At 39.0% G+C, this 131,569-nt stretch overlaps 6 protein-coding genes across 14 annotated transcripts in view; 4 read left to right on the top strand and 2 right to left on the bottom strand.

Moving 5' to 3' along the window:
* calcrl2 (calcitonin receptor-like 2) overlaps positions 1–8,517 on the bottom strand; it is an 18,396-nt gene extending 9,879 nt beyond the window's left edge. The window contains exons 1-3 of one of the 2 annotated variants that reach the window (XM_067527316.1): positions 8,359–8,517; positions 636–700; positions 375–516 (exon numbers count right to left, since the gene is read on the bottom strand). In XM_067527316.1, the coding sequence (XP_067383417.1) occupies positions 375–516; positions 636–689 (196 nt within the window). In that variant the 5' untranslated portion in view covers positions 690–700; positions 8,359–8,517. Of the gene's footprint in view, positions 1–374; positions 517–635; positions 701–2,071; positions 2,093–8,358 lie in introns of those variants that run through there. The other variant, XM_067527317.1, reaches the window with a different exon arrangement.
* Positions 8,518–10,014: 1,497 nt separating this feature from the next.
* itchb (itchy E3 ubiquitin protein ligase b) lies at positions 10,015–32,729 on the top strand. 2 transcript variants are annotated; one of them, XM_067526815.1, is made up of 24 exons: positions 10,015–10,173; positions 14,046–14,137; positions 14,443–14,584; positions 16,025–16,149; positions 17,282–17,416; positions 17,576–17,621; positions 17,767–17,939; positions 18,810–19,056; positions 19,986–20,081; positions 20,787–20,961; positions 21,470–21,539; positions 22,278–22,362; positions 22,529–22,657; positions 23,740–23,812; positions 24,450–24,521; positions 25,342–25,430; positions 25,528–25,687; positions 25,813–25,946; positions 26,144–26,284; positions 26,506–26,626; positions 26,750–26,854; positions 28,705–28,801; positions 29,034–29,106; positions 29,357–32,729. In XM_067526815.1, exons 2-24 carry the CDS (start codon positions 14,068–14,070, stop codon positions 29,454–29,456), a joined length of 2,658 nt encoding a protein of 885 aa, XP_067382916.1. In that variant the 5' UTR covers positions 10,015–10,173; positions 14,046–14,067; the 3' UTR covers positions 29,457–32,729. The 2 variants fall into 2 exon arrangements, with proteins under 2 accessions (XP_067382916.1, XP_067382917.1); XM_067526816.1 differs by lacking the exon at positions 19,986–20,081.
* Positions 32,730–33,029: 300 nt separating this feature from the next.
* On the bottom strand, positions 33,030–39,986 carry znf341 (zinc finger protein 341). 6 transcript variants are annotated; one of them, XM_067526808.1, is made up of 16 exons: positions 39,834–39,986; positions 39,003–39,113; positions 38,566–38,756; positions 38,239–38,388; positions 37,754–38,107; positions 37,420–37,603; positions 37,228–37,321; positions 37,055–37,145; positions 36,632–36,818; positions 36,201–36,451; positions 35,779–35,987; positions 35,464–35,560; positions 35,179–35,311; positions 34,547–34,658; positions 34,336–34,406; positions 33,030–33,981 (listed from the first exon to the last, which is right to left on the bottom strand). In XM_067526808.1, the coding sequence occupies exons 1-16, from the start codon at positions 39,862–39,864 to the stop codon at positions 33,473–33,475; spliced, it is 2,775 nt and encodes a 924-aa protein (XP_067382909.1). In that variant the 5' UTR covers positions 39,865–39,986; the 3' UTR covers positions 33,030–33,472. The 6 variants fall into 6 exon arrangements, with proteins under 6 accessions (XP_067382909.1, XP_067382910.1, XP_067382911.1 ...); XM_067526809.1 differs by having other exon boundaries at positions 37,228–37,318; XM_067526810.1 differs by lacking the exon at positions 39,834–39,986 and adding an exon at positions 39,624–39,785.
* Positions 39,987–40,433: 447 nt separating this feature from the next.
* On the top strand, positions 40,434–48,857 carry e2f1 (E2F transcription factor 1). Its single transcript, XM_067528120.1, has 7 exons — positions 40,434–41,845; positions 42,151–42,250; positions 42,711–42,930; positions 43,105–43,257; positions 43,839–43,953; positions 44,031–44,313; positions 45,525–48,857. Exons 1-7 carry the CDS (start codon positions 41,594–41,596, stop codon positions 45,764–45,766), a joined length of 1,365 nt encoding a protein of 454 aa, XP_067384221.1. The 5' UTR covers positions 40,434–41,593; the 3' UTR covers positions 45,767–48,857.
* A 1,537-nt stretch (positions 48,858–50,394) lies between these two features.
* LOC137140170 (protein-glutamine gamma-glutamyltransferase 5-like) lies at positions 50,395–61,711 on the top strand. 2 transcript variants are annotated; one of them, XM_067528336.1, is made up of 15 exons: positions 50,395–50,542; positions 51,085–51,276; positions 51,762–51,998; positions 52,080–52,198; positions 52,288–52,416; positions 52,497–52,674; positions 53,171–53,306; positions 53,409–53,512; positions 53,586–53,816; positions 53,978–54,019; positions 54,132–54,167; positions 55,306–55,518; positions 55,650–55,810; positions 56,046–56,185; positions 56,619–61,711. In XM_067528336.1, the coding sequence occupies exons 1-15, from the start codon at positions 50,509–50,511 to the stop codon at positions 56,773–56,775; spliced, it is 2,109 nt and encodes a 702-aa protein (XP_067384437.1). In that variant the 5' UTR covers positions 50,395–50,508; the 3' UTR covers positions 56,776–61,711. The 2 variants fall into 2 exon arrangements, with proteins under 2 accessions (XP_067384437.1, XP_067384438.1); XM_067528337.1 differs by lacking the exon at positions 50,395–50,542 and adding an exon at positions 50,552–50,726.
* A 29,449-nt stretch (positions 61,712–91,160) lies between these two features.
* On the top strand, positions 91,161–131,511 carry ctnnbl1 (catenin, beta like 1). Its single transcript, XM_067527841.1, has 16 exons — positions 91,161–91,312; positions 92,129–92,374; positions 93,644–93,750; positions 93,988–94,127; positions 94,892–94,989; positions 96,637–96,730; positions 100,068–100,159; positions 100,904–100,976; positions 102,300–102,358; positions 102,876–103,024; positions 107,256–107,437; positions 113,620–113,717; positions 115,495–115,575; positions 124,396–124,533; positions 125,263–125,335; positions 130,837–131,511. The coding sequence occupies exons 1-16, from the start codon at positions 91,283–91,285 to the stop codon at positions 130,923–130,925; spliced, it is 1,749 nt and encodes a 582-aa protein (XP_067383942.1). The 5' UTR covers positions 91,161–91,282; the 3' UTR covers positions 130,926–131,511.
* The last annotated feature ends 58 nt before the right edge of the window (positions 131,512–131,569 follow it).

The raw sequence follows: 131,569 nt of genomic DNA, 5'->3' as shown, positions 1-131,569 counted from the left end.
ATGAGATAAATTAATTCTTGTCCTAAAAGAGTTAATTAATTCTTCTCAAGTAAATGTTTTTCATCCTTTTTATCTCATGGGTCCTGGCATGACTCTAGTTTATAAATTAGAGTGCACAGAATTGATGGCGAGGCTTTCTGAGAGAAGAGAAAATGCACTGGTTTTAAAAAGGATTTCCTATAGTTAATGGCTGTGGAAACATGTGCAAAGAAAGAGATTTCTTTACGGCTGCATCAGCAAGATGTTGTGTTTAACGCTATCTGCCATCCGCCAGACGCAACACATGTACAGTAAATACCGTCAGGAAGACGTAAGTTCCAGATGGAGGACTGTTACCAGGTTAACAGAACAACAGGTCAATAACACCTTTGTACCTTCCTCTTTATGTGGTGGGTCATGGATTATCTTGAGGTAACATTCAAACTGTGCTGCCAGGATGTGCAGTCTGGACTTTCCCATTAGGGTGGATATGTCACTGAAATTCTCCGTGAACCCCAGATCCTCAGTCTGGGACACCTGGGGAGTGTAGTCACAAAGAAATACAGATGCAGCATTTACAGAGACCTTTACTTCATGTTCCTCTTGATATGATCAGTTCTCCTTAGAACTGTGCATCTGTAGCAAGTTGTACTTACGTCTGTGCCCAGCACCAGTGCAAATGCCAGTGGCAGCGTTAGGGTCCTCCACATCTCTCTAAAAGCTAAACAGAAAGGACACTATTAGTTTTTATGCCAATTCACAATATATAGTGATTATGTATGAAATGTATTTTAAAAATGTGGTTCTTGAAAAGGGATCTGAGACCATCAAGTACAATAGACAGCAACAGACTGGAATAATCTGCATAAACAAAATATTGCAGTTGTATTTTAAATTCAAATGTATCTGCGAGTGGATCATTTCACAAGCACACTTGTGTTTATTTGTACACAGGGGGTGTTTTGTCATCTATCAGGACAGGAAGTTCATTCTTCAGCAGCCATTACTCTACACTGTCCACTCAGGGTCAGAGAAACAGATTGTTTATTATTATTTTTGAGGGAAAGAGCAGCAAGTTCCCTTTAGCGTTTCCTCTGGAAAGAGCCACACAAGGGTCAAGGAAAAGCTCGGCATAAGTGGGAATAGAAGACAGATGATCGTGGCAAAGCTGTAACACATAATGCAACATGATCTGCTTTATTGATTTATGTAGGAGAAAACTGCCTACAGTGTGTTTCATTGATTGGACATCATGACCAACATGTTTTCTTTAGCTTTTCTCTTGATTCGTACTGGGGATGCAATAACAATAGTCATGCTGTTGTCAATCAAAATGGCAGATGCCAACCAACTCTCTAACCTTCCCTGTCATAGTCCCAACATTCAAAGTCCCTGCTGTCAATCCTCTCTGCCTATTAACACACCGTCCTCCTCTCCTTCTTCGACCAACAGTAGCCCAAATTCCACTGGCACCCTGTAGGTTAACAGCACCGGTGGCGGTTGCTGTCAACCCGGGACCCATCCGATGTGGTATGCAAGTCAGATTCGGCTTAACATTTTATAAAAATGTGACCATTCCTAACTGTTAAATGGTAAATGTTATTACAGAGAAAATTCAGGCTGAGAAACTCTTCTCAGAGAAGCGAAAGCTTTTTTAAAGTTGAGATACAAGAAAGAGCGATGGAGACATAAAATAGAAAGAATTGTAGGACAAAGACTAAAACATTCTTGGAAAACTTTACACGTGTAACACTTTAAATTGGCCACTGGCGCAGTTTAAAGTGACACCCCAAAACAACTATAAACCTTTTTTACAACTGATTTTCCTATCAGGGCATTGTAAATACAAGGACACACACTTGCATTTTATAATATCTTGGCATGCTCACTGTATGCTGCTGACAGGAACATACAATCCATCTGTGAACTGGAGCCAGGTAGTTTGGTTTGTCCTTGTTTTTTTTTTTTGGCAACAATAGAGCTTGAAAGACTGTTTTTAGCCAATTACTTTCTCCAGGGTCACAACTTCTCGATTTTAATCAGGGCGGTGGAGAAATTCAAACGTTATTTTTAAAATATCTTACTTACTTACTCTCACTGCTACTCTTTGACAGTCTTTTCCTTCCAACCAGTCTCCTTTTATTTCCCAGTCTACACTATAATATGTCACGATTTGTCACAGTCTGTCTCACATCGAGTCTGTGTGTATCCATTATGCTGCCCAACCTCATCAGGATTCGAGGAGATTGTGCTGGTCGTCAACTCTGGAAAGTAATGAGGATAAGAACACCAAATCACCTGCATATCAATGATTTTGGTGAAATGGCTTAAGAAAAACTTTACGAGAGCTCTCTCTGTCCTCTGTAGCCTTTGGATTATGTGACAGGTGTAATAGTTGCCTGCCTCCTGCCTGCTTCCACCGGTTCTTCCACCTGACTCTGCTCCAATTCAGCTCTAGTGGCCTCAGTCCTTTGAGAAACCTGTGTCGTTTGACTTCTCACCAGTTTCACAGTGTTTTCTAGTTTCACCTGACATGTCATTGCCTATTACCTGGAACCTCAGGTTCCAGCTTGGAAAACCTGCAACTTTATTCTGATAATTTGGATATCTTGGATTTTTATTTTAACACAACGAACAACTGAGATGGCTCTGAATAACAACTGATGACCTGTGTTCATTATTAAAAGTAATTTCCCATTGAAGTCAATGAGTAAACCATGTATAGGACTATATCATATAAAGGCGACTCAAACTCATAATGATAGAAGAAAGCAATTTAATTATTAAATCCCTTTAATTAGAAAAATATGAACCTGCCTATCAAACTACACAATGCGTCAGCAGTCTGCTGAGGTGTGATGACAACTGAAAGACCTGCAGCAGCAGCAGTATCTCTTGGCAACCAAAGCACTCAAGGTAAATGGTGTTTGTAATGAACGTGTCTTTTGTATGTATGACTCACACACCTTCCAACATAAGGCAATAAAAACACACAGTCTAGAACAATAGTTTTGAAAGCATAGACAAATGCACAAAAATGACGCCAAGCTGTATTTTATTGACATTTTATGTGCTAGACCAACACAAAGTGGCACATAATTGTGAAGTGAAAGGAAAATGATAAATGGTTTTCAAAATTTTTTACAAGTAAATATCTGAAAGGGGTGGTGTGCATTTGTATTCAGCCCCCCGGAGTCAGTAGGCTTTGTAGAGCCACATTTAGGAGTTTCTTGGACAGTTTTGATTAGCCTGAGGAGAGGCACACATGTCAGAAAACCAGGAGACAAACTCAGAGGTTTAATGTCAGCGCTTTAGTCACTAAACATTTTTTCTGCAAATAAAAATGATCCCTGATGACTTGTTGATAAGAAACCTGTTCTAAATAAGAAAAAAGAGGCTTCAATGTATAACATTTGTTGCCATATTTACTGATTATTTTGTCTGTTCAAAGCAGGAACTGCATTTGTCAGTAGCTCAACCCGAGACACTCTAGGACATACTTCGACACAGACTATCCACTCCCAGCAACAGACAACAAAGAACAAGGAAAAACTATATCAATATTTTAGAAGGAGCTTTCCTGGCAATGCTGCAGTTATTCTTTCAGAAGCCAGGAGTCAGAAGCACAGTACACTGTATGTAGATGGGAGAGGCAGAATTGATTTACATAGCCAAATATGACTTTCAGTGAGGAAAAGTGAAAGTATCCTGATCTTCTGAGGTAACTCATGGAAAAAATTTTGAGCAAATTGGATGATGACTTGTCATCTATATTTAGTTGTTTACACTAGGATCTGATTGATTCCAGATTCATACTGCTCTCATGGGGTCATGTGTCGAGTGTCATCAAATGACCCCAACAAATATTGTTGTTTTGCTGTACCGGATTTAGTTTTAATGGTCCCTGCACCCCAGGAAATTAGCTACAGATGCTGCTGTGACGTAAAATGGAATTTTATCCTGACCCCACATAGTCGTGATTGACCTAAAAATATAAATTGAAACTAAACTTGCGATTTTGCAAGGTGTAATACTAGATGTTAGCTTCAAGGAAAGGTTCAGTTGTCCAATTAAGAAGTAATTGGAAGCAACTGCTTTAGGGACGTACTGTGCTTAATTTCAGAAGATTCTCAAATTCTGTCACAAAAAAATCCTTCTGTCAACAAAAAAACTTTTTAAAAGATTTTATAAATAGTTTCAGGATAAATCGATGACCCTTTACAATAAGACTCAAAGGAACAGTTGGAGAGTGTTGTACTGCTGAGGGTAGTGTTTGACACGGATAAGATACAGTAAATCAGCAGAAACACAACACCAGGAAAAACCAGATGGAGCAATTATTCCTGATGTGGTTGAGAGAAAGAAAGCGTGGGCTTAACTTTCATGGACAAGTCATGCCTATCCCCTTTATTACTACTGACAGCGAAACAGTGAAATGACTGACAAACAAAAACCCCCAACAGCCATTCCTGACTGGAAATTTGCTGCATGTCAGCTCTGAGTGCTGCATTAATTATTCTTTACATTTTTGAATAGGCTGTTGATATGATTTCAAAGAGGGGGATATGAAAACTGCTTGTTTTGGCTTTCCAACAGTTCAAAAGCAAAAGCTATTCAGTTTACTCCCAAACCACCAGATATTTGGGTTCTGACGTTGTTATCTTTTTGGCTTGAAATATGATGGTATATGGAATATGGTAATCTACATAATGAGCTCAGGGCTAGATGATGTGATGATCTTCCCTTTTACATTGTTCTCATCTACTTTAAGCTTCTGCATTAACACGGTGTTCAGTTCTCCACAATAAGCTGCTCTAGCTGACATACACTGGCTCTTAGAAGTGCAAGAGCTCTCTCTTGTAACTATCCATGGACCATAAAAGTATCATTGTGCATCTGCCCACATATTATTCCTACTTAGAGAAAGGATGATGGTTGAGGAAGATGCTATTATCCTGCAACCACTTCCTCCCTTCTCTCCCCTCTCCACTTTTAACTAGCACACCAGGTTAAAAATAAGCCATTGTTACAAATAAAGAGACATGGAAGGGACTTCCACAGTAAGAGGACCCAGCAAACAACCTCACAGCCCTCTATAATATGAAAATCGCTGCTAATCTATGAAAATGGTAGCTTATTGGTACAGAATTGAAAAAGAGAAGATTTTTCTTGGCGGGAGGAGGGAGAAGTTTACAGATGTATAGATAGAAGACGACTGGCTGTCACCATCATGCCAAGCAGCAAGGGATGAATGGACAATATGCTGGAGATTAATGCTCGAACCCCGCTTTACTCTCCTATCTTTGCACACCGGGCAAGTCAATGCATACAAAGGGCACATGTTGGAAATGAATGAGAACGGTGGAGGAAGCTACTGTGGCTGAGCATGAAATTGAAGTGAGTTGTAATAGTCACACATGTTGTGCATTAAGTGACTGCAATGTACAAATACTAACAATACAGATGGATTGGTTCTTCTCTTGGTGAACACAATTCACATTATACTCGACCATGTGTCTTTGCCGGTACTTTGAAAGTCAACAGGAATAAAGAATGAAATCTGTGTGCTCTTTAAGTATGTAGCACCGTGAGAGTCAAAAACCAGGCAACACACAAGATCCTGTTATGCAATAACCACAAGGAGGTTCAATTACAGGTCAAACAGGGTACTCAAACCTGCAGGCAAGGGTTGACTGAATCAGACGGGGGTGCACTGCTCCCAGTCCAGCATTGAAGAGGCTTACATATCTGTAACACGAGTTCATCTGCAGACAATGCTGCATTTTTGGACATCGCTTGTTTGGTTTTGGGGCTCTGTTCTGGTCGCTGTGTCTTTTCTCCCCCGTTGTCAGTATTAGTTGGCTTAAGTTCTGTGGAAGGAGGGCTCTTCAAAATGTCCGGCCCTGTAAATCACTTACAAAAGCCAGCACACCAGCAGCACAGGGATTTACAGCAACATAGCTGCCTATGTATGAGTGATTATGGACTTGGTTATTTTCCCATAGCTGGACCTTAAAATAGCTGCTCCAACTTGGACCTGTGCCATGTGGTGTCTTTTTATTTTTTATTTGCACAAGACAGAACAAGGCAGTTTACAGAAAGGGGAAGAGAAGCATTGCTCCCTAGACACTATGGTCAAGTCATGGTATAATCAAGTCCCCATCTCTGTAACTCATCTGTCCAACCAAACGCAATCCTAGACAGCTGACTGTTGATGCCTTCGGCTTTGGCAAGGGAGAAGAATACGAAGACCACTGTGACCTCCCCTACATATCAATCAGTGTGGGAACCAGCACGCCCTCACAAAGTTCTCAGATATAATCATCCTGACACCACGTTCACCACCAAAGCTATACCCTGATTATTTCCTTTATACTTCACTTCATCTCACTGCGGCCTTTTCTTAGTTTTCTCTGGAGAATAAACAAAGTCTGTCCTGCTTGACTTGATGGTTCCCACTGTTAAAAGACTTGCATCGCTTAAAGGAGCATTTTACAGCACTGAAGCATAAAAATAAACAGATTGAGTTGGTGTTGTCTATGAATGCCACTCACAAGCATGTGAGGTTTGGCTTTATATTCTTTAAACAATTGGAATATATTTACTCTACAATTACCTACAGAATCTAGCAAAATTAAATATTTGCCACTCTGACTATACGACCCCTACCCCCTGCACCTATAATTTACATACAGAATGCAACCCTGACGTGTCAGTTATCTCCCACTGAGCCTAAAATAGATGCAAGTTTTTTTTGCAGGTACTTGGAGGGGGATTTGTTGCCTTGTTTGTGTTATGAAAGGGGGGAGGACTGGAGTTGGGGGGTTGGGACCAAAGTATAAATACATTGATAACAGTCTGGAGTGGGCAGGCTGTTCCAGTCAAAGACATACAGAGATACTGGTGGGATGGGAGTGACTATTTGGTCAGACATTCTGAGTCATTCGGAGGTCTTTAAAGTAAAGATTTGGGATTGATGTCTTAGATTAGAGAAATACAATTGGCAACACTAGTGAGGGGAGCGGGTGAGGGATATTCCTGAAGACACTCAAGTCAAAGTGAGCTAATTATAAACAGAAAGACACACAACAAACATGGAAACAGCCTCTGCTGATCAAGAAAAGATGCCCTGGAAATTTTGATGAGGCAAGTAAAAGGCTGAGGATGGTTTTCTGTTTACTCAGAGAGACAATAACGGAACATACATACATACACGCACATTGGTCTCCTTTTCTTTGAGAGCCCGTCACTGCAAGTGACATGAGACTACATGTATGGAAAGAGCAACAACAACAAGTCTGTGCGCTTTTCTGGTGAATGCTGATGTGGATGTAAAATCGAATGAAAATCACCCAGGACGAATGCAAATTCCTATAGATTTGTATTTCTCTTCCTTCATGCACCTGACAAGACAGCAGATACATCACTTAAGTAAAAGTATAAACCTAACACACTAGAGACACTTCATTACATCTAAAAACTCTGCATGCGACAGCACATGCCCTCTGGTAACATATTGTTAAATTAATGTATCAGTGCAAAAGCACCATTTAAATTTCGGATCTGCTTGAATGTGCAGCTAGTTTTAACTACTTATGTGCCATCCATTCCAACCAACTTGGGGGCTAAATATAAATCTGGCAGGTTGTGTCATAATTATTGTAAGGGAGAAAAAAAAAATCTAATCTCTTCTGCAAAGTTTTTATTCTTTGTTCCTTTTTCTAAGCCTTGCTTTCCGTGGAATCCTGGATGAATTTTACTTCCTCTGGCTTTAAAGAATGACTTAAAATAAACCATGTGAGATGTTGAGAGATAGATGTGGGGAAGTAAAATTAGAGTACCTGCTGCTGAAACGTTAAGTAGAGGTGATGCATCAAAAAGAAATAGTCAAGTAAACTGTACAGTAGTTACAGTAGGTAAAGTACTTGAAGCTGAGCTTTTGTAAATGTCTGAATCACTGTCAACCATCTTTACTCGGCATGTGCCGCATTAACAGATAATCACAGTATTCCATTCTGTTCATGTGCTAGGTAAAACTGAAACTGTAGAAGGAGACAAAAAGTCAGCTCCAGGTGTGACCTTCCCTCAACCTGCTTTTACCCTCAGTAATAAATGGTTTATAACTCCATACTGTGTACTGTATATTTCTGTTGAGTCTTGAAGTTATTAATGTTGCACTTAAAATATTTCACCCAACCTTTCCTAAGTTTTCTTTGCACTTTTAGAGTTTTTCTTATCAATGGGATAAAACTGGGTTACACCCGAAGTTGTATGGACACATTTCATACGGCCCCATTCAAGTGAATCCCCATAAAACTCACATAAATAAGTCTGAGCTTGGCTGCTCCAAGGATCTGGAAGCGGGAATCTGCGACTTACCTTTTCTCTGTCAGAGCTGTCAAACTGATTTCTCGTCCAAGTATCCACACGCTTGCATGATCCGTGCAGACAAGTGTCTCATGCTTCCCCTCTGTCAACACTGACCAACCACTGCCACTCTCCAGCAGTCAAGCAGGGCACAATACCAGAGACTCCCCTTCCTGTTACCCCTTTCAAAATAAAACCAATGTTTTAACACTCTGTTTGAGGATTAATGTAGCTATTAATTGCAATGTACGACGTTGTTTTTAATCCGCACATGATTTTTAGTCAAACATAGTTACTGGTACTTTTTCCTCAATTTTACCAAATCTACATGAGCCTGCGGTCTACAGCAGAACGTGACACTATCGATAGCAGAAAACTATAATGGCAAACACAATGCATTTCTGCTGTAAGCGTTACAGGCTGGAACACACAAAGGAAATTGTTAACATTTTCATCAAACATAAATTAGTAAGCAGTCAGTATGGAGAGTGTAAAGTCTACAGTAGCCACCTGTGGGTTAAAGCACAACAATGCCATCTGCTGTCCGTGTTTCATCCGTTCATTCAAATATTAAATTCAATCTGGGGGCATTTTTTGGAACTGAAGTTTAAGGCATTTTTTTAGGGAATTAAAAAGAGCGCTTGTTGTAATGGAGGGAAACCAAATTAGTTTATCAGTTATTATAAGAGATCAAATGCAAGGACTAGCATTTGGAAATTTTAAGGGTTTCACTGGTGAAATATTTGTTGTGCTAGAAATATATGTATATATACTTTCTTTTTTCTCCAATTGACTATTTAAGTTGCTAAGTTTCATACAGCGACATTTAGTGGTCACAACTGATCACAGCAGCCTCATTGCTAATTATTGTGGGAAAAATAACAGAATAACGAGACACAACGAGATGAGTGTCATATAGGCAGCATTTACATTTTTATTCAGGAAATTATTGTTACATTTAAGTTGCTAAGTTTCATACAGCGACATTTAGTGGTCACAACTGATCACAGCAGCCTCATTGCTAATTATTGTGGGAAAAATAACAGAATAACGAGACACAACGAGATGAGTGTCATATAGGCAGCATTTACATTTTTATTCAGGAAATTATTGTTACACAGAGTAATAGATGTTTGAGGAAAGAAGTAAGAACATGTCAGGACACAATTTCACTAGACCACACAAAAACATTTCAACTTACGTTTTAAGTGATTTGGATGTATTTGCACCGACTCCATCAACATTTCAACTTTCACTAGTCAAGCGATAAATTAAAATGACTATAATAGAATATTTTAATGTCAGTGCTGTGAAATGCTGGAAGCAGAATAGACTCAAAAACGAATACGTAGAGGGGAGTCAACAGATGGGAACCACATCCTAAGCTGTTCCACATTCTCTAAGAGGCAAAGAAAAGGGTCTTTTTATGCGTAGAAAAGAACAGAATCCAAGATGTGGTTGTACAATTGTGAGATGCCGAGACGAGAGATTTAAGATAGATCCAGACCACGCGCTCCTTTGCCTTTGTGAGACTTTATTGTATGATTATTAGTTTTAGAAGGTTGCAACGTACTCAAATGCATCAGCGTGTTTACTAATCACCCATTGGCCCATTCTGGCCCGAGTCGGGTCCAATCACATCACAGAGGGGGAGTAGCATGCGCCGCACCTTGTTTCGGTCACGTGACGTGGGCTTACGAAGATGGTGGAAGTTTCTTGTTCCGCGAAGTGAAACCGCGACTGCGATCCAAACATCCCGCCGTCGGAGGCTCTGGGAGCTCACTGCAGTGGCACCCGTTTTATTGCGCAGCTTCCCCGAGCACCCGGGTAAGTGACATTAGGCCAGTTACTAAAACTCTCACAAGCTGCACTTGTGTTTTCGTTGCCGCTGGACTTTGGGGTTTCCAGCCAGCCATGATGATGACACGAGCTAGTAGGCTAGTAGCTAGCCGGGGCTCGTATGGCAGCGGGCAGTAAGAACTAATATTCAACACGTACTCAGCAACTCACACGCCACTGTAAATATATCGTTACATACCCAAGATAACAACAGTATACTTTGTTACCTACTGAGGACACGCTGTCCTCTATTGTCCGGGTAACTGAATTAGCGTTAGCTCATTATCCGCTCCGAGATAACGTTAGATACAATTATGTAATCTTTACTCTCGCTAGTTTATCTCAATCAGGGGGAAAATGCTAAACTTTAATCCTTTTCAAAAATGAATGTACCTGTTTCCCCCACAGCTGTCTGTACTTATGTGAAGAGAATAGTACGTTCAACAACAGAAGAGTTTACTCTCCGGTAAATCTCACACTGTGGATGACAAAAGTCATGAACTCGTTGTAAAACATTGACCCCCCCTCATCTGAACACGGCACATAACACGTAGTTACAACGGACGGAAAGGATATTTATTTTTAATTGTTTGGCCTGCAGTATAACTTCAAGCTAAACACGCAGCCAATGCGGTGAAACATTGGGTTTCTAGCAGAAAGGTAATCTTATGCCCCCTTCCTGCTTGGACCTTTTAAATCATATTAGAACTTTCTAGAAAATAACTTTACAAGAAAACAATATTTAAGTATGTCAGTATCTGTGTGTAAGTAATATTATCTTAATGGGTATAAGGCCAGCAGTCTGCATTGTTGTTTAAGCCATTGACTGACTTTTTAGGTAAGACTGTGCAGATGTGTAACGTAGTTCTGCTACTTTGAACTATACTGTATCGGGACTTGTTCTCTGTGCAAAGTGGTAAATTACTAAACAGCCAGCATTTGGTACAAATTGCCATTTAATTCTTTAAGCTGCTAGTGTGAGTTTTGCTTTAGTCATTCAATTTTCTCCCCACTGCAGGACAGTAGCACCCGAATCTGCCTCCCATTTGTGCCTTGACTTTAAAAAAAACAATACACATACAAAAAAAATATCACAATCCTCATAATGTGTGAAACATAAAAATATAAGTAGTTATTTATAAGCTTTTTGGAGTCTGTTTGGAGTCTAAGGTCAATGACCTAGTGTTTGTTTTAAAGGTTCAATGTTTCATACTGTTGAGTGATTTTATACTTCAGTTGCCTTGACAGTACCTCCTCAACTTCTAACCTGTATCTACATGTTTGAGTAACATCATTGCTTGCTGCACTGCTGAGTTATTAAATCAAAGGTTTTTTCTATTTCAGAGTGAATGAAGGGAGGAGGAGGTAGAAGAGGGGCATAAAGTCAGGGTGCTACATAGAGAAAGTGACCTTAAACTGTTATAACTCTTCTTTTAGTTCAATCTACCAGGATCACACTGTGTAGATTTGTCTATTTATGTAATTATATTTCTGTGGGAGAAATGTAGACACAGCGAGGGGGAGAACAAGGATTCTTTTTTTTCACGAGTATTAGTCATCAGCAACTTGGCAATGTTGGTTGTGTTGGTGTGTGTCCTTTAGTCTGCCACTATAATTCTCTACAGGCAGTATGTAATGTTTAGTCATCTGGGGATTGGGACTGACTTGCAGACTGGGTGCTGTTTTCTTGGGCAGCCTTCCCATTACAGGAATTTGTTGTTGTTTCCATACAGCATCCTCACAGACAAACCTGTTTGACCTCAGCCTTAATGCGTGGTTGGTCATCATGAAAATGCATACTTTATAATCAAGCACATGGAGCAGATTGGGCTCAGATGCAATTCAAATCCCTTTCAGATGCACATAACACAATTTACTTGTCTGTGGATGATTTTATTCAGTTGGTACAAGTGAAAGCAGGTCATTGTGAAGTTTAATATTCAGCGAATACCCTCATCAAGGAAACACAATTGGCCAGCTCACGAGTCTGCGAAGTCAGCAGTTGCAATGAATTATTGACAGAGACTAAAGCACTAGCCAAAGTGAAAGTCAACCCAGGAGCTTCTCACTCTCTCCTGCTCTGTCGTGTGCAAACTGGAAGGAATGTGCATTATTCATTGCATCAAGGTAACGGAACAGATTCTAGGAATATCACAGGACCGTAATGCTGTGCCAGTATTTCCCTTTTCTTTTCATTTACCTTTGATAGACACATCTTTCAGTGCAGCGTAGTTAGCATTGGATCTTTGTATTGAAGTTCATATCTGTTGACAAACCATTAAGCAAACATTACAATTAATTTGTCCCTGTGTTTACTCATTTTAATTTTAAAATAATTTCAGAAACCAGGTATCACCTTTGGCAGTGTTTGCTTATGTCAGTTTGTATTGATGTTTCCATTACACCTGTGGTGTTGAAACTGTTCCACTGATCTAAAGCAGAACACAAAAACATCAGGACGTCCTCTAAGCTTCTTTCTAGAGGTCTTTCTATTCCAATAACGGAAAACAAATGATTCAAGAAAAAGTCCATTACAGAAGAGATGAAAATACATATATATCTCTGTTTTTCTGTAGAAACAAAAGCACAGGTTGTTCAATTAGATAGGCAACTGTGACAGAGTCCCAGAATTGTTTTACTTGATGATTCTTTTTAAAGTTTTGACTTTACAGTCAGTCTGTAATCTTGTTGCTGTCTTAAATGCACATGTAAACACTTCAATATAGTTTTAGTGCTGAGGACAAGGCTGGGCAATTAAACATTCTATAATTATATTAGATAAATTTCACGAATAGCAATAATATACTGGAATATATTATATATTTTGTAGGTGACACATGTCAGTCCAAAATTAGGGAGAAAGCACACACTATGTTGGACACAGACAGATGCACAGGGGGATGAAATGATGACAAAAAGAGGTCACACAATATTGTATATTTGTAAATGGATTTTGTAAGCTGGATAAACAGGAAGAGTATTTAAAAATATAGCCTCTCTTTGTTAAAACTAACGCTCTACATGAGTGTAGTTTCATTACATTATGTTGCATTCAGTTGGTCATTGCTTTCATCCAAAGCAAATTGCTATAAGTGAATGTAACCTCCTCTATAGAAGCAGACTTGAATGACATTAAGAGGCATACAGCTGATATTTCATTCAGTTGAAGGCCTAATGGAGTGTAATTGAGGTTTGGTGAGCTGAGTTTGACCTGAGACAGATTGACTAATACCAGCCAGCAAAAGACTTTTGTGGTTTAAAACTGCTATTTGCTGTAAAAACGGACGCAAGTGTTTGTACAGAGTGTAATAACACATGAACAGGTAAGCACACAAATGGTAAGTGCACAGGTGATAATTTAGAGGCAAGAGGAGGATCATAATAATACGCTATTCATGTTGAAAACAATGCTAGACTCTAATATTGATCATGAGTTGCTTTGGGCCTCTCCTGAAAGCCTTTATAGTTTAACTTGATGCTAGAACTTAAGAAAAACTGCGGTTGTTAGACTAAAAGGTTGAAAGGCCAGTGTGCCTTAACCATGGTCCTTGACCTGCAGTATTTCCTGTAAGCAGTATCATGTTTTGAGAGTGCGATTGGAAATAAATTAGCTGCTTTCACACATGCACTGCCCCCATGGAGTGGGGAGTAGATTTCATTCATGAGAGGTGCGTTTGAGAACACAGATGTTTAATTCAGACAACCCGGACATTACCTGGACTTCATCTGACTGCCATGTTTTTTTGTTTTTTTTGACTTATTAATGATAAAGAGTAAAATTTTACCATATCCTTTATTATATAAGCTAAACCTAATTGCCCGTGATACCCTAATAATAATGAGTGTTGTCTTTGCTGCAGGCCTTCATCTCAGCCCTACGTTATGGCCAGTGGAGTCAACCAGTCAGGCACCTCCAATGGTTGTCCTATGAAGGCACAGCTGCAAATCACTGGTAAGTCTTCTAAATGCTCCTTGATCCTCTATTAAATAAAGAAGATTGTGCAAAGACAAATTGCTCTTTTATCTAACATGGTAAAACATGGGTGTAAAGATGTAATTAGGGATGAATGCTGCTTCCTAGTTGTCATTTTAGGTGGTAAAAAAGAGATTTGATTAAAGTTACCTTCCCTTATTCTGCTTTTTATTTTACAAATATGTACTATATATTGTATTGCTCTGTTGTTAAATGTTTTTTTCTTTTTTTTGCACTGTCGTGGTTGAGTGCTTTATGGTCTGTTCTCCCTCTCTCCGTTTCAGTGCTATCAGCAAAACTCAAAGAGAACAAGAAAAACTGGTTTGGTCCCAGTCCTTATGTGGAAGTTACTGTTGATGGCCAGTCAAAGAAAACCGAGAAATGCAACAACACCCACAGCCCCAAATGGAAACAGCCACTCACTGTGTGAGTCAAAGTCATGCCAGGATTACCAGGCCCTTATGACATTTGGTGACATTTTTGATAATCAGAATTTACTATTCTGTTGGTGCCAAAAATGTATTTTTACTTCAGCAATTTATGTGTATTATAAATAATAAAATAGATGATTTAGCAAACAACACACCAACAACTATTTTGTTGTTCTAATCGATACAAAACTCATCATTCAAACATTCATAGGGTAGTTTGGAAACAGAACAGTAAGTAAACACATAGTGCAATCGGGAGTTAACAAACCTGGAGTTCAGTCAGCCAAAGTTTTAAAATATTTACAAAATTACATCACAAATAATAAATTGCAAAACATTACCAGCCAAGAATTGTTAATTTACATAAAGCTGGAACGGATTACGAAATGTTCAGACATTTATCAGTCCACAGTCAAGGTGTCGGTACAGTAAAAGAAAATAATTAGATCTGTGGCTTCTCTCCTTGGAATGAGACACAAAATAAAAGACAGAATGAAAAGCTAAAGAATTAATATATTCTAAATGATTTGGATTTATTTGTCTTTTATGGGGAAGTAAAACTTTTTGTCTACAGCCTTCAAAATTAGATTACGTTACATTTATTTTAAAAAACAGCTGTTGCAACATGTGATCTTGCTCAAGATTTGTCTCCAGCTGCAATGTGTTTCCTCTGAATAAGTCACCAGGTCTTGGATTTCATAGAGGATTTTCTGTATTGTGTAATTGTAGAAATAATGTTACATGAAAGAAAGTGAGCTTTCTCCATGTGTTGGGCATGTACTGTTAGAATGCTACACAGCACGAGAATGTGTGCGCTTCATGTGCAGGAATCCCATTTCCAAACATAAACTGAAAACATGGAACAGTGGCAACATCTGACTTCCTGCAGTCAAACATTAACACGTCAGGTGTCCTCTTAATTTTAGCCTGTGCGAGTGCTTCTGCTGTGTACATTGACCTTTTTAATACCGAGTTCTCTTGGGTCCATTGGTAAAGAGTTATTATATAACAAGTGTTTACTATGGGACAGGATCAGACCTGGGCCCATCTGTCCACAAATGTCTTTTCCTGTGGAAACTGACAGTGCTAGCTAAACAGCTGTCATTGTGATAGTTACAGACGCTTGCTGCCCCTGAATAACTTGTAAACTTCAGTGTCTGTGGCCTGCTTTTAACTACAAGACAACATATTTCCCTGCTCACATAGACATCTATTCTACAAGTGCTTTCATTACAATGTTCAGTTTGCAGGGGTACCATTAATCAGCATTTACTGGTGACATCTTTCTTCTTTCTTTGAAGTCAATTAATGTCATTTACGAGTCCCTAGAGGGCTTTTTGAAATCTGATAATAAGTGAGCAACAGCAAGCCAACGCCTTTTCACCCTGAAACAGAAATTCATTGCACATAACAACTGAATTTTTTGTTTAAACAGGATTGTGACTCCTGTCAGCACACTGATGTTTCGCGTGTGGAGCCACCAGACCCTGAAATCGGACGTGTTGCTAGGCATGGCCACACTGGATATCAGTGAAACGCTCAAGTCTAATGATATGAAAAGTGAGTGGCTGAAACATACAATCGTACAACTGTCTCACATGTCCTCTCTGTCCTACACCACAGTGCTGGCTTTATACAACAGTAGTAGCCACAAGTGACATACACAGTGTGTATTGCATATTGTCATTCATTAATTTGTCAGAAATTACACTTTTTAGTTTGATATCAATGTTGTCCATTAATATATTTAGTTCAATCCTAAACAGTACACATTTTACTGTATGTAATAGTGTTTTTTTTCCTGTTTACCTGTTGATGACATTTGAGTTTCGGCATTTGGGACTTTTATTTTTTTTTTTCTTCTTTACACACCTTTTCTCTTGAAGTTTTCTGGAGAGATTTTCTTTAGTTTGTTTCTCATAGAGACCCCATTCAGTCCCCTGTTATGCCTCTTTATGCAACGACCCTGTCCAGTAGCTAATGATGGAGAACTCATGGTGCAAATCACATGTTAAGAGCTGATTGATGTTCCATGTCAGAGCAGGAAAATAAACACTATTCCTTTGTAATGTGTGAGCTAAGTAAAAACTGAACCAAATGCCAAACCCACACCCCAGTAAGAACATTCAGCCTGAAACATAACAGCAGGATCAAATTGGGTTTTTCTGTCCTATCTTTATTTTGATAATTCACTGCATGTGATTTAAACTGTAATGGTTATATACCGCCTTTCTGTCTGGAGTATGCATGCTCTTCCTGTGCCTGCGCTGGTTTCCTCGCAAGCGCAAGCTCTGGTTTCCTCCCGCTGTCCAAAGACATGCAGGTTAGGTTAATTGGTGACTCTGAATTGCTTTTCGTTGTGAATGTGAGTGTGAATGTGTGTGCGTCTGTGTGTCTCTCTGTGTTGGCCCTGAGATAAACTGCCGACCTGTCCAGGGGGTACACTGCCCCTTGCTCTATGACAGCTGGGATAGGATCCGGCCCCCTTTGACCCTAAACAAGTTAAGCGGTTACAAATGATGGATGAATGTTTATCTACTTTGTGTGAACTAAAACATTACTGGCATTGTTGTGCAGTGGTGATATTTAAATATACAGCTTTCCCATTTAAAAGGCTAGTGGACAGTGCATCTTGTCAGTAGCATTTGTCATCTTACTTTGATCAACTTATATTTTTGTCATCTTTCTGTAGTCTCTGAGGTGGTTCAGACCTTACAGCTGTATGCAGACAAAGACCAATCAGATGGGGTGGGAGATCTGTCTGTCCTTCTGGATGGTATGACTGCTGACCCTAAGACGTTTCCCTCAGGGGAGACTGAAGAGCACAGTGAGTAAAAGTAGAACCACAAGCTGATTTGACTTTCTTCAAAAAGCATGTTGCCCTATGTGAATATTTTAAGTTAAAGTGAATGTTTCATTACATTCTTTTGTTTGACTTGAAATTTTTTTTTTATTTAATTTTTTCCTTCATTTATGTTTATTGAAGGCACTTCAAATGGGGAATCACAGCCTAATGGGGATCATGCCATAAGGTAGAGAAACTATACATTTTCATACTGTATACATTCTGTACATACTGTACATTTTCCCATCATTAGACATGTTTCATTGGAGTCACATTTCTATTTTTGCTTTGTTCTTGCCTCATTTATCTCTGTCCACCCTCCCTGCTTAAAGGCGGAGTCGAGACAGCTCTCCAGCTGTGGAAAGTGTTGAGCACAGGCCTTCTCCTAGTGTTCAGAGGTCAGTGAATAGCACAGGGTCTCCCTCAGTGGGCGCGAAGCCTCTCCGACCACCAAGGCCCTCCAGACCTCCTCCTCCAACTCCCCGCAGACCCACATCTTCACCAGGTCAGACATTTTATTAAATACAGTGCCTTTTTGATCTATTTAACCAAAGGAGGGAAAGAAAGCTCTGTTCTTTGTGCTCTGATTTTGTTCTGTGTAACAGTGTAATCAATGTCAAATATTTGCCTTGAGGCTGAATTGGGAGTTGGGCAAACACTTCACTCACTTTGAATTGCACTTTCAGTAAAACTGGTTTACTTTTATATGACCCCTATTCAAACATGCAACACTGTTCAAATTACTAGGCCATTACTAATCTATCAGAGGAGAGTTTGTCTTTTATAAAGGGTGTTTTTAACTGCTACCTGCTTTAGTCCTGTTCAGTTGAAACCAGGCCCGTTTGTTTTCTCCACTGATGTGGTTATTTGGGCAGGTCTGAAGACAGTGATGGCGTTTGGTTGTGGATCAAAATGTCCACACAAGACCCTTTACAGCATGTGGTCTTTGTTCAGCTCCAAACACTGAAGCAGTTTCTTTGTGATGAAAAAGGGATTTGACCTTGAAATTGTCCAAAATGCAAGATTTTTGCTGAACTGCCAACTGACAGCATGTCCTCTTTGCAGTGTGATGCAGGGATGTTTCGTTCAACATTTCTTTCAAAGTGCATTCAGTATTTTGCTGGCAGAGGTTTGATATAAATGGCCTAGAGAATGATTGTGGTTATGACCACGATTATGAGCAAACTCCAATCATTAAGTTGTTAGTTTAGTAATTTTTTAATCATATAGTCTCAGGTTCAGAAGAGGATATCCCCATGTTCTCTTTCTTGTTTTTGCTGCTCATCCTTGCATCCATTAATCCATTTAATAAATGGTGCAAAAGGTGCAAAGTCAGCCCATCCCAATAAAATAAAGTGTGTACTTTTTTCCACAGCACCTTCCAGCAATGGCTCTGCACCTGCTGATTGCAGTCTTGCTCAGTCAGGTTCTAATACACCTGTGCGAACACCGGCCTCAGGACCCCCTTCAGCCCAAGAATCAAGTCCACCGGCAGTCTCAGACACAAACTCCACACCGGCCTCCAGCACCGGAGCTGCAGCAACCAGACAGCCAACCAACAGTGTTACCCCTGTGCTGCCCCCCAGGGTCCCTGCTGTCAGCACTGGGCTGTTGCCCCCAGGGTTAGCTCATTTTATAATCTTTGCAGAAGAGCTTAGGGAGCCTTGGATGAAGAATAGTGAAAGTCATATATATTTGTTTCTATAATGCCACTGATGCAAGTTTATTGTATAAACATAAAATAATTACGTGTTACGTGATCTGCTGTTAACACACATACACACACACACACACTCAAAATCAGCAACACAAAACAGTTAATAACACTTATTAGTTATTCAAGCTAGTAAAGCCTTAAAGTCTCTTGGATAACTTACTTTAATATCAAGCTGTTTTGCAGTAGTAAAATGTGTTGTAACAGAGAACCGTAATTGCCAGTTTAGAAGGTTCAGGCATATAGTATTCAGTCTAGTCTCGTGCATAAAGAGATTCCTCTTTATTTTCTGAATCTTTTAACGATGCTATGTAACTTACAGGATGTAATCCCCAAATGCTTTGCAATGCTTTCACATTGAGGAATGGTATTCTGAACTTGTTAACCTATTTTACCACTCAGGCTTTCACAGACTGGTGAAAGACTCAGCTGGGATCCGTATTTTATACTCGCTACACTGACATTTTGTCAGGAACCAGTTGTAGTTTTTTTTTTTTTCAACCAGAAATACATTTTCAATTATCTGGATTCTTTTACATTTAACAAAGGATCCAAAAACTTTTTGTTTTTGGAAATTAATTAAATACGTGAGCTTTTTTTCTTGGGGGTTGTTACACATTCCATTTTTATCATTTTATTTTTTTAATTTCCTGTTGTCTCTCTCTTTGGTTTTAGACTAATTCCTCAAATACTCCTCCTCACTGACTATTTGCTGCTTTTGCTGTTGGAATGTTTATATCTTCATAGTGGTTTCAAATCTTTAAGTAAACTCAATAGCTGGAGTGGTGCATTATCTTCTAATTTTTTTTTTAAGTTTATTGTTATTTTTTTATCCAGGTGGGAACAGAGGGTGGATCAAAATGGCAGGGTATATTTTGTTGATCACGTGGAAAAGAGAACAACGTGGGAACGCCCTGAACCACTTCCCCCTGGGTACACTGTCCTTCTTGTCTGATCGTTCTTTTACTTTTTTGTTTTAAAATGAATTCCCATTTTGCTTGTGTCTCATGCTCTACCAGCACTTAAACAAAGCCGAACATGTACTTAAATATTCATGCCAACATGCTAAGGTTGTTGGTAACATGCTGATAAAGTAGCACTGCACCTGTAAAGTGCAGACACTATACTTCTGCTATAAGTGTATGATTCTAATTTCGCAGAGAGTTTGTCAGTGTCTTTTCATATTCTTTTCTTGACAAATTAATATAATATAATTTTAGAAGACACATTACTAGCAGCGTTGTATTTTTCTGTCTGAATTTTGGCTTTACTGTTCCATGTGTAAATTGCAGAGGCAAGCATGTGGCCCGGCCCTGTGCTTGATCCATTTACAGCCTTGATAATGTACTGAATTGTTGAACTTTGACACACTGATATATTCAGGCTTCTTGCTACTTGCTCATTTGTCCTGGTGTAAATGTTACCTTAGCAACATTGGCATGAGTATTTTTAACCTTCTTGTGTTACTTATTATTGCTATGTTTTTCCAAAATGTTGCACAGTTTTGTGAAGTTTTCCACAAAATGTAGATTTCTAATAATCAAATAATAATTTTACTAGTAAAATCAGTCAGATAGATTAATTTCAAGTTCAATTAGTGTGTAAGTCTCATTGTCTTCTCGATTAATTTGTCTTTAGCTGGGAACGTCGTGTTGACCAGATGGGGCGCGTCTACTTTGTTGATCACATCTCACGGACCACCACATGGCAGCGTCCCACTATGGAGACGATGCGTAACTATGAGCAGTGGCAGCACCAGCGCAACCAGCTGCAGGGTGCAATGCAGCAGTTCAACCAGAGGTTCATAGTTGGGGTGAGACTTCATCTTTAATGTGATGATGTAATTTTCTTGTGGTCAATTAACGGTAATACGTTGACTTTTACAGTATGTCTAGTAGACTCTCAGTGTTCCTTTGTTTGTAATGGAGCATGGTCACTTTCTTGTGTTGTACAAAATTGGGTGTTTGAACATGTTATTGCTAAAAACGGAGTTTAGAAATATCAAATATTTCCCTAGATGCTGATACTCTCATACACGTATTATAATGACCCATTGTGACCCATTTACTATTGCTGTTTGGTGTTGTTGATACTACTGTTAAAGACAAATTAACATTTTCAAATTATCAACTGGCCTAAACATGTTACTTTGGTTCATCCTGATACTTGTCGTAATAGCTGCCTCCTTTCTCATAGTACTGTATGCCCATGTACACCGAAGCAACTGGGTTTGTTTCTTTTAGCATCGTAATTTGACACTGAAGTTGCTTTCTAGGTATGATTTGACTTTACGTGAACTATTCTGATTATCTGTTGTTTAGGTACAAGACCAGGCCGCAGCCACTCAGAATAAAGAGTTTGACCCTCTCGGCCCTCTGCCAGCTGGGTGGGGTAAGATCTTTAAGGCTTTTGACTTGATATTCACATATTCCTAGGACATCAGTTAACTTGTAAAAGTAAACATTCTCCATTCATATCATCGCTAAAATAGACACATCTAGAACACACTTTACTATTCCTAGAGACTACTTTTCAGTGTGCCCCCCTTTCCTTTTCTTGTAAGGACTTAGTCGAGAGGTTTGTTATCAGTTTACATTTTAATCTTGCAGCAATTACTGCCAGCATTTGTGTAATACATAGTTGTCGCAGGATTCCTGTCAGATTTGTCAGCCTGCTTGACCACATATGGGAAATGAACACTTTCTGGACTTTGATCCACTTCAGTTACTGCCTGATATGAGTAACATCCTACTCTTGGCTTTTTCTCATATAGCTCTGATAATACACAGTGGCAACTCCTAATATTTGCCACGTAACTCAGTGCAATTGTTGAATTTTAAGAGCTTATCTTTTGTTGTGGCTGCCACAGTTGGTATATTTCATAACAGCATATAACACAGAAAAAATCACTTGCCTAACCAATGAAGTAGTTAGTGTCACCTCTCTGTTCAAATGGTGAACAAACACTACAGGAATAACTGAATTTTGAATCGATTAATCCCACTGTTTGATTGTCTGATTTTCTGGAGGAAATTATACAATCCCTGTGACACTTTAATAATAATCAAAAGTATTAAGTAAAGAAGTTAACATTTTTTAGTTTTTTAACTAATTATTCTTTATTTTCAGAGAAGAGAACTGACAGCAATGGCAGAGTTTATTTTGTACATCATCCGACGCGCTCAACACAGTGGGAGGACCCACGAACACAGGGGTTAGTTTGTGTGTTTGCATATTGAACATTGACATATTATTCAAATGATATAATATTTTCAAATCTGCTCAGGTGAATTATTAAATACAGTGTACTTGTATATGACAGTATGTTTGGTACATATGTCTAACATCAAATGAATGTTACATTTTTTTTTTTTTTTTAGGTTGCTGAATGAGAAGCCACTTCCAGAAGGGTGGGAGATGAGGTTCACTGTAGATGGTATTCCTTACTTTGTAGACCACAACAGGAGAGCCACCACCTACATTGACCCTCGCACTGGAAAATCATCACTGTATGTTCTCCACCACACAGGTTTTCCACTTACTTAAAGTATTGAAACTTGAAAACCATATAACTGTATTGCTTTATTATCAAGAAAATAATACTGTAAATACTGGCTTCACTTACATTTACTTACAATATTGTTAATTTTAGCATTTGAAAGTTAAGAATTAAAAAAAAAAAAAGCTTTTTTAAGAGAAAACTTAAGCACACAAAGCAGCTAAATGAGTTTTAGGATTAGTGGGTAGATAAACTAAAAGTTAAATTATGGAAGTGTGTCTAAATAACTACATTGCTGGGAACTTGAGTAAATAAGGATTATGGATAGAAACAACTTAATTAAAAATCATTAAACACACATTGAATGCTCCTCTGTAACTGTTTCATCTTACCTTACCTGATACCTGTCGCATAGAGTCACTGTCAACCCCAAAAATGTGTTCCCACCCAGAAAACACCATATACATATACCCATAACGTTAGCTATGAGCTAATTAAAATGAGATTACATATCTGGTTTTAAGACAAAGTATTTCCTTTAGGCTTATGAGTATCTTACATCTTTAATAACTTGTTAATTTAGCTTGTATTTGACTCATATGTTATTGAAAATACAGTGTATCCCAGGTAACTGTGTTGTACCAGGTAGTTGTGTTTCAGAATCATTGTCTTCCTCGCTATTATTAGACCTTGTGACGCATTATCCTGCTCTGACTAATGCGTCACCTAGACTCTTATGCCCTCCTTTTATTCTCACAGCTGTAATACCTCAACTTGTGAGCGTAACATGACGTCAGTGTAATTACACTGGTTTGGCTCCAGTAGCGGAAAAACCAGTTTGGTAAATCTTGATAAGAATATGACTTATGAACTTTCAGGTGCAGTAGCCAGCTGGCCAAGTAACTTAACATGAAATGATCAATTAGCAGTTCACCCTTGCACCCTTCAGAGGCTTATGTACTAAAGTATTTAGAATTATATCAGCAACAGGAGAACTCGGTGTCAGTGTGGGAGAGTAAACAGATTAAAATACAACTTAATTTGCTTTAAAATATCAACCATCTCAAGAGTCACTTTGCTCTTTCCTTATAGTGAAAATGGACCTCAGATCACTTATGTTCGAGACTTCAAAGCCAAAGTACAGTACTTCAGATTCTGGTGCCAGGTAAGAATTTTCCTTAAAGTTTTTCAAAAGCACATGTTCACACTGCTGGATCACTCAGAAAAAGGCCCACAAGTCATAGGTGGAAAAGAATTAGGATTACGCTGCATTTTTATACGAAGGTTTTCACCAACTAGGTTTCATAAGTGAATGTAAACCTCGTTTCGGGGCAGGCTTGTCATTGGTGGATGCTTCATTTTGTCTTTTGTAGTTGACAGCTAAAGCTTTTCACACACTTCTCTCATGATTGTCGACTTTTGTCTGAAACAACACAATTTAGTTATAAGTCAAGCTCAATCAATAAGAAATTTAATAATTTACAGTTTAGCTTTAAGAAATTGTATAGTTTTCCACAAAATCTTATTATAATAATAAACAGCTGATGACCACTCTGAGATATTTGTAGCCCTGTGCAACCTCTACATTCTCACCAAGGGTGTGGGATTATCGGCAGAGGGCTTTCAATTGTTTTCACACACACACACACACATATATATATATATATATATATATATATATAAAAAACAGAAACAATTGCAACCAACAATTGCCATATATGCAAACTAGTATTGAACATCATCGTGGCACAAATTAATGTGCATTTTGCCACTCAGCTTCTGACTTTTTCCCCTTTCTACAGCAACTGGCAATGCCTCAACACATCAAGATCACCGTAACTAGAAAAACGCTGTTTGAGGACTCCTTCCAGCAGGTAAAATGTCCCACCCCCAGCCATGTACTCAGCCTTTTGCTTGTTTGCTATTCAGAAAACATGCCTCATCTAATCAGCTTCTATGTAAGTGAAGTGGCCATTTACTTTTTTAGTGCAGTTAAAATCACTTTACCACATGAAATCCACAATGTACCTGCTGGTACATGCTGGTTTTCAAATGGAGCTAATTTAAGTTGTGTATACATGTTTTTTTTTTGCAGTTTATATTATAATGGTAAATGGTAAATTTAGGCTTTTATAAGTGTTTTATTTTAGATATGATTATGTACCTACCACCTCACAGAAGGGAATGTGTGAAAATATTCTTGATGCGATGTGTTTGTGCAGAGTACAGATCTTAAGAGGAAAGAACGTATTGGATAAAATTGTTTGTGGATTTGGATGGCGACTAAGGTGGTGGAGGAGATTTTTAGTATCCTTTTGCTTTATTAATTGGTTTCAAGGTTTTTAACTTTTATGATAAAGCCTATACTTATTTTTTTTTCACATCCAGTGTGCTCTTTGTGAATTTGAGACCTACCAGAAAGATTAACAGTAGCCTATAAATAAATACTTAAAAATGGTGTTTTCAAGACATGAGTTAACTCAGCTGTAGAGGGCATTAGAATTAATTATTTGTCATTGTTTCTGAAAAATAGGCACATTGACAAAGGCACATCATCTTGGTTAGAGTGAGGAACTCACTTATGAGGCCATTAGTTTTGCTACTTAAAGCTTTGACATAATGGACTTTAGCAGAACAAAACGTTTATTCTCAAGTAGCTGTTCCATCAGTCTATCAATGCTTTGTGTCTTTTAGATAATGAGTTTTAACGCACAAGATCTGCGTAGGAGACTGTGGATCATCTTCCCTGGTGAAGAAGGCCTGGATTACGGAGGTGTTGCCAGGTAAGTAAGATACTGGCTTATTGTAGAGAAGGTGTTAAACTTACGGTCTTTGCTTCGTTAAATAAAAATAATATTTTTTTTTGTGTCTTCTCTACAGGGAGTGGTTCTTCCTCTTGTCCCATGAAGTTTTAAACCCTATGTACTGCCTCTTTGAATATGCTGGCAAAGATAACTACTGTCTGCAGATCAATCCTGCGTCCTACATCAACCCTGACCATCTCAAATATTTCAAGTTCATTGGACGCTTCATTGCTATGGTTAGTCATTTTATCATGCATTGTATTTCCATTAGTTTGCCAAAAAAGTCTTTAATTGTGCATAGAAATTGGTAAATAGCATGTATTTAAACAACAATTTAATAACATTTGATTGTTCTGTTCAGGCTCTTTTTCATGGCAAGTTCATCGACACTGGTTTCTCACTGCCATTTTACAAGCGCATTCTAAACAAGCCACTGGCCCTCAAAGACCTAGAGTCCATAGACCCAGAGTTTTACAACTCTCTCATGTGGATTAAGTGAGTACAAAAACCAATTGTTGGAGAGAGGTGGTGCTTTTCTTTTTTTTTTTTTTTTTCAGCACGTTAAGTGATAAAGACATTCAATATTCTGAAATTGAGAATTTAAAAATGATTTGTTACAAAGGTTATTGAGGTAAATTGGCACACAGGCTGCTGTATCAGCGGTGCTGTTATTGATCTGTGATTTTCTACAGGGATAACGACATTGAGGAGTGTGAGCTCGAGATGTTCTTCTCTGTTGACAAGGAAATCCTCGGGGAAATCACCACCCATGAGCTCAAACCTGGAGGAGGAGACATTCAAGTCACTGAGGAGAATAAAGAGGAGTACATCAGGTGACTTTCATTAGATATAATTTGTCATTTTTACTCCCTTATAATCTAATAATCTACACAGTAATTTCTGTGTTAGTGGCATTTCACTTGGGTCAGTACATTCGTTTTCTTAAAATTAAGGCCAGTCTAACTGTACTTTCAGTATTTGGGATATTTATGAGGAGGAGTATAATATCTACAACTGTGTTTTTGTTTATTTTTATTCTGTCCCTCCTCCACAGACTGGTAGCAGAGTGGAGACTGTCCAGAGGAGTAGAAGAGCAGACACAGGCTTTCTTTGATGGCTTCAATGAGGTCCTCCCTCAGCAATACCTGCAGTACTTTGACGCAAAAGAGCTTGAGGTATGGATGAACTCATCTCATTGACATGATAACAGTATGTCCAATGAGATGCACGAAAGCAAAGTCGGACATGATAAGCAGAATTTTTTATTTTTTATGTTATTAACAAGTGTCCTGTTATAGGTGATGCTGTGTGGCATGCAGGAGATTGACCTTGGAGACTGGCAAAGAAACACCATCTACAGACATTATGCTCGAAACAGCAAACAGATTGTCTGGTTCTGGCAGGTGTGTGTGTGTGTGTGTGTGTGTTGTGTGATAAATATGCATATACATTTACATTTTATCTGCATTAGGGAACTATTTTGAGTGTTATTTTGTAGAGAAATTCACCAATTAAAAAAAGAATGGGAGGATGTGTAAAATGTGAATTAAAACAGAATGCAATAATTTGCAAAACTTATCGAGCCATATTTTATTCACAATAGAACATAAACAACATATCAGATGTTGAAGCTGAAATATTTTAACTTTTCATTGAAACTTTTAGCTCACTTTGAATTTGATGGCAGCAACATATCTCAAAAAAATTGGAACATGGTGATGTTTACCATTGTGTAGCATCCCATCTTTTTTATAACAACTGTCTGTAAACATCAGGTAGGTGAGGAGACCAGTTGCTGGAGTTTTAGGAGAGGAATATTGTCCCGTTCTTGTCTGATGCAGGACTCTAGCTGCTGAACAGTCCTAGTCCCCTTTGTTACCGTTTTTTTTTTTTGTTTTATGATACGCCAAATGTGTTGGTCTCTAGTTCAGCACCCAAACTCCTCTCCTGTGAAGCCGTGCTGTTGTGATGGATGAAGAATGTGGTTTGGCATTGTCTTATACGCAAGGTCTTCCCTGAAATCTGGAAATCATCTGGATGGGAGCACATGTTGCTCTAAGACCTCCATGTACTTTTCAGCGTTGACAGTGCCTTTCCAGATGTGTCAGCTTCCAAAGGACGCTGCCTCCATGGTGTCCAAAATAAATTTCACATTGTATTTAATCTGACCAAAGAACATTTTTCCATTTTACCTCAGACCATTTTAAAAGAGCTTAGGCCCAGAGAACACAGCAGCGTTTCTGGATCGTGTTCACATCTGGCTTCTTCCTTACATGATACAGCTTTAACTTAGATTTGTGGACTGCACGGTGAACTGTGTTCACCAACAGTGATTTCTGGAAGTGTTCCTGAGCCCATGCAGTGATGTCCAGTAGAGAGCCGCCTGAGGGGCAAAAGATCACATGCATCCAGTTTTGACCTTCTGCTTTGTTTCCTGGGCACAGAGATTCCTCCTGATTCCTTGACTCTTTTGATGATATACTGTCTTCACAATTTTACGTTGTGGAACATTGTTCTAAAATTGTTCCTCAATTCTTAGATGTAGTTTGTCACAGATTGGTGAACCTTTGCCCATCTTTACATTGGAGAGGCACTGCCTCTCTGAAATGCTCATTTTATACCCAGTCATGTTACTTACCTGATGCCAGTTAACCTGTTTGGTTGTCAAATGCTCCTGTTCTAACTTTTTTGAGATTTGAGACTTTTTTTGAGATTTAGTTTTTTCTGCCATCAAATTCAAAATGAGCAAATATTTTCCGTGTAGGGCTAAAATGTCTCACTTTCAACATCTGGTATGTTGTTTATGTTCTATTATGAATAAAATATGGGTTGATGAGGTTTGCAAATGATTGCATTCTGTTTTTATTTACGTTTTACACAATGTCCCAACTTTGAATTAGGGTTGTAGAAAAGTGTGTTTAAAGCTTAATTGAAGAGTTCTGGCAGGAGTGCAGAAACATTCACTTCTAAAAGTTTTTGAGCAAGGTTTCTAATCAATGAATTAAAACTCTTTCTTCTTAATTCTTAAGTAATTATTTAGCATTCCTTTTTATCGCAAGTTCCTAAGGATCACTTGCCCGAAGGGTTTTGCAGAGCAAATCGGAGTATAAAGAATGAAGTAAAGCTTTAGGAAGAAGGAGAACTGGGCAGAGCAGAGGGAACTGATTTAGAGCTGCACACTGTATTGATTGATATAATATATAACCTGATGACATGTTGGCATTTAAAACATCTTGCCTCTATATCCCCTCAGTTTGTAAAGGATATGGACAATGAGAAAAGGATGAGGCTGCTGCAGTTTGTCACCGGTACCTGCCGCCTGCCAGTAGGAGGCTTTGCTGACCTAATGGGTAATAATTACCTCAGCATTTATACGTTTTATGTTTTCATTTAGTGAAAGTCTCTTCTTTATTGTTCTTCTATATTTCGTACTTGTAATATTATTTCATCCAGCAGCCTGTATGGCTTCAATAAAATCACTCCAATTGTAACAGCGGAGTTAGCCAAACTGTGATTGAGCACCTTATTAAGTTTACCACAGTTGTTCTTGTTCCTCCCCGTGACCTGTGGTTCACTTTACAGGAAGCAATGGTCCACAGAAGTTCTGTATTGAGAAGGTGGGAAAAGAAAACTGGCTTCCCAGGAGTCACACATGGTGAGTACGGCACACTAGAACATACAGCAGTGATATATACAGGGTCAGTGTAGAATGAAAGTTGGCAGTGAGTATTTAACAAAGCTAGTCTTTGTTTTAGGAGTAGTTGTAAGTAAGGAGTTAATCCCAGCTAGATACGTAGGTTTAAAGAGAAATCGAGCTTGATGCTCACATGTCTGTGAAAGAAATCTTATCCAAAATAAAAATTAAAGGAGAATAGATTGACATTTATTTTTTCTTCCTTTCCCAGCTTTAACAGACTGGACTTGCCGCCCTACAAGAGTTATGAGCAGCTAAAGGAGAAGCTGATGTTTGCCATCGAAGAGACAGAAGGGTTTGGGCAGGAGTAAGAGAAAGCAGCAGAAATATAAATAGATAATATAGGAGTCTGAAGCACAGTGTTTCAATCAGGGAGCCTCTTCAAAATGAGGGGGAGGTGTTTTGTGTATTTGTGCTCATGCATGCATGTACCTGTATGGTACTGGTGTGGCTGCATGTGCCAGGCCGCATGTTGTCGCAAAGGAGTACTGGGATTTGGGAACTGGCATCCAACTTGCACACTATGCTCACAGCAGGCCTCTCAACGCCTGATGGGTATGTGAGGATTTTTCTTTTCTTATAAGCCAAAACACAGAAGCTGCTCCTGTCTCTCAGAATGTGCTCAAAATTATGCATGGCATCCTAGAAAACCTCACCTCCAGTGTCATGTGATACATCTGTAGTGGTGTTTCCTCCCCAGACTTGTGATCATGTGTTCGCAGGCCTTTTGTTACAGTTAAAATCTCATAACCAGAATAGTCGCAGGTTCAACAAGCAATGCTTAATCATATTGTATTTGACTGCCTGAAAATTATTTACACCCCCCCCCGCATTAAAACATCAGTTAACAGCTAAGATTGACAGGGTGTGTACATCCTGCAGCAGAATGAGACATAACTTAACCGCATAACTTCCCATAAATTTTCACACTTTGTTACTACATCTCATGGCTTATGCGGATCTTGTAAAGTGATAGCTCTGACTTGATACTTTTATAAAAAGGAGTGGTCCAAACTTATGCTCAAATAACAGCAATCTTGGTGCTTCAAAGATATTTGGGAAACCTCCTTAATCTAGGTGATGAGAGAGAGCCAGTTCTGTGTTCCTGATTCTATAGTGTTTGATCTGTAACCAACTTAAAGATTGTAAAATGTGTTATAACCTCCATTATTTATAGTGGTGGAAAATGACTTCAGCAAATATTTAGCTGGCCCTAGTTTTATAGGGCCTGAGATTGTACTGGGAGTATTCTGGAAGAGTCTTATAAGTTATTTGACTTTTTATTATTAGCTTTAGACACTTTCCTTCTTTTAGTTTTGTGGGGTGATCTTGACAAGACCCAGAGGAAATTCAGCTATTTTAAGATGGTGTTTAGTGTATTCATCACTCAAGATGTGTTTGCTTTATTATGTCAGAAGTTTGAAACCAAATCAAAATTTACATTGAATGCATACCTACAGTGCATCCACAAATTAACATTTCTCACATTTTGTTATGTTACAGCCTCATCTCAAACTGGATCATTATTTTCCTCAAAATTATAGAAACAATACACCATAATGACAACTTGGAAGATGTTTGTTTGAAATCTTTGTAAATTTATTAAAAAATGAAAAAAATAAAATAAAAATAAAATCACATGTACATATGTATTCACAGCCTTTGCTTAATACTTTGTTGAAGCACCTTTAGCACCAATTACAGCCTGAAGTCTGTTTGAGTATAATGCTACACATTTGGCAAATCGATTTTTGGGCAGTTTCTCACACTCTACTTTGCAGTACTTCTCAAGCTCCACCAGGTTGGATAGGGAGTGTCTGTGCACAGCCATTTTCAGGTCTCTGGGCTCTGGCCGGGTCACTTAAGGACATCCACAGAGTTGTCCCGTAGCCACTCCTTCGTTATCTTGGCTGTGTGCCTAAGATGAACCATCGCTCGAGTCTGAGGTCCAGAGAGCTCTGGAACAGGTTTTCATCTAGGACGTCTCTGTACATTGCTGGATTCATCTTTCACTCGATCCTGACTAGTCTTCCAGTTCCTCCTGCTGAAAAACATCCCCACAGCATGATGCTGCCACCACCAAGCTTTACTGTAGGGATGGTATTGGCCAGGTGGTGAGTGGTGCCTCCAGACATCACACTTGGAATTCAGGCCAAAAAGTTCAAAATTAAATCGGATCCAATCCTGTCTAAGAGGTCTACAGACAATTCCTTGGACTTGGGCTTGGTTTGTGCTCTGACATGCACTGTTAACTGTGGGACCTTATGTAGACAGGTGTATGCTTTTCCAAATCGTGTCAAACCAACTGAATTTCTCACAGGTGGAGATCTCAAGGATGATCAGTGGAAACAGGCTACACCAGAGCTCAATTTTGAGTGTCAGGGCAAAGGCCATGAATACTTATGTTTATTTTGCAAAAAATTTCAAACAAACTTCTTTCACAATGTCATTATGGGGTGTTTTTTGTATAATTTTGAGGAAAATAATGAATTTGATCTATTTTGGAATAAGTCTGTGAATACTTTCTGGATGCACTGTAAATCGTTCTAGAAGAAACTTAATGTAGCTATTCATGCTTGTGTAGCGTTTTAAATTGAGCGAGTTAACGCGTAATTGTAACTTGTTTGATGCCCAAATGCAGACCACAACATGAATAGGAAATAGAATACATTTTTACATTTATTCATTGAGGTATTCAAATTTTTGTCTTCCTCTTTACAATTTTACCTCTTTAGTATTTTCACTTGACGTAATGTTATTTCTGAAGATAAAGAAGTGGTCTTCATTATGGATTAAGATTAATTGGGCAGATGACTGTGCACAATGAAACCTTTAAATTTATGCAACGTGGAATCCATTTATATATTCTAATTGCAAATGCTTCTTATCTGAGCAGTAACAGTAAAAGAAAATGATTACTGTCATTTATCTGTATGAAATAAAAACACCAGGATGTTTGGAATAATAATGATTGATTATGAAACATTGGATTCTAGTCTTTGTGTGACAAAGCACAGCACTTTGTAAAAAACAAACAACAAAAACTTACCTCCACTTTCTTCCCTACAGCATGTGGGGACATCCAGCCTTTTTTAGAAAGTGGCTGGGTGGTTTTTAGTGTTTGTCCCCATCCTTCAGCTAAAATAATAGTGACACAGCTCAAGCTAAGTCAGTGTAATACAACAAATAAATAACAAAGTTGATTGTTAAAGTTGCCTATTTAAATTTTTACCTCAGATTGTTACCCATAATGCAGAGTGTTGTTTTTAAACTTGTTCTGAGTGGATCATAATAAAATCCTGGGTACATAGTTGTTAAGCAAATATGTAAATATCATAACTCTCTACTCTTTTTGTTTTCTCTAGAGGTTTCGATGAAACTAAACCAAACCACTCATTCTCCTGTATATGAAATGGTTGTAAATGCTGTCGATAACAAATTTTCTTTTGTAAAAGAGGTTTTAATAAGAGGTTTATGGTAACACTATATTTTCTTTTCCCTGTTTAATTTCTAATGTACATGAAAGATGTGTAATATAGAAATTGTCACCTTAATAAATTAAATCAAAATTATTTATCCTTGGATGACTTTGTTTCAGTCCATGTAAATTTGTAATTAAGTTTTAATTATGCTGATGTACATGCTACAGGAACATGTAATGTAGTTATCGGACAAATTCTCAGTTTCAAGTTGGTGAACAAAATGTTTTTAAATGTTGACGAACCATGTTAAGAGCTCAGCATGTGAGGGTTGATGTTGAAACAATCTGATGTTACAAGTGGTGATAAATGTTCTTCAACCTAAAACACACTTTAACAAATCTCTGATGTCAAGATCAGACTTTCATAGTAAAGACCCATTAACCAATAAATGGAGAATAAATGTCATAGTGATTATACACAAAAACTCCATGTGCCAGGAGCTGGAATTTTAATCAATGTGCATAAGCATTTATATGGACACAAATATACTGTGAGACACAGGTAAACTTAAAATAATTACATTTTTCCAACTTATAAATAAACAAAATTTTGCCATTAAATCTGACATCGTATATCAGTGAACCACTGTGGTTTAATCTGCACTGCTGGTTATCTTGCTGATACACCAGAAAACATTTCTCACAAATTGTTTTCATCTACAGTAAAAGTATTAAAATTAGTGCATGTAATGTATATGTTTTAATTTAAAACAAATATCAAAATCATTTCCCGGATTGCTTTTCTTTTAAATAATAACCGCGTTAGTTGGTCCATGTTCAGGAAATGCTCCCACAAAAGATAAAACTACATGGCTGCTGTAAACAGTTTTGGTTAGAAACATAGTTTTAAATCTGCTCCAGTGCTTCACTGCCATGTTCTACACCATCCTCCTCCTCTTCCTCTTGTCTTTCCAACTGCCCTTCAATAGCAGTGAGTGCAGCCTGACATCCCTCATCACTCCTCCTTTTCTCTCCCTCCTCCTTCTCCCCCCCATGTGTTTCCTCTTGTTCATGGCTGCTGGTGGAGCTGTCGTCCTCCTCTCGGCCATCTCCCCCGGTCATTGGCTTTTTCAGAAACCTGCCTCTTCTACCATCGTCCTGTCCATCCTTCCCCTCTGCCATCAGCACTCCTGCGCCCTTGTCTCCTTCCGCCTCTCCAGTCCCTCCTTCACTTCCTGTCCCATTCACAGCTGCAGGGCACTTGTGATCTCTGTAATAGCTCTGCCTAGTGAATCCCTTGTTGCAAGTGGAGCATCTGAAGCGGTAGTTATCGGTGTGGGACTGCTGATGCTCGAGCATGTGAGCCCTGCGGCTGAATGCTTTCTGACAAAATAAACACTTGTAGGGTTTGATACCTATAGGAGAGAAGAATCTGTTTTAGTATGACACTTCACTTCACGCTTACGTGTACTGTGTAAAAAAACTGCAAACTGAAGATTTCTTGGATTTTGAGCTGCTGTGGTGGTAGAAGGTGGCTAATACACACGAGAGATGTTCTAAAAGCAGTATTTCTGAAATTGGTAGAGCTCATCACCATTTTTAGAAACATCTGTTGAGTTTTTAGATATTCCACTAGTAAACTGGCTCATTAAAAAAATAATAATTCTGTGGTAGCGGAAGTGCCATTCATTTTGCAACTTATTAGAACATTAATATATATGACGCTATCTTTGCTTAAATAAAATCCATTATTGGTTTTATTCACGCACCAGAATGTGACAGGATGTGGGCTTTGAGCTTGTCTGGTCTGTTGAATTCTTTGGTGCAGCCCACGTGGGTCCTAATGTCAAAACAGAAAAGTTAAAAGTATTAAATTCTGAAAGAATCAAAAAAATAAATCCCAATAAAGCAGATCTGAGGGAGAAGGAAAGATGTGAAGAATGAGGGTGTTTCATTGACCTTTCCATTAAAGAACCTCACCTGAAAGGACACTTGTATTTCTTGAAGGGTTCATGGATGAGCATGTGTCTTTTGACTTTGTCCTTTCTGTTAAATGTCGCCTCGCAGAGGGAGCATTTGTACGGCTTTTCACCTGGGAAATGGAATCCAAGTTAATTTCAGATCCTTACTTCGATGGATGACTCTCATTTAGAGCCCATGTATACAAACAGTAGTGAACATAACAAAGACATCGCTAAAGCTCTTCGTTTCTATCCGTATCTGGGGTCCATGTTTCACCTGAATATCTTCAGTCTGGAATCCAAACACAACATCACACATGAAAAGAAACTCTTATCATGTGGAGTCGCAGATATCTCAGCATTAACTTGTCTAATCTGTAGCTTCTGAGTTCACTTTTGCATTACAAAGCATTTCTTTACATCAACACTGGGCTCTTCCTTCTGTCATAGAAAATGAAACTGGTGTACTAGGACTAAAGAAAGTGAGGTGTTTTGCCAATATAAGACACTGATACATCACTGACAAATAATCTCCAGCTAAGAGAAGGCAAAAATAGTAACAACCTGGCTTATCTGTGAAATTATGATAATGCACAGTTGTCTAGTGGCTTTGTCATAGCTGTCAAGCTGCTTTATGAGAGTCTTTCAGACCTGAATGTATGTGTTTGTGGAGTTTGAGGTAGTGCTCTGTCTTGAAGGCTTTCTTGCAGATCTGACACTTAAACCTCCCTCCGACGCCATGAGTGGGGAGGTGGCGTCTGAAGTATCTTTCACATGGGAAAACCTGATGGCAAAAAAGAGAGCAGATCAGGCGCCTGAACAAGATCTCAAAATGTGACAGAACAGCAAAAGCCTCCAACAATATACTACTTATTATGACTTTACAGACTGAAAAGTTGTATCATATTTGTGTATTCAGATTGGTGTGAACTGTACCTTTTGACAGTGAGGACACGGAAAGCTGTGCGAGGCTGTGAGGAGATGCTCTTCCAACGCCTCCTGGGTGGAATATCTGCTTTGACATTTCACACATCTGAGAGTAAATGCAAAACAATTAGTGGTGGAATATTGCACAAATTCAGATCTTTTACATCAGTGTGCAGAAAAGAAAATGAATGAATCAATGACAGACACTGCATTTATGTAGTTTGTATAGCAAATCTCAATTAGTTGCTGGGACTGTTTTCACTCTGTTCTGCTATTAATAATATGCAATCACTGCATATCATCCGAGCGAGCGGCAGAGCTGACCTGTAGATGGTGGTCTCCTTGCGTGTGTTCTGCTGTGGGCAGAAGCAGTGAGAGTACTGGTGGACTCCCAGTTCAAACAGCGACGGAAACACCTTGCTGCAGAGGTGGCAGCGGTACGTCAGCTGCTCTTGGTGTGTCCGGATGTGTTCCAAAAACTGATCCAATTTCTGGAAGGTCTGGGAGCAGGACTTTAACACGCACTTATAAACCTACAGGGACGCACACAAGCAGATTCATCTCACCGACTCAATTCCATATAATTTACCTTATGTTGACCCTGCACTGTGTTCTTGTGTTCCCCTTAAACTCACCACAAACCGCTTTCAATTACAGAATCACAGGCACATGCAAATTCAAGACTTCTTCAGACATGCAAATCTGAAATAACGGACACACCCAACAGCACCCTCCTTGGTACTCACCTGCTCCCCTTTGTGCTGGGTGAGGTGGGACTTGAGCTGGAAGTAGGTCTTGAACTTGCTTCCGCAGAACTGACACTGGTAGGAGCTGTCTATCACAACGATCTGCTTGGTCTGAGCTGGACATTGTTGGCTCTGGTTGGACTGCGCCTGCATCTGTGCCTGATGAAGCCCATTCTGCACGGCTTCCTCTTGGCTGCCCCCTGGAACAGCCCGAACCTCGGCCGCACTCTCCTCCAAATCCCTTGAAGTTTCTGTCACCAAGCATTTAATTTTAATGCAAACTGCTGCTGGATCAGTGACTTTAAACTTACTGTATTTTACTCTGAGCACAATCACACAATTGACATTGTAAACAGAATGTTACCAATGTAATTGAACTGGCTCAAATAAATATTTCGACGTGTGAGTATGGCAAATTAAACGGGTATCACCTGTCGGAGCCACCTCTTCTTCTGCCTGTGTTTGACTGGCCTGCTGCTGTGGCTGTTCCTCCTCCTGTTCGCCTTCCTGCGAAAACTGCAGCTCCCCTCCTCTCTCCTCCTCAGTAGAAGTCATTGGCACCACCTTCACTGTGATTGGTAGTCTGGACACTGTGCTGGCTACACCCATAGGCCATACCTATCAGGTAAAGACAGCCGTTACTTTGTTATTGGACATTATATTGCATTCACATCTTATCCAAAGAAAAAGAGGTGTTTGATATTAATTGTTAACAATCCCAATAAATAATTGGTATCAATGACTGTTAAATCTACTTTAAACTACTGTATAACTCACAACAATAAACTGCAGGTGCTCTATTAAAGTGTTCAGAACTAGATGATTTGGGTAAAGAAACTAGTTGGCCATCCAACCTTGTGTGTCTGCATGTGTTTCTTCACGTTGGACTTTTGGGCGAATGCTCGACCACAGACAATACACTGAAATGGTTTCTCTCCTGTGTGACTGTAGATGAAAACAGTTTTAAGTCTGGAAACAAAGACGATTAATTTTGGACGCCCATTGTCTACTGCGGCGGTCAACTCACCTTCTAATGTGCTGCTGAAGATCAAAGTTTTTAGAGAAGATTTTTTCACAGAAATTGCACTTCAATTTTGGACCTTTTTTCTTCAGTTGCTCTGCTGACGAGGGAAATTAAAAAATTGACAGTTATCCTACGATCATGAATTTATATATACTGTAACAGATATATCCATCAAGTATGTTTTTCCTCACAGACCCATTGCTCCATCAGGGCTCTTTTTGCTACTCCTGGGCCGTTTGGGAATGATGACCTTTTCAAAGTCACCCAGCTCTGTCATGTTGGTGGTGATGGTGCAGGTCTTTGTTTTGGTGCCCTGCTTCACAGGGCTGTAGACAGGAGGGGTAGTAAATGACTGACTCTCCACACACTGACTGGGCACCTGAGGCAGAGACACAGGCTCTATGTTTTTTCTTACATTGTGACACTTTCAGTCTTCTGTGCATCTAACTACATGCTTTTTCAGACAATTACATAATACATATAATTAATATACAGGGATGGTATTTAATCTACAGGAAGCCTTACTCACTTGCACAGGATGAAAAGGCTGGAGACCTAGAGTGTGAATCTCTGCACCACCACCTCCAGACATGTGGGGCAGTGTGCTGTACACCTGGACCACTGAATTGCTGTGACTCACTGGGACTTGGGAAGAGAGTGGCTGCTGGCCAGACTGTCCAGATGGCAGGGAGTGGGCTGGCGTCTGGCCAGCAGGCAGAGCATGGGAGGACTGCTGTTGCTGCTGCTGTGATTGTTGTTGTAGTTGTTGTTGTTGTTGTTGTTGTTGTTGTTGTTGTTGATGATGATGGTGATGGTGGTGGTGGTGGTGAAGGTGATGGTGCTGAAGGTAGGACACACCAGCTGTGTGCATGCTAAGGTTGCTCTGCAATTTAATAAAGGGAGATAATGGTTGATAATGGTTCAGCCACATTTTATCATTTATGAAGTTATGTTGATTTTGGTGATGCTGAAGCCTGGCACGAAAGTGATGCATTACAGGCATTTTTGTTTTACCTGTATAGGTGTCTGCATGGTGGCCATGGGCTGGTCGATGGAAGTGAAGGCTGAGATAGCTGACATGAGAACGTCGTCACTGACCAGCACGTTGCCTTGGACTAAAGTGTGTGTCAGAGGAGATGGAGGGACTGTAATGTAGGTAGATACCTGGTGGATAGTTTGAAGCAATTCAATAATAATAAATAGTGTTTGCCGTTTGTTGTCTTGATACAAAAGCTATTTAGTCAAGTAAGAAAACATCTAGTACTAGGTCAACATTTATAATCCTTACAACCTTTTGGCATTTTATCCACCAGCCACATATACAACCCTCTCTGTCCTCACCTGTCTGTTGGCAGGAGTCTGTGATCCAGAGCTGATTGACGGAATGGGCGTGTAGGCATTGGTGGAGGCTAAGGACACCGTTGACAGTGAGGGGGCAGCAGACTGGCACTGCTCCCTCTTGTGTGTCATGAAGGCTGGCAGAGAATTAAACTGTTTCTTACACTTCCCACAGAGGAACACATCCTCATCATCTGTAAGAAGGACAGTCATGGAAGGATAATTTGCCTACACCACCACTTTCATGTAAAGAAATGTAAATTTTTATTTACATGTTATGTTGTATTGCCAATTTCAGGAAACAGGGTTTGATGATGGACAATTGCAACAGCAATTTGGTTTGTTTGGAAGAACCTTTGCCCTTTACAGGCTTTTTTTTTTTTTTTTTTGCGTCTGTTTGTTTTCTAGCCACCCCTATGTATTGGATTTGCCGTACATACCCATAGACTGTATAGTGGGCGTTCCAGACACATTCTGGTTGTTTGGGTCAGGAACTCCACCTTGGCCATCCAACAGAGATTGGACAGCCAACACTGTCTGGTTATCCATGCCTAACGAGGAAGAAGAAGAGGAAGGCAAAGAAACTGTAATAAACCACATACTGCGACACCCCACTGTATTTTGGGGCACTCAACCGTTTTACATTCAAATGAAATTTAACCCCGTTAAGAGATCTAGCCCCTATGCTGAGAGTGAGGAATGGTGTATGACCCCATCTATGACAGAGAAATCTCAATAAAGGGCACTACCAGAGAAATGACCTCTGCACTAATCCCTTATGTGAAACAAGACAAAATAAAATGTGTAAACCTTGTCCAGGAGCTGAACTTAATTTATAGAAATCAGATAATAAATTGCTGGAAAATATACAGATGTCCAATAATAATTATAATAATGAAAATAATCCAATACAACCCGACACAGGCAGACTATTAGTATGATTTGCACATCAAAAGGGCCTGCTACAAAAAAAATTAACATGCAGGTGAAAGCCATGGAGAGGCCCAAACCATTTTATTGTCTGACTACAATGCGATGTGAAAAGCTGACCCGTCCCTTACCTGTCCATAATGTGTGGTTTGTTTCCAGGCTAAGATACTCCCCCTTCTTTGTGATGTTGTGATTGTTATAACAATTATATACGCATTTATGTTGATTTACACCATGGTTGCGCTACACATAAATGGATCCAGTATATTGACATTGTGTGAAACACATATTCACGTTTTATCACAGCTGTAGTAACGCTGTTCTAAACAAAATTGTCCTACCTTCAAGCACTTCAAATATTGCCTGCGCCATCTTGTAGCTCTTCTGCTAGGCGGTAGGCGCTCGATTGGCATGGGCTGCCTGTTTGGGGACACGCGGAAAGAAAATGCGACGCTGGGGCTTAACATTTACATTTAGTCATTTAGCAGACGCTTTTATCCAAAGCGACTTACAAGTGAGGTACAAGGCAGCAAAAATCTAAGTCAAGGAGAAAACATCACCCGTCTCACCCGTTTCAAATTAATACATAAAAATGTGTGTCGGAATTATTGTTTTTAGTTTCTATGATTTAAATACTTACACTTGAAACACAAATGAACCTTGAATACACACGACCAATTGTTCAAAGCATAAAGCATAGTTTTTCTCACATCAATTCCAGGTCTAAAAATCTAAATAGAATATTACAAAAAGTACAAGGAGTTATTTTCTTGTCATGAAACTCGAATTAAACTTCGGATCGATGATTCTGTGAACGTTAAGATGATTGACAGTCATTTAAGGCAATCAGGAACCGTCGGTGTAGCCGTGCGGAAGGTGTAGCTTTTTAACCAATGGGAACTGCCAGTTTGGGACACGTGCCGGTTTCGCGGCAAAAAAGATTTCGCGCGAAAACCATCCGAGCCTTGTTTAGATGTAGATCAGCTGGGATAATAACAACAGTAACCGCCGATAACGGGGTCGGGACGGCGCTTCCATAAGTGGGCCGATGTCGGTGTGAGCAACCCAAAAACCGGCGGTTGGTTTAAAGGATGCGCATGTATTTCATCGCTTTATTTCCTCGTGTTTCCAGTTTTGTCGGACTGCTTCCTGCGTGCCCCAACAAAACGAGGGGGTTGAAGAACTACGGCTAATAACTTAGCTAGCATGCTAATTTGCCCTATATTTTCATATTGAATGATATTTATGTATTTTATGCTAAAGTGACGGTCGGTTTTATATGTGCACTTTTATATATGCTCTTGAGTCACGGCGATGCCTTTCGCATAGTAAAAATTTTATTTTGATAGCTTACTCCTGGAAGCTACTATAAAGTTTTAATAGCCTTTTAACCAAGCCCCATTTTCGGCTTAAGGAGAAAGAATATATTCATAGTTGTAAACAGCCAGTTTGACGGCTGATCCGGGTTGTTTGTTAACTTGTGTCGGTCTTTGTTGTTAGGACATAAGCTAACTTGTTAGCAGGGTCGGTAGCTGTGCAGTCCGGACAGTGTGGCCAGGCCTCGCGGCTGTACAGCACCATCAGGAGAGATGAACACAAAAGATTAGCTCGCTCTATTGCTAGCTCGCCACCCTCCGGTGTTTATTACTGTCACGGCCAATTTGCGACCCTTAATGTGGCAACGTATCAGCGCCTTGGTATCAAGGAGCAAGAGTTTGCATGCATTTAGCAATGTTACTGTATTTACCTAATTTCCTGTGTGGTTGAACATCCTGTCTTGCTGTTTCACCATAAGTCAAAGATTGATTTAGCTCGTTGTTTGCAATAGTTATTTCTTATGATAAAATTATATTGCATTTGCCATTTATATTGTTAGAATACGCGTGTAGTAGCTTGATTATGAACAGTAGGGGAATACTGGGATTTTTTGAGAAATGTTGAAGCTGGCTATGAACCCCTGTAAGCAAATCCTCGGACGCTTTCACCATTGTGCAATGAGTACAGTAATTGCAAGAAGGTGGTGATTGACTTCAGCATCCAAATTTGTGACCCCTCAACATCCACAAAGTCCAGTGAAGGGGTACACCTGTGACACACTGCAATGTCAGAGACTCTGATAACCGGGCAGACATCGGAGGATCTGTTGGCCGACTTTGAGACATTGCTGAACTCTGGGAGTATCAGCCTGGGTGAAGACCAGCAGATAGTGATCATCACCAGCCCCAGCAATGAGGGACTCAACCCGGTGGCAGCTCCCACCAGCACGGGGGAAGTCCTGCTGTTTGTCACACCACAGGGCCCTGACGATGTGGGCGTCCAGGACAAGAGACGACCGGCTCTGGGAAGGCCGCCGGTGAGGAGAGTTGTATTGAAAAAGGGAGAGAGACGAGGTTAAGAGTGGTTACCAAAGGAGGAGAGACGAAGAGTCGTTGTTTAACGTAGAGAATGTTTTTATAGATTTGCTTCCTTCTGTGTGCCAGAGCTGCTTAAGTTCAGCCACCTGTTGCTTTGAGACATGTTTTTGTTTTATTCAAGAAGGGATTTCTTTTTCTTTTATTGGCAATTTCCCTAAAACAGAATTAGTACGTAATTGTGATAATATGTAGAATTGAAACTTCGCAGTGCTTACTGTTCCTACATTTATGTTTATTCCTTTAGGTAAAGAGGAAGTTGGATCTGGATAGTGACCATCAGTATGTCAGCACCACCCGACCGTCCATAGGCAAAGCACCACCCTCCACGCCAGCACCTCCCAGAGGTACATTCACACCTCTGATTTTAAATGTTAGAGTATCCGTTATCCACAGCTGCTCTATATTGCACGAAAAGCTTCTTTAGGTCATTAAGTCCTTATCAGAATGCAGCCTCTAAACAATTTCTCTTTCACTTTTCTGCTTCACTAAAGGCAGCCTGTCATAACAAACGTCCTTCTGGGCCTGTTATGTGTTTTCTGGAGTTAAAGGTTTTGGATCTTTTTCGGGCCATTTGAATTCCACCGTTGAGTTGAAGTTTGCTACATTTTCCAGGATGGATCCAGAATCTAATCTGTGATCGTTTATAATCCTTAATTTAAGAGGGGTCGCATGTTCTTCCTCATCGCTGCTACAGGCTTTGCTGTGTGGCAGCTGAGGTGTAGTTTCATTAAGAAAGAAACTACCCAGTGTTGTCGGAAGCACAGCTTTTAAACCAACTAGTGTTTGCTCTTCTTTTCGTTTCAGTTCCTCGAACCGCGACAGAAAAGTCCCGGTATGACACTTCTTTGAACTTGACCACCAAGCGCTTTTTAACCCTGCTGTCCCAGTCGGCTGACGGAGTGGTCGATCTGAACTGGGCCTCACAGGTCCTCGATGTCCAGAAGAGACGCATCTACGACATAACTAATGTTCTGGAGGGCATTCAGCTCATCTCCAAGAAGTCTAAGAACAACATACAGTGGCTGTAAGTATAAAACCCATGTTGCCTGACTGAATAATACTGTTGTGACTAGGCAGCTTATTGTTGTATAAAACATAATCAATTGTGGCTCTGAAGCTAATAAGTAAATAACTAGCAGATATTTGTATTTGGAGACTACAAACCTCTCAAATATTTTACAATTTGCTCCCACTGCAGTGGAAATCGAATTGATGCGACGTTAGTTTCCCGCCACAAGGAGCTGCAGAGGGAAGTGTGCGACCTCACAGAGGCTGAGGAACAGCTGGATGAGCTCATTTCCAAATGCAACCTACAGCTCAGACTGCTCACAGAGGACCCACAGAACAAAAAATATCCTTGGAACTATTTTTAGGTGAACCGACTGATGGATATGGATTGGAGATATTGCAAATGGGTTCATATTAGTGTTCATAATAGTTTATTTACTGCATTGTCGTGTTTAAATGTGACAGCCATTGTGTACTATATGTACATTCATTGTAAATGTTTAATTTTTATTTATTTATTTATTTTAAATACATAAGTCAGACAATTTGTCTTTGACCTTATGTTTTCTGGTCCAGTCAAGTAGAAAATGTAGATATGATGAATTGGAGAGTTACCATTTACAAAGTTCTCATGAGCTGGAAACCTGAAGCCCAACTCGACTACATTTATGCAGTAGAGTCCCCCCCCCCCCAATGGTCAAAGCACATTCCCACCCACCCTGAGCCTGGTTTATTGGAGCTTTCTTCTGTTAAAGGGAATTTTCCCTCCCCCGCTGTTGCCTAGACCTTACTTAAGATAGATATGTTGGGTTTTCTCTACATATCTGTATAGTCTTTGGAGCTATTTAAATAAAATTTTGTTTGATTTGTTCTGTGGAAGTCTCGGACTCGTGCGTTTTATTCCTTAATCTTTGTGTTCGTCACGCTGGGATATGTGTGCTGCCAGGACTTGAGGAAGTCATTTGATTCTCCAGACCAGCTGGTCATGGTGATCAGAGCACCACCAGAGACCCAGATGCAAGTCTCGGAACCCAGCGAGGTTTGGCACTTGAATGCTTTTTGTTTTAAAACTTGCATAATGGGAAGCTTTCTTACATGTTCGTCTATGTCCTTTAGGGTTACCAGGTGTCCCTCAAGAGCACCCACGGTCCAATTGATGTCTTCCTGTTTCCGGATGACAGCTCCGGTGTCTGTAGCCCTGTGACAGGAAGTAGTCCTTCAAAAGCTAACGCTGACCCCTCCCTCGTGTCATCTCCCATGCGACCCACAGACCAACATGCACCCAGAACGTCAAAGACCGCACTGGAAGTGGGTTTATCATCGCCAGCATCCACGTCATCCACAGTGACCGCAGCCTCCCAGCAGGACCCCTCATCACTGGTGTTAGGTGGTGACACAGGTGAGTATTTACTTAATAATTGTACTTGAATATAAGTAGAATCCTGAAATGTGTTGCAGCTAACAAACATGGCAGATCTTCATGGAGAGCAGCTGCAGTGTACTTGAATCTATGTCCAATGCAGTGGACGTAAATGAAGTGGGATCGGTTGAAGTAAAAGTATTAGTATGGACTTCTTGATTTAGTCTTGCTGCAGATTCTACTTCTCTTTTCGATAAGTTAATGTCACTGCATGATTAAAGTTGTCATCCTGTAAAAAGCAGAAGAGGTAGACAAGTGTGCACATCCAACTAGAGTTGGGCACAGGGAATAAACTGCTGTTTCAGCATTTTAGGAAGAATATAACTTCATCTTAACGCGTGAGAATCGAATGTTTAACCCATTTCTTTTCTAGGTTATGAGCTGTCAACTTGTAATTTGATGTTTCATGATTTTCAGGCCACAATTTCTACTGCCACACATGTCGTTATGAGCAGTGACACACATCTAGATTTCTTTCAAGCTTCTTTTCCACCTTTCGGTTTTGCTTTCAGATCACTGAGCTCACATCTTTTAGGTGTTTTCTTCTCAGTGTTTATCATTCATTTTGTAACCACACACTCGGGCATAGAATTGACATATGATAAAACCAAAACATAATGCAGTTTTACCACCACTTACACAGTTACGTCCTTGACTAGCTTCTCCCTCTTCTCATTTTCATATTAAATAAACTCTGCTAATTTGGAATGTTAATGTGTTATACAGCAATCATTTGCAGTGCTGGCATAAAGCATTGTTGTGGGGTCAACTATGAATTTCACCTCATCATAGGTGAAGCCCATAGTTAAATTTCAAAGCATGTTTCATTGACGTAATAGGCTTTTTTTTGATTTGTTTGTTTTACAGCAGACATTTTGACAAAAAGCACAGATGTAACGAGACGGCCTTGGCCTCCAGAACTGATTGAGTTAACTGGAATTCAGGCATCATTAATGTTAATACTAACACCTATAGTATACCTTTGCTGCTATGATGTCAAAATACCAGTTTGCCAAAGTGTGTACAAGTGTGATAAAACGAACAGGAGGAACTTTGAGTTTATGTGGGCGGCAATTTGATATTTTACAGACTTAGAAAAAAGTTGATTTTTATCATTAGTTATTAGCTGTTTATTTGGTCAAACACAGTAGCAACAAATTCTACTTTTCACGTGTTCCACTCTGTGACAGAATCGCTCCTGGGAGCCGACCCGTTCTCCAGCCTGGGAGACATCGCCGACTTTAACCTCTCGCCCCTCTCCTCCTTGGACTTCCTAAATGGCGAGGGGCTCCCTGTACCCTTTGACAGTTTCATCAACCTGTCCCCCCCCCACAGTCACGACTACCACTTTGGACTAGAGGACCACGAAGGCATCAGCGAACTGTTTGACTGTGACTTTGGTGACCTGTCACAAGTTTTGGAGGACAGTTAGAGAAGTAGTATGTTGTTAAAAGATCCTCCGTGTTGGACTTTGTTTGACTGTTTAGTTGTGGGCTGTGGTAAAATGGTCATGTGGTTATTGCCCAAATTACCACCCCCTTAAGTCCCCTAAATTGTATAGCACATTATTAGCACTTCTTTTTGCCCATTTAAGAAATTTACAAAAAGACATTAGCTTTAGCATAGCTATTTAAATTATTTATATGAATCTTATTTTAATATGGATTTTTTTCTTGTTATTGATAATGTTTTGTCCAAGTGGGTTTTGTAGGTGTTTGTGTGTCTGCGCAGCATAGACTCCTGGTTTTCTAAACACCGATTCATTACCTGTTACCACTCACAAAGCTAGTTTCAGTCTCAGGTGTCTGCACACACAAGGAAACTAGGATTAACACTCGTGTGGATTCAGGGTTGGCGCTAGAGAGCTAGTTCAAACTGTCTGTTATCTTTCAGAACTCCCTAAAGGGGCACAAAACAAAAGTAAAAGGCTTCTCCCTCCCAATTTGTCGAAAACACTGGAATCCTGAAAAACTGGATCCTCCAACATCTCTGTAACTGATAGGGACATGCTAGGCCCGAACTACATTTGCACATGTTGTAAACTCCCACACTAGAGTTTATAATAAATGGCTAATGCTTTATCGTATTCCCTAATTAGTAGGGAGAGCACAAACTAAAAAATTAGATGTTTTTGGGGAGCTGGACCCTCATCTTTCTTCTAGTAAATGGTAACAAGAAGGTCATTTTTCTTCAAAGCACCTTCACGTTGTCATAGAAATAGTTTTGTCCTTTTAGGTATGTGGAGATAACTTAGATGCTCACGAGTCATTTTAGAGTCTAAACAATATAGGTAGAAAACAATGTGGTTTGTGTGTGTGGTTGGTGTATAGGAAACCAGGTGATGATGGACGGCTGCAGGGATGCTAGCAGGTGAAAACTAATACGGACTATGTTCTTTATTAGTTAGTTAGGCACTTAGCCATAGACTCAGGTGTTCAGAGCAAAGTCTCAGTTATGTTTTTGGTGCATATGAATGTACCTGTTCTAGATGTGTTTCGTGAGTGACAGTTGACATTACACAGTGGATTATTTTATTTTACTTTATTTTTTTCAGTCAGGGGTTGAAGTGAGTGAGATTTTAGCAGATGCCGGCAGACCCCTGCTCACCACAGTCATGCTACAGAGGGGAATCGGGTTTGTGTCTTCTAAAAGCTTTTGTTAATCCCTATGGATTCATAAGGTCGCACTTGCACCTTTTTTTTTTTTTTTGCTTTTACCACTGTACAGCAGTGACGACTTCAGGAAGGTTTAAGTGGAAGTGATGGGCTCTTTGAAGAACTTCAAAACAAGGGCATCCTGTTATTGTTCAGAACATGCACTTCAAACCGGTTCAATCAGTTCATGCCTTAAATCGGTGACTTTTATGAGAGATGTCATCACTTCGGAAGTCTCATCAGGACTCAGTTTTTTGTTTTTTGTAGAAAGCACATTATCAGTTAAAATAAGCAGCAATAAGCATCATGTACTCTGTTTGAGATGATCATGTTGTGTGATGTTCTATTTAGAAATGTCTTAAACATTTTTGTGTAGTTGTTCTAAGCTAAAATGTTTGTAATTGCATTCCCAAGCTAATGGGTTTTAAATGTGTTTGTGTGGAAGTGTGTGTGTTTGTGGAAAAGGAATTTCTGTCTTTTTTTTTTTTATTTGTTTGTTTCTTTGAAATATATTTATTTAAAAAAATGGGGAGGTGATAAAAAGGTACACAATGTCTTATTTCTTTGTTAAGTAGCTTTTTTTTGCTGTCTTTCTACCCTTTTTATAAAATTTATCTACTGGTTCACTTGTTGTGCATGTGCAACCTTTGCATTGGCTACTGATGCCAGAAATTCTTTCTGTAAAGAAGGATATTAACAAATAAAATTTTATTTGTTGTCTGACTGAACTGACAAAATTTTGTTGCTTAATTTTCATATCTTGTACAGTCACGGCCTTCAGTGTCACAGTAAATTTCTCCATGTTGCAGGCAACATTGCTATTCTGAGGTTGTACATGTAATATTTGGTAACCTTTGTTACCTAATGTGTGAGAACCATGTAACTACAGTCATATTTTCCTTCTTTTGTTTCCTTTATGTTCATGTTTGTAGAAAACCTTAAAATTTAAAATATGATTTCAGAAGCCTCTGAAGGTTTTTTAAACTGACAGCCGCTAAAATGTAAAATGTTGTTTTTAATCTTTAATTTGATTTGACCACCATTGTTGGACGGATGTGTGAGTGGATCATGTCCTTAGGCTTTGTGAAGTATGTTGTGATGCTGTACAGGACAAATGCAGTGCCTTGTTGAGGTAAATTCCTAATGAATATTCTAGTCAGAATTTTTTTGGGTCTTTCTTTTGTATTTGTTTTGTTTGTTGTTTTGTTTTTCCAGCGTGGTCGTGGTGAAAGACAATGTTTTCAGGGTTTTGGTTTTTTTTGGTCTGTGTGCGCTTTCTGTGGAGTTTAAATTTGTGGGGGAATAAGTTTATTGTAACGTTTGCACCTGGGTTGAAATCAAGTCACTTTCAGTTAAAAAGCAAACATACTTCTGTTTAGGTCTGCTGAGAATTGTGGGAATCAAAATGTATATATGAATTCAAGTACAGCTGTATTCAGTTAATCAGTGTGACATTTGATCTAAGCTATAAGTATAACACTATGAATATCTACAAAAATGTGTTTGTTTTTTTATCGTGTTAAAGTTAGTGTTGTACTCAAAAAAAAAAAAAATTTACAGCATAATCTGCTGCCATCTTTTTAGATGGTGCCATGGTTTAACAGAATGAAAGTGATTTGACTTCAACCCTGATTTGACATCTGTTCAAAGTGCTTTTTAAGGATAACTGTCCAGCAACTTGACAACTTGTTTTTTTTGTGTTTTTTTTTCTGTTGCTACATGATGGGATGGGGGGAAAAATGCAGGTTTGTACTCACAATTATGAACAGGCCTCAATATGGCCTTTTGTATCAAGATTTCTTTCAAAAATAAAAATCAAATTCTTTGGATTGACATTCTTGTTATACAAAAGTGAATGTAATGCTAGTGGCTTCGTGAGGCATTCGGCTCAATTTAGTTTGTATATATTTTTTATTTTTAAGCAAGTAATTTATTTTTTATTCATTTGACCTATTATTTCAACATTAAAATCTTTAGTATTTATATAGCAATTCTATGCTACAATAAAAGCCTTTTTTTTTTATTGCCTATTAAATAGTATAAAACAACAAAAGTCAGCAACTTAATGTTCAGCATTGTTTCGCCCATACAACTGCAGTGTCACTGAAGTAGGTAGAGGGAGCCTATGACCTAAGAAGACAAGCTGAGAAACCCAGTTTCAGCAGGGGAAAAAAAGCAGCTAATATCATAAAATGCTGTACATCAGATCATCTTAAAATCAGTTGGTTGGGAATTTTGTGCACAAGCACTTTTCACAGAAGTACATGTATTTCATTACTTAAAATAGTATGTTTGTTCAGTTTTTCTGACAATTTTCCATTATTAATGTCAAGATAGGCTCAGTTCGAATGTCACCTAAAATGTAAACCTTCTTCATTGGAAAGTATTTTCCTTTTTGTCAGATTGCAACCTCTAAAGTAGGAAATCTGTTACATGTACTAACTTGCTCCTCGTGTTATTTTGGTTTTTAAAAACTATTCTAATCTATAGGAAAAATTAGCTTTCCATTTGAAGAGTGGCACCATTAGTATTTTATAATATATGGTGTATATGGTTAAAATCCACCCTTTACCTCCCCAGCTGAAAGTATCTGTTTAATTGTTAACGTTTCTGGGGTTTGGTTTGCACATCGACCACCGTGTGCCGAGCAGGGCACGAAGGGAAAGTTGTTTGTGTATGTCCTCTTGTCACCTGCAACAAATTTGTGGATGTGTGCACAGGGTGTGTGGTTTGCATGCAGAGAGAAAACAATGTATGCTGAATGAGAGGAGTTGTCTGTTAGTGAATAAGATCGTGATTATTATGATTATTATTTTTATTAGCTAGAATTTTGTTTTTTTAATCAGTGTTTGGGTGGATCCTATCTTCACACTCCCACAAACTGATAATCCGTTGTGAAAGGTGTGTCCAGGTGTGTGTTTGAGAGAAAATGCGCGTGATTGTCGTAAGCATGTCGGCTGGTGTCCACTCATGTTTCTAAATGAGCAACATTATTATTATTATTATTATCTATTGTTTATCAGTGTGTGTTGAATACTACTTGTCACATTCCTGTGTCACCTTTATCTAGAAAGGTGTGCCCAGGTGTGTTCGTGAGAGAAAATGTGGTTGTAAGTGAGTTAACAGCAAAGGAATTTTGACCATTTTAACCTGTTGATCTGAGTGTTTTCAGTACAGATACACTGTAAATCAAATGCATTTACTTTGAAGCAGCATGGCTCCAGGGCTCGCTGTCCACCTGGCTTGCTGTCATCCACTGCTTTTAAATAGTCAACAAAATCACCCCTACTGTACATTATGCTACATTATACAGATGCTCACCAAGCCGCTTTAATCGTAGTTAAAAGAAAAAAAAAACTCAAACTGTTTCCTGGTCTGCTGCGGGCAGGATGTAAATATAGTCGTACGATTGTGGGTGGTTAGAGGAGAAGTGGGATACTGAGATGTACATGTACCAGTTGGAAGGAGGGGTGGGGCTGTCATTCCTTCAGTCACTTGCAACACAGCAACACAAACGAACATGGACCGCATGCAATGGACAACACGCATTAGTGGTGAGTTTGAACTGCAAGTCATGCAGCTTTTTCCTTTTCCAAAGAAAAGTGTGGAACATGCTACTTGCTTTTATGGCGATTAGGAAAAAGGTTTATGTGGTTAAACTTGGATTGAAGGCTTAGTTGTAATCTTTTTTTCTGGCTTGGCAAGACACTTTCATGTCCCAGGTTGGACAAATCACGGGTGAGTATCATTTCAACATGAATCAAGCTGTTGGAATTAGTGATTTCTCATGATCACCTGTATTTGTTTACCTACTCCATAAATGAGATGCTGATAAATGCACAACCAGGGTGTGTAAATAGGATGGTTGCAGTTGCTACTTTTCGTGGGCTTGAAGCTATATTGATTTGTAATTCGGGGGTATGTGCTGCTTTAAATTTGACAAAATGAAATGACCTTGTCTCCAAAGCTCTCATCTGTTCCTTTTGTTTTGTGTTAGCTCCTGCTCTGCCTTTCTAGTGACTGAAAACTGTGTTTTTTTTTTACCCAGACTTCAGATCACTGAGGGTTTTATGATATGTTATCTGTTTTTTCCTAGGCAGCGTTTATGACCACTGCCAGCTGAAGTTTATCAATTTCCAGGCTCACGAAAACCACATTTCTCATGAGACACAGGGGCTCAGCAAAAAGCACCTGGTGGTGCGACGAGGGAAACCGTTCCAACTGACTTTGATGTTTGACAGCCGGTGGAATCCTCAGACTGAGAGCCTTGTCCTGGAGGTTTGCTTAGGTAACCAACGTAGGATTAAATCGGAAGCAAAACAATTCTAATTATGAATGAAAATGTTCATAATCAATAAAACAGCCCTGCTAAGGCAAATAGGGTTGCACCGAACAAAACATGCGCACACACAAAAAAAAAAAAATGCATCCAACTACCAGCCAGAGACACTGAACTACAAAAAGGCTCAAAACTACTAAAACGGACTCAAAACAGAAACACAAATTTATTAAAAGACACTGAATAATTTAAAAGATTTAAAGGAGACGAAGCCACTAAAACAGTTGCAAAAAAACAAAATGCAGAACTGTCTCAGAAAGACACTGACAATTAAACAGTAATTTGACTAACTCATTACCAACATTAGTTTGGGCCACCGTCAGCTACTGGCCAGGACAGTGTGTTGATTCTTTTGTATTCAGCCCTTTGTAAAGTTGTCTAATTTCTTTATTCAAAACTTACAGCTCTCTTTTGCATTTCCATTCATTACACAGGCAGCATGTCACAGAGGATCCCAGTCCAGTTGTCTGATGAATGGTCCGCTCCCCAAAGCTGGTCAGCCAAAATCTACCCGGGCAACATGCATCATCAGTCAGTGACTATCCACATCTGCTCCCCTGTTTTATCCTCAGTGGCTCTGTATGAACTGCTGTTACACATAGAGACCAAACAAAACAGGAGGAGTTGCACGGTGGGAACCTTTGTGCTGCTCTGCAACCCTTGGCTGAAAAGTGGGTCCATGTATTAAAAGTCCTCTTATTGTCTTATCATGTCATAAAAAGTCATTCCACACCAGTTCTATTGGTTTTCAGGTGACCCGGTGTACATGCCACATGAAGTCCAAAGACAGGAGTATGTTAAAAGTGATTATGGGGTGGTGTACATGGGCACAGATCTAAACGTCAGTAAGCGGCCCTGGTCATTCGGGCAGGTAAAAAGATCAATTGTGAGTTGTATATTTAATACATTAGACGCTGGTCATAACATACAACAGCCACCATTGTGTTTCCCTGAGTGCAGTATGAGCCTGGGGTTCTAGAGGCCTGTCTGAAGCTCCTGCATGTCAGCCCCCAGCACCTCAGGGACAAACACAAGGACTACCTTCGACGAGCAGACCCTGTCTACCTCAGCAGGGTGGTCTGCGCGATGGTGAGATGCAACACACAAAAAGCTTTCCGTGCATCCACAGAAATGCGTGTGGGTCGGCAACGTGTCTCCTCCTGTCCCAGGTGAACTGTAACGATGACCTGGGTGTCGTGGAGGGACGGTGGCAGGGGAATTACAAAGGTGGAGTCAGTCCCGCAGAGTGGAGCGGCACCGCGGACATCCTTCGCCGCTGGGCCTCGTCCAATTGCAAACCCGTCCAATATGGACAGTGCTGGGTGTTTGCATCTGTCCTCTGCACAGGTACCTTTAGTAATTGGTGCTGTATGTTAAAACTCGTGTGTGACACTTACGTTTTGTTATGTTGTGTTGAGTGCAGAGCAGTTAGGCTTCAATTTGCATTTATTTCATTATCGGTTTCAGTTTCTTACATTATGATCGTGGCCACATCCACTTTATGTCCACGTTTGATACTATAATAATGATGCTTTTGTCTTTGTTATTCGTTTTTATGTCATTCCTCCTCAAAGAAACCTTTGTTTTTTGCCAAGAAGTTGCTGAAGAAGCATAACAAATGCAGATGAGGCCACACAGGTGGTGTAGAGGATGCGAAAGGAGTAGAGCTCAAGACACCTAAAAACCCAACAAACAATAAATGTTTTATCAAAAAGATTTTTGTTCGCTGCCTTGCAGGATACATGATACTATTCTATTTTCTTTTATAAATTCAGGCCTAATTAGGTTTTAAGTTGTGTGTGTAGGTGATGTTAAATATCCTTTTTTTTTTTTTTTTTTTCAGTGATGAGAGTGCTGGGGATTCCTGCCAGGGTGGTGACGGTTTTTAACGCAGCCCATGACACTGACGCCACCCTGAAAATCGAGGAGTGCTACTCAAGCACAGGAGAGAAGCTCAACTGGTCGAAGGACAGCATATGGTTGGTCTCCTTATTTACCTTAAAGACTATTTCATATGTGTCACATGTTCAGTTTGTGAGAGCGTGTGGATTTCTCTCCGTTTGTCCCTGTGCTCCCTGCAGGAACTTCCATGTGTGGGTTGAGTGTTGGATGAGACGACCAGACCTCGGTGCAGTTTTTGATGGCTGGCAGGTGGTGGATCCAACTCCTCAGGAGAAGAGCGCAGGTGGGTCATGGGTCTCAGATTGGCGTCCACAGTAGGACTCATAAGAGAACAATAAAGACACGTGTCTCTGCAGGGATATTTTGCTGTGGTCCCTGCCCCGTATTTGCCATCCAGCAGCAAATCTTTCACCTCCCATACGACACCCCGTTCCTCTACGCCTCTGTTGATGCTGATATCGTACGTCTGATCGTGCGCAATGGACAGTTTGTTGGGAGGAAGGTTGACAATGAGTCAGTGGGACAGCTGATCTGCACCAAGAGGATTAACTCAGACGAACCAGAGGACGTGACACAGGCTTATAAGGGTATGACAATGTCCTCTTTCTGTTAAGCTTTCCGGAGATAAATTTACCATAATAAAACAAGATGCACAAGATGTATGTTCTTTAAAAAAAAAGCTAATGTGTTTAGAGACAGTAGAAGCAGGACGTTTTTTATCTTTCTTCTCTTTTCATTCATTTTCCAGGGGTCTGGGAACCAGAGATTGTCAGAAGCTACGCGAGGACAGGTCAGTGTGTGTTGTCACATGAAACCTCCACACTCAACCAAGTAATGAGCATTTATCTTGGTTTTCTACATGCGTTGGACATTTCTCTCCCTAATATCTGTCCTTTCCTCAGTGGGACAACCAGCAGCCGAAGTAAGAATGTTTCAAGGTCAGTGGCTGTGCAAAAACAAAATTGTCACACTCTGTTTCTCATACAAACATAAAGAGACTCACTGAGCACTTTATTAGGAACACCAGGCTAACACTGGGTATGTTCTGGTTCAAGATGATCGTATTATTGTGCTGTGACTATACTACATCCCAGATCTTTTTACTGGAGAGATTAAAGTGCACTGAACTCATCGTCATGTTCGACAAACCAGTTTGAGACAACTTTGCTTTGTGACACCGTTCATTATCCAGTTGGAAGGAGCCAGACGAGAATAAAGGCGTGCACATGGTCAGCAACAGTACTCACATAGGCTGTGACATTGATGAATTTGGAATTGGCCAAAGTTGTGCCAAGAAAACATTCCCCACACCATTACACCACCAGCAGTCTGGACAGATGACATGAAGCAGGTTGGGTCCATGCTGCTGATGCCAAATTTTACCCAACCATCTGTGTGTCTCAGCAGAAATCGAGATTCATCAGGCCAGACTGCGTTTTTTGCCAGACTTCTTGTTAACTTGTGCCCACTGCCACCATAGATGTTTTTAAACCTGACATGCTTTTTGCTTTTGTGTAGTTCCTCTAAGCTCTTATGTGCATTCAGAGATGCTTCTCAGTTCACTGCATTTGTAAAGAGTGGTTATCTGAGTTGCTGCAGCTTCTCTGTCGGCTTGAACCAGTCTGGCCGTTCTCCTCTGACTCAGAGGCAGTTGGTTACATATGTGAACATTTTTCTCATTTTGTCTGGGTACCCTGCTTCTTGTTTTGTTTTAATTTTTAATTTTTTTTATTTACAGATTTAGCTTCTTTTTGTCTTGTTAACATCTGAATGCTGTTTGAACTTGATTGCATTTAATGCATACAGCCAGCTTGGCCTTGGGTTTCATGACATTCTAATCTGCTTGATCACATAAAGTACATTGTACGTTGTTTTCTCTATTATTTATTATAATGCCCTTACTTTATTCTCTTTTGAGAGGGTGACAAAGGTGTGGCCTGTATGCTTACATTTATTCCCCCCTGTTTAAGGGAAGGAATTTTTCACATACTTTTTGCAACGTTGCATCAGACAAAAAAACAAACGTGAGCTCTAGGAACACATTTGTCACACCTCATCCCTCCCCTTCATCTCTAGGAGAAAAATTACCTGGTTTGGAGGTGTCCCTAAACATTAATGGGGTGCCTTCACTGGGCGTGGGCATTCGCATGTGTGTGACGGTCACAAACCGGTCAAGAATCGCCAGGGTCCTGATGGAACACGTCAACGCTCAGATGAAAGAGTACAACAGAGGCCCACAGGAGTGCTTCTGGAAAACACACAGAGAGCTGCACATACAGTCATTTGAAGGTGAATACCAAGACACTCGCATACAAAAGGACTCTAATGATTTTATTGCTAAAAAGTATGATTATTTACACCTTTTGTTTAGTTTTTTCTCTTTCATCTTTATTCATCTACGTCCATTTCCTTCTCTGCAGTTTTAACTCTGCACCACACCATCGCTCCTTGTGAGTATGAATCATTTCTGGCAGGTGATGACATTGTGAATCTGGCAGTCGTGATAAAGGACATGTGGACTGAAGAAAGAGTCCTTGCTACACGGGAGTTTAGCATGAGCTCACAACAGATAACCATCGAGGTAAAGCAGCATTAATTAGTTCGATTATTGCCGAATGTATTGGTTGTACGTGGTTTTTGTTATCTTGGCATCAGAAACAGTTGGATGTGCACACACAAGTATATTTTGCTTAAGAAAAGTATAAATCCCTTTGGTTTGTTGTGTAAAGGCAAATCTGCACACTGTTGACCACTGTGTTTACCTGATAAAAGGACTAGATGAGTTTGTGCTCTGATTTCCTGTGACTCCTCTGCAGATCGAAGGAGGGGACACGATCCAGATGAACCAGGAGCACACGGCACATGTGTCCTTCACCAGCAAACTTACTAAAACACTGAATGAAGCTGTGCTGACTGTGAGTGGATCTGGGTTGTTACAAGGCAAACATCAGACCAGGCAAGTATTATGACATCGATAAAACCCTCATGCCCCAGTGATGTGTTGTTGTTTGCACAGCTCCTCGCCACAACAGAGGCGTTATTTTTTTAAAAAAAGTCCCACTTTGTCTCGTAGCCACATTCCCATGCATATTTCCGTTTTGTTTATGAGTGGGAGGAATGTGGTCAGGGAATGCTGTCCAGTATGAATGTACACTAGCTGGAACGTGCAACAAAATGTTATAGCTGATAATGGTCGTGTAACTGCAGTGAGAGCAAGCATTGTCATACCCAGTTAAATTCAGGTTCATCGAGGGGAAAAAGGAAATGACAGGTGTCAATCATGGGCAGTGCCAATTACTGGTACCTCTTTTGTTCAACTTATGTGTAGAACAGTGGGTCCATTAGAGCTGATGCAAGTGTTTCAAATGTTTCTCTTCCGTCTCTTCCAGGCTAGTTCACCTAAAACCAGGTGAAAAGATAGAGAAGAAGGTGTCCATCATGGCCACTTCACCTGGCACTAAGTTGCTGATGGCCACAATCTCACATAGCAACAGCCCCAGCAGCTTTGCCAAGAGCTTTCACAAAGTCTCAGTCAAACCTGTGTGACACTCAACAGTCCGTCCTGTCAAAATCTTCTTGACCCTTTTATTAGCACATTTTTATTCACACCACTTTAGCGTCTCAGCCAATATGTTGTGCTGTATACTACAAAAGAAGACACATTAGATCCAGTATGTGTGGGATTTGTATTTTTTATTTTTTATTTTTTCACATCAATTTACACAGACATTAAGATACAATGGTGATCAGGAAAAACTTAATGGGCTAAATTTTGAGGGTTTTACTTATTTATCGCCTTTTCAAAATCAGCTCCTGCCGATGTCCTGTATTGAGGAATGTCCCTGTGAACTCCAGGTACATATCCCAGAACTTTTAGTCGCCTTTCCTGCCTGACAGCCTTTACTCATGCAACATAAGTGGAGGCTTCGGTACCGCAGAACAAGTCGGACAACTGTCTGTCCTGCCAGCGTCCTCAAACATATGCAGTCGACTTTAGCTTTGTGCTATTGTGGTCGGTGTGTTGACATTAAGTTGTTTATTGTGGGTTAAAGCATCACTTCAATGACTTATTGTGCTTGTTTAAGTTGGGATAAGACTAAAAAGAAGCATGAAAACTGAAGCAGCAGTTGCTGACGTATCCTGACTTCAGCAGTCCCACAGTATCAGTAGTATCATTTGTTAGATCCTCTCTGCCTCGTAAATGTTAAATTGTTTAAACTCCATGAGTTGGCAACACAGACTTTCTCAAGCGACACCATTTTTGTAGTTTTCACAGAATTTTCTATGATCTTAGATGGAATTATAGTATATTTGTACATATTCCTTGGCCTTATTATTAACAGATGTCTTCACTGATGCCTTCACTTAACTTGAACTCGCATCTTATGGTTCTAATTTGGGTAGTACATGTACATAAATGCCATTAAACTTCCCATTGACTTCACTATATCAAAATATCTCTACGTTTAACCACAAAATGCCTCAAGATGTAATCATTTGGAGGAACCTTCAGTTCAAATGATGTTATCTTGTTGCTCACACAATGGAGTTTGTGATCATAGTTAACCTGCTTTTCCAGAGCTCTGGGTGATGTGGAGGTCATCTGGATATTTTTCAGGTATAATAGGAAAATGTTTTAACATACGGATGTTTCAAATCATTATTGTATATTTACACCCTAAACAAAAGCCATAGAGAGCAAGTCGAAATTTGGTAAAATCGGCCTTTAAAGCGGCTGTGCAGTAACTTAATATTACCACCAGATGGCAGCAGTGGAGCTTCCACCTGTTTGCCTGCACTTGACTTTTTATTTCTGGCTAAATCTTCCGATGTAAAGACCAAGAAATTGTACAATTATTAAATTTTTTCAACACTAAAGTTTCTCATATGGTCTATTTCATTCGATTCTACTGAAATTTCACTCTAGAAATTAGAGGTTACATTTTAAAGAAAAATTGCAGAGTTTAAACAATTTGTTGTCAACATAGTTTAAAGCTAATCAGACCTGAGGGAGATCGTTAATGGGATAAGAAAAAAGACAATTTTACCAGACAAATTTGCGCATTTCTCTAATCTTTGCTTTCCAAACACTTTTAATGAAACCACCTGAGAAATTAAGAGGAAAAATGACCAACCCACAGGCAGGTGAAACATGACATGGACCCCACATAAACACTTGTTTTTGCACAGCACCACTGCTTTAATATTGATTAAATTGTCTTTTGAATAAGTCACCATGATAAGAGAGGCTCCTGCAATTTGTAAAAAGAGCACAATATCTAGAAAATGCTCTTAACTGTCATTGAACAAAATGCCGACGAGCAAAGTGAAATTTACCATAAAATCCTTCTCCAGGTACCAGACAGTCTGTAAAACTATACAGACAGAGCTCGGACGAGGCCATTTTCTGCACAATATGAAGGCCATATAAATGGAATAATATAGATGAGCCCAGGTCTGTACTGGGGCATTTAATTTCAGGCAGCTCTAAGAGGTTCAGAGACGCTTTACCCAGAGATGGGGCCCACAGACGAGGATTGTTTTAACCTGAAGGATGCCAGGCTGACATGTGTGTACAGAACAGCTTGTGATCTCACCTCAGTGTCAGGGAGATTGAAGCAGAGGCGTTGGCAGACGGAGACGATAATCAGACTCCACGCTCGCTGATTTTCAGACAAATTAAACGTCAGGGGAAAGCAAGGAGCGGGACCGCTGGGCTGCTTTGAAAAGCTGAGGCTATCATAAATTATTAATGGCTCCCCGTCACGGGTTTCCTCTCGTCATCTCTCGCTCTTTTCAAACCATCCTCTTTATCCATCCTTTCCTCCTGGCTCCTTCGTGTTGATTGCATTTCTTCCTTCCTCACATCCTCCTTCCTCTTCCTCCCCTTTTTAACTTTCTCCTTCCTCCACTGTGTCAGTCACCTTCTCTTTTCTTCCTTCCTTCCCTCCTCTGTCTTCAGTCCATAACTGTCTTTCCTCCCTCTGTTCACTCCCTTCTCCCTGCCTCCTTTTTGACTCCACTGATTTTTCCTCCCTCCCATCCATCTGCTCTTTATTACCTCTTTCCCTCTTAATTTTGATCACTTTGGTTCCTCTGAACGTCTTTGTCCTTTTCATCATATTTCTTTCAATTCTCCCTCATTTCACCCCCCCTCCAACCACCCTTCTCTTTAAAACGTACTGCCTGGTGCAATTCTCAATTCCATATTTAGTGCAGGTTGGGAGGGGGTGGGCAAGAGACATGATTTAGCGCCCTCTCACAGATCTGCACTTAACAATGACCTTTCATCATGTATAAATTATCAGACAATGGATCCCTGGCGACAGACCGGTAACAGGCCCCCAACCCTTAGGATCCCCAGACTGAAAGACCCACAAAATAACTACAAATGACATCTTCATTTTGACTTTAATATTTTTGTGCTTATTTTTGGTCTCTTTTCTTGGTTTGTTTTTCTCTTTGGAATCTAGTTCATTGTGTTTGGTTGTTGTGTTGTGTGCTGTACGTCATCATTTGTGGGGTTTTTTTCCATTTATGTCTCTGTTTTGTGTCTCTGAACCAAACTCTGGTCATTTTAAACATGATGTATTAATACAATTTAATAAATAAAATATTATATTACAATATAGTTACACAAAGGTGGCCAACCCTTAGGATTCCTTGTGTGCGAAGAATCATTACATACTGTTAATACACTGTACTGCCTTAAGGGGGCCTGGTGGCTCAGTGGTAGAGCATTGGGTTGGGATGCAGAAGGCCGTGGGTTTGAATCCCACCCCACCAGGTGTGGCCCCACCCAGCCACCAAGGGTCGCCCTGGTTGCAGCAGGAAGGACATAAAAACACATGCCAAATAAACGCGCGGAACACCTTGAGCTGTGGCGACCCCTGAAGGGACAAGTCAGAAGCTGTTGACCTTTTAATACACTGTTCTATGTTAAAGCTACAATATGCAAGTTTTGGGAATCGAGTGGTATGAGACTCCAAATCAATCAGCCCTTACTAGAGCTAATCCACTCTTGCTTCCTGAGATGCACAAGTTTGTAAACTTCCCGCTGCAAGCTGACAAGCGAGGGAGCAGACTGATAGATTTAGCATTTGATAGATTTCACTGAACAGATGGAACAGCTGCAAAGCCCTGAAGTGGCCGTCCATCCTCAAACTCGTGAGCATGCTGAGACACAATTTGTGCAAGTCTGTTCACCGGATTTAGACCTAGACATTCAACTTGTGATTGTTAAAAAAAACCAAAAAACAAGGATTTCAACAAAATGTGCACACCCAAATGTTATTTGAAAGAGGAGGCCTCCTCTCGTGTTAACAAGTAAAATATGAGGCAATTATATCATTTTTCACAGTATTGTAATTGTAATGCTCTCTGCCTTGTTCATTCACACACACAAGCACCTCGACTAGCAACCATAGAAAGCTGCAATAAAGGTGGCCCTGATAATTTTCATAATGAATCTATCTTCTGTTTGCCATCTATTGTCACCGGGTAATGGGTTTGTGCCGAAGGTCGCTGCTGTAATAGCTCATTAGCAACACAAGCTAACGCTGCTCTGTGATGTAGCCCACAATTGCCTTGGGTGCGTCGGTCAGCCAGACTATTTGTTTGCTGTAGTGGCTAATTCGCTTTTATCTTTCACCAGTGTGGGTTTCATCACCACTCAGGGACAATGTGCCTGTGTGTACTTCTACGTAATGTACATGTGCCCGAGTATCTGCATATCTGTTATGTCTGCATAGCAGTGTGTTAACAATTCTGATATTATTTTTCCAGAAAAAAAAAACACTCGAAATACTGACACATTACAGAAAACATCAAAAATGCAATTTCAGAAACCAATGATTCAGAAAAAAATATAACTTTTAAAAAATAATGACATTTTTGAAAATCTGCTTAGAAAATCCAATGTGTCACGGAGTTTGTAAAATTATGTTTAAGAAAGCACCATGTAGTGGAAAACACAACATCACAGAAGATGCTTTAACTTGACGTTGCAATTTAATGATTTTTTTGACTTAAATGTTTTATTTAGTTTGATTTGTTTTTGCTTTCTAATCTTTCTTGTGTCCAGGTGTGTATTTTGTGTTGTGTGTAAGCTGCTGGATGCCTTGAATCTATCACTACCTGTAATGCTGTTATGTTTCTGCACTTCATGGCCACCATAAGTTTTTGTATTCTGAATGTGTGTGTGATCCAATATGACCAATACTCACAAGTCCATCGCTGCCTCATTAGCTCAGGGCAGATGGATGTCCCAGGCTACTGCATTTTCCCATAGACAAACTCGTGGTATTGCTGCCTATAGGGCATCCTAATATAAATGAATTGGCCCCAGCAGGTTTGTGCACTGTGACTTGGCAGCTGACCGATAGCACATTTTCCCTCTAATTCAGGCCTTATTTTTCAGCCTGGAAGCCATCTGACAAATTCAACCTCATTCTGGGACCAAGACTCATATAAATATATTTCAATATATATATATATATATATATATATATATATATATATATATATATATATATACTGTAAAGTGAACTCAAGAAGAAATGTCAGGCATAATAGTTATAGTTATGGCCCTGAAAGGAATTAGGGACTTACTTTTCCTGGATGCCCGCTGGATATATGAGAAAAATTCAAAACTTACTAAGTGACATAGAGTGTACAGTGTGTGTTAACTGTGTTAACCCTTTAATCATTGTTAATTCATTACACAAAAGTTTTAGGATTTCTTTATTTCAAATTGGTTTTAAGCTATGTTAATATACAATTAAGACCTGACATTATTGATGTGTTTCATGAATGAAAGTGGTTTCTTTCTAGTGGTAAAAGTAATATGACACGTTCACAAGGTGCCTTTTTGTCTTTTCAGGTTTTAGTTAAAGGCTTTTTTAGCCAGGTTTGATTTAGGTGGACGAGGAAAACCACCAGTTTTTAGCTAGTCTCTGTGAAAGTGACTCGAGTTCTGCATTTTGTTTCACTTAGTGACATTTTTATTAAACATGTTTACCAACTCTGGACCAGAGCAAATGAACTACTACTTTCACGTTTTGTTTTTACAAACCAGTACTATATAACGGATCACATCATCTGCAAACTGCACAAAACGTATTAAAATCCTAAAGGAGCTTCTTTTTTATAACGTCACTCTTTGAGAGTAACCAATTATTTTATTAAACCCTAGCATGTTTCAGGACACCAGGTTATCTTCTTGTGTGCACGATATAAAAATCTGAGGGAGAAAAATCCTATTATAGTGACCATAAAAGTCAGGGAAATTGGATTGCAGTCAGCCATTTTGCAGCTAGAATATGTGTCATAGTTTAATGAGTCAGTCAGCCATTTTGGCTTCTGGAGACATGACTTAATCAGTCAATTAGAGCGGCGGTTGATTAATATGACTGGACTGGGAGCAACCTCAGCCAAGAGAGAAATGGGCCGGTGAATGAATAATCACCACCTTAGTGTTGGAGCGCGGCAGCATGAGTTATAATCATCAAAAGATTAAAGGGGAAATAAACTCAAATTTTAAATATGGTCCCAGCGCCAAGCTTCTCATAATGATGATCCATGGGCAACTCTTCTGAATGAGTGGAGAAGGAAAAAAAGTTCAAAGACAGTTATTTGCCAATTGAACTATAATGGCACCTCGGAGGGCTATAAGGAATGAATAAAACAGGACTTGGTTATAATATTTTAATCTCTCCTTCACTTCCCAAATGCTGTGTGTCCCTTATATGCAAGGAACTAAAGAAGCTAAACAGTTTTATCAATCAATATTTAAGACGATACATATTAATTTTAATTTCCTTTTCGGCTCATTTTGAAATTTAGTCCCAACTCTCATATCTTTCAGACAAAGGTGAAATAGAAATTTGGTGTGAATGCTACTGCAAACACACTAAATGCCTGGATGGCCATGTAAAGGCCACTGCATGTTTAAATTATTCCCTTTTCGTTCAAAATGGGTTGAAAAGCATCTTCATTAAACTAGCAGCACAAGAGCAGAAAAATTACATGACCGTGAGACTAAGCAGCAAGCTCTTTTCAGCATGGCAGCCACATTCCCAGAGGAAAGAGTCATGTATGCTGAACAATAATATGCGGTGGATAATTTCACCATGGAGGGGGAAAAAGTGTTAAATGTATTTTCATCACAGAGCCTTGGACCAACTCCAACCTCATCAGAGGGGCAAATTTATTTCAGAGTCAGAAATGCATTGTCTTTAATTTCACGCTGCACGCATTTCGATACCAGCACGAAGGCAGAAAAAGAGAGGGACAGGCAGAGAGAGACAAATAGGAAGAGGGAGAAAATATGAAGTTTAATTTTCTGCTAAAAACCAGAGCACCAAAGAGAAGTGGGGTTGATACACTTACAAACAAAGGAGGAAGAAAGGGAAAATGAGATAAAGGGATGGGAATTCTTCATGTCGAGGTCATGTAAATTCAGGGAAGGTAATTGGAATTTAGTTTCAGTAATATTTTTTTCATTTTGATCTCTGTCTTTTATTATATAAAAGACAAATGATCACCGAGAAACGCTGCAGTGCTCTTAAAATCCATTTCACGTCATTATACTGTAGGAGCAGCACCAAGAAAGAATATAAGCAGAGGAAAATGACCGTGTTGTTGTTGTGAAGGCTTTTTGTGTGATGGGACTTTAAAAATAGTGTGATTTAAATTGAGGCCCATAAGATTTTTTCTTTCAATGCAACAGTGAACCAATTCTCACAGATCAAAACATTTCAGGACGTATCATTGTTTGAATATTTTGATTTCGTGATGACTAGAAATTCTCATGCTTTTAGGCCTATGAACAATCACTACCTGATGGGTCTTTACGTGCCCCATTTTGCAAAATGAGACACTTCAGGTAACATCCTACATACTTTGACTGGGCTGCTGGGTGTGTTAGAGAATTGTAGAGTGACAGCCGTACATTACGTTGTTGTAGATAAAGGATGTGTGAATCTCATAATTTTCTGCATTTTTAAAAAATTCCAAAACATTAGCCGAAGAAACAACAAATAAAACAAAAGCTGAAATCTCTGTCTGCTGTGTTAATTCTGTCGCAAGACTTTCCTGAGGCTTTGCAGCAGCTCCTGCTCGGACTGTTTCTTCACAGGCTTCCACCAACTGGCTGATCGGAACAAAATGGACAGTGAAGAAAAGCCCTTTGTAAGCAGGTTTGGAATTTCAAATCATCCAAAACTCTTTCAGTAGAGGACCAGAATAAAAAAATAAATCGGAAATTATGCATGTGTCCTCTGACTATATAATAGTACTAATACTATCCATTTCTGTTGAAACAAAATATAAAACTGAACACGAAGTGTTTGGGTGAATAACACCATCTAAAACATCCCTCCTTCATGAAATGGCTTCACTGGACATTTCCTGGATGCCCAAGCAATCTTCCCGGTGACTCTGCACACCCATGAACACCCAGACACAGCCAGTGACAGAAAAAGAACATGACAGCAACACTAGGGCTTGGTTGGTTGGGTAAAACAGGTTGACATTTGGACACACTTCAAATATAATGCCAGAGAGAGAAAAGGTGAGCGGAGGCAATCCATGCAGCAACAAAAGTGGCGCGAAGACAGCTACAAACCTAAAGAGAACATGAGTTCCTTAAACATTTTGAGCTTGTGGCAACATGCCATCGCTACATGGAATAAATGGAAACAAAGCTAATGGGTGAGAGTAGTTCCACGTGGTATCACAACACGTCCCACAGTGCCAGATAATGTATTCAGACGCTTTCTAAAGGTGTTTTTTTTCCTTTCCTTCTTTCCTCTGCATGTCATATCGATGCCACGAGTGCCCTCTGGTGTCACTGTTGGACGCCACTGGAACAACGTTACAAACAAACAACTTCAGGGGTACGGTTACACCAAGAGAAAACATGGGTTTGGATCAGGCACAAAAACGTCGGGGTTTGGTTAAGCTACAAAAAAACAAAATGCTACACACGGGGCAATGTGTCACACACACGTCCTTACAATTGCAATGACGTGGGTCACGTTGTGTAATGATCATCATTAAAACACACAATGTCTTGCGCTAGAGTTTAAACCCAGGAAAACTGTTGTGTGTGCGCTATCCAGCGCCCTGTCCACCAGCCTAAAAGGCTTTTTTTTTTACTTTACATACTGCATCATTGCTATTGGCGTCAAAAATGTAGGCTCCAAGGCTTCTATTGTACTTGCCTAAAAGCCCCATGCTTCAATCATCGATGCAAACAGCTATAGCTGTCAGCATCAGCAGGTAACAAAACCGGACAGGACAAGACGCCTTGGGAATGGAAACTACAGGGTTTTATTATTTCCTGTGTCTATTTGGGTCTTTAGGAACACAGGCTTTTATGTATATTCCTGGTTATACTGTAGGTATTTTCAAGTAAATGAAAGACCAACAGTGAGTACCAATGCATAAGTAAATCAAGCTATTTTTCTACTCCAGCTCTTCAAAGTCTCTCTATATTCAGCAGCCTCCTGCCTGCTTTGCTGTATCCTGCCAAGAACGTCTATTTATGTGGCTGAGAAGCTGTTACTGAGACCTCATGATACAACATGCATGACAGCTCAACATGGGGAAACCATATGACTGCAGTGCCCTCATGTGCTTATTGTATTGATCAGAGTAAAAGTACAACAGCAAGTTTACAAATGATTAGTGGACATTTCTTTCTAGCACATCTGACAAATACTTGATCTGATTGAGATCTTGGGTATTTGGGGACTAAGGAAATTTCCTGAGAGCATTCCTGTTTGAGGAACAGGAATGGCCACGTTTCGCAGTGGCCATGAAGGGCTGTGCCTGGCCTGGAGCAATGTTTGGGTGGGTGTCTGGGTGATGCATGTAATGTAAATTAACCACGTAGACACAACAGACTGTAGAGGCTTAAGTTAGTGTGGTAGCACAGTCTCCCATGTGTCCTCTAAATGTAATGCAGAGGAATCACAACAGTCTTTTTTACACAAGGAGACAGCGTCTGTGGCTTGGTGAATTTTTCCAGGTTTGAATGTCAAGATAAGACACATGAAAATCCAAAAAAAACAAACAAACATTTGCTCTGCACATATGCAAACCAATCATACATTTTAAAATGGCATATGTCATTGTCAATGGTATTGATCGTCCTTTGCAACATTAAATTGTCAAGGATTATTGGTCAGTTTCTTACAGATGTTATATGAACACTGATTTGCAAATGCACAATTCTCGCTGGTATCTGGCACGTAGTGATGGGGGTGAGTTGTCTGGAAATGGGAAACCTGTTGATTACTTACTGACAACATAACAAGTTAAGGAGTTACCACATCACATTTGTGCTTATCTCTCTGAAGAAGAAAGTGAAAACATTCCCGAATGTCATTAGTCACAGCACATGAATGGTCTGTTACTTTGCAGTTACAGTCAGAATTAACTGATACTGGTAAAACCGACACAAGTAATCATAGTGTGAATGCAGCTCATACTGCATCCCACACACACACATACACACACACACACACACACACACACACACACACACACACACACACACACACACACACACACACTTAGATACCCATCTTGACACATAAAGGAGGAAATTGTGGCCATCAGAACATAATGTACATCTTCACCACACTGATATTAAATTTTAATGACTGTGTGCTGACATGCGGACAGTGATGAATGACTTTATCAGCATGAAGGAACATGTTCTACATGCACAAGTGCAAAAGTAATTACAGCAGAGATGCTTCTCATACAGCATCAATATATACATGTCTGCTTATAGCCGTGTGCTTCTTCATCCAAAATGCCAGTCTGTGCCACCTACGCTATAGTCCTTTTTTTAAACTACTAGAACTGCACTCTTCTTATGATCAATATATGAATTTTTGTATGTAAATTTGTCCTCTAACAAAGATTACATTAAGCATTTTAACCACAAAGGGGTTGATTAGTCAAGTACGTTGATTTGGATAAAAATGGATTCGGAGACTTTGATGGCAGTGTTTTGTACTCCCTGTGTTTACTATCCTTCAGGAAAACTACCTAATTACACCAAGTGGAGACACTTTGACATAAAAGAAAATGCTTTCTCTAAACATGAATGTTAATATTTACATATTCAAAATGTCAAAATGTTTAAACCACCAAGAAAAACACCAGAATCTTTACTTTGCAGCTGTTATATCAGTTGGGCTTCTGCAAAATCTGGCCTCTTCTACATTAGTACATTTCAGGCCATCCTAATCTTTTTATATTTTTATGTGCTAACATAAATCCTTTTGATTTGATTTTCATTAAGGGTCTGGGCAAATACATGAATTCTGAGTTTGCTACACCACTGGAAACGTGTTATTATCCATCCAGCCAAACTTAATTGATTAAAAACACACCACGCATCAGAGTTTGTCTGGGTAAGACACTAAAAAAAAAAAAAAAACAGTCGCCAACTTTAAGATAGTAGGTTTCAAAATCATGAAAATATAAGCAGTCCCTCTGCTCTGAGATGCAATGGGCACAGATATTGTAACATGGTTTCATCCACATCCATAAAACTCACCAACACCAAAGTCATTACCATCCTACAAACATCTGCAGCATTCAGTCCGATATAAAACTAAATTGGAGAAACAACAATATGGTTAGTGGCAAGTTTAGTATCGCACGTGTTTCCAGCACATAACTTTTTTTTTGGCCCTGCATTAAATCTATGCAGAGGCTAAACAAATGGCCTCCGCTGTTGTGAGGATTCATACTTATCAATGCAGATGTTAAGATCAGACATATTCTCAACACTTTGTGGGTATAAACCGAGTGCATTTGCTTAGCAGCCCCCCATTGTGTCCTATTAGTGTTGTCCCACCTGTTTGGGCGGGACACCTCATAAAGTTAGCATTATTTTTAGTTCACAGAGTTTGGCATCAGCGCATTATTCTCAGTACAGGTTCATTCAACTCCAACCCAACAGGGGTATAATTAGCCAGAGTAACTGAAAGCACTTGTGTGGGTGTGCATGGCTTTTGAAAATACTTTTCTGCTAGTTATGCAATGTGTTCCTCTACATAAGTAATTTGGATTTAAGTTTAGTGCTGTAAAAAATTGTTATGAGTTTTGGGATTAAGTAAAATCTATTGTTGAAGTGTCTGTGGAGAAATAAAGGGCAAATAATTCCTACAAACTTAATATATGGATATTGCAGTTAAGTGTAGCAGTCCCCTTATTGCTTCCTTATTTTTTTCTTCTCCTCTCCTTTTTTTCCCCTCATGGTTCCTCGGGATTCAGCAGATAAAACAAATTACAGACACAAAATTACAGAAAAAGAAAGACGCACAACATGACAAAATGTCCGAAATGGACAAAAAGAAACTGAAATTACCACAGTCTCTAAAGAAAGACACACAAACACACACACAAACACACACACACACCGTACCAATGGGTTTAACTGAAAGGCACATAAGATATGTTAACTTACAGACCGGGTGATACACATGCAAACAGTGTGCAGAGGACTTTGTTGCTATAGTTACATCAGTACAGATCCATACATTGAGCATCTTGTTTGGTCACTGCCCCCTTGAATTGCTCATTCTTACTGCACTTTTCTAAGGAAATAAGAGTGCAGACAGCTTTTTCTCATGTTTTAGTCATAAGAATTATACATGTATTCCGGCTACTTCTGCATGCTTGTGTGCTCATACTTAACAAGTTCTGGAAACGGTTGAAATACAGTGTATACTGTTAAAAACATTATTTAAAGAAGAAAGCATTTCAATTTTATTAATTGTCAAGATGTATATTTCATTTAGTGAACAAAAAAAATATCATAATTTTTAATGGATCAAGCTAAAATCTAATCTAGGTATCACACACACGTTTTAACTGTCATCTTCCTTTATGCCTGATGGTTATGATACAATGTTGTTGTTTTAACTATGGTCATAATTAAAGCAGGAATTTCGTCTTCAAAATAGTATTGATGTTCAAAATAAACAGATGCCAATGTTTTCTTTTTAAGCAAAGTTTAAAAACTGATTTTACTTCCACTTTGTCTAAAATCGTTCTATTAGACTGTTTTGATGATGTGTCTGAAACCATGGTATTGGCCTAAACTAAGGGCTATAACAAAGATGTAACTAAGGATGTTCTGAACACATACATTATGCATGAGACTGAACATTTAATAATACCAATAATAGATATTGTTGATTGCTACTACTCAGTATTAGGGAGGTGTTACTCAGTGCATGCAGTGCCTAGCAGGTCTGTGTGAATGCAGGCTGTGTGGGTGGTGAAGCACTGACAGGATTCACCCCAGGACTTTAATATCCCAGCATCACACAGTCTCTCCACCTCATAGCTCCATCTTAACAGAGGTAATCTTTTATCCTCTGTGGATCCACTGAAACGACTGGCTGCCGCACGCACACACACATATTAGCCAATTCTCGCTCCCTCTGCTGGCACCATCACAGATGGAGTGATGAAATGATTTTCTCCTCCAGTGCTTTTCAATTCACATTAAGGGGAATATTGTGCTCCCCTTTTTTAAACCGACCGCAGGTAAATCAAACTATATTGGGCCCACTGAAAGACAACCCTTGTCTTTTTATCAGTGTGATCTAGAGAGGGCTATGCATGTGCATATCGAGATTCTTTTTTAAAGTGGAGAGTCATTTTCTGTGATGGACTGTATGTAAATGCGATACGAGTTTTATGTGAAGCCTAAATTATAGCAATTTTCCAAGTTATACATTATTGATTTAAGAAGAAAATTGATTTCACTGCGTCGGCCACATATAACCCACTGCAATATAACGTCCTAATGGATGCTGGGTGCTTGAAGAAAGAAACCAAGTCTGCAGTCATTCATTTAGATTCACTTCTCCCTCTTTAAGTTTGCACAGACCTGGAATTGGTACAACTTCATTAGCAACAACTTAAACCTGCAGCGAAAGCTACACATGCACACACATTCACACACACACACAGACTTTCAAAGAAAAAGAAAACAGAGATTTCTGGCTGCAGAGAAACTGATGAACAAACAGCTCCCTGAACAAGAACAAAGCACTACAAAGCAAATCAACATTCGACGCCAGCGTAATGACATCTGGGAATCCAATCACAAATCACTTTAGAGAGCTGCAGTCAGGTATTACCATCCCACATTTACACAAACACCCCAACAATGTCTGCAATTCAAATTGACAGCACTGAGTCAAAAACATTTTTTTTTCTTTTCTCTTTCCACCTGTCAGTGGATTGATGCTCTGACTGCTGTTTTTAGTCCTATTTCTCCACAGCAATTTGTTTTACTGGCTCAGCTTTGCCAAGATAATCAGTTCTGAATGTGACATAACACAGAAAATGGATTTCTTTACCAACTTGATCTAGTGACTGACTGCGTCAGACAACTCCCATAGAAAGCAGCCTCACTTCTCCCTCTAAACATGTAGAAAGAAACCAGAGAAATAAATGTGTGTCACTAACTGTGGTGTGTCCCCCCCCAACCCCTCACAAAAACCAATCAGGATGAAGCACACCAATTAAAACCTTGGGAGTTGCGGGACTTTGCTCATTACCTTGCAAAGTTTTGGAACAAAACAGGGACCAAATTTATCAAACAAAACTTTAGAATGTTATTTCTACCGAGCCGGTGTAATTTATCACATTTAGGGAAGCTGTCATGATTTAAGTGGATTGCCAGTAATTGTGCCTGGCCCACCTCTAAGCAGAACCGACTAAACCAGCCCATCAGGGACAGATCTGTGAAATGGAGGGTAGCGATCTCTTTATACCCGGACAGAGAATTAAGGGTGGCAATCTCTGTTTCGTTTTACTTGCCCGTCCTTTATCTAGTGTTTTTCTTTTTGTTTTCTCACAAAATGTGAGAAAACATATTATAGTGTAATTGTTTCCCTTTCATGCTGCTCTGGACACATGTTGTCTTACATCAGAGGTCAAATGAGCAAATTCTCTAAATGTCTCTTTTACATTACATTTTCATCAATATTTGGTGATCCTGTATATGAGTAGCAGATACGTTATTTACATATTTCTCTGAAGTCCCAGAGCTTGTAGGTTTTCCTCACACAACAGGGTTCAGAAAAACAATGTAGTCAGATTTGAATCATTAGCTAATGTGAAAGACGTGATTTTCTTTTCAGCCGTTTAGAGGAAAAGCTAAGAACTTTCAATTCAGTTGAAGTAGATTTTCTGTCAACATCACAAAGGTAGTTCAAATGAGAAAATCATCTCAATTTAAAGTACATGCTCTCAAATTGACTTCATGTACAAAAGCACAAGTAATTCAATAAGAAAACACTCTGTTTTTAATAGCATCACATTTGATGCTGTCGATAATATCAATGCACAAGTCAAGTCCAGATTTTTTTGAAATTCATGGTAAAGAAAATGTATCATTGTTAATGAAAAATGAGGTCTTTCCTGATCTGTTATGGTGAAATACAACAGCAGCTGGTAAAGGTGGAGCTAATTTAACCACTTTATGAAGCTACAGGTGGTTAATCCATAATAATGCATTATAATTTAGTTTAGTTTCTTCTGCTGCAAAATTTGTACAGTGGAGTAAAGTCAAAGTCAAGATGCTGTGATTGAGGGTTTTCGGTCTTGGAGAACTTGAAAAACCTGCATGTACACACACACACACACACACACAGAGACACACACACACACACACACACACACACACACACGCACGCTCCTCACCCTCAGATCACATCAGGTCATTTTGTGCTAAAGGGTCCACAACAGTTTGACTGAGGCAACTGATTTTTAAGAAAGATAGATGAACCCAAGTATTATCGGACAAGCAGACGTCCCACAGAGAACTATGGGTAATTACACTGAGCCTGCGCCTCCCATCCTACCTATGTGTGTGCAAAAAGAAATGTGGGTGAGAGGAAAACTTTCCTCTACTCTGACAGACAAATGAATTAAGATAATGATAATAACATTTATGTATTTGAATATTTGATTAGTTTGTATTTTTTTAAGCGGCTCAAACAAATATAGTCTATTAGTGACATTTTTTTAAAAGCTGTAATATTTAACTATGCACATGTACTGTCACTACCTCACTGTCCACTCAAAATAAATATTGTGGAAAAAGGGTGTGAGGAGAATACAACAGACATCACTATGCGGCTGTTAAGTTTAACTGCACCCCACACAGCGGGAGTTTTTTATCGTTTGTCAGCTCCTGTTCCTGAAATCTGACCAATTCTGCCTCATGCGATCATAAACCACGTCTGAAAGGCACAACATGCACACAGTCGGAGTGATTTCACTGGCCTTCTGTCCGGAGGCAGAAAGTAGAGGTCAGTGCAAAAACCATTCCACCTAAAACTTCGAGCCTCGATCGGCTTTGAACACTAAAACCGGTCTTGGCTGCTGCGCCACAAAGTCATGGCAACGTGCCAGCTCACATGTTCATGATGGAATAAAGTGAGAAGCCAAGGAACACTGGGAACATCAGGGAAAATGCTTTGGCACGGTGAAAAGTTCTAATGCCTCATCCACAGAGCAGCAGTGGACTCTAAGAAAATGTCCTCAGTACAAGTGCACACTCGTTGTGTGGATGGATCAAAGTATTAGATGTTATGCTATTTATAATAACACTCTTTCTCTCTTTTTGGGGACAATTAATTGCTTTTTCATTAATGCTTTCATTCATCCATCTGGCACACACAGTCCCAAACCCTGCTGGTTAGATTTTGTTGTCACTGGGGAAACGATGCATATCATCACTGCTGTGGTATTTCCAGACTTTATGAACACAGTATTTGCTTTTTCTTTCCAACACTGAGATGAAAGTAAACTTGTGTCTGTGCGTTGAGTACAGAGCTGTTAAGCTTGCTTAGCATTAGGACTGGGGGTGAAAAGGAAAACAAAGAGTCTATCAGCAACTCTAAAGCTTAGAGTTAGCTCTCCTGGATGAAAAGGTCCAATAATACGTTTTACAAAATAATTACAAAACAGGATTGTTTACTGGAAACCATTGGCTATGAAATTATAGGGTTGCACACTGGTGGCAGATTTTTAATGTAGGCTTTTGCCAGGTTGGAGGTGTTGGAAGAACATCTAAATAAATAGACAACATTAGTGCTATAAATAAATTTCCACTTTCACACATTTGTCACTTTCAGTATAAGTTGTGGCATCAGTTCTAAGTACTGGCGAACCAGTTTCAACACGCCAACATGTTGAGAGATGCCACATCCACGTCAGGGGACACCGCAGGAATGTGTGTATTTCCCCAAATGCTAAAGTCTTCTTTTATGATGGGACTGTATCAGTACATTTTAAATCAAATAACATATCTCTTCCTGATCAACCTAAGGGGGATTTATTCATGAGAAGAAATATGAGTTGCAGCATGTTTGCCCAGACACACAGTGCTTTTCTTCTTTCTCGTTCTTGTGCCCTTCACTGTCTCTTGTCTTTTCATACGTAGAATTACTGACATTTTCACCCTTTTTTTCCTCTTCTCTCTTTCCCTCCACCTTCACCCAGCCCCTCTCTACGCCCCTTCCCCATCTCATTCTGATGCATGGCAGTATATCTGGCCTTTTGTAGAGACAGCCATGCTCCTGGAGGATTCTGCTGGAATCAATTTAGCCTGCCTGTGCCAAGCCACTGATCAACAATTTACAGGCCATCAACTGCTGGGGCTTCTGGGAGGCTGTTTAACTGGTATATTAGGTGTCTGACATGACAGAGCATTTACAGCAGGCCCCTGCTTTAAACACAGCATATAAGGAATACCTTTTATATTGGTTTGCACTGTTGCACAGTTGCTTATCTACACCGATTTTATTTAACCTCCAGTCAGTCCCTCTCCCGTTAGCTGTCACGCTGCCTTTTGGGACCTGATTTAGTCTGCAACACAAATATGCTGCTGCAAACTGTGTTCAGAGGTCTGAGTCCGGCCCATGTTATCCAGATGCTTTGAGATGTAACTGATTAGGTGAGTCAGAACACTGTTTGAGCTGCACTTTGCTGAGAACACAGCATAGAGTTAAAATTATACTGCCATCATCAGTAAGAATGTACAACACAGGGCACTAACACGTTACAATAGAGAGTTTTATTCAAATCTCAGCAGCGGAGCTGAAACCTGCATGGATATACACATCAAACCTGCACGTAAGACAACTTCAAACACAGAACCCTCCCACTTCTTTGCTACCTTCTTTGAGAAGCACAATGTAACAATATGCAATTTAAACCCCAGCTCTGGAGTGCTGTATCCATGGAGACTTGATTCATTGGGACTCTTGCTTTATCTATAGACATTGTAAGTGTGCATAGAAATAAAAAAACACACAGTGAGAGGGAGGAAGTACAAGAAAAAGAAAAAAAAAGAGGGCGCGTGAGGGACATCCAAGCAGTTCAAACCAAACACGGGCAGATAGAAATGTCTGGGTTGCCATGCGACAGCCATATAGAGTGGTGATGGCCATGGTAATGCTACCTGGCGTTCTGTTCAGTGATTTAATCAGCTCGCTCAGCTAGCCATAAATCATCATCAGGCTGAGTTACAAGCGCTTAAAGGAGACACACCGACAAACACCAGAATGCAAGTCGCTATTGCTGAAGGAAAAGCTTGTTGCTCTGACTCTGTTGTCAGTGTGTGTGTCTGTGTGTGCGTGTGTCTACATGCACCAGTATGCAGTATAAAGCCTCCATAACTACTGTATAGATACAATGTGAAGATCTGTCTACATTAAGTCATATATGATGATTGGATTCGTGTACAAATCATTTATTAAGTGTTTGTATTCATGCTAAATGGGGCCTCTTACTCCAACAAAAGGACAGAAGCAAGGACAAGAGTTTTTGATTTGACCATAAAACCATCTAAGGCCATACAAGGCAGAAACTTAACACCTCAACTTAAGCTCACAGGTTTGTGCAAATCCATGTTAAAAAGGGTCTGTGCATGCTGGGAGCTTCTGTATGTAGGGGTACATTCAAGTGTATACTTTGCCCAGGTATTTCAGTCTTTTTTGCCCTGCTTGTTGCTAAATGTTATTTCTGCAAAAACTCCCGCACACCCCAAAGATCACACTTCTCAATTTATCGGAATTCAGTCTCATAGAGCTTTGCACACATTGAAGATCCTGTCAGCCCTGTAGAGTGACTTGAAACCTTTCGACAACTTACTCAAAGGGCAAACAGAATTCAAGCCACCCCTGCCTTGACAGTCATCCCAAAAACTCCCCATTTTTGGCACTTTCCATCTTATTGGCCTCTTCAGTCCTCCTGGGGGGGAAGAGTCTGATACTGTGTGCCCACAATGTAAAATGCTCTACCGTAGAAATCTTGTCTCATGTGTGTATGTTAAATGCAGTGAAGTTAAAAACAGTTTAATGGCCATGTGGCTTTTATGGTATATTGTTAGAAGCACTGATCAAAATATCACATTGTTCAGTCTGGATACTTGCAATTCTGACCCATATATGATGAAATCCTGGTTGGACACTGTCTGATCACATTATCATTCAACATATCTGCATAGCTTACCTCGGATTGGGACCACTTTAATACTATTAAAATCTACAATTTAAATTTTTCTTTGACGCCACTTGTGTTGTATTTGGAATCCTACATACTGCTTTTCTGGTGTCAAAACATTTCTTGATGTTGAAGTATCCACTGAACAATACCTCAAGATACAGCTAATATTCTTAGGAGAGCTAGTTCAAGATATGATTAAAGATATGATTAAACTGTAGATACTCCTTAATTACCACTCATATCATGAAAATATCAAATCTCCGGATTGGAACCATTTCAATGTTTTGTGCTGCAATGTTTTTAATGATGGTGCCAATATGTCTTGACTGTCTTATCTGTTAATATCTGTGAAGTGGTATCTAAGGAACAATGCCACAAGACATGACTAATAATGTTATGACACATATCAAAATATGATTGAAATATGAACAAACGTGCTGTGGATATTCCTTAGTTATGACTAATTTCTTGACAGAATCACATTTCTGGATATGTTTGAGATATGATCAAACCCACTTACAGCTCACACCTTCACAATCTCTGGGGTCCTATTAAACTCCAGGATTAAGCTATTTCTTTGAAACTGATTGTGCTATGTTCTGTAAACATTATTATTAAGTAAATATTGACTGATATTTGCCTTTGTGCAATTTTATGTTGAAACATTTTCTGATATGCTAGGGATGAGGTCCAGATTCTTGTTGAGGTTAAAAAAAAATCCACAGTTTTCCCACAGTGGAGCTGTACCCACACCCCCAGAACATACAAAACATGGTTTCTGTGCTGTTTGGTAATTATGTTAGATGCAGCACACAGAAATCCTCATCTTAGTCTTGCCCTCAAGCTCCCCTTTAACTACAGAATAGACGGCTCCTCCGTCAACTTAGAAGTTTCAAATAAGGAGGCAACACACATGCATGCGCACAAACACACCTGCAGGTAGACTTCAACTGTAGGTCTTATCAGGGTGCCCCAGCTGTGTTGCCAGACGCTGGCCTCCACTTTCCGTCTGTCTGCTGGAGTTAAACTGGGGGTGTTTAAAATTAGATTTAACATCGATCATTTCCCCGGCCTGAATGGGGCCCAGTGTCAGAGGCTGGCAGGGGCAATTCCTCACCCACCGTCCGTCTGCCTTGCCTCAACACACCATCAGTCAGGCCTGAGATGCAGGGATGAATGAGGAGAGAAAGACAACAAGTAAGGGATGAGAATGAACAGTAGGCAGGTAGAAAGGAAAAGAATAAAGGAGAGAGAAAGGAACAGAGGAAAGAAGGATGCAATTTGAGGAAGGGAAGGGAAAAGAGACAGGAGGCAGGAAGAGGTGATAGAGGAGATGGGGTGTGAAGGAAAGACAGAGGCATGATGATGAGACAAGGACAACTAGACAGGTGAAAGAAGGAGAGACGAGGAAGTGAGAAAGGAAGATATATTTACAAATAACATCTTCATTTTCTCATTCTACCCACCAGCTGAATCAATTTCCATTAAAAAAACGTTTTTCTTTAAAACCCCTTCAGTAAGTGTAGAGTAAATTTTGGTTCAGGCAGAGTTTAAAACAGTTACTTTAATTTATTATATCAATTCTGTTCCTGAATGGATATCAGAGACTGAACAGCAGGGATAGGTACAGTGTGTGTTCCTAACGGTGGTGTCATCAATCTGACAACGGACTCGCACCTTCACCTTTTGGCCTTCCCTGCACCAATCTCCCCCCTCACACACCTTAGCCTCCGATGATTCTTAGACCTGCACCTTCTCTGTCTTATCCTCTCTTCCAATCAATCCCTGCCCTTCACTCTCGTTTCCGCCTCACACTGTTTTTACCCCTGTCACCCCCTCCACAGTATTTAGGTTCCCTTTCTATTCCACAGCCCTTTATTGTGTTCACTGAGCTTCAACACTTGGGGCCCTTTTTCACCGTTTTTGCCTCATTCTGTGCCCTTTCTGTCCTCCATTTTTCTTTACTGCATTATTGTAGTCAATTCCCTTCACCATCATACCTCCGCGTGACGTCTCCTAACTTGGGTCCTTAGACAAAAACCCTCGCAACTGGTGTCATTTACGTGACTTATTTGCATGGTAATTGTACTTTCATGCCATGTTTCCCTTTTCAGTGTCACCACTGAGCAAAACAAAGAAGGTGAGCTGCATATTAACAAGTTACCTGGTGAGTAGTTGCGGCGCAATGTTAAATAATACAATTATTAATTAATTTTAAAAACAGTTTTTGGATTATCGGCCCTGTGTTGTAGCTGTGTTTAAGGGAATATTTAACATGTTTGAGTTGAGCTGGAGAGGACAATGTGGTAATGTCTCTTTGTACACTTCACTCCCTTCATGCGGAAACAGTTTTCTCTGATGGTAACATCATCCGTGACATGTTCAGTTCCCAGAGCAGCACCTTAATGCATCAAGTACAGGAACCTTCCCCCGCAGTGTTCAGTATAGCACATATCCTTTAATGGGTTTCAGTTTCTCGAACCAAAAGTAGATGACAGTCATACTGTAAAAGATAACTGCTTAAGCATTGTTTGGTATAGTTGTTTGTGTCACGGAATAGACACAAACATGGAGAGATGTGATGAAATCCTATGTGACCATAGCCCAAATTAGATGGATTTCCTTTTGTTGGCACATTGAAAAAGATTACAGGTATGTTTCTTAAAAGAGAAATACGTTGTTTTTTTTGTTATAGCCTCCAAAGTCTGAAAGTACTGCAAAATTATTGAGTAAGCTATTTGTATTCATTGTAGAGAAACAGCGAAGAAGGAAAGTCTGTGAACTGCCAAATGGTCGCCAGAGAAACAGTAATCAGCCACAACATTAGAGGGACCTGTAAAGTCTAACACAATCCAATACAGCAGCTCTGCCAGGTGATAATTCTATGTGTTTATTATTGAGGTCACAGTAGGTGGTGGAGTCCTACTCTATTGTATTATCTTTTTTTTAAAGTAGCTACAGACTACGGGGCCTTCAAATGTTCAGGAAGGGAGTTCTACAGGCGGAGGGCAGCTGAGCAGAAGGCTCACTCTCCCATAGTCCCATAGTCCCTCTCATCAGGATCCTGGTGGTGCTGTTTTATATACAGTCTGCTGGAGCTTGTGAAGACTCTTGCCAGGGATCCCGATGAGCAGTGCAGTGCAATAGTCAAGCCTGGAGGATACAAAGGCATGCATGAGCTTTTCTGCAACAGATGGGGTGAGAGTGGGATGGAGTTTGGCGATGTTTTTGAGTTGGAAAAAAGATGATTTACACAGATGTTTAATGTGGTTTTAAAATTAGGTTACGATCCAGACTCACGCACTAAGGTTGGTAACTGTAGGGGAATGTTGGGTGCTGACCAGTATGGCTTCAGTTTTTGAACTGTTTAATTGGAGGAAGTTTTGGCTCATCCCTGACTTTATCTCCTCCAGGCAAGTGGTCAGAGTGGACAAGCACTGATGAAGATGGCAGAGCTGTGTGTCATCTGCATAGCAATGGAAAGCCAGCTGATGACACAACCGAAGGGGTAGCATATATAGAATAAAGAGGATCAAGGGACGGCATGGGTTTTTCTTTTTAAGAAGCGGCTAGATGGCAGCAGTTTTGAGTGGGGATGGAGCAAGGCCAGACTGAAGGGACTGGTTTATTATTTTTGTGATAAGGGTCCAAAATATGCATACAAAACATCTTTAACTAAAATAGTGTGGTAGTAGAATTGTTACCTTTCTTTAAGTTTTAATTTAAAAATTCAGAATTTAGAACCATGTATAAGTTGTATTTATGGCAGAGCTGCTCCATTTTATTGCATTTTGTAATGAGAAACTTCAGTAAAAGGAAAAAATCCACAGAATTATCATCTGAGGTTGGAGTTCCGTCAATTCAGGGAAACTGCCTGCAACTTCACTGTTTTGGTTAACTCCCCGTGGTTCCATCAACCTCGTGTTAAGCTGCAGCAGGCAACTGTACCTGCTGTACCAGCTGCTGGAGCTGATGCACATTGTAAAGATTTTAGCAGCATTTAGACAGATTTCTCCCTCGGGAGATGAGAATGAAAGAGTGGACTTACATATGCTCTGATGGCCAAACCTCCAAATAAATGTTTCATTTCCCAGCCTGTTTGCCCTTAGCATGAGGGCAAACAAGCTGGGAAGGGACGTGGTTGAAAAACATTCCTTCCTCCCTCCCTCCGTAGCGTAACAAGTTCAGCAATATTTGTCCTGTATAAAAATGCTGGTTCTGGCTTGTTTCCATGATTAATGGTGGCAGTGGCTACCATGCAAAGTGCTCACCTGACCCACCAGGAGCAACTTGGGGTTCAGTGTCTTGTCCGAGGACACTTAAACCCATGGCTGTACATATCTGCTCATAACAGATACATGTACAATACAATAATTAGCTATCACAAGGTGGAGGTACTGTCTTCAGATCCAGTAATGGGAAATTGTGTCATTTTGGACGGTAAAAACTGACTTGGAACAAAAGGCTATTTGAGGCCATTTTAGTAACATGCTTTTTGTATCAACCTGACTGACACTTTGCCAGTGAAGCAGATCATCCTTCTATTAAAGGCACAATAGTCCTTCCAAGCATGTAATGCCCTCTATCCACCACACCCCAGTTATGGCTTGCAGCTATAATGCGCAGTCACTGGAGTGTCACTACTATCATCACTGCCCTTGTTATGTTTGTGAGGCATGGCCGTGTCAAATGCCAGGGACACAGATTTTCTTTTATATCTCTACCGTCAATAAGGTTTGTATCATCTTTAGTCTTGTTATCCTGCCTTGTGTCTTTACAGGAATAAGAGATTTGATTAGATCTGTTAATTAAGCAATGAAGCCTTTTCTGATAAACATTTGATCCGCGGTATGATAGACTTGTTTCTGCTTCACAGAATAAATACTCAAACCTGTTTCTGTTCAGGTAATTCCTGAAGTGGCTCGCTCATTACTGCCCTAATGGTTGTTCAATTAGAGTTTCCATCACTTTGAATTGAAAGTGAATTAGCCCAACGCTGTAGTCTATAAACTGCAGTCAACTGTTTGTACAAAGAGGCCATTGGGGGACTGAAATGGGTTTCACCTCAGGGATGGAGACATAGGACTGCTACAATAATGAGACCCTAGACATTCTCAATAGATTGAATTTTCAAGGAATATAATATATAATAATAATGTATATGTGGCTATAGTGAAAGAAGAGAGACTTTATTCTATTGTGCAGGCTACTGTACACATTTACTTACAAGTGGTTGTACATGAAGTTTACAGTTTACTGTACGATTCACTGTAACACATGTAAAAAACAGAACATACAAATATTTCACTATAAATTATAACATGCCAGAGGTATTGGTCTGAGTACATTATAGAAACATTGCCAAAACATTTGTCCACATGAAATCCATCAAGCAATATATTCTAATGGCACAGGGGTAAAAAAGTCCAGAATGTGGTGTTGTCATTAGATATTTGGGGTGTAACCATAAAACCATGAACATGTACTTGAACCAAAATTAATCAACTACACTAATGCTAATGTGTTGGCAGTACCACCACTTTAAAAAGAAAAGCTGTAATTGGCTTATAGTTATTTATTAGACATTTTGTATTTAACTGTAAACATTATAGCAAAGATCCTTTTTATGGTGGAGTTTTAAGCTTCACTCACTATTGTAGCAAGACTTTATCGCTGAACTGCTCCATTTTCCTAGAAGTAGTCTTCACTTTGATCATCACTGTAAAATGTTCACCCTCGAGAACCAAAGAGCACGGCCTCTTTGGAGTTTCCACTTTCCACTGACATTCAACAATCAGGGAGACAACTATCATAGAAGACCAATTTTCCTGTGGCCTTAGAGCTCTCAGAGCAATACAATCCCAATTTTCATCTTTGTGCATCTTTCAGTGGCAGTGTATATTGTCACATTATAATTGTCATATTTTCTTCTTTATGGCAGGGATAACAGTGCCATAACATGTTTTACAAACATCCGTGGTGAGGAGAAGGTGGGGCTGCAAGTTAATAAAAACCTGACTTTTCCCATGGCGTCTCCCAAAATATGGGAGACTTCATTAGGACCTCAAATTTGTCCAATGACATTCCCAGTAGCCTCAGCTGTATCTAAAGAATATTAGCAAACTAAGACATGGCAAACATTATACCTGTTTATCATCAGCTTGGTAGCGGTGTCAATGTGAGCATTAACAGTTCGCTCAAAGCAGTACCATGTCCTATTATGCCCTCACGGGACATGGTTTTGTACATTTGGTCAAATATTGTCCATGTTTTAAATAAACACTGAATGTGAGAAGACAGAAAAAAAAAAAACGTTCTCAAAGATAAAGTCAAGTGACAAGAATTATGGTGCATCCTGCAGACTATTTTATCAGGAAGTACTCTCCCCTTTATCCATTAAAGGAGTATGAGCTGCCTCTCACCATATCTGCCCTTTACTACCATCCAAACTAAGATCATTTTTATTTTTTTACATCACTGTCTTCTTCTCTATTGACCTCCCTGTGATATCCATCAATCCTTAACTGTTGAGGGACACACTCATTTCACAGGTCAATTAATTTTAATAAGAGTGTGTCAATTTAATCTGAGTTCAGACCGCTAGATGGACACTTTGTGAAAATCTCATTAACCTTCCCTTTTCCAATCTGTTCACTTCATCAGCAGGGGCAGAACAGTGTCTCAGTCATGCCTTTTTTGTCAGTAAACAAACCAGTGAATTTGGATAATCTCACAGGAAAAGAGGTGCCCGGGAGAAGAAGCACACAATATCCTCTCACACTAAAAATGACACCAACACTGACTTAGTGTCCTCAGAAAGGTGTTTTAATAGCAACAACAATGGCAAGAAAATCAATGTGATCTCCAGATAAGGTTAAGGTGTAATGATTGCCTTGAGGATAAGTGATGGCAGGCAGGAATACAGCAGAATACAAAGAAGACAACAAAGACAACGTGTAATAAAAGATAATATAAAGGTGGCAATGGACAACATGAATAAGGCATGAGGGTCTCCGGCGTGAAAAGAAAAAGCTCTTCATGTCTACACAGCAGATAAAATTACCTTATTTTGTTAGTATTTCTATCCAATTCCACACACATCTTTTGTCTTTTAAATTGTGCGAGGACGTACTTGCTGCTAAAACTGTCAATTCGGCAAGAAAAGTCCTGTAGAACAACAAGTCAGTCTAAGAGGTATAAAACAAGCCTGTACTGATTATTATATTATCACATTTATCATTAACCTCCGTATATGTTGACAGCAGCTAATGGATGGATGGATAGGAAAGATGGAGTAGCTGTAGTCTAGGAGGGAGAACGGGTTGTCCACTGGTCGCAGGGTTAGTGATTCAAACCCTGGCTCCTCTGGTCCACATGCTCTAATGTCCTTGGGCAAGACACTGAACCCCACATTTCTCAAGTCATAAATCAATATTCAGTGAGTCAAAGGACAGTGCATTGTGCTATAGTGCGTAGGACTTTTGGTTTACTCTCACCATTTCATTAACACAGCAGGTAACACAGCTGTAAATGAACTGTCCTGTCTGCGTGACAATTTACATTTTAGCACAGAAAAAGCCATATTTAGACAATGAACAAAGTAGCCTAAAAATGAATAGGTGCTGCTTGAAAAGACCGTTTAAGGAGCTCACATTGTGGCACAAAATGGTTCTGAAGGTTCTGAAGAATGAAATGCTTAACACTGTAAACCAGAATCTCTGTAAGTATCTATAACAACACATAAAAAAATCTGCAAAGTGTTGGCAAGTGTTTTTGAAAATCTCATTATCACCATTTTTACATTCAAAATAAACAACAGCAAATTCTCTGTATTTTATATAAAAAGAGTATGATTGCAGCAATTAAAGCAGAGCAGATGTGCCTGTGCGCATAATTAGCTCTTCATCATTATCAGATTTACAGATGGAACAGTGTTGACATTCACTGTGTACAGTTGGTCTGACGCTGTTAGTTTTCCAAGAGATCATATGCAGCTTTCACTTAGTGGCTCATTAAATTTACACTCGAATAGAAAATGAAATTCCATGACATTAGTGTAAAAGCGCTGTTGATATATGTTGAATCTTGCACATTCTATGCAGAAAGATTAGATCTCTTCAGTTGAGGGTGCACACACTTCATTAAGCCCAACTTCCACTGCAACTACGACTTAGTGCTTTTTATACTAGAGGCTTCAATGTGCTTGACAAACCAAATCAAGCGCACCCGACCACCATGGCCAAGAATTCATTATTTGGACTTGGGTGATAAGATGCAAGCTAATTTGCATGAGAGGCCAAGACACCCTTCAGAAAGCACCTAGCCATGCAGACCAGCCGCTATAGTCAAACACTGGCCTTTCATCTCTATCTCCATCTCCTTTGCACTCTGATTCTCTTAGTTCACACACTCGCACTACCGGTCACAAAAGAACAACAGCCACCCACTGCAAAATATGAGAAGTTTGGCATTAGATTTTTTTTTGCTATCACAGCAGCGTATCAACCATTTTTAAAGATAGTTGGAGATGACTTACCCTATTGCAGACTCGCAGCATAATGTGAGTTGTTTCGGGACATTTGCTTCAAAAGAGGAGAAAAGGTTTTTTTGTTGTTGTTGTTTTTTTGATCACTTCATTCACTGTCCTCATTTGAAGTGAGTATAGAGAATTGTGAGAGAATGCGGAGCAATGTAGTTTCCCAAAAATACCGCAAAGTAAGGGTGATCATTCTTGCTACAAAATCCAAGCCCGTGCCAAGCTTGTCATTTTTACACTGCAAAAATATGAGGACACAAACGCTCACAAATACACGTGCACATATTGTACACATTCTCTCCACTCTAGTTATCTCTTCCTCATAAAGGCAATATCTGGCCTCTTTAGTATTCCGTTGTGGTTTGTGATTCTCTGTCAACATTTGACTTCACAGGCAGTGGGGATCAGACTCTTACAGAGAGAGGTCAACCGCCTGTGGCTTGCTGCTGCAGGGGACTGTAGGTAAGGATTACATGGGCTCAGAGTGCCACTGACAGAATGACAGACAAGTGCAGAGTCTCAACACCTCTTACTTTAAATTAATGCCTTTGTCGGATACAAAAGTTGGGAATTCAGGTGCACATTTTTAACCCTATTTGTCACCCATAGCTACACTAGTTAGTGTCTCAAACCCACAATGTCACTTTTGTTGTTAATTACAGCACAGGCCTTCGTCAAAGCCCTGCAAATATATTGCAGCCATTTCATGTTAGGAAACAGTTACAGTTTTGCTTACAGCCACTTTAACATTCATCTCACATCTAGTTTGCTTCTGGATATGATTCAGCTGGAGTGCATTTACGCCTGACATTAAAATGCGACTGCGGTATTCATAGTGAAATTGGATTTCTCTTCCACTCTCCTAAATGCAGATTGTGTCCTTTACGTCCTTCAAAACAGTCAGTAAACATCTCATCCTGCTTGTTGTTCACCCAGAACAGCCTCATTTCTGACATGTATTTTACAATCCCGGATGCCTGTTGGCAGTTTGATTTCTTCCGTTTGTGTCTGTAGTTGGTTTACGTGGATTGGAGTTTGATTTTATTAGCTACTGTATTAAGGCCACCTCGGGGTGTCGGTGAAGTATGTTGACATCCTGGACATGCTCTCAGCCTTGCTCAGAGAACTAAATTTACACATGTGTCAGTACTATCCTGATATTAGTGAAGCTGATTAGCAGCAGAGTTTGCAACCAAACACTCAATATCTTGACAAGCTCACAAGCTACATGCTTACAAATGTTTCAAACTTCTAGCAGAGGCTTAGGGGGATTCAGCACTCTGCCTCCTCCACATCTGTTTCCCCCTATCTTCCTCAGAGTTACCTGGAGCTAGGCTGGGTGTATCTGGTTCCTGTTCTTATCCCTGATGTTGTTACGCCTTCAAGGTGGATTAAAAACATCTAAACATCGAGTTTTTTGCCATGTACATCTCTTACTGTCAACCTCCCAGCTGTTAGCCCAGTGGCCATGTTGACCTCCTTCATCTGTTTCTATTATCACTACCTAAACAGTAAAGGGTGAAATAAAAAATGTTGTCGCAGGGGCTCACTGCCAATTTGCTGTCAAAAAGCTTGTAGTTACAGAACTAGTCATTACAGAGGCCATATTATATATATATAGTTTTTTTGGTTGCAGCTTATGTGTTGTGATATACAGAAATGTATGTAAATGCAAGAAAAATTATTAGTGTTTGGAACTGAAAATCATGTAAAAATTATTTCAACTGAGCCCCAGAGAAAAATAAACCCTCCAAATTCTTTTTAATATAACCTCTTTAATTGTTTTGTTGCCAATGTCATTCAGACACGTGAGGCTGAATATCTCATGTATGACTTTCTGCTAAAACACTGGAGGCAATGAAGCATTTCTACTAATCATATTAATGATCACCTGGGCTGCTGAATTAAGAAATTACAGACAGATGATCAAATGCACATGCCAATAATTAGGCTTGTGTGAACCTTCTCTGGTCTCCGCTGGGTTTCTCCTCACATGGCCCACAAAATCTTTCACTTTTCTCTTGGAACAAAGAGTGTCTATACCGTGTGTGCATATAATTTTATAATTTGTGTGTCTGTGTTTGCAAACTTCAGAAAAGATTTAGGGACTTGAGCCTCTGTGTGAAAGAAGCAGTGGAGTGTTTAATCCAAAGGGTTTTCTTCAGTGCTGTGAATATTTAATTAAAATTTCAGATAAAGACACATTTGATTTTCAAGCATTGCCTTTGAATCAAGCTTAAATCCCAGGAGCGGAATTATTGGGGAATGCAGGGATTTGCAAGGGAGGTTTGTGGGAATAATCTTTTGTATGTGATCCTCAAAGTACGTGCTATTGAAGCATACATCTGTGTATGTTTCCACTTACACATATTGACTGTCTTGGAGGAAGACACCTAAACACCCTCACCTGGATTTGCACCCAGGTTCTTTGCTGTGACAATACTACAGTGGAGGAATGTCTGCAACTATTGAATGGACTGCAGTGATTTTTGTAGGTATTCATGGCCTCCGTGCCTTTAACCTGTTTCACTTTTTCTCTAGCATCACCACAGTGTTGAAGAATCGATTGCTGCCATTCAAATTTGAATGTGCCTGCGAAACCAGCGGCATTCCCATCATCTTTTGTATGGTCTGTGCTAATAACCATTGTCCTTGTGAGCCTGCTTAGATGCTAATCTTAGCTCAGAGCACCACTGTGCCAATACAATTACAACCCAGAGCATCTTGGCTGTAGACATTTACTCATGGACCCAAATTACAAATGAAAATGTGCTGTACAGTTGTACAACACTCTTTATTCCTACACCCTGGAATCTCCCAGGGAAATCACAAATCTTCTCTGAATGTAAGCAAATCCTTTTAGCAAATTGTTCCACTTAATTGAACCTTCTGTGCCTATTAAAATAGCAATTCCATATTGTTTATTTACATCTAAAAACATGTTTAATTTTCATTGGCCAATAAAACATGCACACAACAAATATTAAGAGGTAGTTTTTGTTTGCCAGTCTGTTTTTTTGAGACAAATCGAAGACTATTAAAATTCTTAAAATGAAATCGAACTAGAAGCTCCCTGTGTTTAGTGGCTCTGTGACTTTAAATCTGGTTTCCATTTAACATACACTAGGGTGAGCAGATTAATTAATTAAATTAATTTTCGTTTAAGTTTTTTAACTTTCACTAGTGTCAGTTTCATTGGAGAGTTTTTGTATTACATCTTCAGAGGCTTTTCCATCCCACCAGGAACAGTGTGTGTGTGTGTGTGTGTGTGTGTGTGTGTGTGTGTGTGTGTGTGTGTGTGTGTGTAAAGGCTGCTCCAAATAGCTACCCCTTGTCCACTATCCTCCTACACTGTTACTACACCTATATCCATGTCTAAAGTCTAGTCATGTGCGTTGCCTGTGCTGGGCTTCTCCTTCTTCTTTCTTATCAGGAATATATAATATGTTCAACTTACAGTATGAAAATGAGTGCTTGCTATTAAGTTGTTATGACCCTGGAAAATCAAATTGAGATATAACTACACCCCCAAAAATCTAATATGTCCTGTTCCTTTTAAGTATTTTGTATTTCTCTCTTTACTGCTGTTTTAAACAGTAGAAATACAGAGCAGAGTGAAAACTCAATAAGTATTTTGATTTGTACATTGATGTACCAGGTGCTTCCTTTAAACAGAGGTCATGCGTAACTCAAATAAAACCATGATTTAACCACCTAGCAAATGAAAATTGCTAGGAATTATCTGTCCTCATCATCGGTCCCTCTTTCTCTTTTAATGAGCATTTCCACTCTGAATTTTTGACACACTTATTTTGGCCTCCGCAGCATGAAACAATAACACTGACCTCATGTGATTTAAGGTAATCAGCTCTCACAGCTTGTGTGAAATTGTATTGTTCTGTTTCAAAGGAAATGGCATATGAATCTGTAGAAATAATCCTGCAGTGTTACCCCAGAATAATTCTGCAGGGAAATGATGAGAAGATGTCATTAAGCAGACAGTTGTGTATGAAAAGCTTTCGGCTCCTTCTGGGATTGAGAAATGTGTTAATCATTGTGTAGAACAAAAGGATGTGTAATAATGGAAGCTTGAAAGGAGCTGGTGAGAGGGGAATTCAAATTTAGTTTATTTATATAAACCCTAGTTCCAGAAAGGTTGGGACGTTGTGGAAATTTGAATAAAAATAAATACAATCATGTGTATACTGTTTGTAACTTATTTGTGATGTAAAAAATGCAAACATCTTCGAATTTTTACGTAGAGGAACATGTTTCTGAAATTGTCACACAATTTTTAGATTAGTTTTAGTTTTTTATCAGTTTATCACAGATTGGTGAACTTTTGCCCATCTTTAAAATCAAGAGGTCTTTTTATTTGCAGCTTTTCGAGCCTTTTGTTGCCTGTGTTACAACTTTTTTGAGATGTGTTGCTTCCATCAAATTCAAAATGAGTTATTTTCCATGAGTGGTATAATATCTCAGGTTTTACACTTTTAAAAATTTGGGTTGTACTAAAAGCACACCTGATAACTGATATCACAACTAATGTGGTTAACTGGCCACAGGTCAGTATCCTGGCTTTGTTCAAAGATACAGCTAAATCTCTGCATGCAAGGGACAAGGCCAAATAAAATACTTAACAGCTGTGAACTTCAGGCCCCCAGGTAGAAGTGCATTAAAAATAGACAGAATAGAGTGGTAGAAATCACTGCATGGGCTAAAGGACAAAACAATTTACAGTAAAAGGTTTGTTGTTGCATTCACAAATGCAACTTGAAACTGCTAACATATATAGAAAAAAACATGTACAGTATAAACATGTTAAAAAGTGTCGTGTGGGCTTAAGAATATAAAATGTATCTTTGTAAATCATGGACTTGCTAAAGAGGAGCGAAACCATCTGAGTTATAAGCTGTAAAGCAAGCATCTGTGATGGTGAGGGGATGCATGAGTGCACATGGTTAACATGCACATCTGTGAAGGCACCATTAATGCTAAACAATACAAACATGCACATATACAGCACAACACATGCTGCCATCCAGATTACACATTTTTCAGGTAAGGCCAAGCCACATTCTGAAAAATGAAGCAAAAATATAACAAAGAAGGACCCTCACTTGTTGAGCAGCTGATTTCCTAAAGCATTTGAACGTCTTGGTGCCTCATTGCTTACAGAGGGTTGTTAAAAGAAGATGCATGAAACACAGTGGTAAACGTGCCCCTGGTGCAATTTATTGGATAGGTCTTGCGGGCATCAGTTTCAAAACCAGTATAAATCTTGTAATATTTATCTATGTACAATTTACAATTAAAACAAAGTTTTCAAATAACTTGCAAATTGTCGCGTTCTGGTTTATTTATAGTTTGCACAGTGTCTTAGTTTTTCTGGAAATGGGGTTTGCAGGTGGCTGTTGTACAGTGAATCGTGGTAGATTTTTTTGATAACAAACAAACAAATGATGCCAAATGCCATCATATTCCTTACAGATCCCAGTGATGGAATTAAATGTACTACAAAGGATGCCCAATGACTTGGAAATGTTCTTGCATCTACCCCCTGGCTAACCATTTTGAAGAACCTTTCCTTTGGAGGGTTCTTACAAGACGTGTTAATACTTATTTAGACTTTGTAAACTTGCTTAGTTGTTGTCTTGCTTTGCTGTGACTTAGTCTTGATTTTTGCTTCTGTTACATCACTGATTAAATTTACTGTACTAAATTTTTTTATTTACACTACATTTCATGGGATTGTCACGGAATGAAAAGCAATGTTAATAATAGCATTTATGAAGTTTTGGTTGTATTTAGCTGGTAATTGTATTATTTACTGTTTATACCACGGCATGTCACAGTGTCTTTTGTGAAAAGGCTCACTGATATATATTCCTTTTTAACAAAGTAAAAAAAGTACCTTTATTGTCAATTTTTCTGTATATTTCTGCTTTACTTAAATCTCCTCACATTTCACCAACTGGTTAGTCAAAAAACAGATGTACAGAACATTTCACGCATGGATTATTACTTGATGTTTCTTTATAGCCCTCCTTTGTCTCCTACTTTCCAGGCTTGTCCGCATCAGATGAACATGCAGCTTGTCATGCAGTGTACTGTAGTCTCATTAGCTATTGGATTTTTAGAGGTACTTCGTTCATCCTTCTTGCATCCCTTTATTAATTTTACCACTTTTCACAATTTTCTTTGATCGAGTGCTTTCTCCCTTTTGTTAGTGTGACTCTTTGGCAGTGCCAATACTTTTAAATGTTGTTTCTGTATCATTAGGGGGGCTTATTTCAGATTGGTAGATGAATCCAAGAATTCTCTTCATTATTTTTGTTAAGATGCATTAGTGATGGATAAATTAATAATAAATTATATAGCACTTTCATCCAAAGCACTTTAGAGTGTTGCTTCTCATTCACACATTCACACACACTCACACACCGATGGCGGTGGCTGCCATGCAAGGTGCTCAAATGACCCACCAGAAGAAACTTGGGGTTCAGTGTCTTGCCCAAGGACACTTTGACACGTAGCCAGGAGGGACAAGGAATCAAACCACTGACCCTGTGGTCCATGGATAACTGACCAACTGAGTAACAGCTGCAATTAGTCTATTTACAATTCGTCTGCATTTGCATCCCAAAGTTAAAGCACTAGTTTTGCAAGCTTGGAATAAAGTACTACCAAATTATATTTTGGGGCATTTATGACTACAATAACCATGATGATATAGACTAACATATATTTAAATATGCGGGCTAGAAAGTCTAGAAACCCCTGGGTAGCGGTAAAAGTTTACGACAGTATGTTTCTACGTCCACGAATGCGTTTTACGGCAAGCATGTGTCGTGAAACGCTTGATGTTGTAGCTGTATAGCTAGCTAGCTGGTCTCCGTATTTACCTAAATTTGAACAAAACTGTGCTACGGCTGAGTCTTCCAACCCGGGCAAATGGATGTCGGCGAGCTCCTGAGCTATCAGGTAGACATTGTACTCTGCTCATCGATGTCTGGAAACCTTAGCTTTGCGGAAACATTTACTTGTTCCATTCGTTGGATTGGATGCAATGATAGTGCTAAAAAGTAGCAAGCAAGTTTTATTTCAGTCATTGATTACGGCGTGATGTTAATGTGCACCAGTGAATCGCATTGTGTTAACCTGGTTTAGAAGCTGCCTCACAAAAGAACAACTTCCCTAATGTTTGTTTATCAGTAAATTGCTAGCATTTAGCGTGATAGCTGAACAGACCACTAACTTATGTTGTTGCAATCAATAAAGAGCGAAGTTAAACGTATGCAATCTGTTTTTGCCTAAACTAACTTTGCATTTGTACGCTAGCTTTCTTTCGGCTTCATTTATTTACAATTATTAAGCCCAGTGCTTTATGCCGATCTGTATTCAGAATAGTTTCAAATTTAAAAAAATGTGTTTATTATCGTAGACATCCATACTTCAGAGCAATGGAGAAATGCATTAGATCGTAATCCGTCACACAAGCGACCTTTGTAAATATTTCTGTATTTCAGTAAATCACCCTTTTTATATTGGATTAAACTGCTTGTTCTTGAAGTTGTCATTTTCCCAGAGAAGCTGCTGGCAGTGTTATAACCAGTGCTGTGTGAAAAATTCTTAATGAAAGTTTTTGATCTGTTGAGTCTTTATAGGGTTTATGCAAGTGTTTTATCATGTTTTGTCTGGTTTGGTTAAGGTTTTTGGGATTAAACAATGAATTGAGCTACTCATATTCACTTATTTTGCCAATTGTCTTACATTTACTTGTGCCGTTTCACTTCGCAGCCAGATAGGGGAGCAAAGCGTCCCAGAGAGGAGGATGGGGGAGCCACAGGTGGAGAGGAAGACTCCAGAGGGGGTAAGCAGCAGAAAGGGCTAAATGCCAGAGAGCTGGCCAGATATCGGGAAGCAGGAGCTGGGGGAGTAGGAACAGAAGGAGGTCGTGTTGAGGTGAGGGAGACTGACGAGATGACTGGGGACAAGAAGATGATTCTGGAGAAACTCATGGACCAGGATGAAGAAGAACCTGAGGTGCGTGAATGGTTTTCTACAATTATTACAGAACTGTTAATTTGTTGCTGTCAAATGTCTCGTCACTCATAGATTTTAGTTATATTATTATATTCTAATGCTTTAGTTCAGCCTGCCCCTTCCTCTATCACAATAAATGAAAAGATATAAACACGGAGATGGAAGAGTTTCTTATTGAGTAAGGAAACAGGATGAACCTTGCCTCCTTTGCTTCTATCACGAAGATTTGTCCTGTTGTGTGGAGTGCAATTAAATTACAATAGGTCATTATCATGTATGATAGACACATTTAAATGCCTCAGCTCTTTAGCTATTGTATGGAAAGGTTTAGGCATAAATTATCTATTGATTCTTGAAGTAAATAGAATCCATGCAGCAAAGAGACATAAAAAACAAGCATTTACAGAAATGTTCATGTTCTGTTCCCTTTTAATTTTAGAAAGTTCAAAAGAATTATTTTTGTCTTAATGTTTGAGCAACAGTGAAAATAAATTCAGGCCTTAATTAAATTATTAGGACAGATCATTTGCCATTAATAATGATTTGCTGATGGTAATGTTTTTAGCCTTCAAAGCAGTGGAGAGTATGAAATGAGTCTAAAATGTCATTACGAAATTGCAAGTGAACTGTGGAGGTCGAGAGTATATCTGGAAGGAACAAGAACATTTTCAAATGAAACTGCTCGTTAACTGGAAAGAAAAGCTAAAACCCGTGTAAACGCAGGCGAGCAGTAAGAAAGTGTAGCTGTCACAGCAGTGGTGTTGCACCATTCCACTGTAGAGCAGTGATTGGATTCTACAAAATTCAAGATTCAAAGTGTGTCGGTAAAGAAAGTGAAATCTATAAGGAGAGAACTAGTCAATACCAGTGTCTCCATGTTATGTTTGCATTAGAAGACTGCACACTGATTATGCTGCTCTTATTATCCCACACTTATTCAAATATTCACTGTCAAGACCTACTCAGAGCAAAGTTCTGCACTGTTCCATAACGTCGGACAATGGTAATTTCCTAACGTGTCATTATCCGTCCACATTTCACAGGCTTTTAAACCATCAGGAGGTCAAACACATTCCCTTTTCAGTGAAATTCACTCAGATACCATCTTGATTATAGAAAACGTCTGGACATTCTGCTCTGCTCACATAATTACAGTGACCCTGGTGTCTTCTTGTCATTTTTGCTAGAGTTGGCTTAGTAAAAGGCTTTTTCTCTCTCTCTCTCTTTCTTTTTCATCCCTTGCCACCTCCCCATGTGGTAATCAAACAGGCAGAGCCAGTGGATGAGAGTTCAGTGAAGAAAATGATCCTCACCTTTGAGAAACGATCTTACAAAAATCAGGAACTGAGGATTAAGTTTCCAGATAATCCAGAGAAGTAAGCAACTTAACGCCATTCCAATTTTTTACACTGTTGATTTTTAATTTTAGAAAGTTTTACAAATTACTGACATACAGTAGTTTTTAACAAATGTCCAATCAAAAAACTAAATTCTAACAGTGCTATTAAAAAGACATTATGGTTAATGATAGCATGTGTCTAAAAGTAATAACTTAAATTCTTGTATTGTATCTTGGGTGTAAATTTATTAACCAAAACTGCTTCTTAACCCAGGTTCATGGAATCGGAGCTAGATCTGAATGACATTGTCCAGGAAATGCATATAATCGCCACAATGCCAGACCTTTACCACCTGCTGGTGGAGCTTAATGCCGTCCATTCGCTTCTGGGCCTTCTCAGTCATGAAAACACTGATATCCTTTCACTTATGGATTGTTTCTCACTGGTAGTTTTGATCCATTGGTTTTTTATTTAACATTGTTCCTTAAAATATACATCTGGTAAAATTCTCTATATTCTATTGTTTGTCAACAAATCCCTGGAAAATGCCAAAACTAACACTGAATGGAGCCTGGTCAAAACTGATATGCGCGTAGCCTCATATCACCCATTTCTCAGTATCACAGAGCCCTTGTTGTTGCAATATAAAATATATCAGTGCACCACACTGTTTGGACTGGGGAGTGTATTTCTAAGCAGAAGTGCACCAAATCCACAGCAAAATTCTACAAATGCAATAATATTTGAGTAACATATACTTGAAACTACAATGACCAGTGGTTTACAAATTTCTGTGCTCTTTAAAAAATGCATTGTGCTATATTTGTAGTAGGAATAACTGGGCCATAGGCAGATTAGAAAAAAACGAAGCATTGTAGGATAAAGAAAGTATTGTTGATTTTGACCTTTTCGTGGAACTTGTTGGCAATAACAAATGTCAATATTAATCATACTATTATTAAAACACTTTTGTCTTTACTCTCTGAAGCAAATTTAGGCTTTAATTTTTAATGAACAATGCAGATATGTGCAGTAAACCATTCAGAAGAAGTTTGATTTAAATTAAAATAATGCACAAAGCCTTTAAAAACAAACATGAGACTGAAGGAATGACAGCAAATGTCTGAATGTCAAGTTCATTCATTATCCTGAGTGGAGTGTCCTTAGCTTGAACCACATGTCGCCATAGCAGTGGTGGACTTGCTGCAGGAGCTGACTGATATCGACACACTTCATGAGAGCGAGGAGGGTGCTGAGGTGCTTATAGATTCTCTGGTGAGTTCAGGATTTCACATCAGTCTTTGATTATATTGATGGTGCAGCACTTTGTGGAGTCAGGACATTACACAAATGGCAAGTAAAATCTATGAATCAATTAAAAATACTGAGTAGATTATTTGCATTTTACTGAAAACCCAAATGTAAAAGTAACCACTAAGAAAATCAGGTATTTTAAGCAGTGCTGATAATGGTAAGTATGGAAAAACGTGCAGTAAATCAAAGACCGCTTTTGGTAAAATTAGAGCTGGTTTTAGCCACTTTATGTGCTGCCTGGTGGTTAACCAATCAGATTTGATTAGTTCAAATATTTTCTATAAAGAACATATATTTTTACATTAAAACCTACAGGGGATGATAATGTGACCATGTCAAAGTTTTTTTTTTTTTTTTTCGGTCTGATAGCACTACAATTTCTTATCAGATTGGCTTAGATTGTCAATTTCCTCTTTGTATGAATAAAGTATATATCCATCTTTCTATCATCTAGGTCCACGTTTGTATTTATTTTATACTATATGTTTAATTGATGTTAACTATCACTTTTCCGTTTGTTGAAAACATTGTTAAAAGTAAGTGTGAAATTATTTGAAACATTTGCCTTTACTTTAGTTTTTTGGGACGTAGTATTGATAGATGATTTCTAGAAAAAAAAATTCACAACCTCTGCTATAGGTTTATGCACATACTTTTGAACAAAACCTTATGAGAGATTTATAAGAGAATTATTAAGCCCTTTTCAGTTAGCCTAACGGGATATTATGTTGCAAGATTCTTGACAGAAAACCTCTGGCATGTGAGTGAGAGAGAGAATAGGCTTGTAATGTGACAGCGGTTGAGACAGTTGCTCAGCGGCCTTTGCAACACTTTCAGGATAAAGGTGTTATATAAATGCAGTTCATTTACCATGCAATGGAGCATCCATAAAGCACAGTCTTTCAGCAGTTTCAGAGGAGCAAGGGTTGGTTGAATCCATTTGTCTCCCCTCTTTGCTTTAATGCATCCGGCTTGTCTGTCCTTGTTGCCAGAAGGCCAGGTGGTATCCTTGATAAGATGAATCAAACTGATCCACGACAGTCTCCGGTGACTCATAAATTTGTGTCGACTGTCCATCTTCTTTCATCTGTAATAGTGCTTTTATCCAGCCAGTCAGCACCCTGTGAGCTCTGTTCGGTTATGAGTCTCCAATCTTGACTTGATTGATAACGCTGGGATATTTTTTAGACAAGCACAGACTGCAACCAAGTTTGTTCCGACAAGAAGCTTAAAAGTGAACCTTCATTCTGTCATCCCTCTATCTCTCTGCATTTGTATTTTTCCCTTTAAAATCACATTGTGTCACAAAGTCTAATCATACTTCAGCTTACTTATTGTGATTAAGCCAGTATGGAGATTGGATTGATTTCATGTAAATATATTGGAAGGATTTGTAGATATTTGCATCTCAATTGTGTTTAATAATAGCTTAATTTAAAACATAATAATAATAATAATAATAATAATAAACATAAAAAACTATCAAGTTTCTTCAAATCTTCTAAGAATAGAAAATAGTTTTGTACTGCTTTATGTCATAGATGGATAAATATTTTCATGGATATGCTTGATGTGGTAAAAATGTGCTTTGTTTTTCTGTGCCTGTAGTTGGAGGGTCAGGTGGTGGCCTTGTTGGTACAGAACATGGAGCGGCTGGATGAACAGGTGAAAGAGGAGGCTGATGGCATCTATAACACACTGGGTAAGGAGAGGTACACATTAAGACCTTAACTCGGGAGACTTCCGTTAGTGCTCATGCTAAGACAAACTACCATCAACTAGATTTCTCTATGCATTTTTGCCCAAAACAGTTTATTGCCACAAAATATGTGTTGTTGTCATATGTTATATTTAATTATTGTTAGTTTAAATTATTGGTTAGACTGAGATGTAGTTGTAGCAAGTAAATACATGTAGTGAAGCACTGAACTGAAGTACAAGTTTGAAGTACTTATATTTAACTTTAGCATTTGCATTACAAAATGTATTACTTTCACTCTCTTACTGATGTATCTTTATTGCTGTTTACACCAAAGGTCATTGTAATCCAGTAAAAAAATGGGCTAAATGATAAAAACCATGTCATTAACGAGAAAAGAAATAAGAAAAGGGTGAACATTTGGTTGAGAGATGTTTTGCATCTACATCAAATATGCTGCACAATCATCCAGTAAGATCACAGAAACTCAGCCAAAACAAGGAAAACATGTGGTCTCTTAGGAAGGCAGCAACAAACTACGGTGAGCACAGTGAAATTACCTCACAAGATAAGCAAATAATAAGAGAAGTCACAAATTCCAGGAGTTGCAGCTTTTGGATTTTGCCAAAGTCAAACGTATATGGGCACACCAGCAAAATGAGCTAAACTCTGCACCAGTTAGACTGGCCAGGTGACAAATGGAGCTGCTTACACACCTGTTTGTGCTTTGTTGGGAGCCAAAGTAACGTTGCAAGAATTTGGTTTAGCTACATCATATGAATATTTTACTTACATTCTAGATAGACTTCTTATATTTCTTATTCATTGCATGGTTAATTTTGAACATAGGGTTTTTAGGTTCATGTGTGTACTACTGTGTGTAAATTTGTATACAGCTACAGCAAATTGATCTCTCCACATTGAGTTGGCAGTTTGATTGCAGGCTTAATTATGTTTAAAGTCGGGGTAGGCAGTGTGGCCAAACATATTATTATCTTTTTTCATAATGATTTATATCAATAATTAACAATATATATGTACATATACTGGCACATTATTCACATGTGAGATGATCCATGGTCTTCCATGGCGTTGAATCTACATAGAGCTGTAAGCTACACAAATGGCCTACACAGTTGTGAACCAATTGAGGAGGAAGGATGGGGCATATCAATTACAGCTGTTGCAGTTTGTGTCATCAAATGTGTGTTATATTTCTGGGGCGGTAAAAGTCAGGCTACGGTGTAGGGTCCTTGGCTATACCCTACTTACGTGAGACCCTAGGGCACAGATTTAAATCATTCTTAAGGTGTGCGTGAGTCAGTGTTAGAGCTCAGGCAGTACAGTGACTGGTGGTCCTCGCAGTCTGAGGATTGACATTACACAGAGGACAGTTTTTGCAATGTGTCCCTCTGGTACCAAGTGCCCCCCCCACCCCTTTTTTTTTTTTTTTTCTTTTTCTCTAGCGTCAGCCAAAAGACACTGTCAATGTCTCATTAAGTATTTTGGCAGAGAGAAAAAACATATTTGTCTAAGTATGGAGGTTATTGAGTGTCAGAATAATAGTTGCAGCATTGATTTGACAGCATTAATACAGACTCAAGGTCTAGGAGAGGGCATGGTCCAGCAGAGAGTTTGAGTAGGCATGGTCTCTGTATTTCCCTCACATGAATCAGACTTTTCTGCCTATGTGGTTTTTGAGTTGATAGAGTACTGAGGTGATTTTTTTTTTTTCTGTCTTTGTAGCCAGATTAAGGCTGGGTGTCAAAAGAGCTGTTTAGGTGTGTGTCTGTTTAGCTCTGTGTGTTAGTGTCGGATATATCAAGGGAGCAGTGCTTGTGCATCCTCTATTCGTGTGTGTGTGTGTGTGTGTGTGTGTGTGTGTGTGTGTGTGTGTGTGTGTGTGTGTGTGTGTGTGTGTGTGTGTGTGTGTGTGTGTGTGTGTGTGTGTGTGTGTGTGTGTGTGTGTGTGTGTGTGTGTGTGTGTGTGTGTGTGTGTGTGTGTGTGTGTGTGTGTGTGTGTGTGTGTGTGTGTGTGTGTGTGTGTGTGTGTGTGTGTGTGTGTGTGTGTGTGTGTGTGTGTGTGTGTGTGTGTGTGTGTGTGTGTGTGTGTGTGTTATCAAGGGAGCTCTCCAAGCTTGAATAAGCCTTTTGGCTGCTCTCTGCTCTGAGGCTGCTGTCCTCCAGGATGCTGTCTGTCTGCTCTGTTTGAATCACTGATAAAGGCCTTTCCTCACTCTCCCTGAGCACCCTTCCTCTCTATTACTTCCACTGTTTTTTTTTTTTCTGTCTTTCATTTGCAACCACTCTTTCCATGTGTTTCTCTTTTGCATTTTTTTTCTTTGTCCATTTTCTTTTTTCCAAACTTTTTCTATCATGTTTTAATGCTCGTTATTTCATCATACACTCACTCCTTGGGTTCCTCAATCATTCAGCAATCCACCCCTCATCTTTGGCTTCCCACCTCTTTCCCTCCCCTCTGCTTTCTATTTCTTTTAGTTTCCCTCTCTTCATCACCGTAACACAATCTTTTTTTTTTTCTCTCTTCATGTCCCTTTTTGCTGCAGTCTGCTTTGATAGAGATATCATGTGGCATAAGCAGCTTTCTAATGATAATATTAGAAGGTGGGGCAGAACCCACCAAACTCTGTAAAATGATGGCCATCATACTGCACAGTTATTGTACTATCTGTATATATTAACCTTTGATTGAGATTGAGTGCCGTGATATTTAGTTTATTTATAAAAAAACTATACCAAAGTGGTATTTTGCAATCAGGCAGAAAACACAACATGGACAAAAAAATGTGCCTTGTTTTCAATAATCTGCAAATTCTACATTTATGATTTAAATTTCACAATAGATCTTTGGCTCCATCAATCATACCCAGACACTTGTTGGAGTTGAGAATCAGTGGCAAGACAAATATGTAGTCTTAAGGTCCACAAGAGCTCAGTTTTACATCATTTATATCTATGTACGATGTTGTCATCTGCAGAAGAATGGAAGACAACCGTGCTTTGTCATAAAATCTCATGCACTTTTCCAGGCTGATTATTACAGACTAAAAGCAAAACACTGTCTTTGTAAATGTGTTGTATAATGGTGCTCTAGAAAATTGTGTGCTTGACCAGCCAGTGATGTTTAGGGCTGCATGCTCATCCTAAAAGTCTGTGGGCCTTTAAAATCTGCTACCTTCAACCTGTTATCTTGGACAATTATAGGTGTCAGCAGTGGCCCTAGGTTTTTAGTGACTTGCTCAGGCTCAGTGTCACTTTGGCAGGGTATGTGAAGTTTTGAGAGTGAATTCTGATTTTTGAAATTGCATGGCTTTTTCAGCTATCATAGAAAACATGGCAGAGTTCAGACCAGGCATGTGCACTGAGGCTGCCCAGCAGGGACTCATACAGTGGCTGCTTAAGAGAATCAAGGTAAGAATGTAGCAGAGGGTTGGAAGGTGTTATTTTGAGACAATCACCAATTACTTTGGTTAATTAATAGTTTAAGCTATTATTTCAGTAAAAATGTTTAAGTAAAATCATTTAAGATTATCATATGAAAATTTGCTGCTGTGCCCAAACATTTATAACATTTCCTCATCTTTGGTTCTAGAAAATAGTGGACATTTAAATGTTTTTTTTTCTGATATAGGCCAACCAGTCTGGAGGAAGACAAAAGAGGAGATTTATGGGTTTAGTTAGAGAGGACATGAAGTTAGCTGGTGCATGAGAAGAGGATAAAGAGGATATAGGCCAGCCAAGTAAAAGATAATCATTATTTTAAGCCAGAGATACTATATTTACATTTGTTGTGGAACCCATTGCAAGTAATATAAAGTCAGTTTCTTTTTAAATAGATTAAAAAAAATGTGCTGCAGTAATTTAACACATGCTCAATTCACCACAGTGTGTTTTGAATTAGTGTGTAGGACTGACTCTGAAAGATATCTTTCCTTTCCCTGCTTTATTTCTAAGAAAAAAGCTAAATTATCATTATTTCTGTGCCAGTGTTTTCAAATCCAAAATGTTCTACAACCAATGAAATGTCAAAAATGTATAATTCTATGAAATCTTAGAAACGAATGTTGAATACACTTGTTGTTGAATTGATGTTTTTGTTTAATATTTTAGAGTTTTTCAGCATTAGACTTTGGTCTCTTTTCCTCTCCCTTTCAGGCAAAGATGCCATTTGATGGTAATAAGCTGTACTGCAGTGAAATCCTGGCTATCTTGCTGCAAAACAATGATGGTGAGTGTGACTTATTTAATGGTCTCAGAGCTTCTCAAACAAACCACCAGATTTTTAGCACACGTTTCCCTAATTCTTACTTATGTGTCACATTCCTTTTTTGTTATTCCCTCCCTTTCTTATGTTCCTATTCTGTGTCCTTTCTGAGGACACAACTCTTTTGTCCATGACTAATAGATTTCACATTTATTTTTTTGTTTCCTTGTTTTCTTTCACTCCACTTTTAATTGCCCCATCTCACATCTTTTTTTTTTTTTTCTTACTCCCTCCTTGTCTATTTGCTGTCTTCTCCATCCTTCCCCTCTATCAGTAAGACCCTGTAAAGCCTTAGATAGCTGCAGGACTATCGAGTCCTTGGACAGGTTCTCATTAATGGTACCAGCCATATTGATATTCAGTGAGAGTCGTGTCTTATTTTACACTCATTCTCCTCTTCACTGGTGCTGTCTACATTCATCCTATCCCTTCGTCCCTTCAAATACAAATTTAAATATAAAAAAACAATGTTATTTTTCTCAAAACAAAGGAAATGAGCTGCCATGAATAATATTGCCTGTATCTTGAAGTAAGAGTAAAGCAAATGAATACCACTTCTATTAGGAAAATGACAATTTAGAATTTTCCTGATGTGCTAATTTGAGTTAGTAGTTATTGCTTCTGTTGTTGCCATTGACTTAAAATATTTTTATATGTAAAATACCTGACATAAAAAATGAGATGAACACCCTATCCCGGTTAAATGAGTCTGTAGTTTCACCATATTTAAATCACATCTCCTCTTGGTTATGCACTCTCACTTACCAGAGAAAAAACGCATGCAAAGTACACCACAGATATGGACGTGCCGTGTATGCATTCTTGATGTCAGCTATGAGGATTTATGGCTTTTGAGGTAAAGTAAATTTAAGACAGCTGGCCCTTATTTTCATGCGGGGCCACTAAGAAGCAGATTGCACGGTGTAACATTCACATTACATTTAATACACGATGGTCCGAATGAATTAACTGGTAAGGATATATATTTTCTTTTCAGTGTCCTCAATTTTCTCTATTTTCTGTTACTGGTTGCCTCTTGGCCACTGTGTTTATGCTCACCATATGCTGCTGTAGCACTTCTGTCTCTTCCTCTGGATTTTTGTCTTTTTCTCTTTAGTTTTCGTACATCTGAACATTTAAATCTTTTCTGGGATTGTTTCTGTCACCCTCCCAATTCTTAAATGTCTGTGTTTAATGTTTTGCAGCCATCTCAATTTAAACCCCCTGTTGCCCTGTTCCTCCATTTTCATCTCTGTCTCTCTCTCTCTTTATTTCCTTTTTCCACAGGTACCAGGGAATTATTGGGTGAGATGGATGGCATAGATGTGTTACTGCAGCAACTATCTGTAAGTTGTCACGTTTACTCTATTTTTAGCTTGCTCTAGCACTACACTTCTTATTAACCCATTATTCATTTGAGCCCCAAAGGGGTAAATCTCAGTAAGTTTTCAAAGAAGAGTATTTCTAGACCTTGGATTTTAAATGAAACCTATTTCTTGGGGTCCACACAAAATCCAGTCTAATCCTGTGGCAAATTTGAAACCTTTTGTCACTTATCCATGTATGAATTGTTAATTTAGATCACAGCAACTTGTGGACTAAGCAAGACGTTCAAAGTATAGTTTATGACATATTGACCAACATTTTGGGAGTTGTTGGTGGCATTGTCCTACCTTGTCTTTTTAGACATGTTGTACTCATTCCCTCTCATCATTAAAACGCAACTTTTTTGCCCAGGTTCTGAATGATTCAGAAAACTTTATTGAGTTAAAGATTTGCCTTTTAATGAAAAAGAAATTCATGACATGTCTCTTTTGCAATTAGTTCTCCTCTCCAGCGCACTCATCTTGTGTTCCCTTTCAGGTATTTAAACGTCACAACCCAGCCACAGCTGAGGAGCAGGAGATGATGGAGAACCTTTTCGATGCTCTTTGTTCCTGCCTCATGCTGGCCTCCAATCGGGACCGCTTCCTCAAAGGAGAAGGACTTCAGCTAATGAATCTCATGCTCAGGTGAGACTGTACAACTGTACCAACACCATCATTGGGACAATCCTACTTTACTTACTCAATCAGAATTGAATTGTATCTGAGCAGCCTAGTCATTGAAACAACTATAATGGAAATCTAGCATTTTTGGGTGTATACATACGAAAAAGGATGCAGCAATTTTTGTTTCTATATTATACATATTCCTTCAAATCAGTTTGTGTGCTTGGTCCACTAGTGTGTTATTTTCTGTGAACAGCTGTGAAACAGTTAGCATTTAGCCTATGTTAAATGAGTTGTGAAGACTTTTGCCAATTTATTTTATCGATGTTGACTAAATGACACAGTAAAATTAAAGCTACTGTGTGCAACTTTTAGAAAACAATCTAGTGTTCTTAAATTCACTCCCCCCTGCCCAGGCCTTCCAACTTTAGGATAGAGGTAAAGAAATTCACAGAAGCAATAGAATATGTTGTAACAGGCTCTAAAACTCTTCAGAATGTCCATGGTTTAGGTTTGTCAGATAATTACCATATTGTATATTATTATAAGCAATAATAATTCCAACTAATGGTACTGCTCATTTACCTGGCAGTGTTTTGTATTCATCTGACATACAACAAAATATTTCTCTTAATGCTGAAGATGAAAACAAAGAACAATCAATGTCACTTAATAGCAGTCTTTGGAAACCGAAAACTGTCTGAATGTCCTGAAGTCATACAGTAAGGTGTAATTTGCAACAAATAGGCAATGCATATTTCTGTGCTATAAAAACATTTTAAAAGGGAGAAAATATAGCTACAGATCTCTTTTTATAAAATTCAACTCTCACAACTCAATTGAGAGCCCTGTCATTTCATTGCTTTTACTAAGTGGAGGTGCTCATATTATAACAGGTTGTAGCCCTGCTCAGATCAGTACGTCTCCTTCATAGTTGTCTCCCAGTCCAATCAGTTGCAAGTTGGTGGAGTGCAGCAAGGCAAAGATTTTACGTAAAGACTCAAAGACACATTACATATATTTATGAAACCTTTGCAGCTTCACATCACTGGACAAGTAGATTGGAAGCTTAGATCAATATCTCATTATTGGAATGCAAAAGCCTTTTTCTTTTAAATCATCTACCAATGAAACAGACAGAAACGATGAGGGTGCAAGAACAGACCAAACTATTACTTTGGCAAAGTTGTTAAAGTCCCCTTTTCAGAGAATCTGATCGTGAGTTTGGTTGTCAATCTAATATCAAATAATTTTCATTCAGGCTCATGAGCTTAAAATGAGCTTTAAAACTAGATGACCACCAACTGAGCTATCCGGGCTCTCAATAAGCAATAGGCAGTGTGTCCTACATTATCAGGCCATTAGCGCATTTTAGTCACAACCCTTAAGTAATCATGTTAACATTTTGTTCACTTTTACCTTTTCTGCTTGTATGTTATCTTGTGTCTGTAGCTAATGTAGCTTCAACTTGCACTTGTCTATTTAGGTGGAGCTTAAATATGTAGCTTCTAGTGTAGCTTCTCTTTCTCATCTGCAAGACATCAATGGCAGTGATCGTGTATAAATTGCTTGTTTCAGAATTGCTTAATTATAGTATTTAAAACTTTAAAAAGAGTAATTATTTTTATTAAATTTTAAGTTTAAAATAAATTTTTTTTAGTATTTATCGCAACTTTGCTTGTCAGGAGCTACTTTCAATCTTTCAATATTTTGCAAATATGGTTTTATTACTTCAGATCACACATTGTGCTGTCTTTATTTAATTTTTTAAAATTTATTTTTCTCTACAGTAAATACCTATTATTAAAATTAAATACGTTTATGTAGTAGATTTGGAAACAATGGTCCAGTTTCATCAGAGTTTTGAGTAGAGCTCAGTTCTTCCTGTGTAATGAAGAAGACACCATGCAGCTGCAGAATAACAAAATCTAAGAAGGCAACAAAAAAAAAATCCTCTCAACTCACTGACGCACATCTATTGTTTTTCGATCAAAAACTCAATTTCAGTCTTACCAGGTACGTTCGGATACATACAGATTTCACATCTGGTGTCTTGATGAATTTGTGGCATAGCTAAATGTTTATCAAACCAGATTCTGCAACTGCAGCTGGTACTGAGGTGTACCACAGTCATGCTTACTGACGTGTGCCTAAGAAGAACATTGTTAGTATATATGAGATATATGAGAGGTATTTTTTAGAAAGTATAGTAATTTTAAGGTTAAGATTAATATTATTTAGAGTAGTAAATTTTTGATACATAAATTAGCTCATTTGGGAATATTTCGGACCAGTTCCCAGGGTGTTTTGATCACTTTGGGGTGTGCAAAGGTTAATAAACGTTTGAACCGAAATCCATTTTAGACTAATTCAGTCTGATCCAAAACATGCCTTTGCCATGTTAGCACCCATTACCATCAACCGATGATCCTTCTTGGGATAACAACTGTGTACCTCACGGCAACACAATGTCACGTTAAGTCTACCACCTGTCTACCAACTGAATTGCTTAGTTTTCCCTCAGAAAGTATACTGTCATATGCTCCCCCCTTCCTACTCTAGCCGTCCATCATACATAATGTGTCTGTCTGGAGAACTAGACTCAGCTGCCTGAAATATGTGTCCCTCCTCTGAGATAAACACTGTCATCTGTCATTGGTGGGAATGGAGGAAGTGACACTGTGACAGACAGCTACATTTCCTTAAAAGGAGGCGTGGAGCATTGAAGAGTTGGCGACAAGAGTAGGAAAATGTTTGTCCCTTTTTATCATCTGAAAGCTTTGAATATGGGAAACAGATTAGTATTTATGTTGCAATTTGTTTGACAGAACACAAGTTAAGTTTTACTGGGGTAGTTTATTATTGGTCAAATTTCTTTTCTACGTTTTTAGTTTTAGAAACTATTGCTTTATCTTTTTAAAACACTTGGTGCTCATGATGGGAATAATATTTGCGGCACTGTTGTTCTATTATAATTGTAGTCTGATTTTGCCATAGTTCAACTGTTAGTTACTATAAGAACATTTCTCATTGCTTTTGACAACTGTAGCAAAATTAATACCTTTTTATGAATTATTTTAAGGCTGTGCCATAAATTTGGTTAATTCACATTTTTGTTTTTGCACAATATAAAATGCGGCTAAATTGTTAGCCACCTGTTACTACCAGCTACTGTGTGAGGATGCTGTTGCTTTCAAGGGAATTACAGAGTGAAGGTCACCTGTTTTTTGGAAGTGTTCATACCCAATTATGCAGTTACTGTCGTAGGTGTTAGTCCTCTTGCTGCACAGCTGCTCCAAGTATTATTCTTTACAAAATTTACAATATAGGAAAGGAGAACATCTTTCCTAGTAATATTTTTCATTATTTTTATTGCACCAGGATACATATAGGTTCTGTAATGTATTTTCAGTCAAGAATCAAGGTCTTTATTATCACATGCATGGCCATAATGCAAGGCAGTATTAGTGAAAACACATGTAATACATACATTTGATAAAATTATAGTACATTCTTTTCATCAGTTGATTGGACCCTATGCAAGAAAATGTTCACTATTCTAGACAATCACTTTTTCTGTTTGTGCCATGTCAGCCAATTGCCATATAAGGCTACTTCTTCTGCTCTATTTGTGGACAAGATTAATTTACAAAAATGGATATTCACACTGCAAAGCTGCTGTAAAATAAATTCAGCAGTATAAGTATTATTAATCTAATTCTAAAAAACAAATTGATAGTACAGTTGACAACATGTCATCAAAACAGCACTACTCTGTGACAGCAAGTGTATAATTTTACCTACAGTGTGTGATTTTACTTTCTTATTCAAGATTAAAAAACATCTTGCATAAAGCAAAAAAAGTCCATGACAGAAGGTATAATTGTGCTACAAATGTTTTAGCAATACATTTTCTTTGTAGTAGCATAATTTTGAAATATTATCTTTATACACTCATTAATGGCACTGGAAGGTAAAACTCAAATTTCTTTTGTTGTTCAGTCATTCCTCTAATATAAATTCAATGTTATTGTCTGTAACATGCAATGCTGCTAAAAATGAGAACAAACAGTACATAAAATGTCAAATTAGATACATAAAACAGCCCTGTGCCAATAACGGTTCACCCAAAACGCAAACCATTTATTGTAGCTGTCTTAACTGTGGCCATGCCTCTTCAGGACTATTCATCTATGCACATTCTATGAAATCAGCATAAGCATCTCTCACTTCTGCGTTGCTTCTGCTACAGAGAAAAGAAAATGTCTCGGACCAGTGCTTTGAAGGTGCTGGACCATGCAATGATTGGACCTGAGGGAGCAGACAACTGCCATAAGTTTGTGGACATCCTGGGCTTACGAACAATCTTTCCACTTTTCATGAAAACGCCCAAGAAGATGAAGAAAACGGGCAATTCAGAGAAGGAGCATGAAGGTCAGTCACTAATTACAAGATTTCTTCACAAAAGTTGCACCCAGTTGCAAGTATATGTGACTTTTGTTCTTCTGTAATACTTATTTCTCCCATTGTGACATTGCCAAGTGAAACATGTAGTAAGATGGTGTCTTTTGTTTTAAATTAAAAAAAAAACAAAAAAATGAGCTTTGTGCAATGTGGGAAAATCCGTGAGGCCAATCTGTGCAGTTTGGAAGAGAACTGAAGCTTAGGAGAAGATATTTTTTCCAGCAAGTTAATAACCCCCAGCACACAGCCAAGCCTACACAGAAATTGTTTAAAGACAGCGAGGTTAATATTCCAGTTGAGAATTATGAGTAGGGCTGTTGACTTACTATCCCCATGCATCCAAAAAAACAGCCAGATGTGCAAAGTGGATTTAGAGTCATTCACATAGGCTTAATGCTGCAATTGCTGTCAAAAATGCATCTACCAAAAAGTCACTTGAAGGGTGTCAATGAAATTACTGATTTTCTGTCAGTACTTTTAATTATTTCTTTTAAATTATTTCTTAATAGATATCTTTTTTTCATTTTGACAAGAAATTATTTTCTTCTTTCAGTCAGTGTCAAAAAACCCAAATTAAATTGACCACGATTCACTGTTTAAAAAAAAAAACCCAAAAAATGCATTTTCTGTAAGCACCGTGTTTATGCTCTAGGAACTTTAGTTTCCTTTTTTTGTGGCATTTCATGCTTAAATGCATAAATTAGTTAAGTCTCATACTGCTGTATACATCTACAACAGAATTCGGCGTATTGGTTTAAGACCTATTTAACAATATGATCTACTTTTAATAATTTTTTTTCTGCACTTCCCATTTAATATACGGTATGTACATAAAGTAATCTTCTCTTCATGTTTGTAGTAGTGATGGAATCGGACAATGTTCAAATGTCCACAGATTTGGAATAACCTTTTTTTGTCAAGTAATTTCTAAAGTAAAAATCTTCACCTCGCTGACTGCAGTAATTTAAGTGATTATACTAATTGTGACACGGCTATTTCCCTCCTCACCTGCAGTTTTCCGCAATGTGCAGTCACGCTTGTATTCAGTGAGACACGCATTCCTAATCTCCTCATGTATCACGGTTGGCTGCCTCTTCAGCCTGTCAGTTTACACTATCAATCCAATCTTGATTGATTTTCCTGCCTGCACTGTCGAATCTCTGGTCTCTGAGTGAGTGAGAGAGAGAGAGGGATAAGCAAACAAGAGGCAGAGAAAAAGGAAGAATGGGTTTGAACAATATGATGTCCATGTGATACAGTGTGAGAGAATAAAATAAAGTGACTGAAAGAAAAAGCAATACAAACATGTTCATCTCTATGCTCTTAGTTGATTACCTATATCCAATATGTGAAACCGCTTCCCCCTCCGAGTCCGCATTAATTAAATTTGATACATGCGGCGAGGCTTCCCAGCAGTGCACAAGAAAACAAATTGCCTTTCGTTATTGTCTCATCTCACCCAGGGACAGGATGAATTAACCTTTGACCTGCTTGAGCAGCAGGAGGAAGAGTAGTGCAGATAACCTGTCCTAACAGTTAAACCTTTCCTCCCTGTGTGTTGAGGCCCCTGGGCAAGGCTGACACACATTTAAAAGTCAGGCTTTGGAGAGAGAGATGTGTAAATCCATCATTTCCTCTTTATGAAGTTTGTAACGCATGATCTGGAAGAGTCAGTTACACTGCAGGCTGTATTGGCTGAATGATTTTAACTACTTTCGTACACCTTAGTGTACGAAATGAGTTAAATATGTATAGGATTTCCCTATACCCTTTAGGTCCCCATCGTTTTTGTCAAACAACTAGATTAATAAGATATTGGTCATAACATAAGGCATATTGAACAAACCGTCCTCTATAAAGCTACTAATTGAAAACGGCATGAATCAAGTGGTTCTCTGGAATAACACTGTAGATTAATTAACTATCAGCTGCTTCAAACAAAAGTAATTAGGAAGTAGAGACCTCTCAGTCCTCCTAGCCTTAGTGTTCTCTCTCTCACATTCTTTTCATGGCTCTCTCCATCATAAACCCCAGTGCAAAGATTGATCCCCATGAAATCCTTTCTGAAATTGACACAGCCCAAATGACCAGGGATTTCCTGGCTACATTAGCATACAGAAAAGCACAATTAATTGAGACATTGTAAGTGGATAGAAAAAAGGAAAAACAATCCGAACAACAAATTACATTTTTGTTCTCGTGAATATTCTTGTCAGAGCACTTCCTTTCACCTCTTTTTTTAGGATCTCAGTTTGTTGGTTTTTGTACTCTATCATTACCAGCAAAATGAGATTGTATGATGGAAATTGGTGGCAGCCGGTTGTTATATGTAGGTGGCTAATGATGCGAGCGAGTGTGAGGGAGAATAGAAGTAAACAACTCATTTACATGGCAAGACACAATTGTCATAGCTCCTTCTCGAGCTCCGGCTAGGAAAAAGTGCTTTTGTTGTGTGCTTGTGTGCATGTGGGTGTTTGTTCGACGGAATGAGAGTGCACAAAGGAGATGCTAATGGAAGGAACGGAGATCTTTGTTGTTGTTGTTATGTTTTAAGGTGTCACGCAAACCCCTTCAAGTAATGCAAATGCCCTTATCATGACCCATATTTTTTTTTTTAATGAATGCAATAAAATGGGTAATGAATGAGGCATGCCAGCAGAAAGAAAATTATATTAGAAAGAACTTTTCTGTTTTTTTTTTTTTGTTGAAGTTCCAGATACGTGCAGTATGCTTTTATTAATATGTTAACCTCCCAAACTATGCAAGTTTCATTACAAAGATAAAACATGGGATTTTATCAGCTCTTTACTTTATCACCAGTATCCCTCCTCTGATTTGAAGACATTTCAAAAAGCATGACTCCATAGCTGAATATATGAGATTACATAAGTGCTTATAATAAGGAAACGTGGTTATCTGGATTTAATGATGAAACTTTTATCAAAGTTCCCATTCTAAAGCAGGGACCCAAATGGAGCTCTGATTTGATCATTTCCCCTCCCAGCACAGAGCCCCTTTGGCACAGATTGAAAGTAACATTTTACATGATTCACATTTGATTGTAATCTGTGTTGTCAGAGTCATGCTGTGTAATCCTATTATTAGTCTCTTTCAGAGGCAGAGATTTGCTGTTAGATCCCTGTGTAAAGACGCATCTAATTAACATCTTCCTCACGTTTGGTCTTTCCTCTGGTGGGGATTAATCATGTTCCATCTCGGTAAACTCTTACTTTAATCAAATATGCCACTGTATATTTAGGTGGTTTTATTCCAAAACCCTTAATGTTATGTAACATGTAACATTATGCTTATGCTCAGGACATGCTAAAAAAAAATGTATTACTCAGTACTAGGAGAAATGTTCCCAAGTGAAACCCTTTTCATATGAGCATTTGGAATCTGTGCAAGGATATTGTACATATCTTAAGGTGGAACAAAATTGCAATGTGTTCTATGATTTATGAGACATTTTAATTAAATGTCTATAACATGTTCCCTTTGTCATCACAAACTATATACAAGACGAGGTAAAATTAATGTAGGCTCATATACTTTGCACAGAATATGTGGTATTTTATATGTACTGTATTTTATATTGTACTTGGCATTTCGGCCTCGTTTCAACATTCAAAGTTTTCCACGAACCTTTAAGGAGAAGTTAGGAACTTTTCTTATTTTAGTTGCAGGAATTGTGGAACCAGGCAATGTAGGTTTAAAGGTTAACTTAAAATGTTGCCACTTTGCTCTAATGTGCCATTATGATGAATATTTTAACAGACAGTAGCATGCAGAAGCATTTGTCCTGACCATTTATTCATTTCTCACTGTCTGCTAGTTCATTTCTGCCCCTTCACACAGGGAATGCACTTACTATAACCCCTGGCTAACTAACCTGTGCTGCCTGGAAGGCTGTTGGCTCTCCCTAAGGCGCAGTTAGTCTGAGCCTAATCTTTCTCTCGGTGATGTGCCACCTTGCTGTTCTCCATTTCCTTCAGCTGTCAATCAATAAATGTGTCCAGGCCACTGAAGGTTATTTGCGTGTTAACTTGGTGCAATGGATCCCCTGTGGCTCAGATGAAGCAAACTATGAATGATTAGTGGAGGGTGAGTGAATGCTATTGTTTGGATAGCTCAGTGTTAACTGAATGGAAATTTCCTTCAAGCAAAAGTTGGCTGGGAACTTGTTTACTGACATATTGATAGTAAGGTTTTATGCATTACCTTTTTGAAGGTCTTCTTTGTTAGCCATTATGTGGCTCTGTGGAGCAGTTTCAGTGTATACACTTTATATGTTTATTACCTGTCGTCAACCCACAGCTGCTATGGGTTTGCGTAGTAAGTGCTGAGCTTAGTGTTTCTATATATGCATGAAATTCTACAGCGGTCTATACAAATACCACTGTCACCTAAGGGATAGTACTTGCTTAAATTATGATTATGTTTGCTCTTAGAGTGCTGTCCTAGCTTCAAAGTAAAGGATGCTTTAAAGTCGTCGTTGTGGCCCTGTCGTACATGTGTGAATTTTGTTATAATACTCCTCCACTTCACGTGTAATGCAAGTCATTTGAATGAAATAGAACTTGGTGTCTTTTAAAAACACAAAGGAGGAAGCCGTTTTATTCAGCTTTGCCCTCTAACCTGGACCCTCAATATAATCCCAACTCCACCTCCTTCACATACCTTAACAGATGGCTTGCTGTTTAGTTTTAAACTCTTTGGAAAACACAATCCACAGCCAGCAATCAATAGCCTCCTGGGCAGGGTGTGGAGGTGGCAACATCAATTACCACTCGGATCAAGTTGATAAAGTAGCGTCCGTTCAGAAATGGCAGTTAGGCTCCTTGTCGTTGTGTGAAGGAAAGACTGTTTTCTACATGATAGAAAAAGGAGACCTGGACTAAATTTAACGTGTGTATGATGATATGTAATTCTCGTCATACTTTTTTAATTCCAAGAAACCAGTTACAAGGAGAACACAACTTTCATTTCACAACTCTTATAAACAAAGGTGGATATAATCATATAAACTGCACTTAAAATGGTACCAGATACTATAAAAACTCTTTCTATATCTTCAAAGACGTGTTTGTCTTGTATTACTTGTCAGTATATTATCCTGCTTTTTGGGTCTTGCCATTCATGTCATTCATGTACTATGTACCTGGGTATTGTGGACATGGGCAGGTGTTACAGCCTTTTAGCGTTCTCAGCCTTCAAGTCTTGTGGTTAAAGATGCTACAGGTCATAAGGGACTTGCTCAAAGGGAGTTGACAGCAAACATGACCCCTTTTAAAAAGCACAAATGGGATTGATTCTTTTTTGTACTCTTGTTGCTAAGCAACTGCAAAGCCTACTTGTGAGAATATTGACCTCTTGTTGATAAAGTCCAATTACATTTTTTCCTCCCTCTATGTATCTACAGATTTTACAGTGTCATATTGTGCCCCTGTTGTGTGTTATTTAATCAATGTCCTCAAGAAATATTGTACTATGATTGTCTCATATTGGTGCAACCTGTGAACAGGAATGTCTTAAATATCAGAAACTGGGTCAGCAAGGGCACTAAAAGGGACTAAGTAGCTTACTAATTTAGCTAATTTAACATGTTTTTCTATCTGCCCCTTGCTAAAAGGCCCCAAAGCTGCCATAGACAAATTTCTATCACTTCGAGAAATGTCACCAATACACATGTTCCAGCATGCTCTAAAAAGAAAATTGATTTTTAAATTTAATTAACATTTTCTCCTCCTCTTATTCTCTGTTCTCTCTGTAAAAATATCCGTGCTTAGTCTCCTGCGTGCTGTAATTGCAAATTATCACGTGCTAATCGATTTGTTCTTTCTGAAGGCTGTGAATGTGGGTGGGAATGAGCTCTGCAATGATCAGTTTTTTTGAGTTTGTTTTAATTTGGGGTTTTAACAGCAGCTTATGTGTTAGTCAAAGAACATGCAACACTTGGCTTGTGAACAGAGTTTACTGTAAAACACAGAGCTTTTTGATGAAGTGCTGTTATGTATATACTGTATGTTTTTTTGTTTCTAAAAGAGATAGTGGAGTAAAAGTTATTTCATAAAGTAAAATGCACACCAAGGAATAATACACTGATTTAAATTAGGCAGATTTAGCTTTACTGATCCCTTTGTTTTCCTCAGAACACGTCTGCTCCATCATCGCTTCCATGCTGAGAAATCTTAAGTCTCAACAGAGAACCAGACTCCTCAACAAGTTCACAGAGAATGATTGCGAGAAGGTCAGTTTTCTTCATTTCCTTGCTGACCTTCTTTTCCTTTCTTTTTTTGTAGTTTTTTTTTTTGTTTTTGTGTCATCTGTTTTTGTTTACCAGCAGATTGCTTCATCAGAAATCGTAAAATGAGCTGTGTGTGAGTCTCACATCCAGATGCTTTGAATGCAGGGAATCTGCAGTTCTTTTAGTCAGAAGAATAAATTCAGATTTTCTTCTATCAGATAATAGGCAATGGGGTCCCACATGCATACACAATTTTCTTCCAAAGTTAGAATAGTTTGGTTATCTCACACAGGCAGTTTTGGTATTGGCTTTTTTTTTCTCTTTGCTGATCGTTTTCTACAGATTTGAAGTGGGCTAGGCTTAGTTGGAAATGCCTCAACAGTTGTGTTTTCAGTTCTTTAACACAGACATATAAATCATCCATCATTTGTATTATTTTGTAGAATCATGGGGTTATTTTAATGTTTTTAGAAAAGCACAGGGGGTGGGGCTGGGGGTAATACTAATTGAATAATTGCAGATGTGCATGTTTTAAACTTTCAATAATTAATTTTATTTAATATGAGAATAATATAAAAATGCTTTGTTTCTAATGCATACAGCAATTCCTAAATAAGATGTATTGTATCATAATGTCCTTTTTCATACACTGCCCATTAAACACACTATGAATCCTCATTAGTTACAGTTAACTAAAGCCTTGTGCAGCTTGGATGTCAATGTTTAATTCCAAATATGTTAAACATGAGTAGATGGCAAGATAGTTAATTGCTTTATTTGCCGATCTGCTGAACTAAGGCTAAATCATTAGCATTCCATTGTTATGTACATTTCCTTTAAGTTTATGAGATATAGTTGATATTTCATCGGTGCTAATAGTAAAGTAAACCAGAGTGTTGGGGAAAAGTGTGAAATGTCAAATAATACTTTTAATTTCCATTTTAATTAGCTGTTGCCACTGTTATGCAGTCTTCCTTTACTTCATGAACATATTTACAAAATGTCTGTTACCTTGTTACAGGAGAACACCAGTTACACCAAAGGATGATTGACTGGATCACACCAGCAGATTAAATAATGAGAGAACTTTAGTGTTGTTGCTTGGCTGACTGAATATTGTTAGCAACTTTATTTTTAGCAAAAGCTGGAGGCAGCACTTTACGAAGCAGGTTAATAAAGCCTAACATTTTTTATGTTAAAAAAATGTTAACTGAAAAATATTCAGTATGTTGCTAAAGGCCATTTTATTATAACACATGAATTTTGATGTAGAAGCTGCCTATTGTGAAAAACAAAAGCAGATCTTTCTCAATACTAAGCGATCCTAGACTAATTAGAGTCTCATCTTCATCTCTCTGCAACTAATTGTTCATTTTATGCAAGTGTGTGTGTGTGTGTGTGTATAATATGAATTAGAATTAACGTATTTTCTTGTCTTTATTTTTTACTACATAAACCCGCACCTCTGACAATCTAGTAGGTCTGCAGGGAAGAGATAAAAAATGGTTGAATGGTTCTTGAGGAGTAAATTAAGACCTAATTCGAAAAAGGCTGAAATACTGTTCCACAAACATGCTAACCTATAGGGAGTAGACTGCATGCAGTAGTGTATCACTATTATCAGTTTGTTGTTTAGTGTACTTATTTAATCTGGTTCTATCTCCTCTGTGTGCTCCTTTTTTTTTTTTTCCTCCCCTCATATTTCATTGATTTTCAAGTAGCTTTCTTCTAGGCTGCATCTCTCACTTTCTTCTCTGACTCTGTTTCACTCTCTCCCCAGGTTGATCGACTGATGGAGTTGCATTTTAAGTACCTTGAGGCTGTTCAACAGGCTGACAAGAGAATCGAAGGAGAGAAACATGTAAGCATCTTTCCTTTCCTTCTTTTCCCCCACCCTCTCAATTTGTCCGATTCGCCGTCCTCTATGCACTGTCTCTGTATACACAGGCTTCATATTCCGGGTTTTTTCTTGAATTTCGCACTGCGGCTCATCAAGACTCTGGTGGGTCTTTTTATGAAACACTCAACTTTCTAACTAATGTCTAGCTTTACTTCTCTGCAACTTTTACAGTGATTAAGTGCTTTTGTTTCTCCCGTTAACAAAGCTTCCTTCTTACCGGCATCTTCCACTTTTGTTGCTTTTGCTGAACAAGCATGGTGAAAGGTCAAGATCACACGTTTAAAGTGTAAGGAAGAATTCATTCAGGGAAAATAACTTCCTATGTCATTTGGAACTGGCTCGTCAACAACTTAGATGTGAGTAAATCTTCTACGGATCACAAGTTATGCCAGAAACCTGAATCAACAAGCAAATCATATTTGTTCTAATAAAGACATGATCAGCATAAGAGAATATAGTGGATGCTAGACCAACAACTTTTAACAAACTCCTTTGAATCTGAAAAGTTTCTCAGCATATTTAAATTAATAATTATGACATGAACTACATTGTGATAATATTGACAAATATGCAAATAATGGGTTATTTAAAGTTATTCTGCCACTGTAAATGTTCTTTGTTCTTAACCTACCGTTTTGATTTGTTTTGTTTGTTACATAATCATCCAGGCCTGATGTGATGTTTTAAAAAAAGAAGACATTTCCATGACATAGCCTAGGACAGCATATTTATTTTATTCATGTTACAAAGTTATTAATTGGCCAGTGCTGGGTGCAAGATTCAATCAGTTGATCCACAAGCAATTAATACGATTGTGATGCTTTTCTTGTAAGACCGTATCTGTTGGTGGCATAAAATTAGAAAAGGTTGTCAGAAATAATGAGTAACTTAACTATTTTCTGATATTTTGGAAATAAAATGGTTAATTGATTTATGTAATGGAGAAAATTATCGGAAGAGTAAATGACAAGCAATAGTTCTAGTATTATGAAAACTGTTTTAAACAAAAAATGGCAATATAAGCAAGTGTAAACATAAATAAATGTACATCTTGTATAGAAATAAGTTTAAGAACTTGCCTTGGCTCTAATCTTTCTACAAACCACCCTACTGAGGGCCAAATGTAGCAGGAACGATAACCTTCCATTAGAATTTGAAAGACTCCAGAGCAATCCTATCACCAACTAGATAACAGAAATTCAAATTGCATTATAGATTTTCAGATATTTCCCACAATCGCTGTTATAAAAGGATGGGGCATATGATCAAAATGTCATCTCTTTTTGCTTGATAAGATGTGCGGTTCCACAAAGTGTCACATCAAAGGCCATAAGGGAAGAAACCAGAAAAACATCACAACCCTACTGATAACAATATGACAGTTCACAGAGGAATGAGAAGCTTGATAGCTGTGTGTGAGGGCCCTATTTAGCTGACTGTGTTAGTGTGTGTTGTGTTCGTGTGTGTTGAGCTCTGGGCTAGAATGACCAATACAGGGATAGAAGATATGTGGCCATGCGGGGGATAATGGGTTCAACAGCGAGAGAGAACGAGCATCTTGTCCTCAGAAAGCGAGAAAGCCAAGAAAAATTTTTGAGACGGAGATACTGCAACCACCACAACAGGCAGAAGAATGGATGGTTAGAAGATAGAAATTTTCGCAAAAGGAATCAGTGTGATAGAGGGAGAGGGAGGCATAGGTGGAGACAGATAAGTGTGAGATTCTTATCTAAAGTTGACAGAAGATTAATTTCTTAGACAGACATCGTGGTGGGATTGTCAAGAAAAGGCCAGACAGTTTGACATTTTCTCTTCCTCTTTTTATTTCTCCTTTTTCTTCTGTTGCTCTTGTCTCTTCCTCGGGGATGAGGCGAGTATGACTTTGTGATAACCTGGTGATAAGAAACCTGGTCTACACATGTGCCAATATCTTTGAGGTAACACTATTAGCTTTCCCCAGTTTAGAGCTGTTGCTTGAGCCAGGCAGATGTGAGGCGAAAAAAAAAAAGAAGGTTGAATTCTATTTTAGCAAAGCAATAACATCTAATCATTGTATAATTAACAGGCCAATTTCTGCACATACTTTAGGATCACAGAATTTAGTTTGGCATTTTATGCTATGTAAAAACAAATTAAGAAATCCGTTTTTGAACATTTTCTCAGTGAGTTCTCTGGATTTATAAGTAAATAAGTGTATTGCCAATTTGCCACACACAATGGTGGAGGCTTTACTGTACGTCCTGTTTAGCTCAATAGGTTGAGCAAAGGCTTTATTCCTAACTATTATCCTGAAAACACCCGGATATTTTAAGTGTGTGTCAGAGCTTCCACCAAACGTCACATATTATGTTAAATAAGGTGATAAAGACGCCAGCCCAGTTCTGCTCAGCACCTAAATCTGAATCGGCTGCCGTCAGCAGCAGTGTTTTATCTCTCTCTGCCGTGTCTTTTGGTTTTTCCCTAGTTAAGCCTGTTTTTAAAGGGTGGTAAGCAAAATGTTTTTCCTCAGCAACATATTATCCACAGATTTCTCAGGAGGACAGCAAAGAAAAAGCTGCTGCTGCTTTTTCTCCGCATCTCCAGCCTGGTCCCTTCTTAATAAGCTGCTTATTTTCCTCCCACCTTCGTACCTTTGTTCTCTCCTCCCCTTCTGTCCTTCAGATTTTCTCCTTCTCCCCCTTAAAGCTGCTTTCCCATCCCACTATATTTTTCGCTCCCTTTATCCCCCAAATGTTTCTCTTTTTTTCCTATCATTTTTTCCCCCACTAGCATCCATTACTCTTCTCCCTCCCTCTTCTCTTGCCTTGTTTTTCTCTCAGTCGTTGGTTTTCTGAATTTAAATACTTCTTATTGTTGCTTCTCCCCTACATTCTTGTCTTACTTGTGATCCTTTCAGATACACATTTTCTTCTTTTGTGTCTTTTTTTGTGCATCTCTTCATTACCCCTCCATTCACCAGCTGTTTTGCCTCCATGTTTTCCCCATTTTGTCTTCCTTCCCTTCTTTCCTTTCCTCCTGTTTCTCCCGTTTTCTTTCCTTCTTCCAGTCTAATGCTGATGCTTTTACCTCTTTCTCCACTTCTTCATCCCAACTTTCCTTCTGCTCTCAGCTTGTTGGTAACAGCTCTTGGAGATTGATGAAGCTCAGCAAAACACGGCCGAGGCCGACCTCAATACCGTAAAATGCCTGAGTGCACTTTCCTAGCAACTAAGAACCCAGTTGCTTACTGTGTGTGTGTGTGTGTGTGTGTGTGTGTGTGTGTGTGTGTGTGTGTGTGTGTGTGTGTGTGTGTGTGTGTGTGTGTGTGTGTGTGTGTGTGTGTGTGTGTGTGTGTGTGTGTGTGTGTGTGTGTGTGTGTGTGTGTGTGTGTGTGTGTGTGTGTGTGTGTGTGTGTGTGTGTGTTTCCAACAATTGGGCTGGTATAGCACTGCTGACATTAGACGTTTTCAAAGAAAGTCTCTGTTAAGTTGGAATTGGTTTTGCACCTGGACGTGGTATATTTAGGTTTCTGAAATGTCTTCCAGGAGTAAATGCTCTCACTCCCTCCTCTCTCTCTGTTTCTTGTCTGTCTCCTGATTCATGCAGAATTCCCCAGCAAACTTTTGTTAGTCCCTCTCTTTTAAAAAACTTTTCGCACATTCTACAAAAATTGAAATCAATACAAATTGTTTTTCTTTTAGTCTACACACAATAACCTATAATGACAAAGTAAAAACTTTATTTTTTTTTTTGAAAGTAACTAAAAGTGATAAACAAAATCTCTCATGCTAAACTTTATCAAAAACGTTGTACAAGCCCCTTCGGCACCAATTACAGTTTTAGGTCTTCTTGGATACATTTTTAAAAGTCACACTGGATTTTATAATGTTTGTCCCATTCATTTTAGCTGATCCCATCAAGCTCTGTCAGATTGCAACCGAAGCTTGTATGAACTGCCATCTTCAGGTCTTTCCACAAATGTGATGTGGGGTTTAGGTCTGTTCGTCTTTTTTCCCTTTATTTTTGTTTCTCCCTTAATTAAACAACGGTTGCTGCCATATTTGTTTCGGCCGAAGAACGCTCAAGTATTTCTGTTCCCGCTGGATTTGCTTATCTCAAAAGCATTGACGTGTCCAGCAACTAATACTAGAAGCAAAAAATTGGCACTCAGTATTTTCAAGTACTCAAATGTTAATACTTCCCATGTTACTAATTACCTTCCTCATCAAGGTCTTTCTTGTCTAGTTACTCAGTTCAAAATTTCCTCCATTTCTCAACTATCGAGGCTTCGGTGGTCTTGGGAATACTCTGAGCTTTAGAAATGGGATGAGAGTTCCCTGAATGTCCAAACATGCAGTATTTGTAGGATTTGATATAAACAGGTGTGTGCCTCTCTAAGCTATGCCAAATCATTTATTTTTTATCATGGACTAGGTGTTGTGGGTAGCTTCCTCCTCGTAACACCACTAATGTGCCCACAACAGATCTGATGCCTCTTTTGGATATTAACATAACTCGGAATCAGCACGTCTCGCACTCTCTCAAAGCTCCAGTTTTAACCCCAAAATTTGCCTCATTATCTACCTCTGAATTGCTGTTGTTTTTAAACGCTTATACCTAAACTCTTTCTTTCTGGTGTTTTCCTAAACTTCCTAAAAGAGGTTTTACATCCAGTACACAGACACCCAAACAAAGTGGCTTTTTTGCAAAAAGGGCTGACAAAGAAATCACTTTAATTCTGCATCTAGAATCCCAGTGGAAAAGAAAGCCCAGGAATAGCAACCAGCCAAACACACTGTCTCAAGCAAACTGTCTGCAAAAACGTTCTCACACACACTTTTATAAAACAAGATACATGTACATTAGACAATACACCCAGACAAAGAAAGATTACACTGACACAAATGCACCTACATGGTTTCTAATGTGCATTTATTACTAATATTCCACACATAGTTTTCCCAGAATCACACACACCATCACATAAACGCACACAATGCTGCTAAGTTACAGTGAAGACTGAGACCAAAAATCACTGCTTATTACTTTGTCTGTACTGTTGCCAGGCTGCCGGGCTTCCCTGAGGTTTCAGTAATTGACTTGTCCAATCTTTCCTTTCAACACGTTATTCTTTTTCTCCTTTTTTCTGTCCGGTGTTTGCCAGAGGGACTGAGCTGCCACATGAAAGATATTGGCCGTAATGTCAAAACTCACAAGTGGACAAAAGTCTGCCACTGTAATGAATACTGCCACACTGCCTGCGTCGACTCAGGATTTAATATCCCAAATGTCCGCTTCCACTGCTCACAATAATGAATATTTAATACACTTACCATTGCTCAAAACCTTCCACTGGCCATACAGATTCAAAGGTCTGGCTTGAACATCTTTTCCTTGTTCCATTACTGTGAGGCTCCCTTGAGGGTGCTGCAATTGACTTGTCTAAGACCTTATTTGAAAATGCTTTTTTTTTCCCTTCTCTGGTCCACTTGTAACGAGAGTTACAGAAGTAAAAATCTTAAGACTTGCAGTAGTGCAAGAAGGCACTCGAATTCTTATTATAGCTCTGATTGGTGTTTGTGACCGTTTTTTAAATCCATACCAATATATCTACAGAAAAACGTGTTTATTTGCTTGGAAAAGAGCTGGATGAGCCAGCCACCAGGTTTAGAAGATGGGCATGTTGGTGCCAATACAAGCTTCTGCAACCTATGATTAACACCCTGTAAATGTACGTGTTAATTTGTAGCCATGTAACTGTCGTGGCTAAAAATACAGACATACTAAAGTAGTTCCTTTCATCACACACATCTACAGGAAGTTGATACAGATTCTGAGCAGAGTGTGGGTGAAGGTGAATGTGGGATACATTGATTTAGTGCTACAATTTGCATTTATTTGCTTGAGGCAGGAAATGCATTTCAGGATCAGCGCTTACCCCAGCATCTCCATAAACCATCTAACACTGCTTGATTCCTGGCCAGTCAACATACCACAGAGGTCATCAGTCCTAGCTGTCAGCCCTTCAACCTTCCCAGTCCTCCTCACTCTTTCAGATAATAGCAGCAAGACACACTGTGTATTTTATTTTTTTTAAATTCTCTTTTCCATGACATTTTGGGTCATGTTATGGCCTAACAGCCATAATAATTTATTTAGGCCCATTCTGTCTTAACTGGTGGGGCTGATCAACCACTTAAAACTATATTAGTCTGCCAAGGTAATACCCAGGAGGTGTGTCCCCATCCCGAGCGTTCTCCAACTCCTCCTCTGTCATTTTGACAACCACATCTCCCTCCTAGGCAGATTCTTTGTGCAGTAAAAATACTAAAAAAGAACCCTAGACTGCAAATATGAGGGGTCACATGAGGGGGAAATAAAGATGCCATTTAAGTACTTACAAATCTTGGCATACACAATCTTGCTTGCAATGACTAGAATATTAGAAGTTTGTAGTACTGTATGTCATTAACTGTGCAAAAAGGTGTAATATAATGAGAAAACCGAATCTTTCAACCATTTATCCATTATTTTTTGCCAACTAAATATGTAATTTATTACTTTTTAGCTAATAATTTCGATATTTCTGCTTATGCCTTACTTTCACCTAGTGTTAATCTATTTTATTTAGATAGTGATTAAAATCATTTTATAAGTAAAGTATTAATTTTTCAAGCTGCCATTTGGTTGCACATTTTAAACAAACATTTCTTCTGGCTGATTATTTCAAATGTTAGTTTTAGTTTATTATACATGCTTATAGATTATTTCAGGCTTGGCCTTGATGTTTTACCTGCTCGGTGAATACATTTCTGAGTAGCTACATCATAAACCAGACTGCAGTAACATTGTTTCATATGGTTGCTTGTTGCAATTACAGAGGAATGAGGCCAGAGTTTTCCATGCGGAATTGTTGAAAATGCTTCTGAGGCATTCAACAACTCCATTGTAGCGGTGGCCACGAGCAGTAAAAGGATGACAGGAAATAGACTTGCTTCTTGCGTGAAAATGCACACCATGGGACTACATGTATGTGTATGCTGTTCTTTCCCAGAGGTTGCATGTGGACTATGTATTGTGCTGTGTCTGTTAGTGGTTTAGGCCTATATCCTGTGTTTTGTATCTTTGCTAAAGTTGGATAGTGAGATATGTGTAACTTTGCCGCAAGCTTCTGTATTGGCTCCAAATAACAAGCAGAGTTGTCCTGGAAACTGAGATAATCTCTTTTTTCCTTCAGGACGGGGAAGAAACACAGTTTACATTCACATAGCTTTGTTTAACATTGTTTTCTTTTATCTTTAATGGGTACTAGTTGACAGCAACAAGACCGAGCTTTGGGACTATTTCACAATGCTATAACTCTCTGCTTTGAAAGAAAACTGAATTCTAGGCCAGTGCTTCACCCACAGGACACAGGACACATTCAGTGGATTTGTTAAAGGTTCTTGCTTTAATAATAATCTGCATTGTTTGGCATCTTTAACAAGCTACAGTCGACTTTGTACATTGGTCTATTGTTCTAAAGTTGGATCCGCTTGTGTTTTCTTCTCTCAGGATGAAATCTTTAAAGCTATATCCTGTTTTCAGAATGCAGTGACACAAAAATGGTTATGTTGTTTTACCTCCCTGCAGTGCATCCTGCAGCTCAAATGGCTTTCCCCAAAGTGTCTGGTACTATAGTCCTCAAGAGCTGCCCTTTTGATTGAAGCATGCAAATGAGCTGAACTTCAAAACTATAATTATACAGTGTAATTGATTTTCTTTTTTTTTTTTAAGGACAAGGCCTTTTGAAATTTTTAATTTTCTCTGAGATTAAATCTTCTGGATGTAAATGTCATGTGTGCTACCCTTTAGCTTGATGCTGAAAGCTATTTGTTTTCATTATGAATGGTTTGAAAAGTTGCCCTTTTTCTTGATTTACTGTCAAATGCTATAAATCCTTTACTTTTTTTGTGTAAGGCCATCCTACTGCAGAGTGAAACAAATGCAGATTGAGCCAGTGTGAGTGCATGAATAAAGTACAGAGTTGATTTCCAGGGTGTAGGTTTAATAAGTAAGTTGTACTGACTTTTTATTTCTATGAACAAAATCCTTTGGTGTATATCTAAGCATTTTTAATCTGTGCTGTATCCTTAATATAACAAATGAGCGTGTGGTGGTGAAATAGTCAACTTCAGTAAGGATCCTAATTAAGAATCTATGATTTAAATGTAAATCAGCATCTGTTTTGCTTTTCTTTGTATAGACATAACAGAATGTAATTGTACAGCTTTCCACTGACCATGCATAGTGGTCAAACTGTCTGACAGCCAGAAACTTTGCACAGTGTCTGTGTTTCTGTCGCTCTTCAATGGTTCACCCTCCAGACTCTCTCTCCCCCCTGAGGCCTGCTTCTTAATCTCTAATGATGATTAATGTGGGCTGTGTCTATATTGGCAGCACTGTGTTATTGGCATACTGACAGGGTTGTTAAGATGGATAACTATGCAAGGGTGTGTGTTTGTGTAATTGTGAGTGTGTGAGCACTGGCAGCAGAGCCCTCCCTTTGTTGCGGCATAGCTGTGAAATCAATTGATTTTTGTGTCTGGTCAATAGAGAAAATAGATTTGTTGAAAAGGCAGGGAAAAAATACGTGAATTAAAGTTACTCTGCTAGTTTCTGTGTTTGTTCAGTGTGCAGAAAACAATAATAGCGTTAAACCTTTGTGATTAATTCACCTAATCGGGTGTAAAAACGTGTTGGCCGTTTAACGGTGTCAATTGTGTTGCTGTTTTTTTAATATAATTTTTTATGTGTGCGCAGGAGATGGTTCGTCGAGGTGAGATCCTGGATGACAGCATGGAGGACGAGTTCTACCTTCGCCGCCTGGATGCCGGACTATTTGTTCTTCAGCTGATCTGCTACATTATGGTGGAGATCAGCAACTCTGGGATCTCACAGGTACACTCTCTCTCTCTCTCTCTCTCTCTCTCTCTCTCTCTCACTGACTCTGCCTTGCCAAATGAGTTTTCTCTCACATTGATTATTGTTAGAACATCTGATCAGACAAGCTATAAAGCAGACAGGAGTCAGATGGTTTTTATGGGGGCTGCTGCCAAGTGGCTCATTTGCTTCACTGCTAATCTGGGATTCTCTGGACTCTTGCAGTGCTACTTTAGTGTTTCTGACTAGACGCAGGAAACCATTTATCCCTCTGTTTACAAAGCTAACCTTGCTCCCTTTGTGCTCTTTTGGAAAATAAACATAAATCAGTGGCTACTTTAAATTATTTTGTAATAATACATGTTAATTCATCTGTTTTTATTTAAGTTGTCCTAACTTTATGAATTCCTAAATATAAACTGCTAAATATATACTGCTGTATATAGAAATATAAAAAACTTTTCTAAATATAAAACTTTTTTCTTATTATAGAACAAAGCCTTGTTGTGTCACCCATTGACCACTCAACATTCAACATTCTGCAGCACATACTCTGCTGTTTTTCTCCTGCTGTCATTAGCTGTGTCTCTTACATAGGTTAGCTGTAACCTTGTCAGATGATGAAATTGTAAGATGTTTCACTTTTTGATAATCAAGGATGACAAATAGTAACCACAAATATTGTAGATATGCTAGATTCCAGTCACTACAGTTTGGTTCTTATTCCCATTTTCCCCCACATTTTAGCTGCAGCAGCGAGTCCATCAAATTCTCAACCTGAGAGGAGGCTCTGTCAAAGTAGTACGCCACATCATGAGAGGTGAGTGACTTTATTTTCTTTCTTACAATAATTTCTCAAAAAATTGCAGCACTTAATTATTTCTGCCTTTAGTAGCGAACATAGAGCCCATGGACCTATATGAGCTATTAAACTCTTCCTAATTTGCTTTACTTATAGTCACTCTGCAGTCTGTACACTAATTAATGAATTCCAGTCACTTCTACTTTGCTCTGGTTTCTATGCGGTAATATGACGTTAAACTCGCATCTTGCAGATGTTTCACAACAAGGCACACTGCTGGTGGCTTTTAATAAGCAACATATGGGAGACTGTGAGCAAAGTAACTTGACTTCTCACTGAAATTTGATCAAATGTACTTGTTGACATGGCACCAAACACAAATCCCTCACTACAGAGTGACAAAGATAACTGCACGCTGTTAAAAACATGTACGGTATGTTGGCATGGAAGTCAGTACAGTTGGTGCTACTGCTCTTTAAACATTTGCATATTACCTTCACAGAAGCATTTTATTGGCACATTTCTGAGTGCTTCACTCTCTGGCAAGGAAACATTTAGGGGGAGTCATTTTGGCTGTGGTTGTCATTTGATAGAAAGCCCATGCTGTACCCCTGCCAAAGTGGTTGTGTTAGAACATAATAAAATACCATGAATACTGTCATTGTTCTTCACTCTCTGGGACAAATAAACAGGCTTGGGGCAACTGAGGTGTAAAAATATAACTTTATTATTTTACGTTTTTATTTTTTAGCTTATTCCAAGCTATTGTTTTGTACAGTCCTCTGTACATCTGACCTTTGTATGTATTAATTCTTTTAAATATTAGGAAAGTTACTGTAGCAATAAAGAAGTAAATCTAATCTATCATCTAGTATAAGCTTTAAATGTATTTCATTCACATTACTTACGTACAGAAGGTCAAACAAAGGACCTTGCATGTCATAATAGTTTGATGATATTGCTGTTGTGAGTGGAGCAGCTGCTGTCTGTCATCCTTCCTTTTTTCACTGTCCCAAAGATTTTCTGCCCTGCTGTATTTGTTTGCTTTCAGAGACCTAGCAGGTGTGTTATTTTCTTCTCTGTGTGACATCCATCCATCCATCCATCCTGTATCATTGTTGGATAGAGCTTGAGGAGAAAGCTCCTTTCACACACCCTCTGGCTCTCATGTAGCTCTGTAGATAGAGCCATCCGTCACGCATGGCAGTGCCAGCAAGCATGGCAGTTCTCCAGTTTTGTGTGTGTGTGTTGCTAAAAGCGTCACCCCTTTGTTTTCATCTACATATTTGCATACATGTATCCCTTTCCTGTCCATGTAGCTTCCACAATAGATTTTTGCTTACTAAGATAATTTTTTTGATTATATATGCATCGCTACCTTTAGCATATAACTTGTGTGTGTGTGTGTGTGTGTGTGTGTGTGCGTGTACATGTCCTTGCTTGTTATTGTATGCATATTAACATACCTTGAGAGAAAATCTATGCAATAGTGTACGTCTTGCATAATGTATTCATGTCTTGCATGTTAATACATATTAATGTGCCTGTTGTGTGTACATGCCCTTGTGTCATCTTGACACGAGTTATTTATTTTTGTGTTTATATGTTTAATGGCTGTTTGTATGTATCCATACCAGCCCAGCACTAGTATATCTGTCTGTCTCAAAGTGTAAGTGTGTGTGTGTCTTGTATTGTGTGGTCTCAGTCTTTCCACCAGACCGCACTGTGAAGCCCTCTCTCATTTCAAGTGCCCCACTCGGTCAATGTGAAACTGCAGAAAAAGGTTAAGCACATGCAAAGTGTGCCACCAGCTCTGATGTCTTGAACCTAATGGCTTAAGCTCGCTGAATGAGAAGCAGCTCTGCACGAAGAAAGAACATTTATTCCACTAATGTTGTGAAAACCTGCATTGAGGTTTTCCACTTAATGTCTGGTAGGTTGTCGCACAGGTGATTAAAGTTGGCACAATCATAGAGGGCTTTTCATGGTGTTTTATGTGTTGTTGCATAAAAATTGTTTCCTTGGCTCAGACTGTTGGGAAACATTGTTTTGGGTTGTGCTAAAAGGACTCTGAGAAATTATGACAAGATAAGGAAAAAAGGGCATCCGGGTGATGTGAAGAGCACTTTGTTGTGGACTTGTTTTCTTCTTTGCCTAGGGTCAGGTTACGCTTGAACGGAACAGTTTCGTACAACAGGTTGCCCAACAGGTTGGAGACGTTATAAAATAAATGTGGTAATAGTGGTTCAAATTTTCATTCACATTGTTTTCTCGCCTGAAAGCTATTCAGAGTTTTCACATTTAAAGTGACAAATATGTGTGCAAAGAAATGAAAAGAGATAAGTTCAGATACTGGCTCCTTTTTGTCGCCTTTTCACAGCCAGTCGCACTATGAAGTGGTTGTGGATAGTTTATTGTTGTTTTTGGAAAGTTACAGCGTGGGGTGAGAAATGTTTCCCAAGGTGTTTGGCCTCCTGACTGGCACTTCTGATGGGTGAGTTTGAGCGTCATTAGAAGCTGAAACTGGACTATTTTATATGTTTATTACCATTTAATTCTCTGACAAGAGAAAAACGGCTTCCATGCCAAAGAAATCAACTACACCTTAATGTGACGAATATAATTTGCAGCAATTAACAACACACTATAAGCGGAGAACCTCTTCCTGTACATATGCAGCTTTTGACTCGTGTAACAAAAGGGTAATTTTAATGAAAAAGGAATGTTACCCAGCGTTATAGTGTGGCTCTTTTTATTTGCTGGCTACAGGGGAAGTGTTTGATAATCTTGACATTTTCCTTGAAAAAGCCTTGGAAACTGTTTTGAAACAACAGCAGATGGCTGGCTAAATGTAGCCATACAAATTAGCTGGTGATATTTTTTGTCAAGGTGTCCTTCAGATGGTTGTATTTCAGACACGTCCATGCAGTAGGCGTTATTCCAGACCTTGCACCTCTGGTCCATACCCATAGCTGCTGCTGCAGGGACTGGTCTCGGAAATGATTCTCCTTGTACTCATGGCAGATCAGTCCCAGTCACTGACCTGAGTAATGGTGATGCTCAGTACTGTATTGTCCTCTGCCGTGTTGCCGTGGTGACAGAAGGAGCGAGTACCAGCATGCCAAAAAGGAGCTTCTGCAGAGAGTTGAAGAGTCACTGAATCTCTGACCTTTCTGTCTGTGTGGCTGACTGTGCTGCCATTTATAGACATGGAGACACACGCGGGGACAGTGACAGGCGTACAGTGAAAGAGGCAGTAGGTTTTCATGTTTTTTTGTTGTTGAGTCACTCTTTCTGCGTTCCCTTTTCTCAGTCAGCCTTAAAATTCTTCAATTTTTTTTTTTTTTTTTAGTTCAGCAGCATCCCACACCTCTGGGTATCCCATTCAAACCCCCGGTGCTGTCTTTCAAGGCTGCTTTGGAAGCGACGCGTGTCTGTGCCACAGACCAAACGCACACCTCCTTGCCTCCACAGTGGTGCTACCTGACTTTTATAACTTTACCCCCAGTGCTGAGGGTCTTTCTCAGCCCAGCGCTCCTCCGAATGCCCAATGATGGACTGACCTCCAGCTCCAACCTGCACTACTGCCACAGTGTTATGATCTAAACTGAAGAAAGAACTGTAGAAGAAACTTTTACCGTATTGTACTGGTCTGCTTCTCAAGTCAAACATACCAATCCTGCTCCTAAACATATTAAACTGGTTCAGTCCTTTACTTGACTTTAACACAGTGGTCCTCTGTAGAACCACTTTGAGGTACATGCCTTTAACTTTTCCGTTTTATGCTTCTTTGGGTCCTTCTGTGAAACCTACAATTGTTTTGTTTGTTTTTCTTAACCATAAATAATGTCACACAACCATCCTCATTTATTCTGAGACCCATTAAGACAAACTATGGACTAATATCCTGTATATAAAGATGTCAAAACTAGTGACACCTCAACCAGTTTACTGTAGCCTTCTGGTCTTAGTCACAGGAGCCATTCTAACAAACTACATTATGAGGAAAATACTTCATTACTTTTAGTTAAGCATTCTTTTAAAGGGTTTCATGTACTACAATATGTTTAGCTATATCTACTTAAAAAAAGGACTGGAGTACTTTTCACCAATTGCTGTTATGCAATGTATTTCATTACTTGGATGCCCTTTAAATGATATCTCCTTTTTATTAAAACCTAGTTTTCCATTTTGTAGGATTTACTACTTTGCTATCTTTTGTGTTGATCATGATACCATCGCCCCTAATATAAGTCTTACAATTTTCTTAAAATGTGACATAATACAACCAGTAGGACAAATATAGTTTGAAAATAATCTTAAACCTTACAGGCTCTCGTTAGGAAAATCCCTGTATTCTCTCTGCTCTGTCTGTCAGTGAAAACTATTCGTCTGCGTCTTTTTGTCTCAACATCCCGGGGTTTAATGTGTAATCCCTGCCTCAGAGGCTGGCTGAGAGACAGAAAGAATGCCCGGGCTCTACCGGGGCTGCGGCAGATGCTACTTTCTGCACATTAGACTCACAAATCGACCGTCAGATGGTCTCGAAGGCCCTGTGTGAGAGAGGCAGACACATAAAATGAACAAAATGCTCAAAAGCACACAATGAAGTGCGGCGCTGCACAACACACCTGGACCGATTACAGTTCACAGCCAGAGGACACAGGATGGATTTCAATACAGTTGGTGTGGTGGTATTTCTCATCATATGTTGGCATTTCTAATTACAAGGAATGTGTAATGTGATGTGACTTTTTCTTACAAAAGTGATCAGGAGGCTCTAAAGACTGTCACAAGTAGAGTAAATATAAGTCCATATATAGTCTAAATATAATTATATAAGTCTCTCAGCTTTGCTCCTAAAAATACAATTAATTCTACTGCAGCGCAATGACATCTGCTGTAAAAGGTATAATTCTGTTATGTTTCAGCATCTCTTTAGTTCTTTCTAGTTATTTAATATTTTAAATACAGGGCTCCGAGAGTAAAACCCACAATTTCGGTCTAAAGAACCAGCCTGACAAAATATAATAAAGCTGATTAACAGATTAACAGATTTCTAGCTAAAAATCAATAATTGTGTTTGTTTGACCCAAACTGACGGCATCTGCTTTAGTCTCTGGAATTGTTGTAGCCAATAATAAAAAAAATATTTTAGTAGTAGTTTCAGCCTGGTATTTACAAATGAGAGTAGGAGGAATGGGTGTATAGCCTGGCTGAGGAAGAGTTGTCAATGTTTTCTTTTGCATTTTCTTCCCTCTAGAAATCTATAATGTTTATAAAGTTTTAGTACTTATTTTTGGTGATCAAATAACTGAATCTCATTCGGCTGTCGCACTGAATAAGACTGTCAGGCAAATTCCTAAACCATGCTCACATTTATCTTCCACGCAGTGGCGGGGAGATCAATCTTGTGAATTTCTGGCTCCAAGGATGTTCGGTGTAACCTCAAAAGTCAAACGGCCACGCCTGCGCTGTCAAATCAACTAATCAGCCGACTTTTCTCTTGTCTCTTGCAGAGTACGCAGAGAGCATCGGGGATGGGAAAAGTGAGGAGTTCAAAGAATCTGAGCGGAAGAGGATCATGGACCTTGTAGACACCTTCTAATCACACTTTCTGTCCCTGTCTCACTTTCTCTCTCTCACACACACACACAAAAACTGTCTTCTATTGTGAGCTAGGAGGGTTTTTTTTAACAGGGTATGTTTTTCCGTAACATACTAACTAAAGTCACTCAGGATGTTGACATGCATAGACATTTTTCTGAAAACTAGCTAGTGTGTTTTTCAGGTTTACCTTGTCTCAATTTTTAACATCCAATTTGGGTAGAAAGAAAAAGAAACGCAAATGATTAGAGAAACTAATTAAAAATTCAATTGTCCTTTAATTTTATTTTATTTTTTCATCCTGTTAACACAATCTCTGTGTGAGAGAATTGGTTAACATTCAGTGAAGACCGCATTTGAATGTTCTCACCACACATTATAGCTAGACTGAAACACACGGCAAACAAGAAATGTGTACAGAGCTTCAATGCTGTTTATTTTCTGTTCTGTGGTGTTTAACACTGCGGGGTAATTATGGACAGACTTTGCAGAAATCTGCAAACTTGAAAGATTTCCCACTTTACCTGGTTTGTTTGTTTTGGATTTTGCGTGTAAAATATTTTCTAATAAAACATTTGGTAATAAAATCCTGGTTGGATGTTTGGTTTGTTTGATTAATGTCACGTTTTAGTGAGTGAGCTTGAC

Source organism: Channa argus, chromosome 13, assembly GCF_033026475.1.
Source record: "Channa argus isolate prfri chromosome 13, Channa argus male v1.0, whole genome shotgun sequence".
In the NCBI taxonomy this organism is placed as follows: domain Eukaryota; kingdom Metazoa; phylum Chordata; class Actinopteri; order Anabantiformes; family Channidae; genus Channa; species Channa argus.
Note: the sequence above shows the minus strand (reverse complement) of the source record. Positions and strands in the feature narration are given on the sequence as shown.

Excerpts from the sequence above, each read along its gene's own strand:
- itchb (XM_067526815.1), top strand. The coding sequence starts at position 14,068 with ATGGCCAGTGGAGTCAACCAGTCAGGCACCTCCAATGGTTGTCCTATG. Across the intron at positions 17,622-17,766 it reads AATGGGGATCATGCCATAAG|GCGGAGTCGAGACAGCTCTC; the intron begins GTAGAGAAACTA and ends CCCTGCTTAAAG. Across the intron at positions 20,082-20,786 it reads CCTGAACCACTTCCCCCTGG|CTGGGAACGTCGTGTTGACC; the intron begins GTACACTGTCCT and ends ATTTGTCTTTAG.
- znf341 (XM_067526808.1), bottom strand. The coding sequence starts at position 39,864 with ATGGCGCAGGCAATATTTGAAGTGCTTGAAG. Across the intron at positions 37,604-37,753 it reads AGCCTTTTCATCCTGTGCAA|GTGCCCAGTCAGTGTGTGGA; the intron begins GTGAGTAAGGCT and ends TCTCTGCCTCAG. Across the intron at positions 36,452-36,631 it reads AGAAGAGGTGGCTCCGACAG|AAACTTCAAGGGATTTGGAG; the intron begins GTGATACCCGTT and ends GCTTGGTGACAG.
- e2f1 (XM_067528120.1), top strand. The coding sequence starts at position 41,594 with ATGTCAGAGACTCTGATAACCGGGCAGACATCGGAGGATCTGTTGGCC. Across the intron at positions 41,846-42,150 it reads CGGCTCTGGGAAGGCCGCCG|GTAAAGAGGAAGTTGGATCT; the intron begins GTGAGGAGAGTT and ends TTATTCCTTTAG. Across the intron at positions 42,251-42,710 it reads CACGCCAGCACCTCCCAGAG|TTCCTCGAACCGCGACAGAA; the intron begins GTACATTCACAC and ends TTTTCGTTTCAG.
- LOC137140170 (XM_067528336.1), top strand. The coding sequence starts at position 50,509 with ATGGACCGCATGCAATGGACAACACGCATTAGTG. Across the intron at positions 52,199-52,287 it reads GGCCCTGGTCATTCGGGCAG|TATGAGCCTGGGGTTCTAGA; the intron begins GTAAAAAGATCA and ends CCCTGAGTGCAG. Across the intron at positions 53,513-53,585 it reads TCCTCAGGAGAAGAGCGCAG|GGATATTTTGCTGTGGTCCC; the intron begins GTGGGTCATGGG and ends GTGTCTCTGCAG.
- ctnnbl1 (XM_067527841.1), top strand. The coding sequence starts at position 91,283 with ATGGATGTCGGCGAGCTCCTGAGCTATCAG. Across the intron at positions 94,990-96,636 it reads AGGTGCTTATAGATTCTCTG|TTGGAGGGTCAGGTGGTGGC; the intron begins GTGAGTTCAGGA and ends CTGTGCCTGTAG. Across the intron at positions 96,731-100,067 it reads TGGCATCTATAACACACTGG|CTATCATAGAAAACATGGCA; the intron begins GTAAGGAGAGGT and ends TGGCTTTTTCAG.